Consider the following 143473-nt stretch of genomic DNA (forward strand, 5'->3'; position numbering starts at 1 on the left):
AAATGATAATTAGGTGGTCTAAATGATCTTTTGTTATAAGAAGGAAGGTTGAATTTCAATAAAAGGCAGAAAATTTGTCGAAAAAAGAGCAAAAAATTTCGATAAAGGTAAATTAAATTGATTTTGATTAAGATTTTAAACCCTTTCAACCCTTCAGTTTCGAAATTTGTGTGTTTTACTTAAAAATGCTTTTAATCGTGTAAAGGCTATTGGATTGCCAATTTTGAAATAAAAATTTGATGGGTCAATTTTCAACGTTTTTGAGCACTTTCTGAAACCCGGGGGGGGGGTACTTAGGCAAAAATAGGTGCTGGGTATGTGCGGACGGTAAGGGTCGGGTTTTTCACCTTTCAAAGTCTCTCTAAGGGTTACAAAAGTCAGGAAATTTCAAAGTAGTCTCTCTAAGGGTGAGAAAAATCACGATTTTTAGAAAAAAGATTTGATTTTGAGAGAAAAAATTACAAAAAAGTCTCACTAAGGGTAGGAAATTTTTGAAAATCAGGGAAAATTTTTCGAAAAAGTCTCTCTAAGGGTCACTTTTTCACTAAAATTTGGTCTCTCTAAGGGTCGGTTTTCGAAGGTCCCATCCGCACATACCCCTCATTCACCAACCCTAGTACCCCCCCCCCGGGTTTTGAAAGCAACTTTTTTATTCAATTGAGCATAACTTTTGATCTAATGAAACTTAAGTTTAACTTTCTTCTTTCTAATGAAATTGGAATGGTTCTTTTAAAATTTTTAGATTTCTAGAGAATTAACCAATTATTAGCCAATGGACCAGTCTATCTTTATTTGCACTGGTATTTAGTCTTTTTAGTGATTGGACTATAACTGGTGGTGGTGATATCAGCAAAGTGAATGGCTGTACAGTTTATTGATATAGCTTTGTGGAGATCATTAATTTATATTATAAAAAAGAAGGGACCTATAACTGATCCTTGGGGTACTAGCAAAAGGTATATTTCGTTCTTTTCAGTTAGTATGTTTAGGGTTGGATCAAGAAATTGGTGGGTTAAATACACTGACTGGATAAACAATTACTCATAAAACAGTGAAAAGCCGCAAGCATTGTCTTTAAATTTATTCAGAAAAAAATTATGTTTAAGCTTTTTGTCCACAAAGAACAACGATCATTATTATCATCATATCGGTATCGTCATCCATGATGGATGATGGTTAAATTAGTTATAAACTATTTTAAAACAATAACTTCTACTTAACTTAACCTAACTTATGCAGTGCTGCAAATCTTCTGCAACTTTGCAATTTTTCGGAGTGCATCAGCAAAACCAGTCAAATTTTCTTGATCAGTCAAGGAATTCGTCCCCTCAAGTCTCAATTGTGATAGAATTTTTTACCCCAATAGCAGTATAAAATTAATTTTTATATTTTTCATATACGGCAATAACAGTAGTAGGAACTGAATTTGAGATTTAATCAAAATTTTTGTACAAAATTAATCATATATATTTTTTAAAAACACATCCGATTCTTTTAATAATAAAACTAACTAAAGAACTAACTCAAGATATCAGTAAAACTTTGGTATCTTAGTTACAAAACACATAAAAAAATATGTCAAAAAGACGGCTTCAATAACGTCATTTTAACAAAAAACACCGATAATTTCATTTCTGTTAATGTAATTACCAGATTTGTTTGTTGCAGATTACCATTCTAACATTATTTAATGAAATGTTTTTTTGAAATTTTGACCACATCGTTACATCTCGGCAAAAACTTAAATACGCCACAAGATGCTGTTGTCAGCATTTTTTTGAAATTTTTTTAATTGAATTTTTTACAATCATTAATTTGCATCTTCAGTCAAATATATTGGATATAAAGTTATCTGTGTTTTTCGCTAGTGACCTTATTGAAACCTTTATTTTAACATCAATGTTTTGCCGATACCTTAGTTAGGATTATTTTATATTTTTTGCACAGCACTTTTTGGAATCCTCTCGTTGATATGCTTCTGCTCAGCTATATATGAATTACTCAAAACGATGGGAACCGGTCTGTGTCACACAAGATATGTTTTGTTATAATTTGGACGTTTCTTAACTCACCAGAGCTTTAAAGAGAAGCTTTCCTTACATTTATTAACAATCCTTACAGTGTATTTAGTGTACATCACAGCTACAGTAGGTTGCTTACCATGAGTGCCCTGATTAATTCTCTTGCAGAGAATCCCAGTAGATCTTTGTGCAGCATCTACCCTGCCTCAATCCCAGGGCCAACATCATTGACATATTTATTTTGTATGTTATTTTGATAGTTTTACTGTACCCCTATTTATCTATGCAGATCATTAAGGTCAAAATGTTACGATTATATGACTTATACTTCACAAGGTATTCAAATTTTTAGATTTATGAAGTAATATTATGTAATGTTTGTGACATCACGAAACAGCTTTTTGGACTATAATTCTTTAAAAAAGTTTAGAAAAGTTAACATTCATTAACTAACTGACTCGCAACTTGTAAGGACTTGAAAATTATGGGTAATCAGAAGGTCTGAGTGCAGCAAGCTGAGAAAACATTCTCCACTTTGCGATATACATGCTAATATATAATTTTGATAGAGATAAAATCTTTCAAAAAGTAGCCAAACATAAATTTTGTGATGCAAAATACTATAAACTGAGTGTTTATAGACGAAGTTTGTCGACGAAGAGAGCTGTTAAATCAATGATAAGGTTGTTTCTTTTTTCAATTTTTTTTCTCCATTGTTCTATCGTCTCTAAAAAAGGGTGACATGATTAGAAGGGGTTTGTGGAGACCAGACCAGGTTACAGTTTTATTTGTATATATATATAGTTAGATTGACTGGTAATTCAAATTTTTGCTTTTATTTTGGAAATTGTTCATTCACATAAGATTATCCTTTTGGCTTGTAAAATTTCATTGTTTTCTATCTTTAGAATGAAACGTTAAATAATCATGTGGTTTGTTTACTTATTGACATTTCTGGTAACCCTAATCACTACATTATACATTATATGGAGGATAAATATAGCTAAATTTGTTGGTATAAAGATTGCTCCTCAACATTATCCTATAGTTGGCTCATGCTTTCATATAGAAACAGAAGCACCAAAGTTTTTCAAACAACTTCGTGATTGGGTCCCACTAAACGGCTATTTATTTGTTATATGGTTATTTTGGTATCCTTTTGTTTGGATAGGAAAAGTTGAAGTTGCAGAAGCCGTGCTTAAAAGTCAAGATATCATTACCAAATCTTTGGTGTATGATTTCCTTCACCCTTGGTTTGGCACTGGTCTATTGACCTCTACTCACCAAAAATGGAAAGTCAGGCGCAGAGCCATAACTCCCTCTTTCCATTTCAATATTTTGAATGAGTTCCAGAAAATCTTTATCACACAAGCTGAAGTGCTAGCAGAAAAATTCAGAATCCTGGCCGATAGTGGAGAATCTTTTGATGTTCAGATCCCAGTAGGTCTAGCAGCTTTGGATATTATCTGCGAGACTGCAATGGGTGTTACAATCAATGCTCAAAGTGATGCTGACTCTGAATATGTTAATGCTATCAATGCTGGAAACAAGTTGCTTCAAGAACGCCAAAAATATCCATGGCTTTGGCCTGATTTCATATACTGGAAAACTGGTTCAGGAAAATTTTTTAGAGAGAAATTGAACATTTTGCAAGGTTTTACAACAAATGTCATTAATGATAAAGTAAAGGAAAGAGGCTCGGATCAAGCTGCGGAAAAGAAAGCTAAAGCATTTATGGATATGTTGTTGGATCTATATGAGAAAAATGAAATCGATATTGAAGGAATTAGAGAGGAGGTTGATACATTCATGTTTGAAGGTCACGATACAACTGCTGCTGGCTTAAGCTGGACACTGTTCATGCTTGGTTTGTATCCAGAAATCCAACAAAAGTTACACAATGAGATTGATAAAGTTGCTGATCAGGAGGGAGATTTGGTTGAGAAAATAAAAAGCATCAAGTATTTGGAGTATGTTATTAAGGAAGGGTTACGTCTACATCCTCCTGTGATGGTTTACGCTCGTGTTCTAGAGAAAGCTGGTCAAATTGATGGTATTACCATGCCCAAAGGTACACAATTGGTGATTGATGCTTTTTCATTGCATACAAATCCAGAGTACTGGGATGAGCCAATGAAATTCAATCCTGAGCGGTTTTCAGAGGAGAAATATGTAAAGCGTAATCCATATTGTTATGTACCATTCTCAGCCGGTCCAAGAAATTGTATTGGGCAGAAATTTGCAATGTTGGAAGAGAAAGTTTTGTTGTATCATGTTTTGTTAAATTTTGAAGTAGTTGCCATGCAAAAAGAGGAAGATGTAGCTGCTTGTTTTGAAATCATTCATAAATCAGAAAACGGATTGATGGTTAAGTTGAAACACAGAGAATAAATATGGACTAAGATAAAGGAATGAACATAAAATATTTTTTATTTTATCTTCAAATTCTCAACTCGGGCTACTTTTCGAAAGGTATGATTCATGTTTGTTTTGAAAGGACTTAGAACCCAGATCATACACCCATTCAAACTTTACCAAATATCTCTCAAGGAATTGAAAATAACACAGTATTGTCTTTCATTCATTTTTGTTAAGCGATGATTTTTTCATTCAGGAGATATATAATAACTTAATTTATTAATTTGTAAATAACATTTGAGCCAGCAGGTACATACTGTACTACTGCAGGTACACAGGCAAATTTATTTTTGGTTATAATTCTTGGTTAAATATTAGGATCACTTTTCATTTGTATCTTTAACTGTTGCAGCTTTATTATTGGTATATTTTAATATGTATGCACTTTTAGTTCCACTCATTTTTTAATAAATAAATTCCATATATTTCTTTTGCTTTTTAAAAATAGGTCTAGTCTGTCTTGCGTTAGAAATAATTCCCGTAACATTAAAAGGTAAACGTCTTATCTACCAGTATGTGCCACTAACTCGATCGGGAAGATTCTTCCAAAATTGGAAGATTCTTCCGAAATGGGAAGAATCCTCCCGAACGGGAAATTAACTTAACACCCAAACGGGTTAACGGACTTCCAGATCGGGAAGAAGCGAGAAACTAAGGAAAACTCGATCGGGTTGGAACTTCCTGTTTGGGAAGTTTACGCAGTTTTTTCACAATTTAACAAGATTTCTACGGTAAAGTCTACTTTTCTTTCGGTGAAAAACCTTAAAATTTGATGCTTCTTCACCTCCAAAAAGTTTCAACTTTCGCCGGTCATCGTACAGCTTCGCCGAGATTCAGTCAATTTTCAACTTCCCAAAGAGGAAGAATCTTCCAAAACGGCAGAAAAAAATAGAGTAAGTTCTTCCCGTTCGGGAAGGTTCTTCCCATTTCGGAAGAATCTTCCCGATCGAGTTAGTGGCACAGACTGTCTACATGATGAGTGCTTTAAAGGCCTGAAGACCTTTCCAGCTTACTGTATTTTACATGTATAATCCTAGGGTTAAATACTGCACACTCTACGGAGCTTTGTAAACCTCAACAAAAATGTCACAAATACCTACCTTAAGGGAAGAAATTTTCGCGGAAGAAATTTTCGCGGAATTTAATTTCGCCTCGCGAAAATTTCTTCCCTTAAAGGTACTCTATTTTTGACTACAATCCTTAGAGAAATATGACTTTTAGAACATCCATTCGTGTACCAGGTTTCTTCAGATGTTGCCAAAATATTTATAACTCATCAATGGACACACCGACACACTCAGCACTTACTACAAGATGTTTGAAGAAATTTTGATATTTCCATTTAATACTATTTATTATTTTCTTTTAAGAAAAAGTAAAAAAAAATGTCCATCACAAGTGAAAATCCCACAACAACTTTAACTGGATTTAACGGTATAAAAATGTTTTAATCTTTTTTAACGCCTCACAATGGAGGGTCAGTGTGACGCACTTTGCAAACAAAAAGATTCGATCATTTTGAGTGTAATTTTAAACACTATAAGAACAAACCGTACGGTTTATTTCATTGCCATTGGAAGAATCTTTGTACTAAAAATACACCGAGAAAATAAAGAACTGATTTACAATTTCTACACGGTGTTTCATGCCGGCGCAATCCTAAGACGATGAAGATTTTATATTTTATTTTGAATAAAATCTACATTGATTGAAACTTGCATTGCCTGAAGGTGGCGCCAGCATGAAACATTGTGGTTCTTTTCATTTGACTGTACTAACAATGATAGGTCTGTTCACACGTACAACACATTCTCCTGTCATTTTTAACTCTCAATCCGATAAATGAATGACAAAAATTTTTTCCCTATCTTATTTTTGTTTTAAACTATTTTAGAAATTTGGTACAAGATCTTTTTGTATTGTTTGGGATCGAATGCCTTCATTCATGTGATTGCCGCCTTCATTGCACTTCGAGCACTTCATAAACACAAATACGGACGGTACCTACCCATTGCAATCATCGTGTTTGGATTTCTGTATCCTATCAGTGGAGGTTTCATTACAAGTATGCTAATATTTCCATGTGAATGAGAAACCATCGCAATTCCCAGTTTTTGGGTCTTTAAATCGTCTTTTTTATGGTGAAGTTTCAAGAATTTTCTTATACCGAGTTTAGGCGAACTATAAAAAAAGCCTGTGGGGTTAATTCATTCATATAATTTGATTGTTACTTTTTAACAATATTTCACCTTATTTTTATGATATGTTCTAAACATATAGCAACAAATGTCAATAAGTCAAATAGCGCTTTGCTGCATCAAACAAGGAAAAAACAATGATACCGCGTGTCCCAGAAAAGAGTCCCCCTCATTGAAGTGAAATTTCTTGAGAACTACAGTATGAACTGTTAAAGAAACAATCTTTTTGCATTGGAAAGAGGAGGGATGAACTTAAATTTTGAGGGGTCATTTTATCAAATTTGGTTAAAAGCATCTAAAGTTAAAGCTAAATGGTAAAACATTACTTCTCAAAAAAGTTGACAAAAGGCGAAAAACGAGGATATCTAATCATCATATTAGTTCTTCTATTGTTTTCTTTGTCTAATTTAACGAACATTCATGGGTATCATTAGAGACGTAATGCTTTTTCAAGCCCTAAAAATTCAAAATCTTAGGAACATTTTGTGCCTTTGTACAATAAATTTAATACCCTCATTTTACCCTGAAATGCCATTAGATTTGTGATATTAGGCTGGTTAAAAATTTTTGTCTAAAAGTCTTAATTTCGTATTTTAGGTTGTTGTATTGCTTGGATATACACAGCAGCCAACTATGCAATGGAGGTTCAAATGTGCGCCATTTATGGTGTGGGACAGACCTTTTTCTTGGTGGTAGTGTCCTTTATTAGGTTGTATGGAACACTGTAATGAATAGCTTTGAGGTCATACAGCTTATGTAGTGATAAAAGCTATAAAATAGTTTCATCTTTGCCTCAATTTGAACATGACTGGGGAAACTCGTGGAAATCAAGAAATCAAGAAATTGGTGATTCGGGTAAATTAATAATCATTTGTATGTGGAACTTCTAATATGGATTTTCTGTTTTACGAAATCCTTTTAGATTTATTGATCCTTTTCAAGGCTGTATAAACATTGTAACGTGTTGCTTTGAGTCAATACAGCTAACAAAGTAATGAAGCTATCCCAGAGCAAATTTCGCCTATCTTGGTCATTTGTTTAACTTTGAAGATGGCCATGGCCAGTTTCAAGGCTGTATAAACATTTTAACGTGTCACTTTGAGTGTATACAACTGACACAGTAATGAATAGCTTCATAGCGACAGAGCTGATGTCGTCTACCTTGGTTTTTTGGTTTAATTTAAATATGGCTAAGGAAACACATAGAAATCAAGAAACTCGCATAGTAATTCGTGTGCAAGAATGATTTTACTAGCTAAAGGCTGAGGATTTACCAATCTCCAACGTGGATGTCCTGTTTCACGAAATCATGTTGGAGTTCATCTCTATCGATCCTTTTCAAGGCTGTACCCCCTATAAAACATTGTAGTGTACAGCTTGATTCAATACAGCTACAACATAGCTGATCTTGGTTATTTCTTTTAATTTAAACATGGCTAAGGAAGCACAAATCATGACATGCGCATCATAACTCGTGTGAAGGAATAAGGACTCTTTCAATATGAAAATGACTGAAAAGGTCAAACCCATGCAGTTCTGGTTATTGATAGTCATTTTATCGATCATGACTATCAAAGATTTATCCCAAACATAGTGTTTCCCGTATCATAATCGGTCCTCTGCAATTTCATTGCTGTTTAACAGTAATGGCGCTGTTTGTTGGCTGACTTAATACAGTTGAACTCATGTAATTCGAATTCTAAAGAGACCAAGATTTTTGTTCGAATTACATGAGTTTCGAACTAAATGAGTTTTCATATTTTTGACCTGATTTGATGAAAAAAGACTTTCCCAGGTTTACTTTTGAACAATTTTGTATTTTCGAGCTAGAATGATGAAATGCTAGTATAAATAATCTTGACACAAAAATTTAAAAGTCAATTCATAATTCGATTGTTTCATTTTCTGCTCTTGTTCCTTGGAAATCTCCTCAGATCTTCTGAATCAGTGGGGTGATGGTCGATGACTCGAAAAGAGTCATCTTTTTGAGAGTGTCAATAGCCTTGTCAATCAATAAAGTCGAAAATTCGAATTACATTAAACTTTCTTGATGGGACCTGAAATTCTGTTCGATTTGAATGATTTTTCGATTTACATGGGTTCGAATTATAGGAGTTTTTTTAAAGGTTTTCAAGGTAAATTCTGAGGGGACCCACGGAATCTGTTCGAATTAGGTGAGTATTCGAATTATAGTTCGAACTACATGAGTTCAACTGTAGCTTTGAGTTAAATAATATTTGTGAAGCTTGGATTCGTTAAGGCCGGTCTCCACTTGCGTGCGCTGCGATCGCTCTTTTCGAGCAAAGCTTCCACGCTATTGGTCAAAAGAAAAATGAAGCAACTCCATTGGCGCGATCTGACGTAACGGTTGCGCGCTTGAAAAAAAAGTTGAAATACATTCAACTTTTTTTCCAAGCGCGCGCTGCGTTTTTATGACGTAATCTTTTCTCCAAGCAAAAATGATTGAAGCCAAAGTTGCGATCACAGTGCGCGCAAGTGGAGACCGGCCTTTATGCGGTTATACGGTTTTGATGGGTTCACATATTATACATGTCTTGTAAAATTTTGCGGGGGAAATGACTTTGCTTTATTTATTTATTTGTTATTTGTTTATACTGTTTACTTTATATGTTTCACTTTGATAGAGATCGGCAAACTGAGCAAAAAAATATACTGCAACTTTTTTCCAACTTTTGTGGATCAGAAGTTATGGGCGTTTTTGTAGTCAAAATAAAAATGAAGAAAATTGGAGAATTTCCAAATTCTGCGTAAATTTATGCCAAATGAAAGACCTTTTTACCACAAAAATTTGAATAATTTGATCCAGAATGATTGGAAATTTGTTGTAGTACATTTTTTGCTTAGTTTGAAGAGCTCTATACACGTGGTATAGGTCTTCTTCGATTTTGAAGAACCCCCAAAAATCAATTTTAGCCTTAAGAGTTTTGTCTGAAAAAGCAAATTACGAAAAAACTACAGGTTTTAATTTAAAGCTTTGTAACATTTACAAAATCTGAATCAGCACTCTCAAATTGAGTAAGGTTATAGAATAAGGTTACAGGAATTGTTCTTTTATTTTTGAAGCCTTATCAATCCACTGGCGATGGCGTATTTCAATAAATTCACTTTTACTGTCTTTGTACACCTTTTGAAGGGTGATTTCAAAAGCATGCAACTTTTAAATAATGTCAAACTTTAACACGGACTTATTTCTTTCTGCTGTGGGGTAATTCATAATGTTAAGTAGTTGCAAAGTAAAGGTCATTCATGCAACAAGATAATAAGTCTGTACAGTTATACCCTATATTTTATTTTTGTTATAGAGGTATGAAAAATTTATAAAAAATGGGTTCAGTGCATTCGCTACAGGGTAATGAGCCATTGAAAAAAGAAGAGGTGAAATATGTTAAAACGATTGCTTATTATGTGCAAGATTTGAAACACTTACCTCGAGGAATGACCAAAGTCTTGGATCACCTTTATCTTGGTAATTGGCAAGATGCAACCGATGTTGAAAAGCTACGAGAAGTAGGTGAGAAATCATTTTCTTTTTTAAAAACCTATGCTTTATCTTCTCAAGGAATTATCATAGGTGGTTTTAGACGCTGTCGAACTTGTCAGGGGAAGAGATTTGTTAATTAGTTAGATTAATTGCATTTTCATTGTCAATACGAGCATTGCACTCCTTCGTATGTTTCCGACGTACTTGCTCTACTGTCTTAAATCCGCCAGTGACCATGGGTCTGCCTTGGAACTTTACCAAGGCAGGGCTAGTGAAAATGAAATCTAAAGCCTCAGTAAAATAAAAGCTCATTTCTTTCTTTTACCAATTTAGCCACTTAACCAAGTGCTACTGGCATCATTTGCTTGTTCTTTTCAGTCCTATATCGCTAGACACCCCTTTCTCACAGACCCGGTAGGATATTTTCAGCCAGTGGGGATAAAATAACGGACTAAAAGTCGACGGGGATTGATATTCCCATATTTTCATGGCTGGGGATTTCATTTCTTTTGTTTTCAAGTCAGCAAATTCATGGCAATTTATTTGATTATTTTCAATGGGGACAGAAATTAGAGGGTCATTTTCCACCGGGGACGATATTTTGGCCATTTTTTCCATTCGGAAGGGTTCCCAGTAGATCTGTGGGAAGGGGGTGTCACAGGTCATAATTTAAGAGCACTTCGACCCATGGCGCTCTGTTTTTTACCCTATAATTAAAAGGCAGTTAAGATTGCTTTTTTTCTTAGTTGTGGTTGAAATCTGGCATATTTCTTCCTCGGGTATTTTATCTGGGGGTGTTTTTTTTTCTTCAAATAGTAGGGGCCAAGCCTGGGGTTCTGTGACATCTTTTTTACGACCTAGCCGTATTAGGCCTGGAAAAACTTTTCATGATCAAAATAGTGCCGCCATAGGCAAAACTGCAAGGGAAAATACGGGGTAGAGAAATAGCTTATTTTCGAAAGTCAAAATAAACGAAAATAATTGGTACCATCTGATAGAGCGTGAAATTCTGAGCAAAAACTTAATTACAACAACTCTCTGACTAAAACACACAGTCGGGGTACCTAGGGCACTCCCGAATGGTCTCATGAAGCTTGTAAATGTTTTTTAGGTTTTTTCAGGGAAATGATAGAGTGAACTAGAAGGCCGGGAAAGTGACTGCGCCCAATTTTTCTATTGTTCTAATTATTTATGTGCGAACATAATAGCGTCAGATCTGNCCAATGCCGTGGAGAATCCTGAAAGAGTCACGTGGTTTGAAAATTCAGTTGCGTAATGATAAACCTGCAATCAAACCATTACGAGTCAAATCTAACGCACTTGTGCTTGTATATGGTCGTTTTAATGAATTATTTGTTGAATATTTGGTTTTGGTTGATTCAAAAACATGGAAAAACATTAAAAAACCTGAAGAGACATGTAGACTTTGTTGGTAAGTAAAGACAGGATCTTCTACAAGAATGTTTTACCTGCACACAAATTCAAAGGAGAATACAATTTTTTTTTAATTATGATATTGAAATGGAATATGAGAGAATTGCATCCACCAAATCTTTGCAGTAAATGTTACAAAATGAGGAAATTAACATCGAAAATCCAATCCACCACCATCTGCAAAGTATAGCTATTTTGAAATCATTCGGACACAGATTGCAAGTTGCAGTTTTAGTATGGAGCCATGGAGTTCAAATTAATCACAATGAATTTTGACTCTTGCCAAAGATGATAGTTAACTTGGTAAAGTTGGGAAAAATTCAACTTTTCTTAGGCAGAAAAATTAAAAAACAGCATTGTACGTTATGTGAGCGTTTGGGGGTAAAGACGAATCATTATTCACCTGCATTTGTTGACTTGACAATATTTATGAGCAGCAGAAAAACAAGGGTGAATTTTCATGGACCATGTCCATTTTGGAACAAAACATTTATATAGCCTCTTTAAATATTGATGTACCAAAAGCTCTCACCGTTAACACTGTGGAAATCTTTTTTCAAACTGTTGGGGAATTTCGGATCTGTGAAGGAAATTATGATGTTCCAAAGGTTATAGAGAAACGTAAAGAAGGTCACAGTGACCAACGTGATAACACTCGGCTAGAGTGTAAAGATTTCACACCATTTGAAAAGCTCCAGCCAACCATACGTCACAAGGATTGTCCTGGGCTGATTTTTGGACCTGCTACAAGTGAACTATGTGAAAAATACTCAGTAGCAAGAAAATCGCTGTTGAATCAAAATCATTTCCCTGGTTTTTTCGAAGCATTTCGATATGGAAAATAAGATGGGGTATGGTCAGATGGTCCCACTTGTTGAAAAATCGAAAAATTTCGAAAAAAACTCTTTTTTACCAAATTTTCATGATTTTGATGACGTCACAGAAATAAAAATTTAAATAACTTCTATTAGGAGAAAGATTTTCACCATAAAGGTGTAAATCAATAAAAGGAAGCGACCCACGAAAAAAAATTAAAATTCTTTGCTGACGTCAGCAAATTTTGTGAAAAAACCGTTTTGGCTAAAATATGCTGACGTCAGCAAATGATTTTAAATTTCCTAGGGCGAATATCTGGAGGTCTTCTTTTCGTTTTTCAAAAATTTAGATTTTTGAGGCCTGTGCATAGGAGTTTTTCGCCAAACCTAGGCTGAATAAGGAATAAATATTTATGGTTTCAATAATGAGTTTTTTAGTTAGATTTTCTTGGTACAATCTTAAAATAATTTGAAGCTATTGAAGTTGAGCCCAGTGCGTTGCGCACATTCGACTATTTTTAATCGAATTCGAGTTACATAAACCTTTTCATTAAAATAATAAATTACGTCATGAAAATCACTTGCCTTCTATTCAAACAATTACCATGGTGAGTATGTCCTTTGAGACATTAAATGACTTTGTTATGAATAGGAATTAGTTTTAATAAAATGCGCTGGGAGTCAATCACCATAGCAATAATTTCAAAAGGAGGCAACATGGTATCAGCCCCCCCCCCCCCCCCCCCCCCCCGAAAATCTGAAGGGCACCTAGCCCAGGTTAGTAGAGGGGGGCTAATGCCTTGCAATTCTTTGGGGTTACCTATTCATTAAGGGAACCTAGCTATCTTGATGGAGGCTCTGGGGGCTGGTTATATTTTCCAAATCGAATATTTCAAAATGTTTCAAATTATTGAATTTTTTTACCCCAGCACCTAGTTTCCCATCCATTTTTTCTTTCGTTTCCCATCACGCCATCTTTTGCTATATTTTTCTAATGTGATTGTTTTGATTTACAGCCGCCATCTTTATAGCATAACAAGAAAGCTTATTAGCAGGCGTTCATGCGTGAGCATGATTTTAGGAATGATACAAAAGAACAAAAAGTGTCAATTCAAAGAAATTATCTGCTGAATAGGGGTACCTAACTCAAAGCAATTTTTCAAGGGGACCTAAATTGCTGGGGGCACCATGCTCAATGGGGGCACCTAAAAAGTGGGCTGAAACCATGAGGAAAGTGATGTTCGTAACGTAATTTATGAAAAAGTCTATTGCTAGCGTGCACCTCACTAAAAACCGGGATTTTTCATCTCGTCTCTTAGTGAGTTCCACTTTGACGAGTTTCGAAAAATAGAAGCCTTTCAAGTGCTTTGACGCAAATTTGATTATTTTGCTACTGCAGGAGCTTCGAAAGTTAAAAGTGACGTCAAAAAATCGAATGTTTAGAGCCCGAAAACCCGGGCTCAAAACATTCGAAAAAGTCGCAAAGTGGAATAGACGTTAATTGCGTAAAAAAACGCGAGTGACGTCTAGTATAGGCTAGTCTATTGCGTGCTTGTTAAAAAAGTTAAAAGTTTTGCGTGAGTTGGATATTAGCCACTGATATATCAATGATCTGGATTTTTCACCATCTTATTTTCCAGGGATCACACACATTATCAACACAGTCGATGAAGGTGAAAAAAATACCAGTACGAAGAAAGATTTTTACGGACCAGATATCGAATATATGGGGTTTAACTCGCAAGATGATGAACATTACGAAATTATGAAACATTTTGAGGATGTTCACAAATTCATAGAAAACGCGAAGGCGTCAGGCGGAAAGTGTTTAATTCACTGCATGGCGGGTATCAATAGAAGTGGTTGCCTAGCAACTGCGCATGTTATGTTAGATCAAAATATTGGACCAATAACAGCCGCACGATTCGTTTATGAGAAAAGAGGTGTGCTACTTTCAAATAATGGGTTTATAGAACGTTTAGTTAAATTTGCTGTCGATCGTGATTTGCTTTATTTCGATAAAGACAATATACTTCCTCTGTATGGGAACCACTGAATATTACAACATCGTTTAAACGTAAAAGAATGGTAGTAGAATCGAGGTTATATCCAGCAATTGTATGGAAATATTTAGTTTCCTAAACCACAAAATTCGTTGCATAGAGAAACTGTAATTGCATTACATTTGGACCTGGCCCCGGTGGAGCTCCTATAAATTTACAAATTTTCAGATGCCTAAGGCCAAAAAGGAAATTTGAATTTTACGAGCTAGAAAATCAGACGAATTTATTTATACCGTTGCGGACGCAGTCTAGTGAAAAGGAAACGTAAGACGGAGTCAGACTGAGTCCTGATAAAACGAATGTATATTCACGCTTTTTTTATAAGAATAGTGTACTTTGGATGAGGGTCAAGTATTCTTAAGAAAGTGCCAAAATTGAGGGTGAAATATTCTTAACATATTGTTTCTTTTTTAGACTTAACTTTTTTTACAAACATGAGAAATGATCAATTTGAGAGCTTTGGACTTTTGAGTGAACATTTGGGTTAAAATTACATTCCTTCCTGAAAACTTTATCTCTAACAAAGGAAGTAGTTTTTTCTGTTAACCAAATACAAAATGACTGTATTCTTATCAAACTCTGTGAAATGCACCCTAGAGGGTATTTTTAGGGTATTCTTACGATTTGGCCAATTTTCACCCTGATATTCTTATAGAAGATATTCTTGTAAAGCGTGTTTACAGACATTTTGAGTTTTACGGAACGAGTCAAAGTAAATCGACAAACAATATAAATTGGTTTTAAGAATCGTACGTTTCCTTTAATGATCAGTTTCCTTTGTGTGATTTTCCTCGACTTCCTCTTCGTGGAAACTTGTTGCCTGAACATTTCTTACAAACTTCATAAACGAAATGGATCTGATTGCAATTGATATCATGAACGGAACAGGCCCATCATACACATATCATCACCATATGTGACATTGCAAATATGACATCCGAGACTGCGGTAATAGAACCAGCGCCTGAGAATACCAGTGACCATCTTCCAGTTTCCACTTCCTTATTTCTCGAGAACACATCAGATCATCATCAACAGCAAACAACCTCCGAGATGGTCTCAATTACCCAACTATCTTTGGTCCAATGAAAGATTTCTGGAGCTCTACAAAAAAAGGTTGCTGAGGCAATGCCACTCAAATCAAGCGGAAATATTAACAAAAATTTAGACACTCTCTCTGATCTACTTAAGACTGTGCTAGTAAAAGCTATACAGAGATAGAAAGCAATTTCCGGAAAGTCGAACCAAAACAGTGGTGGAATCAGGATCTAACAAGGTGCAGAAATACACTCAAACAAAACTTCAATATATGGAGAGACAATGGTTTCGAAAAGGATATGAAGGAATTCAGTGTATTATGCCCGATATGCGTTTGCCAGGAAAATATTTCGTTATCTCATGCGCCACTACAAAAACCAAGCGACGGCCAAATACTACGTAAACATTGATCGGTTAAAGAAAATAAACCCTAGACACTACTGGAAAAAGATTATACTTAACAAAACATCAGCAGAAAAACTATACACAATTAACAACAAAACGTCAACAGAGGAGATCACAGAAGAATTTGGCCATCATTTCCAATCCGTTTTGAACGAACCTAGAGTCCAACATATTGACAATGAATACGCAAACGCTCAATTACTGTGAATCCTACAGGAACTACCATACAACTCAGAATTCCACATAACCGAGATCGAAGTAGAGAACGCCATAAGTAGACTCAACAAAAACAAGACTATGGACCCATACCATCTGAAAGCAGAACACTTCGTACATGCCTCGAGTAACATTTTCATAACAGAAATAACTAAAATCATCAATACTGTCTTCAAAACTAGAACACCAGAAGCTCTAAGTGTATCAATAATAATTCCAATCTTACCGTAAATCTCTTAAGTACTGATTCTAATAATTACAGGGAGATCAGTCTCGTACCAATCCTAACAAAGATTCTAGAAAAATGTTTATTCTTAAAATCGCCATCACAATCACAGTTTGGATTCGCTCAAAAATCGTCAACCACTCATGCAGAAATCTTAATCCAACACTATCAGGTTTTATAGCAGTAAAGACTCACCTGTTTACATTTGCAGCTTAGATGCTTCCAATGCTTCGACAGCTGTAATTGGCTTAAACTTTTTGAAAAACTAGGAGATAACGAATCAATACCAAAACCAATTCTCAAATTTCTCATTGACTCATACCTCAAAAGCAAATCGACTGTTGTTTATGGAAATGTTGAATCAGAACCCTTCAACCTAACACAGGGGGCTAAACAGGGATCGATCCTTTCTCCATATCTTTACAATAAATATATAGAGACTCTCATTGCAGAAGTTTAAACCTTCAGATCGGGACTCACCTACCAGATGGTACAAATACATCCATTATAGCATTTGCTGATGACCTGGTCCTGATGAGTCAAACTCTATAAAACTTGCAAACTCTTCTCGACAAATGTGCAACTTACGGTATCAATCATAATCTTAAATTTAATGAACTGAAAACACAATTTATAATATCGGGAAAAAGTGACCTATCGCTTCCATTTCTTCGTTTAGAAAATAACTTTGTACTACCATAAAATACCCTTAAATGCATGAATATCGTTTACAAGAAATGTGGGCCGTTACATCCTCACTTATTTCAGCCGTGGTTAGAAGACTATCACCTAATCACCTACTAGAATCGCTCTTCGGTGTCTATAAACATTCGAAAAACCTTATCAACAAACTCTACAATATTGCAGACATCACACAAATCCTGGACAATAAAAAACTCAGTCTCCTAAAGGAACTTATCGAAAACAACAACACTAGACACTCCCTATACGTCACCACACTGGGTAAAGATGATAGAGGCTTCTCGACAATCGAAGACCTCAACAAGACATGTGAGAAATATGAAATAGATTTATTCGAAAGCTTTATTAAAAAACAATCAATCAAGTTGATTGACTCTAATATGCCTGATGAAGACTTGGATCAACTCCCTCTGTGTGTCGAAAACTGGCACAAGTATGAAAATAGATTGCGATTCAGAGAAATCCTTCAGGAGTCAATCAAACGCTGAATCTTAGCTTCTTAAATCCCTTTATCATTTAACTCATCTAGCTAATCTACCAAATTTTAACTTAATTTTATCCCTTTCCTTTCTACGCTAAGAAACAACACTGGTTCTCAAAGACTTCTCTTGGATCTTCAATTCTGTATATAAGATATAAGATAGTTTAATTACGACTTCAATAACTATACTTCCATCCTGGCCTTGTGAGATAATCACCCATTATAATCAATATCCTCCATTTTTATTCTAAATCAATCTTCCAGACTTTGTTTGTTTTGATTTTGCAAGATGAGATTCCCACGCTACACTTCTTTGCTAACTCATCATTTTGTCAGTTTTCCTTTTGTTCTCGTGGGTGATTCCCCACTGCCTTTTGGATTTTATAAGGTCGGCAATTTTGGAAGATTCCCATTCATCTCGAGCTCTGCGATCTATACCACCGCCCTTCTCCCTCAGTCGACTACCTCAATATTTTTATTTTAATCAACAAAAAAAAGAAAAATTTTTTAAATGTACATAACTCAAGCATATATTTTTAAAAAAGAGAGAGACCTCCTTTGTATTTCTTAGATAGTTATATTCATGGTTATACCAAATTGGTGATAAAAGAGATGACAAATAAATTAGTAAAAGGTATCGTTGGTAGGTGAAAGTAGGGAGGTGGGACGGGAAATGAATTCGTCTGATTTTGAACTCGTAAAATTTAAATTTCCTTTTCGGCCTTAGGCCTCTGAAAATTTGAAAAGTTCCAATCCCATAAACCTTTGCGTTAATCTCTTTTGCACGTTAATATCATTTGACAAAAGATATATAACAACTTGCCCGTATCTTTAATTGAGCCGCATTGAATTGTGGGATTGCAACTCGTACAAATGTCAAAAAAAGTGAAAAGTAATAATTATGACGTGTGCGTTGCGGAGCGCTATTGATTGGCACCTTTGGTTGGGTTTAAGTCTTTATGGTTAAACCTTTGCCATACTGATTCATTTGACCAATTTCCCATTTTTAAAATGTCCTCTATACTAGCTCCCTTTGCAAATGCTTTTGAAGTCTATGCCGATCTTTTAGAGTGAGCTTGAAATATTTTAGGTCAGCATTTCCTTAATTCACCTTGCTATGGTGTCCTTCCCCAACTGTTTGTGAGGAGATGCGTGACTCAAAAATAATTTAAATATATCATTAGAGGCGCTGTGGTATAGTGGTCTAGTGGTATAGTGACCTTGGTTGCTGCACAGGTGACCGAGGTTCGATTCCCACTCGCAGCGGTTTACTTGGCAAGTGAATGAACCTTCGCCCTGGTCAACCCATGCCATGTGAGGGGAATTGGGTAGTCAGTTCAAGGTGCTGACGGGGTGCTAATTAAAAGCGTATATAGTTTCGAAAACGGTCTTCAAAGCCTCCTGCGACTCAACCAAATAGAAATAGACGTTTTATGTTGTGTCCTGAATTTTTCAGTTCGTTCTATGTATACACTTACAGCATTGTGTAGACACAACTTTGCTTCTGGTCCAAATTTAAGGAAGATTATAGGTTCATTTTTTCTTCCCTGGTTTGAAATTTTTTGTAGGACCTACTGTTTGGAATTTGAAACCCGTTTCTGTTTTACCCATCAATGTTGTGTCTACAATCTTTCAAGAAATATATTGAGAATTCGGGTTATTTTGACGTTTTTCGAGATTTAAAGTTCGGGCGAAAAAGCCGATTGGGCTCTTCCAGAAAAAATCCGTTCATGGGGGGTGGAGGATGCATTGTCCAGGGGTATTGAAAAAATACCAAAAAATACCAATGTCCAGGGGGTAAATTCCAATGTCCAGGGGTAATTTTTTGTGTCCACGGGGTTGATTTGATGTTTGTCCAGGGGTATAACCCGTGTCCAAGGGGTTTAAAATCAAAATGTCCAGGGGTAATTCATGAAAAAAATAATATATCCTCCACCCCCCATGAACGGATTTTTTCTGGAAGAGCCCATTTTGGGCTATCTCTTTAATTTAATCGAATATTTCAATTTGAGACGGGTAGGCAGACTTCCAGGCTATATTCGGAGCCTTACTGGACCATTTTTGAACTTTTGAATCCTCAGATCCTAAGGTCCTAAGTCTTAAGTCTAGTGTTAAAACTCAGAGTTAAAACTCTACCCTTCGAACCTACTTTAGAGCACTTACAAATCGATTGTGGTTTCAAAACTTCCTGGGGAATTTCCCATTTGTCTCAAATATTTCTTGAAGGATTGTAGAAGCACTTGTTCTGAACCTCGTTTGGGAGCCACTAGTCCTAGTAGTGTGATTGTTTTCAGTGAAAGAGTTTTGAGATCAAATTGTTCATTGTTCATATTCCGGATAAGTGAATAAATTTTGGCGGGGATTAAATTCGGCGAAATTTCCAAAATCGGCCATTCGCCTAATTTAGTTTACCAGAGACTAAAACCTTCCCACTCGCCAGATTAAATCCCCGCTAAATTTTACAAAATTGAGCATTCGCCAAATTAAATCCCCGCCAAAAATCGCATATTGGTCATTCGCCAAATTAGATCCACGCCAAAATTTATCCACTTAAGGTAGTTAAGGCCTGTATCAACATCCCAAATATTAGTGTATTTTGGAATTTGGGATTTCTCTCTGCTTATCCCTTTCATGCATAAGGGCTGTGACACGAGGGTGCTGTCCGATGGGTCCCCCCCCCCAATTTCTGGGTGTAAAGCAGATATAGCTGATCTATGCCAATTGATTGTGCTAAATTTTAGGCATTTTTTAAATGAGGAACTGAGGTAATTATGTTTTCAAGCTTGAAGTGGGATCCACCTTCATCTCACTGAACCAGCCCATAAAGTTTTTCCAGGCGAAGTTGTAACGGTCTCTCGTTCCTTTTGCTTCTGAATTTCTGATAAGAGAGGAAGCTGTTTTTGATAGTTCTCCTGAATTATTAGGTCATCAGACACCGGTCCATACTGTCAAATTCAAAGTGTTATTTTGTAGGAGAGGAGTGTTTTTCCTCTGAGGGGTGTGTCAAGCTTCTTCTCCCATCTGAATTCTTCTTGGGTTTGCTACTACCATCTCCAGGAGTGCTGGGTACCATGGTTGGAATATCCACATTGAGACTATCAAGATCACTGCTATTGACCCTGCCCTGCTAATTTTTTCTAAGCACCTTCCTATCAGACAAAAGGGAGGGAATGCGTATAATAGATTATGGTTCCAATCTTTGAGAAGTTGATCCACTGCTAGACAATTTTTTTTTTTTTTTTTTTTTTTGATTTTAGCAGACCTGATGATGATCAAATTGATCGAAATATATATATACTGTCAACTAAATAATGATACCTTTGTTGGATCTTATTTTTCAAAATTTCCCATTTTCCTCTTCTAGATTCTAACCAGTTTAATTCCTCCCTTGCCATAAGTGATCTAGTTTTACCCATGTTTCGTAATTTTGCCATTCTCCTTGTAGGGATCGTTTTCATTCAAAAAAAATGTTTCCCTTATCAGTCTCCCTAATTTCGTTATTTTCTCTTTTGGAAGCGAGAAAGTCATTGAAAACATTTAAACACTGTTTATGATTACTCCCAGGTAATTGAATGTCTATGTTGGTTCCAGCACTGATTTCTTGTAATTTATTAAGAAGCCCAGGTTTTGTACCTTAGAGGGAATTTTTTTTGGCGAGAACTAATTTTGAAGAACGGTTGATTCCAAAAAAAATTTTTTTTAATTTTGGCGAGAATTTAATTTGGCGAATGACCTAAAAAAATAATATTGGTGGGAACTAAATTTGGCGAATTTCGAGTTCGCTCGCCAATTTCGCCAAAATTAGTTCTCGCCAAAATAAGTTCCCTTAAGGTAATAAGAATATTGTTGTGTCCCTTGCTTATATCCTTTATTGAGGATACCACTAGTAGAATGTCGTCTATATATATGACTAGCTTGATTTGAATTTTTCTCAATAGAGAAATGGGTATGGTATCTTTAGGATTTTTGTGAACATCCTTGGTGTGTCCCAACCCAAACATTAGACACTGGAATTTGTAAAGGTTACCCTCCCATTTGAACTTCAACATATCTTTTGGATTTGGGATTAAGTGGTATTGCTAATTAAGCATCTTGAAGATCGATTTTTATGAGATAGTCCTTCTCCTTTCTCACATCCTTCAGAGTCTCCAGGGGGGTTTGTACTTTTACGGTGTGACGGGATTGCCCCTTTTTTAGTACAGTATTACGGGATTTGATGAAAAAAGAGACGGGAAAACGGTATTTTAAAATCAGACGGTGACGGTATTTAGGTAAATTTTTGCCCGGTACAAGCCGGTGTGACGGTGTTATTATTTTTTCAATTTTCGGGATTCCGGGATTCAGCAAAAATTTTGACGGGAAGACGGTATTTCGAACCCCTACAACCCCCCCTCTCCATTTTGAATTTCTCGTATGGGATGTATGAGTTAAATTTTTTCAGATTTATTATTGGTCGAAATGAGCCTGGTTCTTTTTACTCCCTCATAGTAAAAATTCCTCTCTTTCTGGGACTACTTTTTTGATAGCCCCCTTCTCCAGTAATTTTGACATATCTGAGTTGACTTGTTGATTCATTTTGGACCCAAATTGAATTTGTTTTGGTATTCTGTTTTGGAATGGTTTTTCTAGTAATGGAATTTCCAATCCTGCTTTCATTGTTCTCATGATTGTTTGGTCTTGGGTAAGTTTTTCTCAATTTTGATAATATGAGCTCACGACCTACTTGGAGGGGGTTCTGGTTTCTACTCTGAACAATTACACTCAGATGTATTTTTCCGAGAGAGGAGTATATCTTTGTTTGATTTTGAGTCAACTGCAGAGGAATTCTCGGACTGGAAGAGGTATTGCTTTTTTGTTGCAACATACCCCTTGGTCGATAATTGTTGTCGTATCTGCCAGGGCCGTCTTTGTGCTGCTCCTCGTCACGGCTTTTGTCTCCTCGACAAGGAACTGAATGGAAAGGGCATGAGCAGTTGTTTAGCCGATCCATTCATGACTTTGGCCTGCTAGTTGAGTGTTTTGAAAAATGCTTCTCCAAACAGATGTTGGTCACTTTCTCGTAAGTCGTCTGAGTATGTCTCTTTGATTATACTATCTACATCGCACTCATTCATTGATGCTATATTAGATTGTAAGATAAGTTCCTCTTGATCACCTTTGTTTTGTCATATAGTTATAAATATTATCACCAAAAAGGCTTCAATTGAATTAAAATATGAGTCTCAGACAACGTTTGAGGAGTCAAAACTGAGGAGAGATCTTCATGTTTATGAAAAATTTGAAATATTCTGGTTAAATACACATTTTTCATCCCACTCGAAGCTTCACTCAAATGTTCCTGGCATTAAAAACTAACATCTGTGAAATTTTAATGAGGTTTACTTGACTTTTTGCTGAGCCATAAAGAAAAACGTTAAAAAGATTTCTTGCATTTTGGGGCAGTTTTAGCCTAGATATCCGGGACAAGCTGGAGTTTTTACAAGCTCTTATTTGATTTGGTTGGTCGTTAAGATGTAATAAAAGAATCTTATAACTTTTTCTAAAGAACGCGTCATCTCTATCACTTTAAATGACCAATTAGTGAAGTATCTTGTAAAAACTCCAGCTCATCCCGGATATCCAAGCTCAAAACTTTAGAAAAAACAAAATTTAGATCAACATACAAAGTTCTAAAATTATAGAGCTTGGTCTCGCTAGAGAATGAAAGTGCAAACCCATGTTTCCAAAACTTTCCTAGCCAACCCAGGGCAGCAAAGCAGAACTTAATAAAAATTATGATTGCCACCGAGCGGAGCGCAGCGGAGCATAGGTGGCTTAATAGTTTCGCGATGAGTGAGAGGCGGGTTAAATTTTTTCGCTGTTTCTTTTTGTCGTCTTTCAGTTTCCGTATGTTTTACATTCCGTAGTTTATCCGGGCAATACTTTTGGGGCGCAAATTATGGCGTGGGTGTTTGGCTGTGGGCGCACTACGGCCAATATTCTAAAGGTGGACTCACTCACAAAGATAAAATACAGCGCTTTCCTCAATAATTAAAATACGTTAGTGTAAGAAGTGTAACCAAGCCTTTGTAAACATTCATCGTGAGAACTTTTTAACGAGCTGTGTAAATCTTTATCATGTTTTCTGGTCTTTTGTAGAGTATTTAAAGAGGTTTATTATTCGTTTACTACTAAGTATTTTATGTTTGTGTAGTTAGTGAATGCACCAATAAATTGATAATGCTCAGTAAGTAGTACAAAAAGAGTTAATTTTCCACAATCAATATCAATAACAGCACTAACAGCAAACATCAACACATAGCCCTCTTCTTCACTAAAACTACAAACAGCACAGGTATGATCTTTTTTTCCTTTTTTCACCAGATAGTTATGTGTTAAATGTTAACCAGTTGTGACAAATAGTCAGTCTTTTATCTGATGAAGTTTGATTGGTGTTCGTGTTCAAGCCAGTATGGATTCCACGAAATCTCGGGCCGAAGATATTTTTCCGTACGGCAAGCCTCGCACCAAGCAAAATTTCTTTTGTACCAACATTCAATTTTTCAATAAGGGTGCACGATGGAAAAGAGGCGCATGCGCCAACCTAATTAATAAATTTACGCGAGCGTAAGCGAGTGAAAGCAAATTTAGCCAAATGAAAGCTAAAAATCGATGGATTGTGGAGTCATTCACGCCGAGCTGGAATTATTTCTTTACGCCAACTGAAAATCAAACAATCTTTGTAAGTACCCTTACGCCAATGCGTCAAAAACGTTTCAGTTGTACGCCGGAGATCTTCGGCGTTAGTTACACAAAATCCATACTGGGTTCAATGAGTTTGGTTGAGAAAAAGTTCCAGCTTTTCCTCCCCGATGCCAGCCCAGGCGATGTCAACCGAACCCTATCAAACCGATTTTCGTTATCGAACCATCAAATTTCATCGAACGAAATCGAACGGTTAGGTGTTTAATTACTGAACCTTATCGAACAGTAATCAAACTTTTATACCGGAAAATCTTCAGTTTGATTAAGGTTTGATTACTTATATCGTAGTTCGATCAAGTTCAATCAATGTTTTTGTAGCTCAAATGGTTCCAGTTAAAATTGCTAGCGCAACAGCTCTAGCCTAAACGATCCCTTACAATCATTAGGAGGGTGAGGTATCACACTTTCTTTATTCTGAAGATTTAAAAAAAAAATGGCTCTTAAGCTTTTTAGCGTGGGCGTCTGCTAATAAGCCGTCAGAAATGGGCAACAAGGTAATAAATCAATCTTCAATATCGAACTTCACCGATCTTTTTGATAATCAGGATTTTCATTTTGAATCATTAAAAACTCCAGTGGTACCGTTGTTTTGTATAAGATTCCCATTTCCGCACTAAGATTCTTGATACTTATCCCATATACATTTTACAAGATAACCAGCAAGAAATTGGGGAGGGTTCGTTTAATGGGATGCAGTTTAAAGCAGTTATAAAGGAGTCATTGTTGTGATTTGTACTTAAAATTTAGATTTATTGCATATAGAAAAACCGCTTAGCCCATCATTTTTATTTGGATGGATATTATTTATATTGTCATTTTTAAAACTAACCTATCATTTTTATTTATTTAGATAGATTCTTTACATTGGTATTTTTAGAAAAAAAGAAAATCTTCACATTTATTTCTTCATCCAACCAAACTTTATGCTTATATTTTTTCTTCCCCATGCACGCCGAATTATTGTCTTGTAATTGCCATTTTTAAAGAAAGTTAATCTCCCATTACAGAACTTTTTTTTCATCATAAAATCGACTTCCCTAAAATAAAAGGTTCCTTCGTCTAGAAATAAAAGGATAAAAATAAGTAAATAAATAAATAATAGTAATAATATTTAAACATATTGTTTCAAAGTTGGCAGTTAATGTAAGCTATATCTAGTAATACGACGTTGGAAAATGTGGAAAATACAAGTTTCACCTGGATATGATCGCAACTGTGTTCCCGTAAAAAATGAAAATGACTGAAATGAAAAAGAAAAAGAAGAAACAGCGAGAGAAGAATTGTCGTAATCCATCCATTCTTGACCGCTGGAGATAACTAAAAATAAGTATGGAGTGGCAGGATCGGGATTCTGAAACACCGTTATCTCACAAATGCCCGTATTCTAAGTTTCGTATGTTCCGCATTCGAAAATCGAAAGTATGGCCGCGTGGATAAACTCCTTCGCCACGGCCTTTCGCCAGCATAAGAAAGAACGATTCTTGTTTTCCAAATCAAAATATAAAGACAATAAAGAAGGATTACCTGGTATATCTTATTGAATTTGATTCATCTTCTTAATATTGATTCTAAACAAAGAGAATGGTGTTAATTGATTGTAAAACCATTGCAAAATCTTAAATTTTCTAATTTTCCAACCCGTGCAAATGCACAGAATTTCAAAAACCCTGTGTATTTGCACCGGGTTTTCGCACTACTTTCGATTTCGACCCGTTGCAAATGCAACGTAGCGGACCCCGTGCAAATGCAAGGATTTGCCTGACTGTTGTTCTCAATGTTCTTTAATTGAGCCCAGTGCAGTGATGCTCGTGGAATAATATCATCTGTTCTCTCTCTGTCTCTTTTGTCCTCCATATTCTTTAGACAGGGAAGATCTGAGATCTGTGGAAAAGTAAATGTAAGTGGTCCAAAATTTTCAACGATGGATATTAAGGATATTAGTCAGTTAGTCACACTAGGAAATTAAGCTTTCAGTAAAAACAACATCAGTCATCTACAGGATACATTTCAACAACAAGGATGAGAGTTACCTGAATCAAGTTTGCGAGACAATATTAATTAAAATTTGAAAGTTGGAAACAAAATAAAACGTGCAGCAGCCAAAATCAACCAACCAAAATTTGTAATTCAATTCCCGAGACAGCGCTTTGATTTTTAAGGCCTTGTTTATACGCTAAAGTAATAACAATTCCGCACATGTAAATGGGTCATTGTTTGAGGTCCGGCAAACTTTCCGGGAGATAGCCTATCGGCGATGCGCGGATCTAGGTGGGTTCCGTTTCCCCCGTAGGACTTTTTCTTGGGAAGTTGATCTTCAAATTAGTTTTCAAAGTTGGCTTGGCTCAAATTTTTTCATCTATGGCTCAAATTTTAGGCAATTTCTCAAAGTTTTTGAAAATGGTAATTTCATTAAAAAGCGCCGGGTTATTTTTTCATGAATCCCTTTAGAAGTTTTGCGGCGCATTTTTTTGCTTGAGAATCTAGTAAACAATATACAGTAAAACCTCTAATTAACGGACACTCTAAAAGGCGGACACCTCTGATTAGCGGAAAATTTCATTTTCCCCGGCCGTTTCCTAGTCAATTTATTAATTTATTAATTATTCCTCATAAAAAAGTTTCTAAAAGGCGGACACTCAATTAGCGGACCCTCTGATTAGCGGGCAAATTTTTTCGCACGAAATGGCCAAAATCCCTATTTTAGCTCTCCAATTAGCGGACATTGAGTATCAAACGGGTCACAGACGTCCAAAATCGAAAATGTTTTTTTTAGATATTTTTATTTCAAGCACTTATTAGTCTTTTTATTCAAATTATTTCTACAAATTTCCAGTTTTCCCTTGACCCATTCAACGAATTTTATTTTCAATTTTGGTGTTATATTTCTAGATTTTCATTTATTTGTGAAAAACTAAATTGTTGCGTTTTAATAACCTTTCTCTTGTTCTTCTATGGCCTAGTGTCTGCAGATAAGTACTTTAGACCCCAATTTTGTATTTTCGACACCCTGGGATGGCCTAATTTCAAAATTGGAGCTCCGAGATCAAAAGTTTCTAAAAGGCGGACACTTCTAATTAGCGGACACTAACTCCTTTCCCCGATGGTGTCCGCTAATTAGAAGTTCCACTGTAGCGCTTTTCGCAGCATTAATCTTTGATATTTTGCGGGACGCTAGTGTGACTAACTGTTAGTTATTAGATTATAAAATGAGTAAGGAAGGGTGAATATTTCATTTTCTTTAGTTGGAACTCAAAATGAGCTTTAAATGCTTAAAAACAAGTTAGTCTGTAGTCTGCTAGTCGTTTAAGAGAACAGTATAACAGCTAGAGGATTATTCCCAGAGTTTGCAACGACCCTGCCGGTGCAGTCGGGTGCTGTTGTCGGGTGCTCGAAGTTAGAAATTTTAACACCCAACAGCTGGGTACACTTTGTCGGGTGCTATATCTTGGGTGCTCTTAACAGCACCCGACATGTAACGGGCGGTGACGATTTCCCAAGCGGAAAACAGGTCATCGGGAGCATCATAGCGAAATCTACTTGCTAGTATACAAACTATGTTATATCATAATAATATATTATACGGACGATAGCATTGTCTAAGACTACAGTAATGTGTAATGGAAAGGAGAAATGCCAGAGGAAACCAGTTTTGGAAAAGGCAAAGATTATTGAACCACCATTTACAGAGAAAGCTGAGAAGGAGGAAGAAAGATCCGATTGCAGCAGTGGATTTTGGATGTTCAGCTTTTTCTGTGCTGCTTTCTTCTTTGTGTGTGTCAATTTCAAATTGTTTGAAATTTCAGTAGTTTTAAGGCTCGCCTAACTTTTTCCTAGAATGAGTCCCAATTTTTAGAGCCTTCAAGAATGACGACTGGGAGTAATTTTTCGATGGTTTTGATTTTGATTTGCAGATCATTGTTAGTTTTCAATCAAAATTTTAACTCAAAATACAAACAATGTTCTTGCACGGGGGTATAATATTTGAGGTTCGGAACTTCAAAGTAAGCTCTGGGACATCACTACACTAATATCAACAACGTCTTTGGAAAGTGATTTGGTAATCATAATACAAAAAATACATCAAATGTTCAAAAACAATTATATCGCGCTAAATCACACTCAAGGATCAAATCCATCTCATTGGCAATTCTTTTTGGATTTGTTTAATGGACACACCATTTTAAGATCTTGACTTTGTCTGTGTTGCGTGCGTAGGTTTTCTGTAATCTCAGAAAAAGTTGCAACCCATACCGTAGGTACTTTTAAGACTTTCTATGTGCAATGTAGGGCTCGATGTAGAGAGGATATATGAAAAGAATGCAAAAAAGAAAGAATTATACCTTGCCCATCACAGTTTACAATCATGGTCCGAATTATATTGAGTGAGATTTTAGTGTATTTTAACGTTTTTTAGAGTTGAAAGTAAAGTAAAAGTGGAAATTTCAACTAATCTGAAATTTTTGCCCGAAATTTTTTGGCTCTAAAAGTGTTGAGAAATTGAGAAAAACAAATGCACTGTAAGGGTTATATGTAAGGGTATGATTTCCACCGATTCTTCGCTGCACTGTAAGGGTGAGATTCTAAAAGCCATTTCCCCCACACACCGTCAGCTAATAAACCCACTGCTTCCCGGATTGATGTAATTATTCCTACCTGGTTCCAGCATGGCGATTGCGATTTTACTTCCGCATAGTGGAATCTGCTTAACTCCAACCTCTGTAACTCGAATGTCTCCTTAACTGGAAAAAGTTTTATGATCCCTTTAGTTGACTATGACTCATTAACCATTAACTCGAATTTCCTTAACTCGTTCGAGTTATTAAGACTCTAATCTAACTTGATGTTGGTACTTGATGTTCCGGGAGGTACTAGCAGTCAGTTCAAGGTAAATTCTCGTATCTACCGAATTCATCGGATGCCGGCAAATTGATTTAGCATTACATCATTGAAACTGGTTCAATACGAGGCTATTCTACAATGCTAGTAGGAGTAGTGCGTCAGAAGTACAGTGATTTTTTTCAGGATGATGGGGATGAAGATCTGTTGTTCCTGTTTATTCCTTTACTGACCAAATTCATTACACATTTGAATTTTGGACCTTTTGTTCATGCGATGGGAGAATTTACCATCTTTTTATTTATACTGTCTCAACACTGAAAGTTTCTGGAGGATGAGATTTTATGGACAATTATTGATGATAATATACCTGCTTACGCTTTTCGCTATTGACTGACCTGCCGCGCAGCAAGATGTGAAAGAATAAGCATGCATGATGGCTGTTTTCAATTTGTGGTAAAGACATATTTATCTTCTTTCTTTTTTTAAAGGTTTTTATGAGCTGTCAGCTTGGTCTTGTTGCATTCTCAGTTGAAATGTTTTCATTTGGCTGTTGAGCAAACTTTTGGATTGTTAAAAAGGCATAATCAGAAATCATAATCTGAGATTTTAAGGGTACCTGTTCTTATACATGAGAAAATGTGATTCCCCAAGTTCTATTGAATTATCACATAATACATTACGTACGTACATTTTCGTGATTTTAGCTAAACATAAAGGATAAAATAAAATAAAAAGTTAAAAACATTAGCGCAAGATGTCCTAAGACGCTGATAAAAGGAAAGCACAAAAGTAGTTTTGTCAACTGACAAGTCAATGTCAGGATATTCCACTTTAAAATTTCAAAATCTGAGCTCTTTCCAACATGAAAGGTCCGCGAGAGGTCCCACTGTTTTTTTTTTTTGAAGTTCCTGAGAAGTCCTTCTGACTTATCGAAGGTGAGATATATTTCAGGGGGTTTTGTAGAATTTTCTCAAAAAGAATCGACAATGTGTATATTGGACATTCTTGACTCAAAATAGGAATCTTCATGGTTTTATCAGTGCGTCACAAACAGCCATATAAACAAAACTCAACATTCTCACAAAAGTTGTCTTTTTGATTTCCCAAACATTCGTCTCAAGCGTTCACTTCCACAATAATTTATGTAATTGCAATTTCGGTCAGTCCACAGTCGGCTTCAACATATACACGTGTTTTTATTTACGTGACCGAAGTGCCTACTAAAACAATCCGGGGGTAAATAGCAAAGCAACACAGCAGATTATTCGTAAGTATCTTTTGGCATTGACAATCAAATACAATATATTATACTATATTTCCTTAATTCAAAAATCAAAAATTCATTTTTCATTCGCGAAAAATAAAAATAAAAGAATAATGAATTAATATTACATACTAAGACGCCCCCGTCTTTTACTCTCATTTAATTTCCGATCTCGGAACGTGCAAAACGCCCGTCCGCCCAATATCCACCCAATCAGCTTAAATTCACTCTAATTGTCCTTTGACATTCAAAAAATAGTATTTAAAAATTATGAATTTATAATAATTACAAAAAACAAAAAGTTTGATACTTCATTAGTGAAATATTCAATAAATTCCTAAATTCAATTTTCAGTGGGCGTTCCTCTAGGGCTTCGTTTATCGCGCAATTTTTGCGTCACATAAACTTTCTCGGCCGCTCGTAATAATTATACATTGCCAAATTTGGTTCTCCATTGTCGAGTCAGGATCGATGGTGACGTCACCTAAGCATAAAAAAGAAAGGATTTCGTCAGTTTTATGCATATATTAATTTGCGAGATATTCTATTCGCCGCGCGAGCGCACTTTTCGTAGACTAGTCGGAGTACTTTCTTTTACTCGCGGGATTGATGGTAACTTTTCATCTTCGTTATTTTTAAAATGAAGCACAACCGAAAAAAAACGAAACTTCAGAAAGTTGCGTATTTCCAGTGAGTAAACGATTCTGACAATTAACAAAATTGATGATGATGATTTTTTTTCGGTTAGGCCAATGTCTCGTATTGGGGGTTCTAGTCTTGAGCCCTAAGCCTACGCAGGATTGCAGCGTTTGGGTAAACGAGACAAAACTCTAAAAAAGCTGGTGTTTTGACGCGCTTCCGTGCTCTCGAAATATCGCGGTTTGAGACGCACTGTTTATGTTAACATAAAAGGGAAGTAAAATAAAGTATAAAAGTGTTACCCAATAAAAGAAATAATTTACAAAATGCTTTGCAGGACTTCACACTCTAAACCCCCCCTGACAGAAAGGTTTTCTTCGGAACCATTTAGGGGCCGTCGACATTCGACTTTCGAATTTTTTTAACGTCATTTGGCCGTTATGGTTCTGACCCCCTCCCCCCCTCTACGTTAACGGCCATCAAATTCTCTAAAGTTAAAAAATTGTCAAAAATCAATAAAACTCTAAATTTTCTCCTTCACTTTTCATCGTTGTTTTGTCAGCCATCTTTAATATCGCTACGGCTTCGCTCAGTTTACATTTTAAAAATAACGGAGATAATTTCTAAACTTTTTTCCGAAAGTTGGGTGAATTAATCATCTCCGTAATCATACTCAAAAGAATAGTGGCATTTCAAAGAAAAAAGACATTCAAGGGCCGCGCGGACCGTCTAAACAAAACAAACACGAGACATAAACATCGGGTCTTTTGTTTTGGTTAAAATTATTCTAAATAATAGCGAAGTGAATACTTTAGGATGCGACTTTAGCAGATCTTAGTTGATAAAAGGAAGAAAAGAAATATGGAAAGTAACATTTGTATGGAATAAACGTCTCAAAAATCGATATTTTCTGGTGAAAAGAATTGATATGTGGTGAGTTGACCCCTAAAGAGATTTTCGACCTTCCCTAAGGCACATGGTCGACCCCCTCCCCCCCCCTTAACGGCCAATTGCTGTTAAAAAATTCGAAAGTTGAATGTCGACGGCCCCTTAAACTGCGATAATACTAAAAATTTGCTCCTCAACGGTCCACATAAACAAATAAACGAAAGTGAAAGCAAATGTCTCTCGGAATTTTGTGAGTTTGTAAGCCAGCTCGGTTTACAATAACAAACTGGAAAGCGCGATGCGAGGATCCATAAAAAAACATGGCGACTGCTTTTTGAGATCTTTTAAAAACCAAGAATTTGAGTTGGAGACTAAGAAACACTATTAAAGTTTTGGGTAAGGAAGAATACAGTCTGTTTTTCCCTGTAGGTTCAGTAGTGAAATATCTCAATCTTGGCAACCATCTGATTATCCATTTAATTTAGCTGCCGTACAGTTGCATTTAACTGTATTTAATGTAGCATACCAAGACCTTGCCGTATATCTTAGAATAGTAAGACATAACATCATTAGGCGGCAATCACAAATATCTTCATCTTGTGTCCTCGTTGGGTCTAGCTAAAAAGTGAGTCGGTTGGTCGGTCGGGTCGGTCGTAAAAATTTTCGGGTTTCCATTTTTCCATCCATTTTTGGAGTGCAGTCTTGGAGGAAACTGCCAGCCATCTAGCAGCCAAAACAACAGTGTATTACTATTAGGTGGTTTAAAATTATGACCTTTGAACACTGTTGACCTCCAACCCCAAAATGGCGCATGTAATGATAAACAAAGTCAAAATGCTGCAAATGCGCTACCGTGAGATTGGGTAACTTGCATCAGTGGAGGCTAACATGCATAGCCCTCAAATGAAAGACCTGGCTGGTCATTAAAATACAACTACACAACTCCGCTCACAGCTCTACTCTACCATTTTTGTTTTGATTTAATTTTGTATTTTAATGACCAGCCAGGTCTTTCATTTGAGGGCTATGCATGTTAAACCAGAAGTCTTTAACGTTCTTTGTTCATTTGTAATCTTCGATTTTCAGAGCTTGGGTTGCCCTATTTGTTGTGAACAAGATTACGGCACCGCAAATTTGGAAAAACCATGGTTACTTTTGTTAAAAACACGAAGGAGCAGATTGGTCCCGTAACAAATGGTTTTTTTGTGTTTTAAAGATGGTAGATCAAGCTTTCTTTTAAAACTATTCGTTCTGTGGGGTCGTGCATTGTCTTCCAGCAAATGTAAATCAAAGAATTAAATCCAAAATTTTTCGAAGAATCCGTCAAATTTTTATGTTGCGAAAGGTAACAGCAGAGAGCTTAGACCTTCCTCTTTCATGTTGTGCAATTATCTTTTGTGTATCTATATCTGCTCCATTGTAAGGGAAGTTCAAGTTTTATTGTTTTGATTTTATTGTTTTGATTTCTCTTGAAGATCCCTACATCCCTACAGGTTTTCATGTTACTAGGTGCTCTTTTTAGAGCTTTAGAGCCAAATACTGAAGACCTAGCAAGTCTTCAGACAATCTCAAACTCAAGCAACAGTATCAATAGTTTAATACTAGCAGAATGAGAAAAACAAACTGGAAAAGAAAGACAAAAATTGGGAATCTGTTACTTGTGTTGAGGCCGAGGCAGAGCAGGCATAGGAGTTGCTGGATGAGGAGTGGTTAAAGGGGCAGTAGTCTCTAATGAATGGTGAGGTTGATGGTGAAGCTGGATGGAAGCAGATTGGTTTGTGTGGGTAGTACTGTTGGTGATAGAAATGTTGCTGGTCGAAGGAAGCGACGATTTTGCAGTGTCATCCTCCCTGAGCCATTGGTTCTGACTCTGTATTGTCTGTTAGGGAGTGTTTCTACGATCACCCCAGAGCAAATCCATTGACGTTGATGTTTCTTACTACGGTTTTGGATGACGACGTTGGTTCCAACAGATAGGGACTGCAATATTTTGGCATGACAGTCATACTTCTCACTGATGATGTGGTTTTGTTTGGAGAATGTTTCTTCCTGTTGTCTTGCGTCAATCACTACCAGTAAAGCTGGTAGTGCGATGGGTGTGTGAGTATGTGGTCATGCAGCTGGCAGCGAAACAGGATTTGGACAGGACTGAGTTTAAGATCTGGTCGAGTAGTGTTTCTATAATTGTAAGATTGCTCGAGCAACCTTGTTGTTGTCGATGGTGCTATTTGGTGATACGTTATCCAGTAGGATTCTTTTTGCTTCTTTCACACCTAGCTCTGTTCTGCCATTAGACTGAGGGTATTTTGCTGATGATAGACGGTGTTTGACTCCCCAATCAGATAAAAATTGTTGGAACTTGTTTGCAGTCAATTGAGGTCCTCCCCATCTGAGCGGAATTTTTCTGACACGCCATAGTTTAGTGAAGAGGATGCAACAAGTGGATATTAGAGTGGCACTAGTGGCTTTATTGGTTCCAAAATGATACAAGCAGTTCCAGCTGCTATATTTATCAATAATTGTTAGATATAGTGGTGACTTGCAATAATGAAATAATCACCGGTGATCATTTAGAATGGATATTCATAGTGTGCACCCCCTAACTTTAGCTGGGACTAAAATTTGATTGGTGGGACTTGCCAACTTTCGATGCCTCGTTTTCAAACACAAATCAATCAATTTCTTTTTTATGTTCACACTGTAGTGGCTGCAGCACTACAGAATTGAGTTTGCCAGGATGAGATGGTGGGTGACTCTAGACTGGCAAGGAGAGCTTACTCCATGATCTGCACCTGTCTTCTCCAGGCACCCCATTGGCGTGATCGAGTGACAAGGTAACGGCAAGTGCGTCTCCTTTTGTTGGACTGTAACGGCTTTCGGAGTCAGATGTAAATGTTGAGCCTGCACAGATGAGCAACGATGGTTTCAATGGTATTTAGGATATCGTTTTCATTGAACGTTAGAAAGTGTGGATGGTTGTCGATGACATTCGTTTCTGTAGCATCATCACATGCGTTATAAATCATTGATGTAATACGGTTTGTTGGGACCCCTGGAAGTGGAAGTTGTTTGTAAACGGCTCAATCGATTTTGAATTTACGAAATTGCGGATGTGTCATGTCAGACGTAATAGAAGGTAGTCTTGCAGATTTTGAGGCGGTTGGTTCTATCGAAGGAGTCGGATTAGTAGCATGCGTGATCGAGTCTGGGGTACAGCTACTACTGACGTGTTGGAGGATCTTCATTATGTCCTCAATAACTGTAATGCCCAGGTCTCTGAGGAATGACCTGTCCAATATTTCAAATGTCATTTGATTTTCTGTGAAACTCAAAATTTGAACGATCAAGCTAGCCTGTAACACGGATATTATTTTGAATATCGCCATCTCAATAAATGAAAATATTTGTTATTGGTTTGATACAGGCTATGATAAATCTAATCTATGAGTATCTTTATAAATTCTTCATCATAAGCACTCACCAGCTAAAAAAAGTTGTTCGGCGAAAAGCGGCATTTTCTGGGAAAGAGTCTACCGAGTCTACCGATCTACCGAGTATTAAGCAGCCTCTATAAGAAACTTTTTTCGCTAGAATATGAGCAGAACAACATAATGTAAACCCACCGACAGCTCGAAGTAGTTTGTTGCATGGGATCAACGATTTTTTGTTTAGTTTGAGTTCATCTTTAATTCCATTAACTTCCGCGCGCTTTTTTCATCTCGGTGCTCTTTTTAGAAGCGAGTTCTCTAATTAGGTTAAATATGCCTCTGTAAAGTAAGCTCTAGCTAATATGGGAACTAAAAAAAGAACTAAATTCTGATTTCATGTCTTTTTTACCTCTTTACCTATATTTTTCATTAAAAATACTAAAAAAATATCAGATAAATTACAAGATGCGATGCGAAGGTGTCTGAATACCATACAGTATTTCAAAAAGCTGCGCGAAAATAAAAGGTGCGAAAATTAGAGGCATGCAAAAATAAATGATATTAGGGTATCATTTAAGATAATGACATCAATTTTTGTGCATTTTAAAGTGAAATTTGCAAGTTCTAGAAAATATAAAGTTTTGATACTTGAAAATGAATCCTTCAAAAAAATAACTGATTTTGATATAATGTATCTATATGAAAATTGAATTAGAACTAACAGACTGAAAATCTGAGAGATGGACTTCTCGAAAATTCAAATTGAAAAAACTAGTTTTACAAAGAATAAAAACAACTCTGTTTGATAAGATGTAGCTATAAAAATAACTCTTTCTGATATAATGCATCAGAGATTTAGAAAAGGGAGACTAAGACGTCTTTTCAACTTTTGTCCACGAGTTCCATCAAATCTAATTGTTTCTTTTTGAGTGCCTTTGAAATCATCAAGAGAATCGGATGGGGAAACTGGGTGCTGAGGTAAAAAAACTGAATAATTTGAAAATTTTGAAATATTAAATTTGGAAAATATACAGTCCCAAGAGTCTCCATCAAAACAGCTAGGTACCCCAAATGAATAGGTAACCCCAAAGAATTTCAAAATATTAGCCCCAAACCCCTAACCTGGCCTAGGTGCCCTTTAGATTTCTAGAGGGCTGAAACCATGGTGACTCTTTTTAAAAAATCTTTGTATCATTTATATTATGCACTTTTTCTTTTTCAAAAAAAACTTTTTTTCCTGAATATTGAAGAATTTAGTTTTAGCTTTGCATGCGAGTCCAGTTTTAATAGTAGCCAAATTGAATAGAAAATATATTTTAAATAACCGGTAAAATTAATTCATTTAATATTTCCCTTTTCCAAACCTCTGAATGCACCCATGAAAATTGAATTGAAACTAATAGACCGAATCTGAGAGATAGAAATCTCGGTTTTACAAAGAATTGTAGCTATAAAAATAACTGTTTCGATAGAAATGTGTTCATCTAGAACATGCCATTGCCACAGCGACTCGTTTGGCGAACGATTCTTTCCTTGCAAGGTTCCACTGGTTGACAAAAAATTGTACATAAAAAGTGAAATGCTCTTGCGTCATCAATTTTGCAGATGTTTTAATGCATTGCAAGAAAGCATTAAATTGCTCACAGATGGATGTGTTCAAGCCATTAAAGCCAAGTAATCGATTTGACTTGAACACATCAGAACACTTATGTCCATATCCATGGAAAATGTCGTGGAAAAAACGTGTGTCCTGAAAAAAGCCACTTTCTCGGTTTCGACAATATTCTTCAAGCGAGCAAGCAAAATCGTAAAAAATCTCATACGGCGCCTGCTTCATGTACGCGTATAATGATGCCGCAGCATCTTTTCTGCCCTCAGCATGGGGTATAATATGATACCCATAACAATGCCCGTGGGCTGGGCAAAACCACAAAAACAAGTAAGAGGTCCCTTTTGAAGTGGGGAAAATTTTTGAGCACACGTCACTGTCAGGCAAATCATCAAAGTTAGATTTTTTGTCTTTTTTGTCTTTATCGATATCAAACTTTCTGGTTTGTCTTATTTGGGAGCCGTCGTGAAAGTAATACGCTCTACCATCTCTCGGTGGGTTGTATTTCTTAACCGATTCTGGCTCTTTCGGGGATATATCACAGCTGTGTTTAGTTCTTTCCTAAGGGTAGTCAGATACTTGAAGAATTCAATTACGTATTTTTTAGGACAAGATCCTTTGGAAAGCGATGTTGCAATAAGTAGCCAATCGCCTAGCTCTGGAAAGAAAAATTTGGAAGATCGATGGAACTCTTCAACTACACGCCACAGATCGCCGTTCTCCTCGATTATGTTTGCTGATGCCATCATATCATTCAACCGATCAAACTGGTCCAAGTACCGTCTAGGAATCAGGTTGGTTAAGCTAGTATCCTTTGTCAGAATAGCAAGAGATTTACTGAGTGCTACTTTTTCGAGATTCGACATACCAGGCTCGAATAATGTTTCTGTGAGTAGACGCACAACTGGGATACTTGAATCGGCTAATATTTCTTTTGTTTTACCCAATTCTTCTCCAGAAAGCTTAAGTTTTCCACAAAAATGCTTCACTAACGAATGGAGAGCATCGTTGACAGTTTTTCTGTCCTTTTTACTGTTTGTGTTGTTGATAAAAGTTCTATCGTACCTCCTTTTATTTGTAGGCAAGAACTCTCCATCCGTAGCCTGTTCAATCGGTGTCACATTGATTTGTTTGAAGGTTATTCCAATTTTCGTCCCATCGGCGGCTAAGTATCTTGGATTCGGACCACAGCTTGGACACTGTTGGATAAAATCCAAATTCATAGCTGAAGCCCAACTGAACCACCACTTTATGAGCGTGTTCCGTGACAAGAACTCGCATTGCGACTTGTAATCCTTATATCTATTCTTCAGGACTTTAACGAATCCAGAAAAGGTTTGTTTACTGGTCATTACCAGATCGACAAATTCCCAACCGATTTCATAACCACAGGCAACAGTCGAACTTGAACGAAACAAGCTGTCTTCGGAGCCATCGTAACCACGAAAACATCTTTCTGACAAGCATTTTCGTTCAAACAAACGTGCCTTTGAAGCCCCAACAGTTGAATAAACTACCGTTTCTCCACGAGGCATGATATGACCGTCCGGATATTCATCGTTATACCAACCACTCTAACAAGAAAAAGATTACACCTTTTAAAGACGAAATCAATGATATTAAAAGGAACTTCATTGAACTTAAAGACGATACTAAACTTAGAGTTGTAGATTTTCAGCATTTATATCCAATATCGCCACCCTAAATGATAAGGGTTCCTACTTCTTTGCCGACCGCTTTAAACAAATGACACGAAAGTGAATAACCGGCGTTTTAACCCCGTTCAATATCTAATAGAAATTGAATTTACCTCGCATCCACAGTTACCATCCTTAGATGGGATCAACTTTATCTCCTGTCCAAGTAAAATTTGTATGGCTCTTTTTTTTATGTTGTCGCGGTAAATTTCGTCTCTGGAATCATTGACACGCAACTGACTAGGGGCTTTGTCGTGGAATTTCCACTGACCATTTTCCTCGTCGAAAACCTTCTCCCACTAAAATAGAAAGAAAATGATTGCCGGTTAACATTATTATAAACTTACAGTATATAAAGCCCCCATATGTCGGTATACACTCTAATCCGCAGGAAAAGATATTAGTTAATTATTTCGTCAATATTCATAGACATAGACTTATTTTTCTGAAAACTTCTCTGTAAGAATACGTTTTTGAATATTTTATAAAAAATTAAATATTTTGTATAAGAGATTTGTATATATCGCTTACAAGTAGAATTTTTAGAAATACCTTTATTTAAAAATAAACAAACCTCCGAAGGGTCGTTTTCTGTTTCCAAATTATCATATTCCACATCCATGCCAAAGTCAATGTCTTCACTATCTTCCTCATCATCGTCATCTATTTCGTCGGCGAATTTCAGTGTATTGACATCGAAAGAACTCCTCAGAAATTCCAAATGCGGACACAATTTTTCGGAAGTTTGAAACGTCTCTAAATACCTTTCTCTGGAAGGTTTGGATTGGCAAAATGAATTGTGGCATGTGATGACTTTTCGCTTCTTCTTTTTATTTCTATAAATGGTAATTAGCTCTGCCTCGTTTTCTTTTGTTACCACTGAAAATTTGAAAACGTTACTTTTTGATGGTAATTGAACAATCGGCTTCTTGATATATGATTCGGCCTTCGAAATCAACTCTTCATTAAAGTAGCTTCTTTCTATGGAAGTCTCGTCATTCTCATTCGGCACAAACATCATGGGCTTGATTTTAAGAATATCTTTTGCAAAGCGACAGTGACAACAATTCATCCCTTCAAACTCCACCGGTCCGCTGATTTCCTCCTCGTTTAAAGTTGAATTCAGTAAGCCGTACAAACTACAGGAGCATCTTATTATCGGACCAGACGTTGTACCGATAATCGTGACATGAACGAAATCCTTATCCTAAAAGGAAATGCTAAATGTGTTAAAAATCTATTATAATAAATCTACTCTCAATTATGGTTCTCAAATTCCGATGAGCTACGATAGAGACACCTATCAACCCTTGGCGGCGCGGTTAGCTTTTTAAAAACTGATAGTGAATTTTCAAGGAAAATTTCTTTCGACGACGGTAACGAAAACACAACCATAGTAGCGCATTTGTGAAAAATTATGATGGGTATCGCATTGAAGCGTTAAAGTATCGTCAATTTAGTTAAGCTTTCCGAATGCTAAAACTAAAAGCAGAGAATCGAATGTCTCCAGAGTTTTGGCGGAATTCCGATGACTAAGCCCAAGAATGAAAAAAGGTGGTCAAAATATTAGATAAACGACTATTTATCCAACCTTGGGCGTAGAGTTTCGAATTCCGATGAGCTAAGCCCAAGAATGAAGTAAAGTGGTCGAAATATTAGATAAACGACTATTTACCAAACCTTGGGCGTAGAGTTTCGAATTCCGATGAGCTAAGCCCAAGAGAAAAAATAAAGTGGTCGAAATATTCTATGGTATAAACAATGATTTACCCAACCTTGGGCTTAGATAGAATTTCGAATTCCGATGAGCTAAGCCCAAGAATGAAGTAAAGTGGTCGAAATATTCGACAATTGATGATTTACCCAACCCTGGACGTAGAATTTCGAATTTCGATGAGCTAAGCCCAAGAAAGAAAAAAAAGTGTTCGAAATATTCGACAATCGATGATTTACCTTGGGCGTAGAGTTTCGAATTCCGATGAGCTAAGCCCAAGAATGAAGAAAAGTGGTCGAAATATTCGACAATCGATGATTTACCCAACCCTGGACGTAGAATTTCGAATTTCGATGAGCTAAGCCCAAGAAAGAAAAGAAAAAAAAAGTGTTCGAAATATTCGACAATCGATGATTTACCTTGGGCGTAGAGTTTCGAATTCCGATGAGCTAAGCCCAAGAATGAAGAAAAGTGGTCGAAATATTCGACAATCGATGATTTACCCAACCCTGGACGTAGAATTTCGAATTTCGATGAGCTAAGCCCAAGAAAGAAAAAAAAAGTGTTCGAAATATTCGACAATCGATGATTTACCTTGGGCGTAGAGTTTCGAATTCCGATGAGCTAAGCCCAAGAGAAAAAATAAAGTGGTCGAAATATTCTATAAACAATGATTTACCCAACCTTGGGATTAGATAGAATTTCGAATTCCGATGAGCTAAGCCCAAGAATGAAGAAAAGTGGTCGAAATATTCGACAATTGATGATTTACCCAACCCTGGACGTAGAATTTCGAATTCCGATGAGCTAAGCCCGCAAGAAAGAAAAAAAAGTGTTCGAAATATTCGACAATCGATGATTTACCCAACCTTGGGCGTAGAGTTTCGAATTCCGATGAGCTAAGCCCAAGAATGAAGAAAAGTGGTCGAAATATTCGACAATCGATGATTTACCCAACCTTGGGCGTAAAGTTTCGAATTCCGATGAGGGAAGGCGCAGAATGACTCCTATATTTATATACCAGACGTTTTAAGACGAGAACCAATGTAATATATACCTTGAATTCACCATTTGTAGGATCCATGTCGTTCATCAAAATAACTTGAATCGAAGGAGTTTTTGATACCCTCCAATTCAAACAACCCGTCGAGAAAAGTTTTTCCACGTAAAGGAGGTACAATTTTTCTTCCTTACTCTGATGATTAGCGATCGACGAGATATTTTCCGACAATTTTATAACATGCTCTTCATCGATACCAAGATGAGAACAGATGAAAGAAGTATCAATAACAGCTCTCTTCTTTTTATTGAAAACACATTTTCTTCTTTTTGATGGCGGAGCTTTGATCGCAGGGTCCTCATACAGATTGAGCATTACGTGGATAGATTTAATGATGCAGCTCGGCGAGGCATTGTAAACAACCGTATTCACGATTCGATTTCTCGGTGAGCCACAAGGATACTTTTTACAAGTGCTGAATCTCTGTACGAATTTGACCTGCCGTTCAGTGGGATCGTTCAAAGACCATAGAAAGTGATGATTATTTGGCAGAAGGGAAATGATATCTAGCTGTTCTTGTAAACAAAGCGGTCCCGTATAATCACTAGTTTGAAACAATGATTTGGTTTCGTTGGAATGCTGGTTTAAGTTCTCTAACTTGTAAGTCACAAGGCTGCTTTCCCAATCGATGCCCTCGTTAAAGGCTCTCTGACTTGATAAATACCTGAACAAGAAAAGAGATTCAATGTATTGTCATCTGACAATGGTTATCTATCTTGAAAGAGGGATATCAGTTTGAACATATTGACAACCATTGAATGCGGGATTCAGGTATACGTGATTGGATTGTAATTGAGTGAGCGAGTAGGAAACGTTTTGCAAGGAATTCAATCAATTTAATCGGCAGTATGGGGAAATGGTGCATGATGCGCTGTTAGCGCTCGAAATACGTATCTTTACTCTCTTTCTATCACCAAAGAAAAATTATGCCACTAGGTGGCAAGAGGCTGGTTTGGTACTGTCAATTCTAATCCTGTTTAGTAAAGAAAGGTGGGGGTTTAGTCTATTCTTTTTAATATATAGATCACATTTCTCCGTTACCCAAACAATTAAATAAGGACAATCAAAATCACATGTCAAAAAATTATGAAGCAATTGAAATTGTCCCTTTATTTAGTGGGAATAACCAGGGGATATGTACCAAGTTGTAGGAACCACTGTCAGGTGGGTGATGAAAATTGGCAAGTGAAAAACTACTTAGTACCAGGTACTAAGTGGGGTGGTCAAACATTTAAATTCACTAAAAAGCTGATTTTCAACTTAGTACATTGTGCAAATTTGAATTAGTCTTGATCATAAAAAATTAGTTTGGCGAGAAAAAGGTCGATAAAAATACCTCAGTATCTTAGAATTAATTTTTATTTTTTTTCAGTACTGGGCTCTCTAGTTTTTAAAACATTTTTGGGGTGGTACTATCAGGATTGTACCAGGTATTTCCAGGTGATTTAGGGGTGGTTTACCTACATTGAAGGCATATTTCAATTTTGTACCAAGATACAAAAGGGTGGTGATCAAAACTCCATTCCGAAAACAAGTTACAAAAAAAAAAAAAAAAAAAAAAAATTAGTACACATTTTCGGCACTGGTCCAGTACCGCCAAGTATGTAACCCTGGAATAAATAGTAACCAGGGGTATTTTTATTGTACTGACTGAAAATTTGTGAACCTTTAAAGGGACATAATAAGGTACGAAATTTACAAAACATGTTTCAATTGTTTTACAAGTTTGTTTTGACATGCGATTTTAATTGTTTCGCTTGATGACACGTGACTCGCTCGATGTTTACATTTTTCAACCGTTATGTTCCTTTAATGTTCATGAAAATAACAGCTCAGGCAGAATTCATAGCACAAACTTATCATTTGGTCAATTTTCAAGGTGTGTTCTCAAAAACTACCCGTGCAAAACAGCGTGGTATGCAAAATGGTTTTAAATCTAATCTATATTTATAGTTCTAACAAATTTCGTGGTTTATAAGTTTCTATCAAGATCAGTTTTTCCCGAAAAATAGCACTTATTGGATTCAATTTCAGAATCATTTTAAAAAAAAATTATGACGAGAACGAAGGCTGTGAAAGGATTAAAAAAATAATTAACGACACAAATTGATTTCATTTCAACATCAGTATATTTCATATAAAGAACGCACTTCAAAGTACATGCATTCATTTAAAGAAATGAACAGAAATAATTGTAAACTTACCGCAGTATCTGTCGTGTAAATTGTCGAGTCAAAAAGTAATCAAAGAGCATAATTAAAATACAAAAAAAATAATCAAAAATGTTGTAGCGCATAGGCAAGGTGCATTTTGAAAACCTTTCCAAAAACACAATGTTTAAAATGTACCCAGGATATTTCTCAAAAATTATTTTAAAAACGTCAGTCCCTTTTTCTTACTTAAAGGAACTTAAAAGATCCTCACCAATTATGGATTTTTTTAGCACGGGTAATGGTGTCGTAGTCAGTAGTCGTCATGTCCAGTCTAAGCAAAAAGGTGTCATTTAATCACTCGAAGATGTCGAAGAGATGAGGAATTACATAATAGAAGGCTCTAAGCAATAATATAAATTTCAATTTTTCTGAGGATGTTTCACTTTTTAAAATTCAGCTTGTGATATGAAAATATAATTAAAAATCGTAAAAAGATTTACGATGAACCTAAGAAGTCACTGTTTCATCACAAAACTCCACTAGGATCGACCTCGGAGCTGTTCTAAAATATATTGAAAAACGACGTTTCATCGTGAAAGATTTTTTTGACGAATTTGGGATAAAAGTTTTGTTAAGGAACATCGAAAATTCCGTGGTGAAACAGTGTGACACTTCGGAACCATCGTAAGAGAGTAAAATAAGTATTTTGTCTCTGTTTTTTTGTCAATCTGTCAACAAAAAATGTTAAACCTAGAAACATAATGAATGGAGACATTACCTGTTGTCAGAATCGTTAGTTTTAGTCGTTGCTTTATCGACCAATATTATACAACCCAAAGGTTTAATTTCAGCTCTGGCGTCTAGCTCTGTTAATAGAGTTTTCAAAGAGTTCACCACGCTCGATTTGTTGGTCCTTAAGTTATTAGAGTAATAGCCTCGCTGCCTTGAATTTCCTGTGAAAAAAAATTAGGTACTATAATTAGGCTCAATATACTAATAAGAATTGTACTTCCTTCGGTGCGATTGTGATTATGATCACGATTTATGAAGCCAATGAAAGTCCATCAAAAGTTTTTAACCTAAAATATTATGACAAAAGTATCAAATGATTCGTATAAACAAAAAAACCCAAGTACACGAATTTAAAATTTTTATTTTCTGTTTTGCATACCTTTCGATTTCAATTTCTGTCGTTTCATACTGCTTCTCATTTCCTCGTTCGTAATATCTGCTCCGTTAAACGTTTTTAACGATAATGAAGTACACCCAAGTTTGTTATTGACCAAGGTTTCGCCATATTTTCTGAAGTAAAAGGTGTAAATTATGTTCATTTTAATGTACAATGATTGGCCAGTTCACGATTGCTGTCGATTGACTGAGTTTAGGTGAAGAAACATTAAATTACTTTCCAGAATTATTGGAGTTGCCAAAATGACTAAACCATTACGTGAAATTTACTTATTTATAAAGCATTCAAGAGCTACCTGAAGTATCCGGAATAGCAACCATGCTCAAAATAGCGTGTGATAACCATGTTTTCGTTGGTTAACTCGAATGAACATGCAAAAAATATGCCTGCTGTTTCATTTGAACTAGCCAGATTAAGTAGGCTTTGTTCACATGAGAGCAGACTCAAATGGCTTTCGTGGGAAGCTGCTTCCAAGATAACATCAATAGAATGGATAAGGTAGCACGCCTCGCTGGTCTTGATAATCTTGTCGAAGGCATTAGAAGTTGATTCATTGATATCTAAACAAAATAAGAGGAGACCCAATTAAACGGAATGTACAAAAAGGTAAAAGTAACAAAGTAAGAGGCAACAATGCACATAAAAAAATGACTGAAAAATAATTACAATTAGAATACCTTCCCAAAACGTAGAATTTATTGATCTTTCTGTATCAGTAGCTGGCATAGATGCTGTAGAAGGTCCTAAAGGTATATAAAATAAAAAGGTTCTTCATGGTATATACAAAATTGCTGCAAAATATTTTGGGAAAACTTGTCAAAGATATCACTACAACCAAACAATTATTGCATTTTTGTACTAGTTGTAGTCAATCCTTTGTAAAAACTAATTATACTTGAACTTCATGTCTTAAGCTTCTTGTGAAAGCATAATAAAATGATAAAACAAAAAAATGAATTTTTTTTTGACAAATTCAACCCGATAAATTATGCTATGAGAGTACAAATACAAAAAAGGCTTTACCCGGTACAGTCCAGTCATCTGATTGCATGATTTTATTGGTGTCAGATGTAGTAGAACCTTGAAAAAATGACAAGTAAATCGCTTAAAAAAAAGCAGATTAAATAACTGTTTTTGGTAAACAAGAAGACACTTTTTAATAAATTTTTATTGTCCAAAAAAGTCCAAATAATAACTTTAAAATCACTTTCAATATAAGGGTCAAGATAATATATAAATTTCTTATTACTTTTTGATTTCATATATTTTGTTCCATATGATAGTAATAAAGATAAAAAATTTCTTACTTCATTTAAAAAAATAAATAATAATATATTTACCTGATGCCATGGCTTGAATAGCCAATAATTGTATGCCTTACAGTACACTAATTCTGTTTGATTATTGATATCTTTGACTTTAAGCTTGTTGATGTTTGAGACTTTTTTAAATTCCTATAACCATAGTTTATACATTACACTGATAAATAGCTGGCTGACTTTTGGCATTTGGGACATGTTCGAATAGTTAACAATTCTTACTTCTGACTTATCCTTGTAAAAAGTTTGAGCGGATAAGACGAAAATAAATTTAAAACTGAGCTAGACAAAATTAAGGAACCATTTGGGAGCAAAAAAATTATTTGTTTATAAAAAATCCAGACACAATCTAGATACATAATGACAAGGGAAGCTGAATGAAACAACATTGTCATCATAAAACAACAATACATTGGTCCTGACATGACCAGGTGTATAAAAAATATCATACAAAATCATTCCAAGGTACCTTAGGTAATGTATCAGGTAATGATAATGATCAAAGTTTAAGAAAACATTTCTATCAAGTCATTTTTGGTCTATGAAATTATGATTATGATTATTATTAATTTATTTGGTAAAGAAGGTCTAAGTTTTTGTAAATATACAATGCAGTAAAATACTGATGTGGACCTACTAAAATTGTAAAATAAAATGTAAGAGAGTTATGAAAATATAAATAAATGGATGATATTTATTGCGTGATTATAATAAATTAAGTAATTGTATAAATATGTTAAAATCAATTAGTATTAACGTCTTTATAAAAAGTATATAAACCTAGATTTATTAGTTTTTAAGATTGTCCTGACTAGACCAGACACAGGAACAATTGGATTCAACAGGATTGATTAATAAGTTGGTATTAGGATAGAATTAATTTAGCAAAACTTGAGACACAACCTACATATTCATAGCTTTTTCCAGAAGCAGGCCAGATCAAGCCAAGATTCTTAGCTCTTATAAATAAAAAGATATGTGTACATGTTGTTCATTGTCATTTTGAAAGTTTTGAAAATTGGAAGTGTCAACCACAAGACACAACAGCAGTCTGTTTGCAGTCAGGCAAATATCCTGTGTAATCACACAGGGTTTTCCACAGGTTTGTTTCTTTGTATAAATGCCTGATTGCAAACATATCCACTTTATATACAAAATAATTTTTTTTCTGTTGGTTAACGTTTTTTTAGACTATGTAAATAAAGTTATATTTCAAAAATCACCATGTAAAATACATAACTAAAAGTTTCATGCTGCATACGCAATCATCAGATGTATAAAAACACTTCTCGAAAAACTGATTTTTATGTACAAATGCTTGACCAAACCCAGTGGGACCAAACAAAATGGTTGTCCTCAAGTGGCAATTGGAGGGGTTATTTTCAGAAGCAAGTAAATTTCATGGACTGTAAGATACAAAATATGCAAGCTGGCTATAATATAATGCAAACATTTGTCATGTGGAAGTTTCCAGAAGATGTTGTCAGGTGGTGAGTACTGAGCGATCGTTTGGGCTCAATATTTTGTTTAAAAATAGACAAAGAATTTTACATTAACTGCAATTACTATAGCAAGTATCATACCGGACAGTGGGCTCTCTAATACCGTAAGTTGGTCTGATCTCGACATCCATCTTCTAATTTCGACACCCTTCTTTAAAGATAGGAATAATATGAAAGTCGGAATCGGTGATTGAAAAAAAGATTTATCTTTCTTACTTCTAAGCAAATAAAATAATTTCGACCTTTTTTTAATTTTTCAGCTCTAGAAAAGGGTGTCGAATTTAGAGCAGGAGGGATAGGGGATGTCGACATTAGACCAAATTATGGTAATAGACCTTTTAATAATCACAATGTCATGGTGAATCATTTTATAACTTGGTGTTAGCCTTTTGAAATCAAAACAAAAAATTAAATAGCTAACAGTAAAAGTTTATTTGTCATGGTTTCAGTTGCAGCGATGTCACTTCATTTACCTATCTTAGAATCAAAAATGCAGCTCTGCACTCTTCTGATTGTGGTTTGGAGGGTATGAACGTTTACACACACTAAATTATAAGACTAAATGAAGAAAAAAACAAATGATGATAGCAAACCTGTTGTTGCTTTTGTTTTGAGACTGTGAGATCCTAGACCAGACTAGACACATCTACAATGTACCAGCCTTTGTTGTATAACCAGTCTGGAAATGATGCAAAACCTAAGTCATGTTTTCACATGCCTTTATCTTACTAGAGCTTTATAACACTAACTTTAAAACTTTGCTACCGCTAGTTAGTCCAGTCAGGGAAATCCCTCAATTGCGGTATACTGCAATTGCAGTAGTTTTCAATCGTGATTAGCCTACAAAGGCTTATAACAGCTACATATAGTGCTGGTCGACAAAGATAAACAAACATCGACTGTAAAAAATTGTACGAGAAGATAGCTTTTCTTTATCAAAAGAATCTGATCTACGGAAAAAATATTTTGTCCGTGCGTTAAAAAGATATGATCAATTATGTACAAAAATTGCCTGTTTTCTCCCTGAATTAATAATCTTGAATTCTGTTTCTTGTATACTGCAATTGCGGTACATGAAAAATTTTAAAGTGACGTTTATACCGCAATTGCAGTAAGAAATTACTACCACAATTGAGGGATTTCCCTGACTGTAGTCTATCTTTCCAAAAATTTGCTCAGCATTCAACAAAGTGTTTTTTAGAGCAAAGATCAAAGATTGGTCAATTTGGCTCAATTACATTATGCAATTTTACCAGTTGACCAGAGCAGAGTTTGACCAGTACAGTCAGAACAAATTGATTTGAAAGTTGTTGAGCAAACCTTTTTTGTATGTTGATGATACCTGGTATAAAAAGATAGCGCAGCCATAATGCATAAAAACAGTTGTTTGAAAATAGCTTAGTTCCGCCTGGAAAGATCAAAATGGTGTTGTCGTTAAATCCTCTGTACAAGCTCTTATCTATTTCTTTTTAATTCCCAAGGCCCCAAGCCAAAGGTAGACCACATAACCACACCACTGAACAGTACTACATACACCATACACACAGGCCCACACAACCAGCCAGAACCCATGAAATCCATTCCTTGACGCCTTCTAGATAGGTCCTAGATACGCCTTACACCCTCTTCACCTTTATAGAAATACTCGATAGTGGTATAAATGCGATAGGCCAATCACATCACTGCATTTGCCTACCATTACGCAATGCTTTCTATTTTTAGATAGATACGAGATTTTACCATGACCGCCCTCCTAGGGTTGCGAGCTGACCGTCATGTGCCGCCCAATTTTAGTGGGAGTTCGGAAGTCCAAACGAGGTACCCTTAAGTGCAGCACATACCTGTACCCTCCATTTGCCTATCCACCTGGGTTGATGTTGAAGAAGCTTACTTTACTTTGATACCCTTTTCCAATTTGATATATGAAAAAAAAATCCATCCGTAATGTTGCTTAACCGACCGTATGTTTTTTTAACGATCCGGTTGTGATAAAAGTTATGCAATTTTGCACGCGCGGCGGACAAAGTTCATCCTTTTCGCTCTGGATGCGTGCGTGTCCAAGATGGTAGAGACGAGAGCTGGCCTCACTTACTAAGAATCGAATTTACCATTCTGTGCGTACGCCAAAATGGTCATGAGGCCACGCGTTGTTTATTTCTTAGTACTATATTTTGCATATGAGCAAAACTCGAGATAATTCATTTTGTACAAAAACAAAAGTGAAAAAGTAGGATGGGAAAATAATTACTACAACTCTAAGCAATTAGAGAAATGCATATTTTTCAAATGAGTGGTGATAGTTGACCTGGAAGAATGCCTCCTCTTGAAAATAGAAGTTTGAGTGCCACCCAATGTGGACCTGAAAATTTGGATCCTGTTGTGGAAATTCGCCAAAGAAAAGAGCCAACAAGCTTGAATGGAAAGCATGTAAATTTGTTTACATCTGATGAGGTATCCAAACATGATAATGCAAAGGATTGCTGGGTTATTCATAATGACTTTGTATATAATGTGACAGATTTTATCGAGAAGCATCCTGGCGGTGCTGAGCTTATTTTAAACCATGCTGGAAAAGATATATCCAATTTGTTTGATGATTTCAACTTTCACAATCATTCTTCTGCCGCACATAGCATGCTAAGAGATTACAGGGTTGGAAAATTAAAGAATTTTAAGGTGTGTATTCTAGGTAATCTATTATTTTTTGGTTTGGAATTGATGACTGGACTGAGAACTACTACATATTATGAGATGTATTAATTACCAAATTATTTCACGAACACAGGGGAATTTCAATGGAAGGAAAAAAAATTGTGTGAAATTCCCTCGTCTAACTCTGACACCCTTCCTTAGAGACAGGAATGATATATAAAAGTATGAATCACTGATTGAAAAAGGACCACTAAGCAAAAAAAAACTGTTTTGACCTTTATTCTATCAATTTAAGCTGATAAAAAGGGTGTCGGAATTAGATGAGGGATGTCGACATTAGACCAAGTTACGGTGCTCAGAAGGTCATATTTATAAACGTTTAATAGGGAGGTCAGTCAAATTTTCAAACATTATAAATAAGAATAAAACTAGACTCACCTGATAGCCCTAAGCACAAGAAAAAAAATGTGGGGTTAGTTTCAAGAAATGGTTCAGTATTTCAAAAGAAATAAGAAAATGGATAGTGAAAATCTTACCTTTTTGGTAAAAACGCGTCCTTACTAGCCAAATTGCATATCCAGAGCGCACCAAAAAGACTCAAAATGACGCAAAAAAATAGCCTACAAAGATAACGTCATACCTAGGCGGACTGCTTGCATGATGTTGAAAATCTCTCAACCAGCATTTTTAGAGTTGCAATCGATAGTGAAGCCCTTAGAATTGGGGAAACAAACTTTATTTTTGAAAACCTAGTGCTAGAAATAATTTGAAAAATCTAGTGGGTAAGTAAAAAAAATTTTAAACCCTTGAAAAATTAGTTTAATAATATCGTAATGATCTAAGTGAGGGCTCGTGGACCCACGGGTATCAAAAGAAAGCTTATCCATCATTATATTATTCATTTTTTACCTCGGGTCAGAGGAAATGTGATAACTTTAGATGTAGAAGAGCAATCGACTTCATTCTTTTTTCATTGTGTTCTCTGTTAAATTTTCTACTGATTTAAAAGAAGATTGAACCATTTTGAGTGGATTATGGTAAAGATATGAAGAGAGGAAAACAAGAAATCTCGTTAGGTGTTGCCTGCAAAATTTAATTTGCAAAAAGCAATTTTTAACAGTATTTTAAATGCATTAACAAGTTATTTTGTAGCTTAGGAAATCACTGATTAGCACTTAGACATTGAAATTGTGTGTATGCTTTATTTATTAGGAATCTAATTTTTAAGATAACATCAGGATCACAGAAATAGCAAGTTTAAAGGTTTTAGAAAATGTTAAAAGGTTCTTAATAGATTTATAAAATTTGATTGAATAATAGTTAATTTTTCAGATTAATTTTATGCTTAAAAAAGTAAGAAATTGGTAGATAGTGCAAAAAAATAGTTAGTAAAAATTTCAAGTGTACTAAAACTTTGAATTGGGGGTAAAACCTTGTTTATATTTATAATTTATTTAAAGAAAAAGTCAACGTTGTTAAACATTTTGTCAGATATGAACACTTTCCTACTTTATATTCAAAAAGAAAGTATTAATAACTTAAGCTGATGGTTTGAAATATTGATAAGGTATTCCATTAAAAGTTTTATTGTCACCCTACACCCCCTTTTTGAGAAGATTTATGAATTTTTCATGATTGATTGTTGTAAAAACTATGAACAACATTCATTGAAAAAAGCAAATGTACTGTTTCTGTGTCATGAAATATTAAATTTTATCTCTACCAGACAGTTTTAAGAGCATAAATTAGGACCATGACCATCACATTTGAATTACCATGTACCATTATTCCTTTTTTTGTTTGTTTCTAGAATGAAGCCCATCATATTCCAGATGAGTTTTCAATGGATGGTTGGATGGAGGTACCGTTTTGTTTTTACTATATTTCCTGTTCTTACAGCTTTCTCCAAGAATTTCTAATCTTAATTACAATTCATTAAATCAACTATTAGGTTTTCTGTGATTGCTGATGCAACTTTTTTCTATAAGAACAGGCTAAAAGATAAACATTCGTAGGCTTTCTTAACTCAAGAACTTGCAATTTCTTAACAAGTTTCCTAAATATTAAGAGCATTTTTAGGCCTGTCAAGATTTTTGTGTCCTGTAAGTGTTAATTAAGAGGTAGTTCAAGGAAAAAAATATGTTCATTTTATCACATTTTGATATTATGAGGTTGAGGTTGAATAGATAAAGATCCTCCCATTATGGGGCTAACATATTTTTTTTGAAAAGTTGTTAAATATTCATCATAAATTCGAACGAAACAAAACAAAAGGAAACTGCAAAAGAATGTCTGGACCTGAGGTGAAATAATTTTGACAGATGAAGTTTTTCTCTTTCCCTCTCTCTTTAACTTATTGCATAACTTAGCTTCACACACACACACAAAAATTGAGGTCTTCCTAAGTTTGATTTTAAAGTTTCTCCAAGTTAAAAAAGGTTTTCTCTAGAAAATAAATTAATTTTAATCCGCCCCTTTTATGATTGCTGATGCGTAACAATACTGTGTCAGTATTGATTATCTACACAAAAATCTTTCTATCTGAGACTAATCTCGTATAATTGTGGTAGTTATTTTCTGTCTTTTCTTTGAACTCAGAAAAAAAGAGCTCAAGAATAGAGAAACTTAATTAGAAATATGTTGTTCTTTTGTTCATATGTAAATGTCTAGCTTTGGAAGCCAAATCATATTCCTTTTTTCTGTTTTGAATTATATACAAAGTTCAGAATATCAAATATCATAGAAACTCCTACTTTTCGAATTCCCTAATTTGAGATAATTACTTGCCAATACTGGCCAATACACGTTTTTTTATAAGGAACCTTAACTTCGCTCCGAGCCTGAAGTTCCTTATTTGTCCAGAGAATTTCAGCCTCAAAGTTCCTTATCGAGTTCCTTATTAACTTAGCTGCTTATATTGGATTAGCTAAGTATGTAACTTATGTTTTTTTTTAAGTATACCAATGGACTAAAGTACAGAAAAAGACGTTTATTGAATGTTGTTTCGTCAATATTTGTCCAGAGAATTTAAGCCTCAAGTTCTTTATAAACGCGTTCCTTATAAAAACGTGTGTCTCGAACCTATGTTTATTCTTACAATCATACCCTATTGACATAATGTTATTTTTCTCGTTTAAAAATTTTAAGATACTCGTTAAACTTTATAGAAATACACGTTTTTTTAATAAGAACATCCAAAATAACAAACATCCTTGAGATATGTCCTTAACTTTTTGAGTTTTATGCCTAAAAATATTCTTAACATGTTCTTATTTTCACCATTTTGTGAGTATTTTTATTCATTTTCCTAAAAAATCGGAATTTTTAGAGTCTTTAAAGCCTTATTATTATTGCTCTTAACTTATTCTTAATATTTCGGCCTTTGAAGCCTTATGTTCTCATATAGTTTATTCTCATAAAAAAGTGTGTTAATTGTAACACCACTTGGTACTTTATATTTCACAAGTATACGTTGCATTTGATCATTCATATAGAATTTAGCAAAGCTGTGAAATTTTAGGTTAACACCCACAGCCCACAGCAAAAAAAGATTAAGTACGGTGGAATATACTACTCTTTGTATGAATTTTATGCATACCAAAATTTTATCACCTTGAAGTATCACTTAATTATCAGTCAAATTTCGAGGATACCCATTTATTTTAAATTTAGTGCAGCTTTGATGCTTACAAATCTGTCCCAAATTTATTTTCCCCTAAGAAGATTAAAGCCATTTAATTGGCTGGCCCCAGCAATTGGCTATATTGTTTAATTGTGACTAAACAAAATTGCAGCAACAAAATGATATTGAAATATATCTAAATCCAAACAAAATATACAAAGTTTTCCGCGTTACTAAACAAGAGAACTCCTGAAATGCCAAACGGAAGAAAAATTGAAATGATTGATATATGCAAACTTTCAACCAATTTACCCTTCTTCTCTTTTGTCTACAGGACCAGGTGGATTGGAACAAAGGGATGGTCTGCCAAGTCCATAAATTCGGTTCTCAATACATGAAATGGTGTAATTCACCCGTCGATCGAAAATTGCGTTTATTCGATTCCGATTTCATTGAGTTTTTCACGAAAACACCATGGTATATGATCCCTATAATATGGATACCAGTAATTATCATCCTATCGTACTTTTCAATACGTGAACTGTATACTACCATAAGTCACGCGGATAATGTACAAAATACAGACTCGACTTATGTGGCTACTGCTACATTATTTTCATATTTGTTTTGGTTTTGTTTGGGAGCACCAGTGTGGACGCTGGTTGAATATTTATTGCATCGTTTTTTGTTTCATTTGGAACCTAATGATTCACCTTACCTCATTACATTTCATTTCTTTTTACATGGACAACACCATAAGGTAAGCTCCCTTATCTTTTTCCAGTGTAAAGGTGAGAGGGGGGAGGGCACGTTTTTGCCTCTTTTAAGAGTCTAAGAACGAGTTAGAAAATACAGTTGACGTTCTATAATTCGATTTTCAAGAAGAGACGGATCGTTTATAAGAGTTTCTTGTTGATGGCGACTCTTTCAACATTATCGATATAGGGGTGTAGTGAATAGTAGAATGTCGAATAAGACAGCGTCAGTTTTATGAAGGCTTAAATTTATGTATTGAGATAATTTTAAGGATGATGTGGACTTTGGAGACCATCTGTTCGGTTTTAATTTAAAAATAAATTCAATCAGCGAAAAACTGACTGTGAAGGAATTGTTTATGTGCCTTTATTAAAAAACAAAACTGGCATATCTTTTGCTCGCACTGCTCCAAGACAGTATATACACGCCTTATTTAATAAAGACCATATTATTTTAAAATTTCAAAAACCATGAGTATTTATGTACGATAAATATTAGATTTCATTATGACTGTTGGTGATTAGAACAAAATAGAATAAAGGCTAGACTTTCCTTTTAAAGGCTAAATTCAGATGGACTATCATTTTCTAAATATATTTTGAATGATAAGAAATGATAGAATCTAGCTTATCAAGAACTTGATTGATATTAGACCTTTTTTTGAAAAAAATAAGGGGATATTGAACCAGCTTGTTTGAAAAAGAATATTTTCTTCTCTATGATTATCTCAATCTTTTCTAAACAAAAATGCATGAAAAACCATAGTTTTCTTTCATGTTTTAAAATCTAAATAAAAAGTTGGGTTGCCATAGAAATAATACTATGATGAAATGTCAGGACATCTTATTGTGAAAATGCATGTTGGTTTTTCACCCGACTATGGCAATAAACTCTGATCACTTTTCAGGTCCTTACCAACGTTAAAAAATAACGTTAGCAGGGTCTATACGTTACTGAAAATCAAAATTATTAAATTTCTCCATTAGCTTTCAATTTGCATCTTTTGTAAACTGAAATCCCTAAAAACAATTTCAACCAACAAAAGGCCAACTTATGGTTCTAAGATATTAGCCTTCTTTTAATTATGCTACAGTATATTACCCTCGTAAACACTGGCCTTGAGTCTCAAAAATACTTATGAAGTGAAATTTAAACTAAATACCTTTTTCCTACAGGTTCCTTTCGACAACAACCGGTTGGTATTTCCACCCGTAGCTGCAGCTGTGTTAGCCTACACCCTTTATTTCCCGTTCACAAGATCAATTCCCGGTGGTTACGGGCTAGCCATGTTTGCTGGTGGAGTTTTGGGATATGTTTTTTACGACTTGATACATTATTACTTGCACCATGGCTCACCGGAGCGTGATTCGTACTTACACTCGCTAAAACATTATCACGTGTTACATCATTTTGACGATCATTCGACGGGTGAGTAGAATTTCTTTCAAAAATTGATAACGCTTACCAATTACTGTACTTGAAAGCGAGGCCGTAAGGTTGTTTTTTAAGGTCATTTCATCAAAATCTCGGAAGTGCGTAATGCGAAATCATAACTAAGTGCACCAAAATAATGGCTTTTTTGGATTTTAGAGTCTGACAATCAGGAATTCAGAGGAATTCGTAGTATTCGACTTTAAACAGTCCTAGTTACCCATGATTCCTTGTGGTAACGAAATGGTCAAAGACAACTGGTTTTATTTTTTAGTGATTGCCAAGATCTTTTATTTCTTGCTGTCATATGCAATGATTTCACAAAATTCCACTGGGATTAACTCGAACTCAGTCCATTTTCAAGTGTACTGTGGGAAGTCATTGTTTGAATTTAGCGAACTGGTGGGCTGAATGGTTTTATGCACTGCTTTTTAAAGTGCTTCCTTATCTCCCTTAAAAGTGTAGTCAAACTACTAACAATTAAATGCAGCATCATTTAAACTCGAATTTTCAACATTTTATAATTTTAAATGCGTGCACACGCCCAAAACTTAGAAAAATATGAGTTGGGCGGGGCTAAAGAGAAGGGTGGCATATATCACAGCGCTTCTAGGTCCGACCCCGCCGAAAAAAACGTGCACTCTCATATGATGCAGGACGCCATTAATAGGTTAAGACCACCCTCATCCAATTTGAGATAGATGAGTATAAAGAACAACAGAGTAAGCTAAACCTACAAATCAATTTCCTTAATACAAACATTTCGATTTACAACATACAGGTTGTATTTTGTTTTAACAAATTCCTTGGTTCCCGAGATAATCTGCACGAAAAGGAATTTCAAAAACTCAGACCACTTTTTTTTTGCAAACTAATGCAAGCAATTATTCAAATATTTAATTCAACATTGTGGTAATTGACAATCCATAACAGCTTGTGTTAATTACCTCGATTAGTTTGTTAATCCGCTGAGCTCTGCATGTTACTCTGTTGTTCTTTATAAGAACCTAAAGGGCGTTTTCGTCTCTATTTTAAAGTTGGGTAAGATTGATATGTTTAAATCTTGAAAATTTACTTTTAATCGAGAAGGACTTATAAACGGTACTAAAATCTCAGACATCATGACATTTAGTGACGTGGTGGTACTGCAAAAAAGCTCAAAAATAACTTTAGTACCATGTGTACTAAAATACCAAAAAGGATGGTCCCTTAAAGAAATTTTTGAAAAATCTTAGTATTTAGTTCTAAAATCAGCCAAAATGGAGCATTTTTTTAATAATTTTGGAAACAATTTGATTTTTTTTTTTTCAGGAATTTTCGAAAAAATCTTCAGAAATCTTTCAGAATTTTTCCAATTTTTTAAATATTTTTTAGAAATATTTTTATGTACAGTTCAGCACAGTTTAGTAATAAAATTATATTATTTTGCAGATTGATGCACTAAATTCGACTAGGTTTGTAACAATGACCCCATTTTGGTAAATTTAAAGCCGTAAAAGGGCAAAAAATGGGTGGTATCTATGTTAAATTGCTCAAAATAATTTTAGTACATGTGTACTAAAATAACATTTTCGAAAAATAGGTGGGGGTATGTCAAAAATTAGCGAAAATCCTTTTAGTACTCATGTATGTCTTATATTTTAGTACTGACCCCCCCCCTGTTATAAATGCTAATTTTATTGATAAACTTAACTTTAAAATATGAAAGATGCAGGTTGTGATAAGTTCGACTAAAGACAAAACTTTTTTGTCGATAAACCGCTTTACTATTCTTTTATTACAAGTTTTAGTTTATAGCTTACAAATAGTATTGGTATTATAAATTATCAAAAGTCAGCATGACATTCTCCTTAATACCTTGTAATACTATTAAAACTTCTTTTGTGTATCTAATGTACCGAATTTCATTGTTGGCTGCTCATGCGCTGGGTGGGTTGGTTTCGTTCGAAAACATTCCTTGGATAGAACCCAACTGTTAAGAAAACCTAAACCGTTCCCAGTTGCCAATACATAAAACCTTATAAATAATGCCATGCTACTTACTACCTATTGGGAAAATAATTGAATTTTACTTCAGAGAATTTTATAAATAAAATGCTTAAACCGTTATAAACGATGCCATGCCACTTACTACCTATAGGGACAATAATCAAATTTACTTGAGAAAATCTTATAAATAAAATGCTTAAACAGTTTATAAACGATGCCACGCTACTTCTTTATACCTAGCAGGGAAAATAATTAAAATGATTTGATTCAACTTTGGAGTCATTATTTACTACTGATCTGTTATCTTACCACTATTATTATCTCAAGTTAATTTGATTTTTGTATTCAATCTTTTGAAAGCATGCTTTCGAAGCATGATTAGTCCATGTGCTTTTTTAACTACATGCCTTTTTCATTAAAACGTGTTAGTTTTTGCTGAGGCAAGATGTTTATTTTTCGACAATCAATTCAGTTTTCAGGCTTCTCAGGCCGGTCATAATCTTAGTTTTTCCTAATTTCAGCCCTGTTCTATGAAAAGACGTGTACATCGTTGAAGTACCCAAAAAACAACAATGAAAATAAAAATCCCTACTCACTACTGCGGTGGCAAATATTTCTGTTTTTATAGCCGGGATTTTATTGTCTATTACATTATTCTACAGCTTGGTGAATCCAGTAATGGGAAAGGCAGGGTATTTTTGCCCAATATCACCACACGCTACTCTCAGTGAGATGGAAAGTTTATCTTTTTCACCATATACCAAAAGGCTGGACTTAAGAAGTATTGGTCTGCCGTCAACTGACCTACCCTACCTTGAAACCTGCCGACCAAAAAAATGCTCATTGCCATTTTAAAGAAATTTTAATTTTAATTAGAAAGTTTTATTCGGACTGGCCGACCAACTTCCAAAGCCTAGGGTCGGGTGATGATAGTCCAGCTGGAACAGAATTTTGTGACAATTTTTCCGGGGTAAAAGGGTACCCGCATTTGTCACTGAACACGTGGTGTGAATAAATTCTATTTGCAGGTTAATCTTTCTAGTTCATTCGATTATCATGGAATTTTGATTTGCTTTTTCAGGGTATGGCATTTCTACAAAGTTTTGGGACTACCCTTTCTCAACTGTCAACAAAAAAGTAACGTAACAAACATCTAAACATTTCTAACTGGTTAAAGATGGTTCGACTATTCAAAATCAAAGAATATAGACTATCAAATAACCTATAGTTAGTGGTATATAGATGCATTGAAAGCAGAGTAGAACGAAACATTCAATGAGACAATGAGAACGTTTTTGTGTTAAATGGTGTTATTAAAGTTTGTGACATTCAAAATCCAATAGCAGTGGCTTACGTTACATCAGCCGATTGATAAAGAAGTACAGCTCTTGACATATCTTTCATATCATGGGACTTGGCAAACTCATATTGATAGTTAGATAATGAATCTGGATGAATCGAAAAATCAGCATTGTTGGTATCATATCTTTGCAATTGTTAATTAACAATCTTTGGGTAGAAGGTGGTAATTTCACCAAGGCTTTGATTTGATTCATCAATGTTGGATACAAGCTTGATCAACCGTACACCATTCACCATTGGTTACTTCTATGCTGTATTGCTTTATGGGAATGTCATTGAGTTGAAAGTCTCTTATTTTTTGTCACGTGATAGTCATGAATGGTTGACTACGTATAATAATGGTAAAACTTTAACTTGATGTCTAAAATATAAATCATAGATAGGGGTAGAAAAGGGTATTTAGAAGAGTTCAAAAAGTATTATTTGGTTGGTTAAAAAAAGCAAAATGAAATATTTATTCACATATCTGAAAGCAATCACGTATAAACGAAAAAGGGCTCGAAATCAGCTTTTTTCAAATTTTTAATCTGAGGCTGATTGTTCGTAATTTTTTCTTAGGTTTAGGCTAAATTAAGGATCATGTTCTTTCTAAAAGAGGTTATAAAATTTCAATCAAAAGTCTTGTATCTTCAGAACGCTTGCAAAACTAATCAACTAATAAGTAATTATAATTTCCATAGAAAAATGTTTATTAAGATACATAATATTTTTTCTGGTGTATACTAATTGTTTAATGTATTATGTTTTAGTCTTAAAAAATGGCAATGTAAAATAGTTTAGTAAAAAGTAAAACCAAGATTATGTATCTTTCTTTTTTGGTATTTTTCAATAATAATTTCTTAGGTTTATTTAGGATTTATAAAATTTAATTAGTTAGAATTCTGTTAGTTTGATAAAAATACTTCGAGTAAAAACCTTTTTTAAAGGCTTTGCTCTAAAGATTTTCAAAACAGGTTCTATATGATTCTTCATGGGGTAGTGAAATTTTTAACCGAGGATGACAAATATTTTTTTCGGATTTTTTTCTTTATATATTTAAGTTTTTAGTTATTTTATTAGTTCCTAGGTCTTCAATTTGTAGAATACTCTTAACATTATGAATTTAATTCGGAGGTAAACTCACTCAGGTTTTTCTTTAAGAATATTCGATTCTTTTAAGCTAAAGACGAAGATTATTAAGTTTTCCTTTGTTTTCTACTAAAAATAACAGCTCTAGAGAGTGTTAGGGGGGCTTATATTTGCATTTTTTTCTGGATTACATCAGTATTTTTTATTTTGTTATGTATTTATTATGTTCTTTCAATTTTTTTTTTTAATTTATGATGTTTTTTTGTCAGACAGGAAAAGTGGATTCGAAAAGTTCAAATTGCTAAACTTTTGAAACAGTACTTGAGATCTCCCTCCGAAATGCTGACGTCAGCGTAAACATTATCAAGTGAGCCGTCGATCAGATTAGTTACATGACCTCATTTTGTATTATCAACCTTCCCGAGCTCAACGCCCATTAAAATATTCCATTCAAACTGACCAACTAATTTTTAAAATGGCTTCAATCTGCACCTTGGCTTTCTAAATCCCTGCGCTCTTTCAGTTAAAAGGAATTTGCCTTTGAAATCCTAAAAAATCGAATATATCTTAAAATTTGCTATTTATCTTGTGCAAACTATAGAATAACCCCGCTCCTCGCCACCACCGTGGACAACAGGGTTGACTGCGGCACTGAAACCGTGTAATGCACGGGTTGCAAAATTATATCAATGCAGTCAAAACATGTGATTACTCGAAAAAGTTGACGTGATTTTATTCCCATGTTACTTGCTTTACAACTTACAGCTGATAAATTCATTAGTGTCAAAACATTCGAACCAATAAATAAATAGCACATAAAAATTTCGAGTAAAAGCGTGATTTGTCTTCAGACTTTAATTTCGCAATGCATACGTCATAATTATTACTTTTCACTTTTTTTGACATTTGTACGAGTTGCAATCCCACAATTCAACGCGGCTCAATTAAAGATACGTGCAAGCTGTTATATATCTTTTGTCAAACGATGCAATTAACGTGCAAAAGAGATTAGCGCAAAGTTTGATGGGATTGGAACTCGTACAAACACATCGAGAGTAATGATTATGTCAAAAATAAAATCTATTTTTAGATTCAGCGCGGTGCGCTATTCCCGCCAATTTTTCAATGTCTTGTGGTGAATATTACTTTCAATCCAGCGTTTGTACGAAAACCACACGGGCCGTGCAACTTATGTAGGAAATAAGTGGCTTCAAATCCTACAAAGGAGATTCAACTCTATAGTCTTCGGGTATACCTTACTGCCATTAACTTCCTAACCTTCCTAACATAGCTTTAGAAATGGGACTCTTACAGTGAGTGCATCCCTTGAGCAATGAAAAGGTATCCTTTCAATGCATTTTACCGAACGTTTCCGACCCTTACAGTGTAGTTTGATTTCATTTTGCTGAAGTCACCCTGAAAATGAATGTCGGCGCAATGTACAAATCAAATCAAAATGGGTGCGAAAAAACTAAAACTATGAAGGTACATCAGATTTTCCTTCTCAGACTTGCAATTCAGCAGTCCCCAAACACACCCTTACAGTGTATCCAGCTAAAAGTACACCCTTAGTGCATTTTGAGGGTCTGAAAAAACCTACCCTTAAGGGCGGAACATGCCGTGGGTCAAATCAGTCACTCTGGGATTCACATTCCAGACGAATATTAAACAAATAAACCCATCTTGTGCTGGGTTAATATGGCTGGACTGTTCTTTCTTTTTGGAACTTATGGCGTCAATTAATTTTTGAGGTGATCTAATTTCAGGCAATATGTAGGTAGTTTAGCCTATATTGGTGATGCAAACCAATGAGGTAAATAAGCCTGAAGAGCTAGAGGCGAATCTCCTTGGTAGGATTTGGAGACAATAAACTACCAAAGTTGCACGGCCTAGCGCTGCTGCCTGGTTTTTGCACAAATGCCAGATTGAAACTAAAGTTTACCGCTAAATTTCGAAAAAAAATATCACTCTAGAACTAAGGAATCGTTACATTCAATCCGTTGTCAAAAATACAGCGCACTGTATTTTAGACTGTGAACTCAATTTTACTACTTTGACCCTTAAATTGTTACCCTGAGTATCAAGGGTTAAGTTTTCAAAGAATATATTAACCTCTGAAGACCAATAATAGAAATTTTATCACGCATGTGTCAATCTAATCACTGTAGAAAGAATCAAAGATGAAGAGCAAATATTACCTTATTAATGTCTAGATGAAGACTGTATCAGTATGCAGCTTACTATTTACGAATTCCCCAGAAACCTCCAAGTGTAATCGAAGTGAGTTTCTTTCGAAAGAAATCTTTTACATGATCCCCAAATGTATAACAGTAATTACTAAACTATTAATTATGGAAGTGTCACTTTAATTGAATCGAAATAATAGACAGACTTTATGTTATGATTCTCTATCACTGAGTCTTTTTAAAAAGCATTTGATGATATTTTTTAGTTGAGTTTTCAACAACGGGAATAAAAATATCAACTTTGAACTTCATCCGAGATCTTGGATGATCGTCATGGTTACTTTTGTCTTCGTTGATTGCGCGATGAATAGAATCTCGATTCGTCGGCACAGCGTCAATATATGATTTTGACCTGTGCTTTTCACGGTATTAAATTGTTGGAAACTACCCTAACAGAAGAAATTTTGGCGAACGAGCCCTGGAATTTATTTTGGCAAACGACGAAATTTTGTTCAATATTTTAACTGAAAAAAAGAGGGTTTTTAGAAGAAATAGAGACTAAATTGAAAGAAAATTAAATTTGGCGAGAAATTATTTTGGCGAAAAGAAATTTCTTCCCTTAACCCTATTCAAACTAGGCTTTTAGGGGCGGCTCAGAACTAGGGGGGGCTTTTCCTGTACCACACCTTAACTTTTGATCTAGTGGGTCTTTTTGGATGAAATTTGGCACACAAGATCTTTGTCACGTAAGGTAACTTTTGACAAAAAATTTTTTGATGACGTCACTCATCATGCCCAAAGTGAGCAAAAACCAAAAATTTCCTTTGTTCTTATAAATAGCTATTCTATTGTATTCTAACATAAGCTTTAGAAAAAAGTTGTCTGAGTTTAAAATGCTTATTTTATCCTAAATATTCAATAAATTACGGTTTAAACGATATATTTGACATTAAAAATAAATTTGTATTGGAAAAGTGTCAATTTTTGTGACACCTTACTGTCAGAAATGTCATCATACTCAAGGTGTGAAAATTTTTAAGTGTCAAATTTTTTTTTATTTTGAAGCTAAATAAAAGTTAGGAATTTACAGAAAATTTCAAGGCAAAAGCTCTATTATTTCAGGAGCTATTACCAATAGTTTGACCTCCGAACAGAAAGAGCCCCCCCCCCCTAGTTCGAATAGGGTTAAGGCTCTTACTTATAAATCTGTAGGCTGCTCACTCTCTTTTCATTTAGATACGATTAAATATTGAAATATTAAAATTAGCAATTGATAAATACTTAACATACCAGACTCATGTGACAATCATCTACTGGAACAATGTATCACTCTCAATATGGCATCCACTGAAACAATGTATCATATCAATATGGCATCCACTGAAACAATGTATTATCTCAATATGGCATCCACTGAAACAATGTATTATCTCAATATATGGCATCCACTCAAACAATGTATCAGATCAATATGGCATCCATACTGAAATAATGTATCAGATCAATATGTCATCCACTGAAACAATGTATCATATCCATATGGCATCCACTGAAACAATGTATTATCTCAATATGGCCAGCAGTAACCAATGGTTGTCAACGCTTGTTTGTATAAAGGAACTTATATCCTTTCCAGAAATGAGAGAAATGGTAAGTGATGGTATATGATTTTTAACCAAATTCAAAATTTTGAACATGAAAGATAGGAAATATTTTGCCAGGCAACATAAAGGAGGCCCCCCAGCGGTTGGCGTGATGGCGTGATGGAGGGTTTTTCGTGGCATGATGGCGTGAAATTTTCAGTTCAGCGTGATCGTGAAAATTATATTTGCTACTTGAATCGTAATTCTATGTCCATTTTAGCCAATTTAGAGGGTTTAAAATTCAAAATTTCCTTGGTCGGCCCTAACTATGGTGGGGCCTCCTTTAGATTTCATTTTAGAATAAAATAAAAGAAACGGTTCAAACAGTTTTATTCATCTGCCATTTATCCTTATAACTTCCAATTGTCTTTAGCAGTTGCTAGCTAGTCTTCAAAATAAAGTCGAATGCTATGAGAGGGTTGAAAATTTCTCCCGTCGGTGTAAACCATGGTTGCGCTTCCTCCGTAACTAACATTTTCCTTCCTTTCTTAAATGCTTATTCTTAGATGTATCGAAGACATCAGGTCCTTTATTTAGGAAAATGTATATTTGTAGCAAAGCCTCAAACAGAAAGAAGCAACAGGTTTATTATGAGGTGTAACTTTGAGCAGATTGGCATTGATCAAAGGAATCCTGTGATGTTTAAACCATATTTTGGAAAAAAGAGAGTAAATGAGAGCGATTGTAGCCATACTAAATTGAAAATTTGTCCCGTCGGCGCAAACCATGGTTGTGCCCCCTCGTCCCCCTTTTGAAAACTATTCACGCTAATTCACAATTAATGCCCATGGGTCCCGTCAACGGGGGGACCAGGGGGCATGGCCCCTCATGTTTTTACCAAAAAAAGCTACTTTTAAAAGATTTCCATTACTTTTACATGAATTATTTTTCAAATTTAATTGAAGTGGGTCCATAAATAGCACTTTGAACCCTTAAAAATTCAAAAATTTTCTCTGTTGCCCAACTATGGTGGGCTTTGTCAATTTACTCAAATATACCTTTGATGTGACCCACCAGTTGTCAAACAATTTTTGATATGTATAAGTCAAGATTACGTCATTTTTCCTATCGGAAACACCCGAAAAAACTGGAATTTGACCCCTGTGTTTTACTAGAAATAGAAAAACAGAGGTCTAATTCCTTCCAGATTTTTTGGGTGTTTCCGATAGCAAAAATGATATAATCGTGACTTACGCGTATGAGAATGCCGAAAAACTGATTGACGACCAAGCACATACCTATTTGTGGGCAAAAATCAAGTTTATATAACGGCATTTTATCCATACCAATGGGTATATAATGTTGTATAAAGCTGCATTTATCCAGAGAAAACTAATTTTCTAGGCGTAATGGCGTGAATTGAGAAAAATTGGCGTGATCGTGAAAATCAAAATTTTCAGGCGTGATGGCGTGAAATCGAAAAAAAATTGGCGTGGATGGCGTAAATTTTGGGTCCGCTGGGGGGGGGGGGGCTCATAAAGGTAGAAGCTGTATGGGTATTTATCCCTGAAAGTGATTCTCCTAAAGTAATTTTTGAAGAACTTACTTATGCTGAGTCATGTTCCTGTTCCGGGAATAATCTTTAGGTAGATGCTCGGAGCGAAACGGAATCGTCACGTGCGAACATGGTCTTATACTCACGTTCCTCGATCGATGGACGGCTTTTAAGTACATTTTAAATACAAAGTCTTAGGATCCGGATTAAAGATACTCCGCGTGGTAATCCAGCTTACAAATTTAGCTGGGATCAAAGCTGGATTCATTGCTAAAAAAATCTTTTCGTGTGGTTTCCAACGTGTCAATTTCATCTCGAACAGTTTGCGGCTGTATGGGATTTATAGTGTCCTCTTGGGTTGGTTCCTCCTTCTAAAATCCAAATTTCTCCCGATTCTCCCCTCTTTTTTATCCCCCACACTTTTTTATCCCCCACACTTTTTTATCCCCCACCATATTCAAGAAATTTTTGGTTCCCCCTCTTTTTTGCTTTCCCCCCAGTTATTTGACGGTTTTGTGGTTCCCCCATATGATTAACATAAAAATGCATTAAATCAAGTATAATATTTTGAAACTGCTTGAAATGAAGTTTTATTGAAAAATTGCTGATTTTATTGCTTAAACAGGTATTCTACGAGATTACCTTGAGATCACTAAAGTTCCCCAATCAAAATTTCCAAAATTTATGGTTTTCCCCCTCTTTATTTTCCACCATCAAATTTCAAATTTTTCATTTTCTCCTATACCTCCAAAAATGGGGCAGAATCAGAATCCCCCTCCTTTATAAATTGGGGGTGGGGAGAGGACACTATGGCGATTTTAATGTATGGGTAATTCCCCCTATCAAACTTACTTTGATACATCAAAAGTGAAACCGTTATTACTGAACACTATTACGAAAAAAACTTATTTTGCAGTTACTTCACGGATACAATCTGTCTCTCCTTCTCTTCAAGAAAAGAATCAAAATGGTTCGAAATTGAGAAAAATGGACGTCGATTCAACAATTTGTTAGATGATCGATATCAACCGATCACCTATCGATACTGTAGATTCATTATCGGGGAAAAATTTATTACAATTTATTACTTCCAAGAGGCAATACACGCAATTTTATAACATCACGAGACTGAAAATTGGCCAAAACCTGAGAACAAATTAAGAACAATTGGGGAGCCTCAGATTATAGAAATTGCTAAAAAGGTCTGATTTGAATTGAAAGGGAACTGATTTTAAACTTATTTTAATTTTTGAAGTAAATAAACTAAGTGTATAATGAACAGCGTAACAACATTGAAGGCTTAAAGTTTCAAAAAATTAAGAACAGCAAAGCCTCAGAGTTTACTGGTTCTTATAAAAAAGCTTTTATAGGGTAACATCACTTTTGCCTTTTTTTTTTTTCGGGGGAGGGGAGGTTATAGCCTACAGAGGGGCTAATAAAAAAGGTGGTGTGTAGTTGTCTCCTTTTGAACTATAGAGTTCTCGATAAAAGCAAAGACATAATGTTTTTAATTTTTATCTCATCTAATAAATGAGCGAACATAAATATACAGCCTAGTTACTAGTAAGAAATAAAGATAACCTTAGAATGTGTCAAATAGAAGAGAAATATTACTCGAAGAAAAATATTAACTTTAAATTTCAAAACATTTTAAAACTTTAATATTCTAAATTTAAAACAACGTTATCGTTAAATTCCATTCAGCAAAACAATTGGCCTTTACGCTAAGAAAATGATGAAGATTTCACATAGATCATAAATTCTAATTTTCTCCCCTGTGTATTTTTTCCTGTTTTTTTTATTAAAACACCTAAAATTTGGCCGAGCCTGGATGTGCTTATTTTTTTATCAATTTTCAGCCTAAAATGTTCTTAAATGCGTTCTTAATTTTTCAGACTCCTCTAAATCGACAATATCATGCAAAATAAAGAGCACTTAAAATTGGTAAAATTTGGACAATATTTGACTCTCGATTTTAGAAAATCCATCAGTTCAGTTAAAACTGCTTGAAAAGAGGAAAAAAATTTAGTTCCTTGTCATTTTTTTCCAAACTGAGGCTGGGCATGTTCTTACGATGTTCTTAATTTTTCGACGAATTTCAGCCTCAATGTTCTTATAAACTAGGTTCTAATAAAAAAAACGTGTAACAGGAAATCAAACAAGAATCGTAAAAGTGCAATGTCCTAGTGCAATATATACAAAGTGTAATAAATGGGTACGAGTAAGATACTAGCACAAAGATTGCTTATTACTAAATCAAACCAAATATCTTACATATACTAAGTTTGTCTAAAATTAAACTTTTTTTTGAATACTAAGAAATAACAACGAGTACAACGGTTCTTGGTGTTCGAGGGGTTTCAGGGGGTACCCGATTCCGTAATTCCACTTATTCTTTCCCCAACTTCTGTGAAACCGTCTAAAAAAGGACCGAAATTCCGCCACCGGATTCTTTAGAATTCTTTAGAATTCAAGATTCTCTATTACTGCAATCGAAATAGTCTAAAACATCCCTAGTTTTAATAATAAATGATTGGTATGCATAATAATAATAATTCCAAATGAAATGTTCATCTAGCTTCAAATTTTGAAACTGAAAAATTTTTTGTTCAAATGATATGGAGGTTGTTGATGCATTTTCATAGGCGTGACTGTTTAAATTAAAAGAAAGCGTAGGCTATTGGGAGAACTGTCATGAGCATCATTGAGAATGATGACGTAATGGTAACGCCACTTCCTGGCACATTGGTTTCTACCGTGCGTTGTTGTAGTTTTTGAACAGGTCGGTAATTGTTGACAAGGTCTTCGTTTGTTTCCCCTTTGTTGGATTTCAATTCCAAAAATTTCGACATCTAAATTTAACAAAAAGAAGATATGGCTAATTATAAAAACTTGTATGAAATTTGAAAATAAAGAGAGAAGTATATGTAATTTATTTTGATATAATCTAACTGCAAAATGTATCCTGATCACTAAAATGGTACAGTCGAGATACAACTTTGTTCGAGTTAAGAAAACTTCGGACTATGGAGTAAGGTATTGTTAACCGAACTAATTAACGGACACTCTAAAAGGCGGACACCTCTGATTAGCGGACAATTTTATTTTCCCCGGCCGTTTCCTAGTCAAATCCTCATTAAGAAGTTTCTAAAAGGTGGACACTCAATTAGCAGACCCTCTGATTAGTGGACAAATTTTGGCCAAAACCCATATCTTAGCTCTCCAATTAGCGGACATTGAATATCAAACGGTTCACAGACGTCCAAAAGTGAAAAAAATATTTTTAGATATTTTTATTTCAAGCACTTATTAGTCTTATTATTCAAATTATTTCTACAAATTTCCAGTTTTCCCTCGACCCATTCAACGGTGGTGGGCCAAAGAAATCATAAATCACTGATTTTCTTTTTATTTGTTTGTTAAAAACTAAATTGTTGCGTTTTAATAACCTTTCTCTTGTTCTTCTATGGCCTAGTGTCTGCAGATAAGTACTTTATACTCCAATTTTGTATTTTCGACACCCTGGGATGGCCTAATTTCAAAATTGGAGCACCGATATCAAAAGTTTCTAAAAGGCGGACACTTCTAATTAGCGGCGGACACTAACCCCTTTCCCCAATGGTGTCCGCTAATTAAAGGTTCCACTGTACCCTACTGTACTTAAGTTAAATTGAATTAAAAAGTTGAATGTGTCACTCTATATTTTATTTTAGTACGCGATGACACCCTCGTCCGTTATTTGTGCGATACACAGCGGCTGTTACCTGATCTTGTGAAATTTCAACTGTTTGGCTGTTCACAATCCAGGAAACACTTTCGTCACATGTGGGCGTCGTCAGGGAGCCTGGGTAAGAATATATTCTGTCGGGCACCTTTGAAAGCAATGTGTCGAATTTGAAATGGGGGATGGTAGTCGTGTTACCTGAAATTTATGAAGAAATATTGAAAATTTATTTGGCTTGCCGTTGACTTTATTAACTAAATGAAGCATTCAACATTTTATTATGAAATCAAGTCTGTTCCTAAAAAATTGAATTGATATTCTGATATCGATATTTTTTGACGTTAGAGAGACTATTTCCACAAAATATCCGGGCTCGTAAAAGCTCACAATCTTAGATAGTTCTTCAAACATTGATCTCATAGTCAGAAAGTTCGAAATAATTAATTCTTGGGATGAAAAGATTTCCCTTTTTACAGTTCTAATTATTGAATCAGGTTAAGAAGTAGTATTAGAGTAAGTTTTTATCATCCTTTTAGCATTAAGTAATCTAACCTTTGTACTTGACTTTTTCGAACTGTGGAACGATCTCCTGGTAACCAGCATTGGCGGATGATGCAAAGGACTGTAGATATATGTGATTGTAGTATTAAGTAGTAGTACTAAACTTTTGGTTTGAAATTTATTAGAATATTAAAAAAAAAGATAAGAGAATGGTGAAACTGTCTGTTAGTATTAGTAATCATCATGAATTTCGAAATTTTTCCAATTAAATTTAAGCTTTCGCCAAAAGTCAGTCTTTGAATTGTCTTTGAAACTACATCATCTCTCAAATGGACAATGTATCTATACTTATTAACGAGACCATTTTACAATCTGATTTTAAGGATATTTCATACAAAATTACATCATATTTACCTTTAAGAATTGTGCATAAACAAGCAAACCACCTTCTTCTGTTTTGGCTTCATTGAAATTGTTAAAATCATCTGTGTTATAATGGACAAAATGTACCTACGACGAAAATATCAAATCTAAACCCCTTATTTTAGTATACCTTACTTCATTTCTTACAGACGATTCTGAAATACATTTCACGAATTTTGATATGACCGTATTTGATTGATGATAGAAAATTGTAAGAATGTAACAATATGTCCACCAGTGTCATTAACTGATTTGCCCTTCTGAGTTATGGCGGATATTCGTGACAAAAATTGGGAGTTTAGGAGGTGGTTAATATTTAGCCTGTGATCCAAGCTAAACTTTCAATATGAAATTAAAAATTATATCAAATTGTTCACTCTTTACCTCGACTTGAAAATGCTTTCCGTCGATTGTATGCTCAGAACCACGTTTTGAATCCGAGCCCCAATGGAAATGGAATTGTACTAATTCATAAGTCTTCCCTAAAGAAGAAAAAATTTAGCCCATCCTTTAAATGATACACTAATGAGCCTTTACGTCACAGACCCGATGGACCTCCGCCCACTGGAAAATTTGGCTAAAATGCCGTCCCCGATGGGAAAAATATAATTTCAGCCCCACTGGGAAATTGACTTTCATTTCATCCCCATCGAAATTCAATTGCACTCCCAACCATCCACACTGGATTCTTTTAGATTGGAACAATAGAATTTCTATTCCTATTAAAATTTCGATATATAAATTTTTATCCCCGCTTTGCAAAAAAGCTGAACTGGGGCTGTGAGACAAGGGTGTCAAAGAGGATTTGATTTGACCAAAGTGATCTCAAAACGTCTGAAGTGAATGAATAATCCAATTTCCGGGTCCCACCCGAGGTTGCTGCGTGAGCACTCTAACTCGTTTTATGAAAAATTTGCTTTGAACACACCTGGTATTATACCTTGCTTACTGGGTCAAGGGTTATCGTTTGTCATGGTTAGATTTACCTAAAAAGCTTTTACTTTACGAGAAGCCATCCTCAAGCTTTAGCAACTTGGTTATATAAAAAATGTACAACGTGATCTTAAATGCAAACTTTTATGTCATGTTGCCCTTGGAAGGTTTTTTGATGAAACGTTGTAAAATCACTTCGATGAGAGAGCCACTTATTTCCTATCCAAAACACAAAATTAGAAGTAAAATCTATCACCAGGTTTCGAACAATGTACCACTATTTTCTCTGAGATGAGAAATTCTCCTCTAGCCTTACAGACTTTAAAATCAATGAAGTCGAGAACCCCGCAATGGTTACGTTGCATTGATTTAGGGCTTGGTTCCAAGGAAGAAGGACTCTAACCCCGGGGGGGGGGGCACTTAGGCGAAATTGGGTACGGGGACGTGCCGCTGGTCTGGGTCCCTTTTTGGCTCTGAAGATATCTGACAGGATCCAAAATTTGCTGATTTTCATAATGTGTTTCTGACAGGGTTGACTTTTGGTAGTTTTTTACCATTTTTAGCTGGTAGAAATTAGAAGTATTTTCAATTTTTCGTCTACTTTTATTCATTTTAGCCACTTTTCAGAGTGGAAATAGGAAAATTTATCGAATTTTCTCTCTGACAGGGCCCCAAATTTACCAAATATTCATATCTGACAGGGTCCATTTTTCATACTCCAGCGACACGTCCCCGTCGGTTGTTAAGGTCATTGCCCCCCCCTGGACTATAACTTACCTTTATATTTGATTTGAGCTTTAGAGTCACTAGATGCATATTTTGGCGTAACAACAACTGTATGCCCGTTATTCGAAATTATCAAGTTAGATGTAGCATGTGCAACGTCATAGTTGATGAATTCTGGTGTGGGTAAACTTGCGTTATATTTGGTATTGTCAACAACAATGTTGATTGGCGATTGCCTTGAAGAGGATGCAGTGTCGTTACATTTTGGAAATCTTTTTCCCCAATCAGCTGGTCCTGTAGAAGATTTGATAATCTTTTTAGAATGTGGAATTGACCTTTCCATTTTATATAAATAGAATCTTTTGTTTTCTAAGGGTGTTTGAAAATTTTGCGAGTTCTCCAGGGAGCATCCGCATAATTTCATATTTTTCAGCTTAAAAGGGTTTTTCCACCCCCTGTATGGATATTTAATGGAACACCCAAATGGATTTTTATTCGATATCTACCCGCTACAAAATTTCAAAGGCGTCTTTAGACTCAAAACAAGAAGCCGGAGCGGCGTGAAGGTCCAGCTGACGTGGCAATAACCGAATGTCGTTCGTACCGGGTTCCTTAAGTGACGCAAAAAAAATTACTTCCCATCCTCCACTCTGAGCTTCTATTCTTTGACACTTTCTTTGTATTGTTAAGTTTTGAAAGTTTTTGATGCATTTCCCGAAATTTCGAAACTTTTGCCGCTGATGGGATTCGAACCCACTATATACAAAGCACCTATGATTAGAACATCCCCAACCCTAGCCCTAACCCTACCTGACCCTACCTGAAACAACCCTTTAATCTAACCGAGAAATTTGACTCTACTACCAATTCAATCCAAAACATAGGTCAAACATCGCGCGGGTCGGCGGGGTAAAAATTCTAGATCGGTGGTTGGTTTAGCCTGGACTTGTTAATTTATCGCGCGCACAGGCCCCGACAAAGACAAAATCTTTTCTATCAGTTGCTTTTTAAAGGTCCATTCTGCTACGCGCTGGACCAATTATCTAGGTTACTTTGCAAATACAACTTCAACTTTATCATTCGACAATCACTATACAGGCTTATTAATCTAATGTTTTATCTAATGCAAACCGTGGTGCAGTTGTAGAGCATATGTCTACGGTTCGCAAGGTTGTGGGTTCAACCCCTAGCCGGGTCATACCAAAGATTTTCAAAATGGTACTTGATGCCTCTCTGCTTGATGCTCAGCAATTAAGAGAAGGATCAAGAGTAAGTGGAGAAATCCAGGGAGAAAGAGTGGTGCCCTCCCCTACCTTCGGGTAGATAGCTATTGAAAGAGGAGCCTTCGGGTCGCCTCCGACTGCGGTTGCAGACTTACTACTTACTAATGTTTTGAACGGAGACTTTGGAGACTGTGTGTATATGATGAACCATGGGAGCCTAGCTGGTACACAACGTTGCTTCAACGTTTATCTAATGCTCGCAACATACATCTAACGTAAGATGAACCTTGGAACAACATGGTGTGCTAGCTGGCAAGGAACATTAAGTAAATGCTCAATATTCAATGTCAAATGAAAATGAAAGATACCGTTATCGCCTTCAGCATTGTAATCCCATTCCGATGCTGTTGAGAAAAATAAAGAAGATGAAAAGTAAATCAATAGACAGATTTGGCACTTCATCAAGCAAACCCACGGGAAATCTTTGATACTTAATACACCTTTTCGACCGTAGCCGCCAATTACCGCGCGGACATTTTTTGTCCGTTGACCACCCTAAAATCGTCCCAGTCTATTTTTTGCACCTATAGACAATAGAAAAAGGTGTAAAAAAAGGATTGGATTGAGTTTAGGGGGAAAGAATGCCCGCTCGGCAATTGGCGGCTACGGTCGAAAAGGTGTATTTAAACTTATTAGATCTCTGAATCAGTAATTTTTTATCTCTTCAGCTTATTTCTGCCTAAAAAGATAGGCCTTCATGATTAGAACTTAAGAATAAAGGTGAATTTAAACTATCTACAAGATCTTTAAAAATGGAAATTATAGGTAAGAAAAAACATCAAACCTTGACTTGTAGCAAGAAGACACGACCCAATAAGCAATAACAACTTCATTTTCCAATCAATTTTATTTAAATGTCTATTTTACAGACTGAAAGAAAAACAGTATAAATATTTTATTGTTAAACAAAATTTTGTTTTTAAAGTTTCCCAATCAAAGCTCTCGTTTGGACTATCTGCTCTACCTGTGTTGAGTATATTAAACATGGAAGAAAGATGACCTTCTAAAAAAATAATTACAACGACATCGTTTTACGTCAACTTTTTTATCAAATTCAGAAAAAAAAAATCATACCTGAAAAATGTAATGGAAAAAATAGTCAAAAAAGGTCCCGCCTAAATCGAAATGAACATAAGTTTCTTATTTTTAAGTTATTAAGTTATTTAAAATAACATTAGTTCCATGCCTATGTTAATGCTTTTGACTTGAACTTGTTATTTAGTCATTCCAGAGATATACAAGTTGTTGCATATCACCAAAAATCGACAACTTTTTCTAACCTATCAGCTTTTTTTTCCAAAAAAAAAAAATCACCTGTAGCTGTACCCTCCTTCTTCTGAACATATTTTGATAGATTTTTTGTGAAAATTTTGTCTGAAAAGGGGAAAAACTTTCTTTTTCGTTTTTTTCTCCTGGCTATATTTATATTATCCAGGGCTGTTATTATCAAAAGCTATTGTAAAGAATAGAATAGAAATTTTGATGGACAAAGTATATAAGGATAAAGGGGAAAAATAATCCTACATTTAGACGGGACGCCAAAATTTAATCATGGAAAATTTGCGTTCTTCAAACTTTAAAACTCAATTTTCCAATTTCTTTTTAAAGTTAAAGTCTCCAGATGGTTTTAATAAAAAAATTGATTCATTGGTATTTGGGGCCGTCCACATAGTACGCGTATAAGGGGGAGAGGGGGTCTTCTCAAAAGCGTACGCTTGCACAGGGAGGGAGGGGTCAAAGAAAAATGTACGTACGTAGAGAAAAAATTTTCATAGCCCCTTTTTTGCTTATTTTCTTTGTCGACTTTTACGCTTCTTATATGCATCAAGGAAAATAAAAAGTTTCTTGATAAACATTGAGTTTCATGTATGAAATAAAGGTCCGAAAGAAACGATTTGAATTCGAAATTTTCTTCAACCGAGGTGGTGGGTGCATCTTATAAAAAACGTGTAGATTTTAACAAGTGACCCTTTCTATACATACATTAAAGTCCCTCTAACTCGAACCGCTATAAGTTATAACTCGAATGTCACCTTAACTCGAACAACTTTCCTCGTCCCTTCAGTTAACAATGCCTTATAAACCTTACTCCATACCTCGAATATTCCTTGAGTCGAACAAATTTGTGTCCCCCGTGCATGTTCGAGTTACGGAGACTCCACTGTCATGTATTTTAAATTATATGTACAAGTCACCAAATACTTTGGTTTTCGTTTTGCCTTCACCAACCACCGCCGCAACTATCCCATTCAGAGTTCACGAATCGAACGATCAACAAAGTTTTACTATTTTTACCGCCTCCTCTATGATTTCCTTTACAATTTTTCAAAATCCTCTTTCTCCGTCTTTAAGTTTTGACCTTGGGTTTAACCCTTTTAATGTAATTTACCTTGATTTTATAAAAGCCGGAACAGATTTCTACGAGGTCCATTGGACTTGAGATTTTAAGTCGTTGTAATAGGATTAACGAAATTCTTCAAACAACACCACGATTTAAAAGTTATACATGGTTGGAAAGAAAGCCGTGAGCTTTTCAAAAAAAGATCTTTTGAAAAGGAAGATGAAAAATCTATCATTTATTGTTGGTGTCACAGACTTTATTTTCTGAGTGCAAACCCAGCTGGCACACAACGTTGTTACAACGTTCATCTAACGTTATATGGACATTGCGAACATTAGGTAAACGTTGAAACAACGTTGTGTGCCAACTTGGAATGCTAGTTTTTTATTATATCAAAAAGAATGTTTTTCCATATATACGTTACCTACACGTTTCTTAAAAGAACATCCAAAATTTTCGAAGCCTTCGGATGTTCTTAACTTTTTGAGTTTTAAGCCTAAAGATGTTCTTAACACGTTCTTAATTTGACCATTTTGTGAATATTTTGACCGTTTTCCTAAGAAAAATAGGGTGATGTTCTTAACTTGTTCTCGACATTTTGGCCAGCGAAGCTTTATGTTCTTATATAGTTTGTTCTTATAAAAAAACATGTACTGTAATTCAGAACATCTTCCAGGGGACTGGAAATAGGGGTTATTAGCGTTCATTTTCTAGGCGGAATAGACTTAAATGAAAAAATAAACCGAAAATATTAGGGTCTTTGAAAATATTTCAAAGGAGGGAAAATTTAATCAAAGTGAAGGAAACTTATGGTAAAAAATTATATATTCGTAAATCTCCTTCATAACTTAATTTAACAAGTACAAAGCTTATGAATAAAGATTGGATAAAAACAAAATGAGAAATATGGCTTCTGGCAAGTCAGTTAGTATTAAAAACTTAAAAGGCAAAAAGAATGCGAGGATTTGATGGCCAAAAAATTAAGAACAGGTTAAGAAAGCTTCAAAAATTTTGATGTAAATTTTTCCAATTTTTCCAATTTTTCCTCTTTCTTAGTCCAGCTCAGGTCAGGTCGCACAACCCCGTTAGCTTGCAACCCCAATACCCCCAGATATACGCTTAGGATCTCTTGTTAGATACAAAAAAGAAACTAGCCAAGTCATGCCAAAACAAAAGAATCAAAACAATGTGTTGTGTCTGCGTAAAATTTTAATTCAAGATCGATCCCATCCCTCATTTGTGCATCCCATATATCAAAACATATCAGAGGGGATGCACGCAGCCTACTCTCCAATGGATAATAAGCCACATTTATTGGGGGCCATTGGGTCATTAGTGTCTAATCACAAGCAATCTTTTGTTTTTTCTAACCAACGATCTCTCCTAATCTATCTTACCATCCAATATGTATTTCCTCCACCTTGGCTCTCACCTTGAAACACATGATTTCACCTGGTACAGTGGTATAATACATACTACGATAAAGTTGAAAGACACTAGCAAAGAATAATCTGAAAAAAAATTCAGCCTTAAACTTCATACTGAAGATGTGCGTGGGAGAACATTTACACAAAAAACTTTTTGCTGCAGAAAAATAAACAAAATTTGAAGAATTCTTTAAAAATTCCTTTTTTCCAAAACTTTTCCACACTATTCCACAACCTCTTCCTCCCCTAACAGTGTTCTGGGTCGAAAAAAATCCTCAATGATACGAATTTCATTGACCTTAGACTTTCAGACCCAAGGCTTTGCTGACCAAAATACTTAGAACAAGTTAATACAAAAGTACAAAAAAAGTTAGTACAAAACGTTGTTTCAACAACTTTTTCAACGCTACTTACTTAGTGACGATGGATGGATGGACGTTTTGTGCCAACCAGATACCTAGGTGCTGGATATCTTGATTTGTAAAATACACGTTTTTTTTTTATAAGAACAAACTATATAAGAACATAAGGCTTCGAGGCCCAAAAATTTAAGAACATTCTAAGAACATTCTAAGGCTTTGGAGACTTAAAAACATGCATTTTCTTAAGAAATTATATCAAAATGCTCAAAAATGCTGAAAATAAGAACATTTTAAGAACACTTATAGGCTTCAAATCCAAAAAACTAAGAACATCCGAAGGCTTCGAAAATTTTTCACGTTCTTATAAAAAAAACACGTGTAACGCATTTTCGAAAAATCTAAAATAAAGTGACTATGGTAACAACGACAATCTCCAGCTCAAAATAGAATGTTTACCATGAAAGTAAATACACAACTGCTAGCACATGCAAACAGATCCAGTGAACAGAAATGAAAAATCTTGTCTCTAATATTCAATATGGTTAAGATACACGCTTGTGTCACAGACCCGCAAGGACCCCAGTCCCACTGGAAAATTTGCCCCAAAAATACCCCACAATTTCATCCTCAACTGAAACTCGATGGAAAAAATTGCATTACAAAACCATTCCCACTGCAATTTTTGAGCAGGGAACAATAGATCCCCATTTGGATTTTGATAAAACTTTTCATCCCCACTGATGGAAAAAACTGCCACCGGGGCTGTGTGAGACGAGGGATAGATATGATTCAAGATAGACGCTGAGTTTATACTCAGTTTACCAAAGATAAACCTATTTCTCATGTTCAGGGGGCTGTACTGTTTTCCCCAATTTCAAAACAGCTTTTAAATAATTGAAATATACTGAATATAACTGATTGCGGTCTCTTTCCCTATCAAACATTTCATTAGGGAATCCTGAATTATTAAACGAATCTAACCTTGATCAGCATAACCGTCAGTAGATGCGATCAATCAACGTATAAATCCAGCCAATTCACACTTAAAACAGTCTTCTCAAAATACCGAATTATTATTGACCCTTCAGAAATGAAATCTTTCATTTTTGCACAAATAACATATATTTTGATTTCGAATGACTGGAGAGAACTGACATCAATAAAATAATAATAAATATTTATTTTGTTATTGCCATACGTCAATCGAAATATTCAATTTCTTGCCCCCGTTTCGGATTTCTCTCCTTTACCCCAAAGTTTTGTTTTCTCTATAAATGCGCGATAAACATTTGTTTGCAAATTAATCACAAAAATAATGTGAAGCAATAATTTTTGATAAGAAAGCAGCGGATATTCTTTTGGCGGATCAAGGGCTTTAAAAAAGGCCGATGTTTCGTGGTCAGCGTAAAAATATCTACACATTATATGGCTGATTATCCAGAGGCTCATCATCAAAAACTTGCGGGGTTGCAGAGAGAGAGTCATTTGAATTAAAACCATTCTTGATGATGAAGAACAAATCAATATTCAACGGTTAATCAAAATGTACCGTGAAAAGCACAGGTCGAAATCATAATATCGACGCTGTGCCGACCAATCTAGATTCTATTCAGCGCGCAATCAACGCAGAGAAGAGTAACCATGACGACCATCCAAGATCTTGGATGAAGTTCAAAGTTGATATTTTTATTCCCGTCGTTGAAAACACAACTCAAAAATCTCATCAATGCTTTTTAAAAGAGTCAGTGATAGAGAATCATAACATAAAGTTTGTATATTATTTTATTATTATTCAGTGATAGAGAATCATAACATAAAGTTTGTCTATTATTTTGATTCAATTAAAGTGACATTTGTCCATAACTAAAAGTTTAGTAATTACTGTAATACATTTGGGGATCATGTAAAAGATTTCTTTTGAAATCTCTCAATAGACGATATCGGCTTTCCGAATTCTCCCCGAATGATTACCCATGATGCATTGTGCAAAAAAATTCACGGACAATATTGACTTTCCGTGAATTTTTTTGCGCAATGCATCATGGGTAATCATTCGGGGAGAATTCAGAAAGCCGATATCGTCTATTCTTTTTATCCAACCTACCAAACAAAACAAATATTTGTTAATGAACACACCCGTTTTTACCGAAGAAAATGTTTAACAGCTAAAAACAAAAATGATGATAAAAATCAATCGATGGAAAAACTCGAGTACTGCCATTATCCGAGCTTTCCATATAGGAGCGGCTTATCGAATTACTTCGAATAAACAAACGCCTACTTTTAAACACCCCCTCGATTAAACGTCCCTACTTTCACGAAAGATTTTCAAAAACGCCCACTCAAAACAACGCCTCCTAGAATAAACACCCCTTCGTAGAAATTTAAAAGAATTGAAAAAAAACCCAGGCCGTCTATTGATAAGAAATGGATGAATGCCAGCACCATATTGTTAAGTTCTTTCGATCATTGATATGAAATTGATAACGAGGTAAATACCAAAAATAATCGTAAAATTCTAACAAAATTAAACATTAATTCTTAAGCTTCCTATAAAAATCAAAAAAGAAATTCTCTAAAAGCTAAATTTCTTTGAAACGGGAAATATAAAATCTCATAAAATTGTAAATTTGAATTCTCATTTTAGATTACCATTACCATAGTCTCTACCAAACACATACAAAAGCAGGAGTAAAGCTATTGCCCCAAGCATTAAAGAAAAGATCTTGACATTTTTGGTTTGGTACACGTTTCCAACGATAATGAACTTGACATAGCCTGTACCAAATATCTTTTTAGAGCTGAACGATTATCAAACTTTCTGTCTTGGTGTTGTAAGGTTTGATACAGGCTAGTTATGATATTTGACCGTGTGCAAAAATGATGTCGATACCTAAAAAAAGCATCATTGAGTTGTTTTTATTTGTGTACACTCTGGTTACAACGCTGTAAAAAAACCTCGTTCTGAATTTCTTAAAATACAAAATTTAATTTCATCAAATTTCTGCTCCTTATTTCTCACAAAAAGCGAATGCACAAAAACAGAGAATAAAGAAGAGTGTCTAAGCTATGAATGTCCGGCCGTCCAAAAACTGTAGACTCTCGCTCATTCCAACTTCTATTATTCGAATCTTCCTATAATAGTTTCCTTCAAAGAGAAACCCTCTTAAGATACTTTCTCGAATCTCTCTGTAATTCGTACAAATAAGATTCCCTTTTCGAGTTCGAATGCATACACACATGATACAGTGAGTACCCCTTACTAGGGTTGTAGAATGAGGGGTATGTGTGGACGGGACCTCCGAAAACCGACCCTTAGAGAGACCAAATTTTAGTGAAAAAGTGACCCTTAGAGAGACTTTTTCGAAAAATTATCTCTGATTTTCAAAAATTTCCTACCCTTAGTGGGGACGAGATGGAGTTTTTACAAGCTTTTATTTGATTTGATTGGTCGTTTACCAGTAATAAAACAATTTTATTACTTTTTCTAAAGAACGCGTCATTTTTATTACTTCAAATGACCAATTATTAAAGTATCTTATAAAATCTCCATCTCATCTGCCTTAGTGAGACTTTTTTGTAATTTTTTCTCTCAAAATCAAAATTTTTTTCTAAAAATCGTGATTTTTCCGACCCTAAGAGAGACTACTTTGAAATTTCCTGATTATTGTAACCCTTAGAGAGAGTTTGAAAGGTGAAAAACCCGACCCTTACCGTCCGTACATACCCAGCACCTATTTTTGCCTAAGTACCCCCCCCCCCCGGGATTGAGTATCATCTGTGAAATAAAGGTCCGAACCAAACGATTTGAATTCGAAATTTTAGCGAGTTTATGTGTTTGCACTTTTGAGGACGGTAAAGTGACTGAAGCGATTTGGAATAACCTGCAGTTCTGTCCCGCAAAATCGAGGACGGTAAAACTGCTGATCCGTCGTTCTCGGCTGGTTAGGATCTAGCCAAATTGGAACTTTACCGTCTCTGTCGCTGAAAGACACACTTACATAAACTTACTCTTCAACCGAGGGGGGGCTGAATGAAAAAGTACGTGCTTATCAGGGGGTTATAGCCATTTGCATACGCTTGCGTACAGGGGGGAGGGGGCACTCAATTTTCGACATTTTAGTGTGTACGTACTATGTGGACAGCCCCATGCCAGAAATAAGTGGTGGTTGTTATATCTGAAGTCTAAAATTTGAGAAACACCAGAATGGTGTTACTCTCTTGTCCGAGGCTCTCATTTCGACCTTTATAATTATAGTGCATTTTGAGAAGCCTAAAAATTTGCCCTTAAGGGCTCTGACCATAGTCGGGAAATTGATTTTAGTACTTGAACATAAAGTTATGTTTCAAAAATTATTTTTCATTCATCAAAAAGAATTTTTATTCATCAAAAATTATTTTTCATTCATCAAAAAGAATTTTTATTCATCAAAAATTATTTTTCATTCATCAAAAAGAATTTTTATTCATCAAAAATTATTTTTCATTCATCAAAAAAAAATTTTCTTCATCAAAAATTATCTTTCATTCATCAAGCAAAATTTTTCATCAATCAGAGTTTTTTAGTCATTAAATATTTTTCATTGATCAGAGAAATCAAATGTTTTAAGCAGCCTATTCTTTATGTAAATTCACATATAAACGACATTTATCTTATAATCTAGTGTTACGTGGTTATTACATAAAATGTTACATACAAGTATTATTATACAACGATACTACAAAGTTCCCACATCATGACCTGAGGAGGGTACTAGCCCGGTGGAGGCACTCAGGCGAAATTGTGAACGGGGACGTGCCGCTGGTCAGGGTCCCTTTTTTAGGCTCTGAAGATATCTAACAGGGTACCAAATTTACTTATGTCAACAGTAGTACCTGATGATAGGGTCGTCTTTTGGTTATTTTTTGACTTTAGAAAAACTTTCAATCTTTTGTCTACATTTCGTCATTTTTGCCACTTTTCAGGGTGAAAATGGGAAATTCTTTTCGATTTTTCTACCGACAGGGTCCCAAATTTACCAAACAATCATATCTGACAGGGTCCACTTTTCAAACTCCAACGGCACGTCCCCGTCGGCCGTCAAGGTCATCAATTTGTTATATTACATGTAGACCAGGCTACCTAATAGCATGAACCTAACTTTCATATATGTTAATGAATTGTTTTCTTTGATAAATGAAAAACATTTCTGGTGAATAAGTATTTTTTCTGATGAATACAATTTTTTACTTGACGAATATAATTTTTCATTTGATGAATAAACTTTTAGAATTGATCAATGAAAAATTTAATTTGATGAATAAAATTTGTTGATGAATATCGGCTGCGTTTAGACCAACTGGCATTTGTAATTTGGCATTTGCTCATGAGGGATTCGATTTTAATAGCTTTTCCATTGTATTTTCTGTCATGGCATTTAAGGAATCGTCTTTTTAGAGTCATTACTGAAAAGGTGATTCCCTCAAGTTCAACTTTGACAGATCAAACAATGAAAAGCATGGAATTTCTCAAAAACTGCAGTCATTAAGACTGAAACTTTTTGCCGTAGAGCTAGGCTATGGCAAATCTTGCAAATTTTACAATCTATAGAAAGAACTGAATAAAAAACGTGCAAATACTTTCAAAAATCAAAAATGTCATTTTTTCTCTTTGTTTTGGTTCCTTTGTTTGATTTGAAATGCCAGAAAAGGGGATTCCTTTGCTCAAAATGGCATTTCAAATACCAACGAAATGCCAACACGCTGGCATCATTAGGCATTTGACAAACCGAACAATTGCGCGGAACAATAGAATTCAAAAGAATACTGCAAGCAATTACAAATGCCAGGCTGGTCTAAACGCAGCCATCGACACCAGAAACCAACCATACTTTAACACTTTCAACAAAAAATATTGCCTTTATAAATTGCTTTTTAATAAAATCCCTTAAGAGCAATTAAGAATTCAATTGCAAAAATGACGTTATGAACTTTAAAAAGACGTTGATAATATGTTGCATCACCTTCTTTTATAAAAAGTGCAAAGTTTTAATGGGTAATTAAGCTTTTTGTTTCGAAGTTTTTTCAAACTGTCAGCAAAGAATTGAACTGTTTTACATTTTTTGGAGAAATTTCTAAATCAATGCATCAAAAGTTATGGCTGTTTTTCTATGAAGAATTGGGATGGAAAATTGGTCAAAAAGCACTATTTTCAAGATTGAAACAAATAAGCTTTTAGTGGGTCTTTTTGGATGAATTTTGGCACATAAGATCCTTGTCACTCAAGGTAACTTTTGACTAAAAATGTTTTTGATGACGTCACTCATGCCCAAAGTGAGAAAAAACCGAAAATTTCCTTTGTTCTTATAAATAGCTATTGTATTCTAACAAAGGCTTTAGAAAAAAGTTGCCTCAGTTTAAAAGTCTTATTTTATCCTAAATATTCAATAAATTACGGTTCAAACGATATATTTGACATAAGTTTGTATTGGAAAAGTGTCAATTTTTATGACACCCTGCTGTCAGAAATGTCATCATACTCAAGGTGTGAAATTTTTTAGGAGTCAAATTTTTTTTATTTTGAAGCTAAATAAAAGTTAGGCATTTACAGAAAATTTCATGGCAAAAGCTCTATTATTTCAGAAGCTATTACACCAAAAATTTGACCTCCGAACAGAAACACCTCCCCCCCCCTAGGCCGAATAGGGTTAAGGCCATCCCCTGTTCCCTAGGCTATATATATCTAACGGTTTGTAGACTATCTTTGAAACAATTCCATAACAGAGGTATCTCAGTAAATAAAATTGCGTACCTGTTTATCTGAAAATTCATTCGTTTAAGATTTCTTTATTAATGATTGCAAATAATTCTATTGTTAGGGCTTGTGGGGTGGAAGAGTCATGGTTAACTTGTGACAATTTCGAATTGGTCTTGAACGAAAGATAAAGCAATCCTTCTCACAGGTCCGGTAGGATTTTTCAGCCAGTGGGGATAAAAATAATGGACTGAAACTCGATGGGGATTGATATTTCCATATTTTTTATGGCTTCTTTTGTTTTTTAAGTCAGAAAGTTTAGTTGCGATGTGGAAAATAGCCTAATATTTTGCAGTGAGTATTTGTTTATCTGATTATTTTCAGTGGGGACAAAAATTTGGGGATAATTTTCCACCGGGGGCGATATTTTGGACAATTTTTCCAGTGTGAAGGGTTCCAAGTGGGTCTGTGAGAAGGGGATGTAATGACTCATACCTCAAGACGATAGAGAGCCAATCAACAGTATCGGTAAACTACAACCGTAGAATGTCCAATATTTCAGGTAAGATTTCTTTCATTTTCATTCTGATGAAAATATTATCTTCGATTGTTGATTTAGATGAAGACAATGGAACGTTTTTACAGATATTTATCTTATGTTTTTCTGTTTTACTGTTTTGTATTCTAACACCATTGCCAGACTTTAAGAACTCGTATGATAAAGCTAAGGAATATTTCACTTTTTAACGGAGTGAAATGGTTTTCACATCACCCAAGGGGGGGGGGTGTACTTGGGCAGAAAGGGGTACGGGATGTGCTACTGGTCAGGGTACCTTTTTTGACCTCTACGAGTCCCAGGGGTTACAAAATCACCAAAATTGAAAAATTAGTCCCTCGTATGGTACCTTTTTGGAGAAATTTAGAAAAAAATATGGAAAAGTTTGAGAAAGATTTTCAATTTCAGTCTCATTCAGGGTCACTTTTTTCAAAAAAACAAGTCCTCGTAGGATCCATTTTTTGAACTTCAGCGGTACACACAATCGATCGGCAAAGGTAGTACCCCCAGATTCATCATTTAGGATGAGTCACAATGAGAGAGTGAATGGCCCATTTTTCTGGTGTTTTAATGAAACGAAACAAGGCTAATTTTCTTAGGGTAGAAACAAGTATCATCTTTCCGGGAACTTTCCATAAACGATTAATAGGAAACAATCAATCTTTCGCTATGTATGGTATACACCTTTTCCATCGTAGCCGCCAATTGCCACGCGAGCATTTTTTTGTCCGTTTTACCACCCTAAAAACCGTCGCAGCCTTTTTTCGCACCTAAAGACAATAGGAAAAAGTGTAAAAACGTAAAAACGTCAGAACCAGTTTCGATTTTAACAGTGATCATAGACTACTGGTAACAACTCTTAGAACTCCGAAATCGAAAGTAGCTCGCTTTATAACCTGCGAAGCTAAAAAGAAGAAAAAACTTGATTTAGAGCTATTTATGAGTAATGAATTAATTCAACAAAGCTTTGTTGATAACTTAGAGGAAAGATTTTCTCAATTTGATGACTTTGATTCAATAAATAAAATGGACGCAGAACTTATCCGACATCTTAAGGAAGTTTCTGATAGTCATATCCCAAAAGACAATTCGACGCTTAACAGCCCTCACTGGTGCAATGATCCCGAACTGAGAAACCTCCTTGAAAAACGTGACAAAGCCCGTCAAAGTGATGATTCCAAAGATCTTATCAAAAACCCTTTCACGTCAAATTCTGAACCGTCATAAGACTCTCAAAAACGAATTCTTAAAAGAACTAATAGCGAGGTTAAATATCGGGTTTGCTCTAGAACACGTTCCCTTTCAGTTTCTCGTTCTAGAGCAAATCCGATATTTTTGCCCGGGGTATGTCTGCCTAGCTTTCGGGTTAGCCTGTAGAAAAGTGCCGTAGCGCGAACGAAGGCTTCAAAAATTCGTCCGTCGTCCTGAGTTATCTACTGATACTTAACCTCAGGGCGCGTCGGTAATAAGACAAGTAAGTAAGGCGCGTCAAAAATTTAGGGCACATCGATAATAAGGCGCGTAAGAAGGTGCATCAAAACTTAAAGGCGCGTCGAAATTCAGGCGTAGGGCGCGTGGGCGCGCCATTTAACAGACTGAGAATTAATGACTGACATTCCCGACTTTGTTAATGATTTAAGAGAACTCTCTCGACAATACCCATTTGATAATGATATTCCCACTCGAGAGGAAGTTGTAAAAAGCTTAAAATCCAATCTGAAAAATGGAAAAGCGTCAAACGTTATCCCACCTGAAATCCTCAAACATGCAAGAAACTCTTCTAACTTTATGGATTTCTTTATGAAACTTGTTAAACTTGTATGGGTCGAAAAAACTGTTCCTGAAACATGGGGAAACGGGAAAATTGAAGCCTTATGGAAAGGAAAAGGCTCAAAAAGTGATCCTGTCATGTACCGCGGTCTTAATATCGGCTCGATAGTATGCAAAACCGTAATCTGTATCATTCTCTCGAGATTACAATCATGGTATGAACAACCAGTATGGTTTTCGTCAGAATCGTGGTACGAATGATGCTACCTTTGTGACAAAACGTTTTCAGCAAATCTTAGGCTGCATGCATCCCCAAATTAGTTTTGATATAGGGGATGCGAATCGGGCTCTGGTATCGCTTCCGAGAAAATTACCGAATAGCTATGTATTTTGCAGAATTTTGGCGACTTGTATTTTTCAAAACACTCGATGTGTATTGTTTGAGTTATTTGATGACGTAAATGGAAATCAAATAAAGATTCAAATACAAAGAACATATGGCTAGAAATCTCTCTTTCTCCTCTATTTCATTCAACTCTTTTTTTGGTTAGCAGATTTTTTGCTAAGTTCGGAATCGTTTTGTGAGCCTGATTCGCATCCCCTATATCAAAACTTATCAGAGGGGATGTGTGCAGCCTAAGCAAATCTCGAATGATCAAACAACAACCGGCTACTTACTCTTTGTCGATTTATCTGCCGCATTCGACCATATCGCCCGCTCCTGGCTCTGGAAATCGATACGTCTTCGATTGCCGCCAGAACTTGAAAATACAACCCTTATTGATATTCTGCAGAATTTATACTCCAAAACTACTATCAATATCGAAAGTAAATCCGTTCCTACCACAGCCGGTGTTCGTCAAGGTGGTCCAGAATCGCCTCCTTTGTTTGACTTATACATCGACTTCGTCATGCGTATCTTTATCAATCATGCCAACTATGCATCCTTAGAATTCTTCAAATTCAAATACAGAATTGCCTGCAACACGTACCGACCGAGTAAGATCTGAACGTGTCCCTAATTCAGGAATATCACAACTTCACTTGGCAGGCTATGCCGACGATATCGTGTTATATCTTGTAACACTCGCCTCTCTACAATCGTCTCTCTCCTTCATCGACTCTGTCTTTAAAGATTCCGATTGAAGGTTAACCCGACAAAGACTGAGACAATGACAACGAATCGAAAATACAGTTATGAGGATAACAGTTATCCAAAGTCTGTCATTACCCTAGATGACAGCCCAATCAAAAATGTTGAAATTTTCCGTTACCTCGGCTGTCAAATTGTTCACGATCAAAATACTACAGGCGAATGAGAAGTAAACAGTCGCATCGAATCTGCAAAGAATAAATTTGCATCAATGAGGAATGTACTCCTCAATCATGACATCCATCTTCAAACCCGCCTTACCTTTCTCCGTGCATATGTTCGCAGTCGACTAACGTTCAACTGCCAAAGTTGGGCTCTAACTGTAACCCAGTTAAACAGAATTGATGCAACTTGGAGATCGTTTCTACGAAAAATGATTCGTAATGGTTTTCGTAGAAAACATCCAGATGATGAGCATAATTTCAAGCTTTATTACTCAAATAATGATTTGCATCGTATTTGCAACACTCGTGATGTTTCGGAATTCATTCAAATTCAGCAGCGTAATTATGCTGCCCACTTGGTAAGGGGCGAAAACTCCTTGATGACAAAGAAGCTTCTCTTCCAAGAAGATAAATGTTCAAAACGCGGTCGTAACATTATTGAAACAAGTTCTAAGAAACTATGGTCTTGAAAAACAATCGTTTGTTAACAAGACCAACAAACGTGAATTTTGAATCGGTATCTAATTTATTTTAGTGCCATCTAGAAGACTCCGTCTGAGTCATAGTCTAAAATTATTCATTTATTATTAAAAAAAGGTTTGGAGGGGAATTTGATCGTCCCTTTTTACGTCGGCCCTTATTGGCGTTATTTTTGGGCTCGTGGCGTAATAAGGGCCGGTGTTAAAAGGGCCAAATTTTGCAATTTAAAAAAAAAGGCGTTAATTTTTTATCATTTTGTCTCGTTTTAAGGATTTTAAGCATGGTTAAAAGATTAAAACTATCCATTTTTTACTCTATATCCAAAGCTTCACGAAAATCAATGATTTTCAATGGAATTATCCACAGTTTAATACTGAAAGATGACATTTAAATTTAAATTTTAGTTAACACTTACTGTTTTGAAGCCTGGATAGCGATTTTTACAAGTTTTGGCGTTATCTACGGCCCTAAACAGTCAAATTTTTGCCTATGTATGGTATTTAAATCAACGTTCATGACTCTTTTGACGATCAGCTCAAAGTTCAATCATTAAGAAACAATGTGAAATTCGAGATTCCTCTTTCTATCTTTGTGTTCATCTTAAAAGATTGCTACACTTAAAATAAACATTTAGATACGCTATTAGCGCGTGAAACAAATCATGTAACATCAAGTGATCGTGGTATGATATAGGAAGGGATTTGCATGTTGAAAAGATGGTATGGTCATCTTTTGAAATGTTTTATATTAAAAGTAATACTTTTTTCGGTGAAAACAGTCGGATTTTATCCTTGTCAAATTAAATTTTGGTCCGGGAAAAGTTAGTCTCTTGCTAGTTTGGGGTCCACTTTAAGCATTTTTATAGACTGGATGGCGCGATTAAGTGGCCCGGTAGTATATGGTAATTATGCTTTTTGCTTAGATTGCCCAGATTTTTGTTGTTTTTGCCAGCTAAAAAAAGAATGAAGCAATGTTTTTATTTGGAAATAAGGGATTTAAAATCTGTTATTGATGTTTGCTTCTCATTCTTAATAATATTTTTCAACTTCAAGTAGCTTTTTTTTTTGTTATTTGGATTTTAAACATTTTTTTTTTCAAAATGGTCACCTCGTCAAACGCTCGCCTAGTCTAGTCTCTTGTAGACATAAAAATGTGATACCAAAAGCTGAAAGCCGTTGAAGTGATACTTATACTCGAACTTAGTTTTAAGTCTTTAAAGATGATGATTCCTGGACAACCCCCGTGGGGTGGGGGTACTTAGGCAAAATGGGTGCCTGGTATGTGCGAGCCATAAGGGTACCTTTTCTCATTCCTCAAAAGTTTCTCAAAGGGGTACAAATTCAAAAGTTAGCCTCTGAAAGGGTCCCAAAATCACGAAAATCTAAAATTTCTCTCTCAAAGGGTCACGATTTCCAAAAATTTTGACCAAAATTTGGTGAAAATCAAACCAAAATTTGGAAAAAATGGCCAAAAATTTAGGAAAAAGTCTCTCAAAGGGTCCCAAAATCACCAAAATTTTGTCTCTCAAAGGGTCGATTTTCGATTTTCGGCTCGGACATACGTCCGTCACCTCGCAAACCTAGTACCCCCCCCCCCGGGGGACAACCTCTTCAGTAGTAGAGATATATCTATGGAGTCTTTTTGGTGGTGACGTAATTTGATTAGTGTTTCGAATTAAGTTAATTAAAGAAAATTCTTTGTGAAAAAGAAAAGTCATTTAGCAGATTAATGATACATCATCAATCATCATCTAATTACCTTTGTAAAGCTATTCTCATTATTATATTGACTTAATTACAACTGGAAATGAAATAAACTTCACCACAAAAATATTCTTGTTGATTAGTTTCAGATGGTATGTGTTGATAAAGAGAGAAACACTGCTGAAAGTTTGCTTTTGTTAACAAAAGTGATGCAATTGGAATGTTTTTTTGCTTTGTATTTGAAGGATGAAAGTTCTTAAAGTTGGATAAAAAATCGTTAGATTACATTGATTGCTGGGTGTGATTTGAAGAATTTTGTCCTATGTATGCTCTTTAGACTAAAATCAAAAGGATTTTTGAGCATCTTTCTCACCGGCCTAACTATCAACCTACCATGTGTGGAATCGACTGGGAATTTGTAATCTTCTAAATAAGTCAAGGGTTGGTGACTCCGTTTCGTTAATTTTCTTGAGTTTTGACAATTCCTAGACTCAAACGATCGATGGATGATGGGCCACAATAATCAGGTTGACGCCCATACATTAAAAAGAATCATTGTTATAAATTATATAGTCTATGACGAAAAGGCGTGGTCATGATCTAGTGTCGCCATGTCATTACTTTAGCATCAGACGTTTCAATATTTCTTACATGTTCGTCTCTTTTGCAATTAAATCATCTAGAGCAAACTCGAACTCAGCCCCTTTGTTCGCTTTTATGATTCTGATAGTGCTCTCGATTGTCTCACGTCCATCATAAGTAGAATCGAAAAGTGGTAGAACGGCTCTAGATAGATATACGAGATGGTGGTGAGATATTTTGGTCGCAAACTCACCAAAACTTGTAACTTTATGGTATATTTTATATGTAGAGCGATTAAATGGATTTAAATTAAATGACTATGAATGTGGTTGTATGTTTTGAGTGAAATAGGGGTGTAGGGATTCAATTATACAGGGGCGACAACATTGACTTACATAGGTGTAGACTTCAACTTTTCTGTTCTGAAAATCTGACAAAATGCATGTGCATTTTTAAAGGTTTTGCAACAGTTTTATCTGTATATGTCTATCTTTTCTGAAACCACAGAATCACTTTAAAAAATTTATTGGTACATTGTTGAAATGCACGAATTTTTACTTTTGTTCACTTTGGATAAAATGTTTTTTTCACTCCCAGCATTGACATAAAAATCGGTTGTTTTTTTGTATCATGGTATTTTTTTATTTATCTTAAATGTTTGCTTTATTTTGTAATCTTGTTTTGAAAAGCAAGAAAAGTTCAAAATAACACATTTCTCGTTGAAGTATCATATTTTTTGCTTCCTTCTTTCATATTTTTGAGAAATGTTTAGAGGTATTTTTATAAATGTTTAATTCAGCGGATGGTATGCATTTTGTAAAAGTTCGAGAAAGGGGTGTTGTCCAGCAAGGATTTAGACGGTTTAAGGGTCGGATCGTTCATCTTCCAACGTCAGTTTAAGGATTAAAAAAACAGCAACTAGCCGTATTGTATAAGGGTTGTGAAGCGATCCAGACTCCACCTCAATTTGCAAGTTGCTAGCAAAATAAGATAAGTAGACTCTTATCGCTTATCCGAACTTCCATTATTCAAATCTTTCTGTAAATCGAACTAATTCCCAGTCCCCGTCAAGAAGGAACCCTCTTGAGAAAAAAAAATTCGAAAGTTCGAACTCGAATTAGCGAGAATCAACTGTATTCACAGTTAAAAATTATTCCATGCTTTTTAAATATTTCTAAGCATAACAGCAAGAAGTTATATCATTTTTATATAACGGGTTTTGAGTTTGGGTATAGACTAATGGGGTGCTGATACAAACTGCCATCATTATTTACGCAACAGTGCCGTAGCAACTGGGGGGGGGGCAAGGGGGGCTATGCCCCCCAATAATCTTTTCAAAAATGGTTATTTTGCAAAATGCAAAGTTTTTCTTTTTTAATTTGTCATAATTGTCTTTTATGTGCATGTTTTGAGTGTTCAATTTTCAAAATTCCCCCTCTCGGGCCAAACCATGGTTGGCCCTCGCGGTGTCACTAAACTACAGCTCCCCCCCCTCCAATATGAAAATGCTTCCTACGGCACTGCGCAATTCTTAAAATCAACATAGCTATGTGAGGAAAGTTTTGAAAGGGATGAGTAGAGTTAGCACAATTGTTCAAATCTTGTAAAAGGTTATGCAAATACTGAAACGGAGAAATTTAAATGAAATGAAATACCACACGATCAAAATTGAAATTAAAAATCGAAAGGAATTTATGAGATATGAGAATAATGAGTTTTACAGAGTTAGTTGATTTCTTTTTGGATTTCGTTGTAAGATCATACTTTATAAGAGATTGCTTCAAATCATTTTGCTAATGCATTATTACAGTGGGCATTAATAACACACATGCGTAATTTGTCGTTCTTTTAAAACCACATGTTGTTAATTCCCGTGATAAACAAAGAGGAATGCATCCATATGGGTGGTACAGTCAGTTGGGTTTGTGGACGGCGAAATTTGTCGTTCCTTATGAAATTTGTCGTTTTTTTGTCTATTTTTAGTAATGCAGAATCTTTTAGATTTAGATAAACCTCCTCTTACATTTTAACTACTACTATTTTTCTTGACAGAATTGAAAAACCTTAAAAATGTCGAAACTAGATGTTGAAAATCAAAATTTGTCTTCAGAGAATCTTCAAAACATACAATGGAGTGAAACATCAATAGCATTATGTGATTTCGTGACTACATATCCTTTACCACAAATCGTCCAAGTTGAAGAAGGCTATCATGGTGGTTCTGATGAAAATTCACTCAGTAGTGGTCAAGTGTTGAAGATCCATACCCTAACAACTGAAAGGAAACTACAGTGTCAGGATCGTCACGGTAAGGAACTTCACATCCCTGTTCACACGCAGAAAATCAATTTAAAACCGGAAAATTATGATACCGTTTATCAGAGAGTGCAAGATTTATCACATGCTAAACCATTACCCAAATATGTGGAGGTGACCAGAGGGTATTATGATATCGATTCAGAAGTTGATTATGAGCTCTCCGTCGATCCTGGTGAGGTCTTAGAAGTTATCGAAGTCAACGAATCAAATATTTTCACAAAGAAGACGCGGAGTATGACTTTTAGAAATTCTGAAGGTGTTGTTTTAAAAATACCTTTTGATTGTGTTGCTGGCTTCAAACCATTGGTTGATAATGCACCGAAAATGTTATCCGATGTGATTCCATCCGATTCTAATGGCTATAAGTATCCCTTTCATTTTCAATTTGTGGGTGCTTCCAGCAGCAAATTAGGCGTGGTTAAGGCTAAGTCAACTTATGATGATCATTTAATCATTGCCAGCTGTGGTCAAGGACAATCACAGGTTGTGTTTATGATTCCCCAGAACCTAAAAGTGAAAGTGAAAGTTGCTGTCGGTACACTCAAAGAAGATCCTGAATATGAGAATATAAGACGATCGTATCACAATTTCAAATCGATCGAAAAGGATTTGAAGAAATCGAGAAGTTTTAAAGGGCGGTTGTCTTCAACAGCTTCGGAGATTGTTGGCATTCCTGTGAAGGATAATCAACAGGATTGGGTCACTTTTGAACAAGATGAGGATGAAAATAATGCTTATAATCCACAAGGGAACTCAACACGACATATGGAGAAACGAAACTCGATGAATGGTGGCCCAACAAATTTCGCGACTCCAATGAACCAGCCTATAGATTATTCATCAATGGAAAAACGTGGCTCCATGAATGGCCATTCTAATTTCGCGACACCGATGAACCCAGCTATGGACCCGTTGGCTCAACAACGTCGAAGCTCGTCGGTCCAGTACCCTATGAATGGCATCAACGGCTTTAACAGGAGTCATAATGGCTCTATGACCAGCATTAATGGTCATTCAGAGAATCACCTTAACGGTGGACCTGCTATTGATAAGTATAAAGAGATTAGGGAATTGAGTGTCCAACAACTTGCCGAGAAATTGAAAAACTTAAACATGGAGAAACATATGGATGTTTTTGTTGAGAATCAAATTGATGGTGAACTATTTCTTCACCTTGATGAAGAAGAAATGAGAGACTTAAATTTGACCAAATTTGAAATCAAGAAATTGAATCGATTTAAGGATGGATGGAGACCTAAAATTGACTGATTTGTTTTTCATTGCAGTGATTGATATAATAGAAGGTTCAAGATTTACTTTAAAGTCCATTCACTTTTTAAGTATGCACTCGCTTTTGTTACCATGTGGAAACTATGTGGGGGTTTTTCAAAGGGGCGCCAAAATACAAAGGGTGCAAAAAGACGCCTCTGATTACTACTTTCGGCACCCCTTTGCTCCTTTACACCTTACGCCAATTTTTGGCTAAAAAAAGAGAAAATACCCCAAAATAGAGTGCTTGCTTCGCTCGCATTATTTTTAAAAAGATATTTACTTTTCATAGGGAACGCCAAAATCAAAACCTTCTAAAATTGCCTCCCCGATTTGCCCGAATTTTATTCAACCCACCACGCTACTGATTAGACTAACTGGTTTAAGAATACTTTTCATATGGTGTTAAAAAAGAGTGCTCACTTAAAGCGAATGGGCTTAGATATCATATTGAAGGAAATTAACACTCTTTTGGTACAGATCTGATGGAATGTCAGTCCTACTGGTAGAAGGCTGCCAAGTTATATTGCCTAAATTTGGCTTTTAACTGGCTCAAAATATCTCCTGGAGGCGAAATCTTCATGTGTTTAAAGATGTTAAAAACCGAAATTGTAACATTTTATTGTTAATTTTATAAATTGTTTCGTAATGTGAATTTATACTTCTTGTGGTCAAGTTTGTAAGAGAATATTGAATTATTATGCAATATATTGAAGTATCTTTATCTTAATATTTGGTTAATATTCAATTGTTTCTGTCTCTGAGACAACTTAATATTTGGTTATAATATTGGATTCTTTGTTTCTGTTAGACACAACTCTATTTGTTATGTCTTTTTGGCATTTAGGTTCGTTTCGGTATCGATATTTTCAGGAGATGAATTAAATTGTTTTAAATGGTTTAGTATTAGATGGGGCAATCCATTTTAAATAGACCTTCGTTCTTCTTACCTGGAAATGCATCAATACGACCCCCTAGGGGTACTAAAGTCTATTCACGATAAGTGTGCACTCTTTTTTCATTTACCTATAAATTTTGAAGGAATTCTTCAATCTTTATAAATTTGGTATCATTGGAAAGATATTAGTTAGTGAAACAATTTGAAATAAAAATATCTTTAAAATAATTCTAAAAATGAAGATGAAAATGAAGAAGAAAAAAATGAAGATCTTGTACTAAAGTGCTATAACTATCATTTTCACTGAAGTAAAAGCTTGATTATCGAACGTCATCACTATGAAAAAATTTCTCAAAAATAATCATTCAGTCAAAAGATATCAAACAAAGTTATAAGCTAATTGACGTCTAAAAACGCTGTTTTCTGCTGTTTTCTGCTGTTTTTTGGGGTCAATCACTTATTAACTTTGTATCATAACTTTGTATTGAATAAATATTTTAGTAAAATTTCTTCACAGTGATGACCTCCAAAGATCAAAGAATATCTCCAGTGAAAATGAAAGTTATAGCATTTTTCTACAAGATCTTCATTTTTTTCTTCTTCATTTTCATCTTCATTTTTAGAATTTTTTTGAAGATTTTTTTATTTCAAATTGTTTCACTCACAAATATCTCTCCAACGATACCAAATTTATAAAGATTGAAGAATTCCTTCAAAAGTTATAGGTAAAAGAAAAAAGAGTGCACACTTATCGTGAATAGACTTTAGGTTTGTGAGGTGACGGCTATGTTCAAGCCAAAGTTAGAAAATCGACCCTTTGAGAGATGAATTTTTCCAATCTTTTTAGCTCAAAATTACAAGATTTTATAGTCCTTTGGAGGTAGCCGATTTTTGATAATTCGTAATTTTGGGACCCTTTCAGGGCAATCAATTCATCGTTTTTTGTACCCCTTTTATGAGAAACTTTCTAGGGTTTAAAAAAGGGAACCCTTATGGCTTGCAAATACCCGACCCCCATCATCGAGTTCTAGGACTTGCGATCACTACATCAGGATAAGAAGTCAAGCTTGAAACTTATATATAGATTGTCAAACTCAAAAAGGGTAAAAAAACATTTTTAAGAAAATAAGGATGCATGGTATATGGAAAATAATTCTAACAGGACTAAAAGAACTACCCTGAAGTAGAAAAGATTACCCTGAGGATTAGAGGTTAAGTTTTCAAAGAATATATTAACCTCTGAAGACCAATAATATAAATTTTATCGCGCATGTGTCAATCTAATCACTGTAGAAAGAATCAAAGATGAAGAGCAAATATTACCTTACTAATGTCTAACAGACTGTATCAGTATGCAGTTTACTATTTACGAATTCCCCAGAGACCTCCAAGTGTAATTGAAGTGAGTTTCTTTCGAAAGAAATCTTTTACATGATCCTCAATCGTATAACAGTAATTACTAAACTATTAATTATGGAAATGTCACTTTAATTGAATCGAAATAATAGACAGACTTTATATGTTATAATTCTCTATCACTGACTCTTTAAAAAGAATATTTTGATCAAGTTGGAAAACATTGATCTTGAACAACAGGCCGTCCCGTAGATCAAGTTAAAAAAAGTTGACTCCCGGGATTCGAAACCTCAGGCATTACGGATTCACAGTCTCATATGGGAATGAAAGCTCTTCAACTCACTTTGATACTTTCTCATGTTCAAAAGCTATTCGTTATTGCTGCCATATTTTTGACACAATTAACGCGAAAAACTTTTGACTATAAGCATAGTGAAGAAAGTCTAAGATGTTTTCCCGGGTAGGGGGGGGGCACTCAATTTTTAAACGACGGCATGTACCATAAAAAAATTGGCTTTCAATATCGGACCCTTACAGTGCAGCCCTTGAGCAGTGAAAAGGTACCCTTAAAGTGTATTTAACTGAACGTTTCTCACCCTTACAGTGTAATTTCATTGTGTATCTCATTTTGCTGAAGCCTCCCAAAAATGAGCCTGATATGTCGACACAATATGCAAAACAAATCAAAATGGGTGCGATTCAAAACTATAAAGATACATCAGATTTATACTGCCAGATTTGCGATTCGGCAGTCCCAAACAGACCCTTACAGTGTAGTGTACACTCTATCAAAAGTACACCTTTAGCTTTATAGTGCATTTCGGGGTGGGGTGTCCAAAAACCTACTCTAAGCCGTATGCCGTGGGTCGGATCCTGGGGATGTTTTTTACAGTACCGTATATGCAGAAAGGCAATCATAAAATTAGGGTCTCAAAATTGCAAAATTTCTCAAAAATTGGACGATAACTTATATATATACCGGGTGCGCCACAAAAAAGTTTCTCTCTTTGAAACTGATTTTCTCGAAATTTAGAAATTTTAAAAGAACCATTCCTATTCCATTGAAAAGAAGAAAAATAAACTTAAATTTTGATGGGTCATTTATTAAATTCTGTTCATTAGATCAAAAGTTATGCTCAATTGAATGAAAAAGTTACTTTCTGAAAGTGCCCGAAAACGTTGAAAATCGACCTATCAAATTTTTATTTCAAAATTGGCAATCGCAATAGGCTTTACATGATTAAGAGCATTTTTCAGTAAGTTAAACACATAAATTTTGAAACTGATGGGTCAAAAGGGTTTAAAATTATCATCAAAATCATTTTAATTTACTTTTACCGAAATTTTCCTCAGAATTTTGATTCTAGACTGAATGAAGTCTATGTAAGCCTGGATATACCTTTAAACCCATATTTGATGTATTTTTATGAATTTTACCAGATTTTTTGGCTTTTTTTGACGAAGTTCTTCCTTTCATCGAAATTCAACCTTCCTTTATTTAGCAAAAGGTCATTTAGGCAGCTAATTATCATTTTTAATGACTGAAACGAAAATACTGGTGCATCATGTAACTATGCTTCTGTTTAATTTGATAGGTCGATTTTTAACGTTTTTGAGCACTTTCAGAAAGTAAATTTTTATTCAATTGACCATAACTTTTGATCTAATTAAGCAAATTTAATAAATAACCCATCAAAATTTAAGTCTATCTTTCTTCTTTCCAATAGAATAGGAATGGTTCTTTTAGAATTTTCAGATTTCGAGAAAATTGGTTTTAAAGAAAGAAACTTTTTTGTGGCGCACCCGGTATATATAGAGAGATAAACCTTCCCTTAGCACAGGGAATAGGCCCTATCCTAAGATAGAGATCACAGCGCTAGGTAGATGAAATAAAAAGCGAAAAAAGGAAAAATTATGCAAATAAGTAACTAGATAAAACTATCAAAAAAATATGCTACTTAGAATTAATAATTTTACGCCAATCCAAACGATTCAAAGCTTTTTGATACTAGTCATTTTTTGACAAACCAACCTTTTTCAAGCACTTATAAATTCCCCTTCCATATGTGAAGTTTGGTGCTTCACGAGGGCGTTTCGATGGCACCCACGAAGTTAGCATTTTTCTGGGTAGTCGCTGTTGATCCATACGAGCGACATGACCTAGCCAACGAAGTTGGCAGCGATTCACATACGAATCAACGGATTGCAGAGATTTAACAGATCAGACGTTCTGATTCTATACACACCGGTGTGGAGCCGGTTTACACGACACATTGCACGTACACATCTAGCATGGAATAAACGTAATTCTCGGAAAAGATTTTCGGTTAAACACCAGTGTTCAGCACCGTGTAAGAGAATAGCCAAGATAATGCCTTCGTATACAAATTTCTTAGCTTTGTATGAAATACTGGTTGACAAAAATAAACAATTTCTCAATTTACCAAATGCCCGACTTGCCGAATTGATTCGGGCATCAACATCAACATAATCATTACAATCTCTCGTCAGAAAAGAGCCCAGATAACAAAAGCGATCCACTATTGGTAAATGTGCGCCACCTGGTAGAACAATATTTGACAGATTGCAGCCATCGTATGTAGAAGGATTTGCATAGATGCGTTTTGGTGCTGCAACGAAAAGGATTTCTGATTTGGAGGATTTTTCATCGGTGACAACATGTATTTGGAGACCGTATCTATCAAAATGATTGAAGAGGAGAGGTACGTACGTTTCAGTCGAATCACGCGACTTGAATAAAACAGCTGTGTCATTAGCATATTCCGAATCTGGTAAAGAGAATTCCTCGATATTTCTCTTTGTGTTGTATCTACGACCAGTTAATACATCATCAAACTTTGTATGGAAAATACAGACCGGTCTATCATACGCGTTACGCCATGATATCATACGACTGCAAGATAAAATATGAACAACAGAGGACCCCAAATATCCCCCTGTTTGACTCCAGTAATATTTCAATTGACTTTGTGACATCATTAAGCCCCCCATTAATGACAAATTTTACCTCGACACGAGCATGTAGCGATTTTAAAAGGCGAATCAATTTCCCGGGGGGGGTACTAGGATTGATGGGTGTCGGGTATGTGCGTGCCAGACCTCTGGACCCTTACCCTTAGAGAGACTGAATTTTGGTGAAAAGGTGACCCTTAGAGAGACTCAGTGTAGAAAAACCCAACCCTTAGAGAGACTTTTTCACAAAAAATTTCTATAATGGGCCAAAGAAATTCGATTTTTAAAAGAATTTCTCCAATTTTCGAAAAATTTCTCTAATTTTTGAAAAATTTTCTCACTTTTTTTAAAAATGTTCTCACTTTTTTGACTTTTCACTTTTCTTTGACCCGAGTTTGTGAAAAAACCGACCCTTAGAGGGACTGATTTTGACTTTTGTTGTTTTGGTAAACCTTAGAGAGACTTTGGGAGGGTGAAAAACCCTACCCTTAAGGCACGCACATACCCAGCACCCATTTTTGCCTAAGTACCCCCCCCGGGATCAATTTAGAAGGTATGCCAAAAATTTCTAAGACCTGCCACAGCAGTTCACGAGGGACACAATCGAATGCCTTAACTAGATCCAAAAATAGGACCCAAGATTCAAGGCTGTGCTCTTTTCTCTTCTTTATAGCCATTTTGACGGTAAAAACTCCATCCACACATCCTCTCCCTAATCGAAAACCACATTGCGCTTCGTTGTCTAGGGATTCGGCAACGGGGCGGAGCCTGTCATGCAATATTATAGCTACAATTTTATAACACGTTTGGAGTAGCATAATGCCACGATGGTTCAAAAGCCTACCCTTGTTGCCGATTAAAAGTTAATTCACCCCACCGACACCTCAAAAATTTTCTCTAAATGGTTGCAAATAAACCAAATCTTTCACTCTCCCTCCGAAAGGGTACAAAAATCACAAATAGAATGAGTTTAATTTTGCACACTCACACCTCCGCCCAGGCCCGCCCGTTAAAAGTCTTGGCAGAAATGTTCCCCGATTCTGCTATTCCGATTCTGAATATTTTCAGATCGGAGCAGGATAACAGTCGGGCTTAGCCTTAGTATACTGTCAGATTGCTGGCTGGCTAATATAATCATCAGATCTATCAAAGAACACTTGAAATCATATTATGGAATGGGGATAAGTCATAATCCTAAACTCAACCAAATAGAAATAGAAATAGAAATAATATATTACGGCTTGGTCCGACTGAGAAAGCGAGAAAGAAACTGATTGCAAAAGCAAAACGAACCAGACCAACAGCAACAGCCACTACTCTTTATTCCTGTATTTGTCATTTGTTGTGGAAAGGTACTTTATTTTAGGTTGTTTCAGCAGGCTTTTAAATCAATTGTAAAAGGGGTTACGCACGATTTGAAAATCTCGTGTTAGCAAGCGAAAGGTTTTTTACACTACATACCGTAGGATTGCTAAACTTCCTTATTCCCAGCGAAACTTTCCGATTGCTAGTGTACAACGGAAAAGGACCAAAACGCCACAAAAGTAGATTTAACACTGATTTTAGCCAGAGACGCCTAGAAGCAAAAAGATCCCTGAGACGGGGCAGATATGTTATTCCGGAAATGAGAAAGTTACCCATTTTATGATACAATTTTAAAAAGTTGTACCCAGCCGTTTGCGTGATTCGTGATCGGGAAATAATTCGAGGCATGATTTTGGCTATTTTCGCGATATTTGCATGGTGAACAAACCTTTTTTGGTAATTTCATGATCGTCACCACGAGAGCAAGGAAAATTTCTATCAATGCATTTTAAACATGTACAAACTCTGGTGAACCAAAAGAAAGTTGATATTCTATTTTCAAAACAAACTGTTTTTTATGGCGCGCGGAAGCGCCAACAAATACTATCTTGTTTAAAACGAAACTATGTCATTTAAACCGATACCATCTCGTTTAAAAAGAAACTATGTTTCATTCAGGGGATACTATTCCCCTTAAAAAGGAACTAAGCTCATTTCAGGAGAAACTATTTCATTTAAAACGAAACTATCTCATTTAAAAAGAAACTATCTCGTTTGAAAAGAAACTATCTCGTTTAAAAAGAAACTATCATTTCTAAACGAGTTCATCGGAAACTTACGCCCAGAAAAGACGAGTTACAGTAAACGAGTTATAAATACTGTTAATCAAAAAGCCTGTATTACTTATAAGTCATCAAAAAAATCAAATAAAAATTTTTTTCCTGGCCGGCCGCATCAAAGCTTTTTTCCTTCATCCGCATTCCGGAAACACTACATTTTTTTTTATTTTTGCCTGACAGCAAAACTTTTCTACATTTTTTAAATGCATGCGGAAGAAAATGTCAAGTCAACGACAAACATTTTCCACATTTTAAACGCACGGGGAAGAAAATGTCCAAGTTCACAGCAAAAATTTCCACGTTTTAAAAGCATGTGAAAGAAAATGTCCAAATTCACAGCAAAAATTTCCACGTTTTAAACGCACGTGGAAGAAAAATCCAAATTCACAACCAAAAGTTTTCCACGTTTTAAGCGCACGTGGAGGAAAATGTCCAAATTCACAACCAAAGGTTTTCCACATTTAAAATGCACGTGGAAGAAAATGTCCAAATTCACAGCAAAAGTTTCCACGTTTTAAAAAACGCACGTGCGAGAAAATGTCCAAACTCACAACCAAAAGTTTTCCAAGTTTTAAACACACGTGGAAGAAAATGTCCATATTCATAACCAAAAGTTTTCCATGTTTTTAAAAACACACGTAGAAGAAAATGTCCAAATTCACAGCAAAAATTTCCACGTTTTAAACGCACGTGCAAGAAAATGTCCAAATTCACAACCAAAAGTTTTCCATGTTGCATTTTTAAAACATCAATCATCAATCAGTAAATTTTGCTCTGGGTTTAAATTTTTACATTAAGGCTAACTAGTTCATATCCAACCACAACCATTTCCTTGGGTGCCGCATCTACCATCTGACCACATCATAAAAAAGTGAGTTCAAACTTTTTTGATGTCGCAAGTATTTAATTTTTCAAATATAGCATGGTCAGATTTATCCATAAATATTCAGTCAACTGTCTTGTTTGAATTTGTGTAAACATACGGGCAAAATTGAAGTTAGTTTGTTGTGAAAGTTGATAAAATATCGACCGGATAAAATATCCTGTTTTTCAAGAATAGATTGCATCAATCTCTCATGCCAAACCAAAGGAAACATCAAATTCAGGAAGGAATGATAAGAAAACTTCATCATCAACCATTTCTTGTAACAATCACACAAAAATCATGATCCAATTCAACTCATTAAAGCATAAAAACCAAAGAAAAATAGTGAAAGAGCGGTAGCAACCAGTTGTTTATTTTTGCCGCCATCTTTGTTTTGACTGTTAAAAGGCAGTATGGTCTGGTCAACAATACGCTTCCGAACCGAGCGACGTTTCCCGATCGAGAAGGATACTTATATTTTCCCTCGACGTTTCTTGAAGAAATGACGTCTTCATCCTCCTATAAAAATACTCTACTGTTTTTGACGCCGGAGCTCGATTTACAAAGAGATTTGGAAAAAATCCATTACGTAATGCTTCCAACAGACAGTCGGGTGCAGGTGACAATTCTCCATATTGGTACTTAAGACAGTTGCACATGACGACGAAAGTCTGAATAGAAATTTTATCACCCCGCATATCAGCTTTTTTTCCCGCGCTTTTGCCAAAAGAATCGCACTCGCTCGCTGCGCTCGCTCGTGCATAATTATCTTTAATTTGAGGCTTAAGGGTTTGGGGGCAATCTGGTCCAGGTACCATCAAACATGTCATGATGATGGGACTGGTTGATACCGTGAAGTCGGGTAACTTGCATCAGTGGAGGCTAACATGCATAGCCCTAAAATGAATGACCTGTCTGGTCCTTAAACAGGGCTCCCACAGCTCCTCAAATCTGCTCAATTCTCCTTAAATTTCAAATGTCTCCTCAATTCTCCTTTAAATCTCCTACTTTTTCTCTAATTTCTCCAATATTTTCTTCAAATCTCCTCAATTAAATTTTCAAGACTAAAAATAAAAAAACATTCAAGGTAGTATCGCTGGCCTTTGAAAGATGTTTCGAAAATTGATTTTCAAGAATAACATGCAAAATCTTTTGCTCGCTTTGCTCGCACATTTCTTTACTCTAATATCACAACCCACAGCATGGCCCGAACATGTTCGGGCCTGTTCGGACCATGCTCGGGCCACAAAAAAGTATTATTGAATCGGCCCGAACATTTTGTTTGGACCATGTTCGATCAAAGCCTCATGAGAGGCCTTGGGAAAACTTTTGGTAAAATCAAGACTGAAGTACTTCTTCGCCCCAAAATAGATACGTTTTTAGCAGTTGTACTGGTCAACAGCTACACTAAAAACCATCAAAGCTATTCAAAGCTTTGAAAGTCAGCGCTATCCCCAGTGCTTTCGCCAAGGGCTTTCGCCTTGCACTTGACCTTTCATATCATGGAACAGTTTAATTGCTTGTGTTTCCAGTAATGTTTTGTTGGAAAATCCCCCCCCCGATTTTTGAGACAGGGGTATACATATTTGAGTGTTTTGAAAGAATACCATTGGCAAGGATAGCACTTTTCAAGGACTTTATATCGAATGGGTCCTAAGTGTTTTATTTCACCATTTTTTCCCCAAGGGCCTCAACGTGAGGCTCTGAGTATGTTAACCTCGTAAAATCCGCTTCCAACGATACCAAGAAAGTTTACGCGGAATTTTTTTCAGTCAACTTTTATTTCTGCCACTATCTATTATGTATTTTGTGCGAAAACTTAATTTTTGACTGAAAATGCTAGTCTGGCCGAAATACAATAAAATAGGGGTGAACGTAGAAAAAAATTCTGCGTAGACTTTCTTGGTACCGTTGGAAGCGAAATTTTATGTAGATTATCATACTCAAAGCCTCATGATGAGGCCCTTGGGGAAAACTTTTGGTAAAAATCAAGACTGAAGTGTACTTCTTCGCCCCAAAATAGATACGTTTTTTAGCAGTGTACTGGTCAACAGCTACACTAAAAACCTATCAAAGCTATTCAAAGTCTTTGAAAGTCAGCGCTATCCCCATGTGCTTTCGCCCAAGGGCTTTCGCCTTGCACTTGACCCATTTCTATCATGGATAACACTGTTTATTGCTTGGGGTTTCCAGTAATGTGTTTGTTGGAAAATCCCCCCCCCCCAGATTTTGAGACAGGTATACATATTTGAGTGTTTTGAAAGACACCTACCATTGCAAGGATAGCACTTTTCAAGGCATTTTATATCGAAAATGGGTCCTAAGTGTTTTATTTCACCAATTTTTTTCCCCAAGGGCCTCAACGTGAGGCTCTGAGTATGTTAAACCTCGTAAAATTCCGCTTCCAACGATACCAAGAAAGTTTACGCGGAATTTTTTTCCAGGTCAACTTTTATTTCTGCCAGACTACTATCTATTATGTATTTGTGCGAAAACTTAATCATTTTTGACTGAAAATGCTAGTCTGGCCGAAATACAATAAAATAGGGGTGAACGTAGAAAAAAATTCCGCGTAGACTTTCTTGGTACCGTTGGAAGCGAAATTTTATGTAGATTATCATACTCAAAGCCTCATGATGAGGCCCTTGGGGAAAACTTTTGGTAAAATCAAGACTGAAGTGTACTTCTTCGCCCCAAAATAGATACGTTTTTTAGCAGTGTACTGGTCAACAGCTACACTAAAAACCTATCAAAGCTATTCAAAGTCTTTGAAAGTCAGCGCTATCCCCATGTGCTTTCGCCTTGCACTTGACCCATTTCATATCATGGATAACACTGTTTAATTGCTTGTGGTTTCCAGTAATGTGTTTGTTGGAAAATCCCCCCCCCCAGATTTTTGAGACAGGGGTATACATATTTGAGTGTTTTGAAAGACACCTACCATTGCAAGGATAGCACTTTTCAAGGCATTTTATATATCGAAAAATGGGTCCTAAGTGTTTTATTTCACCAATTTTTTTCCCCAAGGGCCTCAACGTGAGGCTCTGAGTATGTTTAAACCTCGAAAATTCCGCTTCCAACGATACCAAGAAAGTTTACGCGGAATTTTTTTCCAGGTCAACTTTTATTTCTGCCAGACTACTATCTATTATGTATTTGTGCGAAAACTTAATCATTTTTGACTGAAAATGCTAGTCTGGCCGAAATACAATAAAATAGGGGTGAACGTAGAAAAAAATTCCGCGTAGACTTTCTTGGTACCGTTGGAAGCGAAATTTTATGTAGATTATCATACTCAAAGCCTCATGATGAGGCCCTTGGGGAAAACTTTTGGTAAAATCAAGACTGAAGTGTACTTCTTCGCCCCAAAATAGATACGTTTTTTAGCAGTGTACTGGTCAACAGCTACACTAAAAACCTATCAAAGCTATTCAAAGCCTTTGAAAGTCAGCGCTATCCCCATGTGCTTTCGCCCAAGGGCTTTCGCCTTGCACTTGACCCATTTCATATCATGGATAACACTGTTTAATTGCTTGTGGTTTCCAGTAATGTGTTTGTTGGAAAATCCCCCCCCCCAGATTTTTGAGACAGGGGTATACATATTTGAGTGTTTTGAAAGACACCTACCATTGCAAGGATAGCACTTTTCAAGGCATTTTATATCGAAAATGGGTCCTAAGTGTTTTATTTCACCAATTTTTTTCCCCAAGGGCCTCAACGTGAGGCTCTGAGTATGTTAAACCTCGTAAAATTCCGCTTCCAACGATACCAAGAAAGTTTACGCGGAATTTTTTTCCAGGTCAACTTTTATTTCTGCCAGACTAAAATCTGCCCAAACTTGAAAATCCACTTTGATTTCATGAATGCATGAATATGCACTATTGTGCATACGAATGTGTGAATTAGCTAGTCCTAGGGCAGGGATGGGGGTTCAGGCATTGGTTCCCTGAAGGCAAAATGGGTGTTTCAGGCATGTGAAGTCTTTCAATGGGGCTCTAACATGACAGTGATAAAATTACGGAATATCTAAAGTTGACTCCCCTACCTGAAAGGGTCATAATAATTCTTGTAATTTGGATTACATTTTGAAAAGTTTGGCTGAAATTGGAAATAGTGCAATATTTGGAAATTTGAAAGGATTGATTTTCAAACTTTGGCTTGGACATACCCATCACCTCACAAACCTCAGTACCCCAAGGTTTCCAGGTCTCTAATTTCTATGATCAGAAGCGGGAACAAAGGAACAGATCAAAGTGTATAAAGTTAAAGTGTATTGTACCTTTTGTTAAGTTTTGACATTTGGATTGAAAGAAAATTGTAATTTAATTTAGAATATTGTAATGAAAATCTAGAGCAGCTGTACAAAGTTGACTTCGGATTGTTCTCTCTAAAACACTTTACATTAAACAATTTTTTCTTCTAAATACGATATCAAGCTTTGAAATTAGGGGAAAACTGCCATAATCCAGGTTTACTGATTTGTCCTATTTCCAATTAGATTTGGTCCTAAAACTTTAGTGTGTGATTTATATCAATTATATGGTACTTTTTTTAATAATTTATTTAGATAACCTCAGCAAAAATGATTGAAACAAGACAAGTAAAAGAGGAAGTCAAAAAAACTCTGTTAGAGAGAATCATGATTTTTGATGGCGGCATGGGAACAATGATTCAAAATTTGGAACTGGAAGAGGATGATTTCCGGGGTACATTATTCTTTGAACACTTCAGTACTATAAGGCATTTGTATGATAAATGTGATTCCCCAAGCGATTTGAAGTACATAAAAGTCCGATCGGTAAAAAGACCGATCTTCTTTGGCCTCTACTCGACCGGTCTTTTTACCTTTTGGGCCGCTCGGATATTGAAGAAGGCCGATGCGAGGCCGCTTATTAAAAGCGGTCTCAGTGAAGCGGCCACATAGTAAGTTTTAAGCCGCTAACATCGGCCCTTAGCGGACATTAGCGGCCCTTAGCGGACATTAGCGGCCATTAGCGGCCCTTAGCTTTGTTTTTCAATTTACTTACATTTTCAAGTACATTTGGAGCAAAGAAAGATTTTTTCAGAAATCAAAAAGGGCAGAACATAAAAAAAAGATAAAAGGGAGGGCGCTCAAAATAAAGAAGGACCTAAGAAGCCATCAAATGTTGTAAAATAAAATAAAATGAATTGCTTTCCCAGTAGAAGAGAGGGAAAGCTTCCAAAAGGGCATCTCGCAGGCTTTGCTTTCTTATAAGCTCCTGATTTGTCACAAGCTCCTGATCTGTGACGTTTCGAATGTTTGAAGCAACTTTTAGAATGCGAGAGAGAGAAAAAGTGAAAATCACGTGAAAGGAAAGAGAACACACTCAGAAGGAGTTTATTTCATCACTATTTTTGGTAAAAGTCCACGTGATAACACGAAGGAAAGCACGCAGAGGAAGCTCAATGTAAACAAACATTTAGTAAAAGTTACCCTCTGCTTTGTTCGTCGTGGGTCATGCTGGGCTTGCCTGAACCTCAAGATATTTGGTCTCTCGAGACACTTTTCTTGCTTTCCAATTCTATATTATGATTTGAAAAGAAATGTAAGAGAGCAAAGTATTTCGCTATTCAAAAATACTAGATAAACAAATTCAGAATCTGTAAGTAGTTAAAAGAACAATTTTCAAGATAACCCTGTCTCACCACGAACGATCCTTTTGTTAATATCCCCGTCTCAGTCAGTGGAATTCTCTATTAATATTTTAGACAGTGTAAAATTCTTTATAGCCGAAATTCGGTAGTAAAACTTTAACCGAATTCCACAAGCTTAAACTGAATTCAATAAAACTGGCCGCTTGGCCGGTCTCTCCATCAAGAAAAAGCCTCTAATAGAGGTCGTGAGGCCGTTCTTGGAAAAATTCCATTGGCCGCTTCATGGCCGATCTTCTAAAATGTTAGGTCGCTTGAAATTTCACTTCGCCCGCTATGAGACCGGTCTTTTACCCGCTTTGGCCGATCGGACTTTTGTGTACTTCAAATCGCTTGGGGAGTCACAAATGTCCCCTCATTTTTCTCACAAAGGTAAGGACTTTCAAATAAAATTAGTTTGTTTTCTTAAAATTGAGGGGAAAATTTTGGCCTGTCAACCCTATCTTTGGCAACAAATTTGTTTTGATAGAACCCTTTCATGTGATGTCATATGTTTTGGATTACCTTGTTTAGCCTAAATAAAATATATTACAAATTTGGATGATAGAGGCAATATGCCTCCAACTTTGCCTCCGAATTCTGTCTCTTTTATTCCAGATTTTGTTAAAAAAGGCCATACAGAAAAGAAGACTAAGCGAGAAAATCAAAACAAGCTGAAAAGTTATGAAAGGGGTCTATAACTCCACCAAGTTTATCAATCATACTTCTTCGTTCTTCTTAGAGTGCACAGACACTCGCGCGCGTGTGTTCAGTCAGGACCTCATTTCACTTTATCGATATTACGCGAACGGCAGTGTGCGCTAAATTATTTTGGTTTCGCTTTTGATTTCAAGCAAAGGTCTTAGCAACAGGGCGCGCGTACATAGCAACAGGGCTGGGTAGAAAAATCTAAACATAGAATTCAAAAAAAAATACCGATCATCGTATAGAGCACTAAAAAATACCTCCTTTCTATGTTTAGTTTGTTCTACCTTGGATTATAACTGAAAATATCTTCAAAAAACCTTTGTCCGCTATCAGCCCGCGTGGTAATCTTTGCCCGATTCCACGTGCGTTTGGTTTGGGAACGCGAAACACGAAAGCGAACTACTCATGTCTAAACTTTTCAATATATCTCCAGAACTAACAGATTTTTTGAAATTCTGTAAAAAGGTCTAAGTTCCTGAATAGTTTTACTATGTTCTGTGAAAAAATCATAACCATCAGTCAAATACTCGTTCATCTATTTAAGATTGAAGACAAAAATTTGCAAAGAAAAATAAACCTCGAGCACAAAAAATGCTTTTTTAAACACTTTTTTTCCACCGAAAAACAAATAACTTTTACAGACTTACCCTCCCCAAACATTGAAGAAGCCTCTACTTATTAAAGTAAATGAGATAAGATAAGATAAAACCTTAAAAATCAACCAGAATTTACAACCTTTCGTCCAAAGCCATCTTGTTTTAGAATGAGAATTCTAGAGAATTCCATTCGGTTCCAGCTCCCGCGGTCTTTTTTTCATCCAATCAGATCGCGCGATTTCACTTTCGCTTTCTCTAGTCCAAGACGGCAGGATTTGAGTTATGTGACATCTCTATTAAAAAACCCGCGTGAATTAAAATAGAAATACAGGGGGTCACACTACAGGCCAAAATTTAGAATTACGAACAAAAAAAGAATCAAATTTTTTTTTCTTTCATATCTATATATTAATAGCAGTACTGTGTGTGTCATTTTGTCTGTGTGCTATACTTTCGTTTTCGCAAGCAATGTTTTGTTCTTGATAAGTTTGTCTTGATTGACAGATCAGATAAGGCCTGTTTTAGAAAAAAAGTTATGACAAAGGTTTAAAAAAAGAAATTTAGAATTGACTTATATTTATCTTTTTAAATCTGATAAAAACAAAGTTGCACTATTCTTTGTGGCTTTCCCGCTTTTTCCTGAAGAATTGTCATTTCTATATTTCACTCCTCTTTACCATGACATTTTCTCAAATTGTTGAATACTGGACGGCGTATTTAATGCGAGCGAAGCGAGAAAAAGATCTCCGGGGGAGGGATAGAGTCAAACTTTGAAGATATCTCTTTATTCATTTGATCATTTTTAAGGGCTCTGGTGAAAAATCAGTTTCAGAACTTGAAGATAAAGCCTTATGTTTTTGCTTCTTTGACATCTTTAAGAACAAACTGCTTTTGAAAAAATGAATTTAAGTAATTACATCATGAGTAATTAAGGAATAAGTGTGGCATGGACCTTAATAAAACGTCATAACAATGCTATTCATATACTTCACCAAAAAAGCCTGATCTCCTTGGGGAAATGATTTTATTGTTTAAAACTTTTTTTAATGACAAATAATTTCTTTATTTAGATTTTTTCTGAAAAATTTTCTATTTGGCTACATCCCAAGTTATTGCTGTTTGTATGGAAATTTAGTGGAGAAAATTGCCAAAAATGAGGTTTTTTGGAGATTTTAAAGGAAAGATCCTTACTTACTTACTTACTGCACGGTTTAACGTCCGTTGTTCCCAGCAGCTGGGGTTGGACGCCTTCCTCTCTTGATGGCCGTACGCCATGCAATGCGATCGTTTGTCAGGTCGATGTTGACATTGAGGGACTTCATGTCCGCATTGATATTGTCCGACCATCTCTTTTTTGGTCTGCCAACATATTTCCCTTGCACTACATGAGTGAGCATCTTTTTTTGCCAACAGTCGTCGTGCATACGCTGCACATGACCGAACCAACGAAGTCTACCTTGGGAAACTAAGTCTTCAATACATGGAATACCAAGTCTTTCTCTAAGCTGGGTCATCGAAATCCTATCAGCCAGACGAGTCGAACAGATCCAACGAACCATCGCGTTGTCATTTCGAACAAGCCTGCTACAGTCATCAACCGTGACTGCCCAGGTCGGGCTTCCATGAAGCAAAACACCCCTTACAGCCGAAGTAAAGACACGACCACGACATTGCAATGGGATGCTCTTATTTGTCAAAATTGGCAACAACTGTCTAAATTTATTCCACGCAGACTTCACCCTTGAGGTAATTGCATCAAAACAGCCTCCATTGTCCCCAATCATATCACCTAGGTAACAGAATGTGGGTACTACCTCAAGATCTGAACCGTCTATAGAAAACACAGGGGAGGGAGGTACAACAAAAGGATTTAGACAAGCAGGACAAACATAGTTAAAATTTTCCCTTAAACGCCCTTTTATGCCCGAGCATCGTTTATGAATGTAGTTTTTACATTGGCGGCATAAAATAGAGTTGCTCCCTACTCCTTTGTAGCAGACACCACAAGGCCATTTACTTGTCTTTTGCCTTTCCCTCAGACCATGTTTGCAATGCATTACTTTGGTCTTCCGAGTGTTCACACGTAAACCCTTTGACTCAATGGCCTGTTTCCACTGGGTTAGCTTGAACAAAAGCTCCTCTTTAGATTCTGCAATAATAACCAAATCATCTGCGTATAGTAATTCCCAAGGACAACCGGTACGAAATGACCGAGAGAGAGCTTCCATGACAATTATAAATAGCAAAGGACTCAGGACTGAGCCTTGGTGCACACCAACGTTTACGTCAAACTCGTCGCTGTATTTACCATTGATGCGAACACGAGATCTTGGAGAATTGTACATAGCCTGAACCGTTTTTACAATCCATTCAGAAACACCAAGAGTTCGCATGGCCCACCATAGCACTTTCCGTGGTATACGGTCGAAGGCTTTTTCAAGGTCAACAAAGGCAAAAAATATGTCCTTCTTTTTTCCAAGATATTTTTCTTGAAGTTGTCGTAAGATGAATATGGCATCTGTTGTTCCACGACCAGGCATAAAACCAAACTGCATGGAGTCAATTAAGATTTGCTCTCTGACCTGACTTTCCAAGATGCGCTCCAGTACCTTCTGCAGTACTTCTAACAACTTGAGACCACGATAATTACCACAATCAAGGGAGTCACCTTTTCCCTTATACAAACTAATGATGTACGATTCGTTCCATTCATCAGGTACCTTACCTTCGCGAATAATCAAATTTATAAGGGTTGTGAGTTTCGGGACAACACTATCGCGCGAGACCTTAAGCATCTCAGAAACTATGCCACTTGGCCCAGCGGATTTGCCAGATTTCATCCGATTAAGGCTTTGAGTACCATTGCCTCAGTTATCTCAATTGAGGGACCCATGATGGGATCTGCGTTTGGAAGAGCAGATTCATCCCAGGCAAATTCAGAGTTCAGGAGACCATCATAATGTTGTTTCCAGGCCTCTAACTTTGAAGCATCATCATATACAATATCCCCTTCTTTGTTACGAATACACTTTTCACCAACAATGTCTTGTTTTCTCAGACTTCATTTTTCTAGCAAGCTGGAAGACATGGTTAAGCTTATCTTTCTCATTCAAATTATGAAACCTTTCAACTGAAGCATCTTTTTTAGCCTGGTAAACTTCAGATTTTGCCCTGCGTTTAGCAGCCAGATATGGCTCTTTCTGACCACCACGTTTCCAGATCTTCCAAAGTCTTCTTTTCTCCTTAACAGCAGTATCAACCCTTTCATTCCACCACCAAGTTTCCCTGCGTCTTTGATGTGGTTTTGACCAACCGCAGGAAGTATCAAAGGATTCAAGAATAGAGTTTTTCAAATTTTTCCAGGATTCATCAATATCATTAGAAGCAACAGCATTTTGCAATTTCGCATTAACACTTGCACAGAAATCCTCACATATAGCAGGCTCTTTTAGTTTCCATACGCGTCTGCGTCTGGGAAAGGCTTTGAGAGTCACCTTACCTGCATTCAGAATAATGTCACCAACAATCAACTTATGTTGTGGAGTGCATTCTTCACCATTAATTACAGTTACATTGCGGACTGTTTTTAGGTGATTTCTCGGAATTAAGATGAAGTCGATTTGTGACTTTGTGGCACCAGACTGGTAGGTGACCAATTTATTGTCTGATTTAGAAAAGAATGTGTTAGTGATAGCAAGGTTAGCAGCTAAACAGAAGTCAAGAAGTCTGATACCGTCAGCATTTCTGTCACCAAAACCATTTCCACCGTGAACATTGTCGAAACCTGCTGTTTCTTTACCCACATGACCATTAAGATCACCGCAGATTAGAAGAAATTCCTCTTCCGGTGTTAGGGCTGTCTGAGTAAGAAGATTGTTGTAAAACTTTTCTTTTTGTAACTCAGGTAGACCAGTTTGAGGCGCATAAACACTAAAGATACGGATAATGGATTTTTCGATCATGATGCAAATGTACATGATTCTGCTGTTTATGCGTTCGACAGATATCACATTCTCAACAAGGTCCTCCTCCACGAGAAGACCCACACCACCAAAACCAGTTTCATCACCACACCAAAGGAACTTATATTTGCAGTTTTTACCGCTTATCATTCTAGCTGATTGGCCTTTCCATCGTGATTCTTGTATAGCGCATCCTTCCACAAAAATTTTCCGAAATTGTATTTTTAGATATTAAATACATCACCTGAACCAAAAAATGAGATTAGGGCTTTGAAAGGTGAAATACTCTTCTTCAAAAAACTCTTTGTTTTCTTCTTCGTTTATTATTTACATTTCAATTTTTCGATTTTTAAATTCTAAAAAGGTAGGTTTAACAGGACATATAAAAAAGTTATACATTAATCTTTTTAAAATGCAGAAATTGCCATTTAAGTTGGTGTAAAATCCAGAGCCCTTAAGCCAGCTTCAACATCCAAAGGACTTTTAGTGCGTTCAGTTACAGCTTAACCGGCGTGCGACGCTGGGTACTGGCTAGTTTAAATTTAAAAGCCTACTCGGTGCGAAAGAGAAATCGTGTAATTTTTAATACGCTGCTCATTAACTCAAATCAAATGACTTTGCTTTGGAGGTTTGGTGAAATGGTGGCCGAATTACCATCCCATGTTTTGTCAGATAGTCCCAAGTTAGAGCAGTTGACGATACATGGGAGGCATACAGTAAGAAGTTTGCAACAAGTGAGAACGACTGCAAGGAGAAATTTAAAGGCAGGGTGCATAGGGGGGTATACAGTGAGAACTGCGCGACAATTGAGAACAACTGCAAGCAGAAATTTGAAGAGTATTCATAGGGGGTATATACAGTGAAAACTGCGCAACAATTGAGAACGACTGCAAGGGGAAATTTGAAGAGTATACATAGGGGGTGTACAGTGAAAACTGTGCAACAATGGATAACAACTGCAAGGGAAAATTCAAAGGGTGTGCATAGTGGGTATACAGTGAAAACTGTCCTGTCCTGTTACGTTGTCAGCGACATTATGTCTTCTAAGACGTTGTCTTGTCTAACAAACATGGATGTCGTGTTTTCGCAGTTAACTTGACGTACATTCATGAAACCGACGATTTCGTTCACCCATATAATATCGCGAAGCTACCATTTTTGTAAACTTTGAAGTACTTGGCCTGGGTTTTTTTGTAGAATGTAATAATAATCTTTGGGGAACAAAACATCCCGAGCCGAGGCATAAATTCTTCAAATTTGATGGAAAGTCTACATCCATTGTATATAATATTATTTTGGCTCTAGAAAATATTTACCACTGCAAATATAGTTTGATAACATCACAGTTTTTTGCTTATAAAATGTATGAAAAATATAATGTATGAAAAAATAGACAAACTATCACATAATTTAGCTGTAATTCTGGATGTAGATGAGCTTTTTAAGATAACAAGATTTCAATTAATTTTCAAAATTTCCCTACTTTGGGGCTCTAAAGCAGGCCAAAAGCGTTCTGTTCTGAAATGTTTTGTCCTCCAAGCCAAGTGGGTTCAAAATTTTCCCTGAGGAATACGTTAATAAAATAAATCAACTAAATAACATTTAACAATGATAGGGTAGATCGTCAACTACCATTGTTAGCATGCTATAAAAAAATTCATTTTTTTTGGAAAAATTTAATCTATTTTAAGACATTTTGCCCCATTTTCAGACCCCTAAGTAAAAAATCCAGTATTCCCCAGGGGGATCTTTGATTCAAACTAAAACAAAAAAAGTGCATAAAAATGGCATTTTTTGCCCATTTTTATAAGGCTATGAAAGTGAAAAGAGAGGGTCAAAATGGTTTCTAAATGGTTCCTTGTACTAATATTCAATATAAAAAGACAAATGACCCCAGCGAGATTTCAATTTCAGGCTAAAAAGGCTGATTTTCTCTGATTCTGGGTAGCACTGGGTAGCAAAATGCATGAAAGCAGCATTTTTGAGGACCCAAAACTTTTAAACCATTCAATGTACACCAAGGACACTGAGCACAACGACTAAAATTTCTCTTTCTCTTTTTAACACCGCGAACCCCGGTCAGCGGTTGAGAATATTTTTTTCAAATTAATTGAAATAATTAGTTGTTGCAATGTTTATTAGTTTTCATGAGGGACTTTTTTGCGACATTTTACATTTGACTTTATCTTGAATGAAGATTTTTAAAATAAAATACAAGTTTGATCAATTTATAAGCCAAAAACCTTGAAAAAAGGGTCCTTCGAAAAAGTTAAATTGTAAATTACGTAAGTTATTTCAAGGTGTAACAAATATTTTAAACAACTCTCAGAAGGTCGACTTTGAAAATGACAAAGAAAAAATTAGTAAAAAATAGCCTAAACTCGCCTAAACTTTCACCAAAGTACCCAAATCTTATAATGGCTATAGCAAGATGTCGAACAAGGAACGGAATACATCATACTACAGCTGCTAAAAGCAAAATCTCAACATCATTCACGAGAAAGAAAATTTTCTCTTTTTTAATGATTTGATTGTATAAAGGTGTGATAAAACTCATTATAAAGTAATTGTTCGATTGTTGTTTTATTGTTATTGCAATCATGTCAAAGGAATTTCATAAAATATTTTTAGCAACAAACTTTCCGTGCAAAATCCATCTGTCTGATGATGGTTTTTCATTGTTAAGTACTGTTATCAAAAAGTATTTCTGATTGCTTGAAAAAACATGAGAAACGACCTCTTATTGGTCAAAGAAAGACAGTATCTATTATTACGACGACACACATGGTTCAAAGAAAATAAATTTGTGCTCAGTCCAGCTACGCTATACAAGTGTCCTTGTGTACACACTTGAAATTTTCAGCAATGAACACTTCATGGAGGGCTCCGGGAAAAATCAATTTTGAGTTTTCAAAAAATTCCTATAAATATATAATGGTGCCCTAGAAACTAAAATTTCATGCTAAAATAATGGCGTACTTTCAAGTACTTTGGCAAATTTCTGACCCAAACCATTTTGGTTTTCCGAGGGTATTTCCAGAATACTTTCAACACCAAAAGATTTCAGGACACTATTTGAAATCATTTTTGAGATTTTGGCCCAAGAAAACCAGGTTTTATTAGCTTGAAACATTGGCATTTAGCATGAAAACTAAGTTTATAGGGCGCCATTACAGATTTAAAGGAAGTTTTTGAAAACTCAAAATTGATCTTTCCTGGAGCCCTCACTGAAGTGTGTACCTTGAAAAGTTTAAAAGTTTTGGGGCCTCAAACCTCAAAAATGCTGTTTTCAAGCATTTTGTTACCCAGAATCGGAGAAAAACAGCCTTTTTAGCCTGAAATTGAAACATGTCCTTGCTGGGGTTATTTGTCTTTTTATGATGAATATTAGTACAAGGCACCATTTTAGAAACCATTTTGACCCTCCATTGCACTTTCATAGCCTTATGATGGGCAAAAAATACCATTTTTATGCATTTTTCGCTTTAGTGCAAATTAAAGACCCCCTCCCTTGGGAATGCTGGATTTTTTACCTAGGAGGTTAAAATTGTGCGAAATGTCTTACAATTAGATAAACTTTCACAAAAAAATTTACAGTTTGAATTTTTTTAGGCTTTGTCATTTGATGATCTACCCTAACAATGAGACTTGTTTTTGTAAGTTGGGGATATGCCAATCGATAAATGCTACACAGTTAAATTGACTATATTTTGATACAGGTATAGTTGGGAAAAACATTATCAATAACATTACAGGGAAAAAAAGAACTAGCGCTTTGAGACTAATTTTATGTCATTTTTTACTTTCTTAACTAAGGTGTTATTATTTTTTAATCATTGATTTTTAAAATCTGTTTTTTGCTGATTTTACACAAACTACAGACCTTAGCTACTGTAAATACCGTTTTGCTGAGGCTGCAAAAAAAGTGCTCTGGCTGAATTGTCAGTGCTGATACATCGATCTATCCTTCTCAAAGAAAATTTTTGACTTTTCCTTCCCAGATAGATTGATCGTAAGTTTTTAGCTATCCCCCCTTTCACAAATTGACTTTTTTATATTTTAGTGGTTAGTACAAATGTGCGACAGTAATTTATCAAAGTCATATCACCATCATGCATGATGCATTTGAATGTGTGGCTATCTTGGAAAGATTGCCACTGGAGATTGACTGCATTGCTAGTTCAGGACAAACACTTTTTGTTGGCACCACCAAAGGACATCTACTAGTCTACAAAATCCAAGTAGATGCTTCTACATCCAGAAATGGGGATACAAAATTTGAAGTGGAGTTATTACGATCAAACAAAGCTTTTGGTCGTAAACCAATTTTACAATTAGTGGCACTCAAGGAATATGATATTTTGATTAGCTTAAGTGATGGGTGTATCAATGTTCATGATTTCTTTGAGCCAAATAACACTCCAAATAATTACAACCATAAACAAAGCTTTCCGCGAAGCAAAGGTATCACTCACTTCTCCATTGACCATTCAACTCTCAATGATCCCACTTATCCAGTTCGGGTATGTGCAATTTCTAAAAGAAAGCTTCAAACATTCTACTGGCAAAAGGGCAAATTTGTTGAGTTGTATAATGAATTGACTTTACCGGATACACCAAGAGTTGCTGTATGGATGGGTGATTATATTTGTTTTGCCATGAAAAAAGATTATTCTTTGATGAAAGCTGATACAGGTTAGTGGAAAGTTAAATTTGCTATTTCTAAAATTTGCTATACACCCACTCGCTTTAATTAAGTGTATACACTTATCTTTGCTGAGGATAGGGAGGGGACTTAGAAAAAAACAATTAGTGGCATATGTACAAAAGCTGCCAAATTATATAAAAAGAAGAAAAAATCAAAAATTTTGACCGGGGACCCTTTTCATCAGGGTCCTCCCGGGCCCCATTTCTGCAGGGTATTTAGGGCGACCCCAGACCTAAAATAGCCTAACACCAACTTTCTCAAAACATAGTCATGTGGCATATCAAATTATCAGAAATTTTATGCTGATTCCAAAAAACATTAGTAGTAAGGGTCAGAAATAAAGCCAAAAAAAGTTATGACCATATCTTGGACCAGATTTTGAGTATATTGCATAATTTGCAAGAAATTTGAATAGAATCTTGATTATGACTAACTATCATGTAGTTAGTAGTTAAACTTTGGCATAATTCTGGTTAATTGAATGTAACTGTTTTCATGATATGAAGACATTTTCAGGTTTATTTAAGTTTTCTTTGGAGAGAAGGATTATGGGCTCCCATCCCCTATTGATTATGTTAGGTGTCTGCTCAGTTGGTATATTATATATTGTGCATGAGGTTAAATCACATTTTGATTCATTTGGAAATTTTCTATAGGAAAAGGACAAAATTAAGTTGGTAATAATATGGCAACTATTCATTTTAAACTACTTTTCAATCACGAATCTTTTGTTTTTGATCTTCCAGGTTCTTTAATTAATCTTTTTGATGTTGGAAGTAGAAAGATGGAACCGTTGATGGTACCCATGCCAGGAGGAGAATTAGCTGTTTGTCGTGATGAGGTTACCATCTTTCTCACTGTTGACGACAAAGGAGAACATAAACAAAAACATGCTGTCACGTGGTCAGATATCCCATTAGATTTGGCATTTTATGATCCCTACATTATTGCTATTCTACCAAAACATATTGAGATTTGTTCTCGTTCACCTCAAGAGTGCATCCAAAGGGTCAGCGTTAATGCTGCTAAAAGGATTAACAGAGGCCCACATTGTTATGCATCTTCCATAAGTCATGTCTGGAGGTATTGATTTTATTTTCAAATTTTATTCAGATTTTCTATCTTGAATGATGTTTATTTAATATTTCAAAAAAGTTTCTTTTTATTCTCATTTTCATTCATTTTGCTCTTTTTTGAAAAAGCGAGAGAGGCAAGTAGCACTGATCTGGTATAGCAATATCAAGATCTATAGAGGTTTTTCATGGTTTGAAAAATTTTGTTATTTTCGGTTTCCCCATCATTATGGAAGCAAACCATCAAATAAGTAAAGGTGACCCTTACGGAAATCGAACGTTTGCTTCCATCATTGTGGAAGTTACACGACTTTAACAATACGTCTATTCCATTGTCCCTCACTAACCGTTATATTTTTATGTGTCTTCTTTAAAATTCACATTTCTTTCCTCCCAAAGGTTGGTGCCCATTCCTTTTACCAAACAAATCGAACAATTGAAAAAAGACAAAGAATATGAAATGGCTTTGGAATTATGTAAATTTCTGGATGATAAAGAACACAGTCAAAAAATCATACCACATATCAAGAAGCTTCACGCTTTTGAGTTATTCTGCTCAAAGAAATTTGAACAAGCCCTGAAGTTATTCAAGGAAATTGATGTTGAACCGACCTATGTTATTGGCTTGTTCCCAGACCTCCTGCCAGAACAATATCGTAAACAGATTCAATATCCAGCTCAAGTACCCAAGATGACTTCTGGTGATTTACAAAGAGGTATTTCTTTTTTACCATAATGTAAAGACAAGTGTTTGTACTCCACATTTACGTCTTTTTATCAGGCTCCATACGTATGGACTCTTCCAAGTTATTTAGAACCTAGCAATTTAGCAATTAGGCTTCGAACAGTCTTAAAAAGGTTTGAAATGTCTGGCATTTTTCCTGGCCCACAAGAAAAGATGGTTTTCAATAAATATATAATAGTCTAGAATTGCCTGAGAATTCCACATAGCCTTTGCCTTTGCGGCAGATTTTTTTTTTGATTTAATAATTTCTGCTTTATTTTTTGTAGGTTTTCATTGTCTAACGGAATTCCTCACACGTATACGAAATAAAAGTTTATCTGAAGCTGTAAGTTTACTTCTTCTTTATTCATTCAAAAGTTTTAAAGCATGTTTACCAGGGAGCATCCATTGTTGCTCAAGTCTTTTAGCTAACGTTTCTTGAAATCTACTCTTAATACATGAGGAGGAAGACTGGATTCGAATTCATCAGGTATGAGTGGCGTCAAAACGTTTGTCGATGCATTCAGATTCCCATAGAAAAATAATTTTGCCAATTTCCTTGTGAATTCATTACCAACACCTCAAAAGCCGACCGCACCGTTAAGGGTTTATACTGTATTGAGCCTGTCATATAATAATGTCATTCTTTTAGAATAAAGGCACAAACGCAACGCCCACTTCCGATCAGCCACGTAAAATGCTTTTACAAATTATTGATACATCTCTGTTGAAATGCTACATGCAAACAAACGAAAACATGATTGCACCGTTATTGAGATTGAAAGATAATCACTGTCATGTTGAAGAATGCGAGCGGGTCCTTGCTAAGGCGAAGAAGGTCAACGAGTTGGTGTTGTTGTATCAGAGCAAAGGAAATCACAAGAAAGCCTTAGATTTGCTATTACGGCAATCAGATATTCCTACAGGTCCATTGAGTGGTCCAAAGAAGACGGTGGACTATTTACAGCATCTTGGTGCAGACCATGTCCAACTTGTCATCGATTATTCAAAATGGGTTCTCAAGAAACATCCAGAGGAAGGGTTGAAAATTTTTACTGCTGACACACCTGAGGTGGAGTCTTTGCCACGTGATCGAGTGCTCTCCCACTTGGAAGCTATAACACCACAGTTAGTGATCTCCTATCTTGAGCATATTATTAACGATTGGAAAGATAGTCATCCTGAGTTCCATAATCGTTTGATTATCTTTTACAAAGACAAAATTCTCCCGCTACTACGTGAGGAGCTTGTTGCTCCTAGCAACGATCCCGAAGGTGAGCTGGCTACCTTTCGAACCAAACTTCTCTTCTTCCTGGAAACATCAACCAATTACCAGCCTTATAAATTATTAAGATTCTTCCCGCAAGATGTCTTATATGAGGAGAGAGCTCTGTTGTTAGGTCGTTCCGGGCGCCACGAGGAAGCGTTAGCGATATACATTTACGTGCTAAAGAACGACAAAATGGCGGAGAAGTACTGTAGACGTCAGTACGAAATGAACGAGGAAGAGAACAGAAATGTATATTTAAGTCTAGTCAAAATGTATTTGAATCCCCAAGAATTGCCATCACTTGGCTTGCCACAATCTACATTCACAGATGTCAAGTTAGAACCAAAAACCAAAGAAGCCTTAGAGATCCTTAACAAGTATAATCAGAAAATTGATATTACACAAACATTGGAGTTGTTACCTCAAACTACTGAAGTTAAGGATATCCGTATTTTCTTGATGCGTGTTTTGAAAGAGAAGATTCAACAACGTAGAAGTAGTATGGTTTTAAAGAGTTTATTCTATAGAGACCATTTACAAGTACACGAGCAACGTATTTATTACCAGAGCACCAAATGTGTGATTACCGAGGAAAGAGCATGCCGGGTATGTCATAAACGTATCGGAACTAGTGCGTTTGCCATGTATCCGAACGGTGTTATTGTTCATTACTATTGTTGTAAAGATCGCCGGATATGCCCGGTTGATCCGGATGCCTAGAAGACTGTTTCTTATCTTTGATTTCTTGTTTTGAGGATTTAAATATTACATAGAAAAAAATCAAGTAGGGTAGAAAAAAATATTTTAAAAACGTGAATTTATATATTATATTTTTGATGGAAAACTGTTTTTTAATTATTATCTTTGAACATTTAGTTAGCATTTAGTTCGTCTTTATTGTAAGCACCCCTAAAATGAGACTGAATTCTTTCCTTGTGATGACAAGAGTTTCTAATAAGAAGATTTCCCGCGCATTGCTTTAACTTATTTTATGAATCGATTTGGTTTTCTATAGCTATTATATTCCATACCACGGTGATTATAAGACCAATGTCTACAATTCTTCTGAAATTTAAAAGGGCAAGTATTTTTAAGTAGTTGTACTCTTAGAGAAATTTTATAATGTAATAATTTGATAGATTTTAAAATAATACACGCTTTTTTATTAGAACACTTAATGAATTATAAGAACACGAGGCTGAAATTTTTGAGAAAACTCAGCCTTGGATGATTTTCGGAAATATCAGAAAACTTGCGATTATAATTCTCTTAGTATAGAAACTAAGTATAAAAGGAATGTCCTTATAAATTTTAGGCCTGGAAATCTCAAAAAAAGTGGAGATTGAGCCAAAATTTATTGGTTCTTATAAAAAAGCGCGTCAATAATCACGAGTACAAAATATCATGCATTTTCATATTATTATGACGTTGTAAATTATTGATAATCAGATTTAATATTAAAATTTTTCTTTTTTTGAAATTTCTATAACATGATCCACATTTCATTGTGTTTGGATTTTTTCATTTTCCCCATTTGTCCAATAATGGTTTTATTTTTTGTCCAAATTTAAGTTTTCTCATTAATCAGTTCCCACCAAAAGTGGCATATAGTGGGTTATATTTTATATTGACATATTGACTTTTTATTCTTCGAGATTCTTGCATTCTCCCTATCCCAATTAATATCCCTATTTCTACGAAATCGTGGTTTTGTTTCTTCCCACTGAATACTATCCAGCACTACCTCCAGGTGCCTTTTAAACATGGGGTAGTGATTATTAAGCACTTGAGAGCTGTTTTTTTTGTTTGTTATTTTAATTCGTTTGTTATTTTGTTTATAGATTTCTAAAATGAAATAAAAAACTAGAAAGATTAATGAATGGATGGAAAAGATCACCAAAAGTAAGTCACCAGATCAGGGAAATTGTTCAACTTTAACCAAAAAGACAAACTTGTAGTTTTATTTTTCGTTTCAAATTCAATTGTCTTTTAAATAACAATTATGAATAATGAACGATGACGTCATGATTTGACCTTTCTGTCCTTTGCTTCACGAAATATTACTTTTCAGTTAAGTGGTGCTCTTTGGAATGGTGGTAACTTTTTTTATAATTCCAAGAAAAAAATCCAGTATTTTATACTACTGATACATGATAAATTTACCAAATTTCGGGGCTATTGGACTCACATAATGTTTCAGTATTGATTCTGCAAAGATTTTATGCTTACTCTATTTCAGACGAAGTAGTCATGATGATTTAGAAAGATAAAAGATATGGCACTCCCAACTTCCTCTACTGCAAAGCGAAAACAAAGGTTTGATTTCTTTTGATACTTCGTTGGAAACATATTCCTTGAAAATTCTAAAAATTAAAAAAAAAGGTTGGAGTAGCAAACGATTACACGATACTACCTAACGCACCAACACTTAACATTTATTTTCCAACTTTTAATTGCACTGTTCAAAAATAAAAACATAACCCCCGTTTTTAGTAATAAGTTGGAGATTTGATATTTCACAGAAAAGTGCTGCTAAGGGGTATTTCGGGTCCCATATCTTCCGAAGGACTTTTCTGTTTGCCTTGAAATTTGACAACCTTCTTTACCTAAGGCTGATTTACCACTGGTGTAAAAATGAAAGTTATAGCATAAATAGAAAAAAAGCACAATTTTTACAATCGCAAATTTAACCGCTAAAAATTCCACAATTATATTTGACTATCATAAGTCATAGGCATTCTTGTTTCCACTGCCAATTATATTTGGACAGACTTTAGGTATAGGATTTATCGAGGTTTGCCTTTTTTGAGATTTATCAAAGTTTTAATTTCTTTTTCAAAAAAAGTGGATTTTAGAAATACAAAAGACGAAATGAATTTCATTCTCAAAAATCTTTCCTTCACTTTTAAACCAATTTCAGGGAAGTCATTGTATTGAGTGATGACGACAACGATGATGACGTCATCACTAAACAACCGGTAACGAAGAAAACTAAAGCAAAGAATAATGATGGAGACGATCTTACTCATTTATTAAATGACCAAAGTGATGACATCATCGCTAAACAACCGGTACCGAAGAAAGCCAAAACAAATGATAGTGGAAAAGATGACCTCACTCATTTACTGAATGATGACGATGATGATTTAGCATTTCATGAGATCCCAGTATGCCTTTAAGGACCATCGAGAAAATTAGTCAATGGCCAATTATTTAGGATCCATTGTTTTTACATCGTTATAAGATTCCCAAATTCCGTCAAATTACATTTTGAGAAATCCATTCTGATTGTTTTCCCGTCTGTCCGGAAACTTTTGGCCTGGCTTTTTTCATTTTTCAAAACATTTTTTTGGAGTCCACGGAGAAATGCTTAGGGTCTTCAAATGATTTGATGCTACTGAAAAAGCTTCTTTTTATTGAGTTTAATTTTAAAATCTGGTTTTCTTCATCAGACTGCGGATGATGGTGCAAGTTCCAATGATACAACACCCGAGTAAGTATGAATACAATTTTTAAGTAACAGGAATTATCGATGTTAAAATTAAAAAACGATGATTTATTTACACTGAAACCTATCAACATTCTATATCAATGTTAAAGTCTTATCTCGTCATAAAAATAATCTTTAATTCCTGTTCTGGAAGCTAAATACTAAATACAAACACCATACTCTCTAATTTCCCCTGTAGAGCTCCACCTCAAGAAGGTCCAAAAGAGTTCACAGTGCTGTCTTGGAACATTGATGGTTTGGAAGACGAATATTTGATGGAGAGATTCCAAGGAGCTCTGAAAGACATTTTGAAGAAATTACCGACCATTGTGATGCTTCAAGAAGTGGTCTACGAACATTATCTAAATTTAATTCTCATCCTCTCCTCGTAAGTGTTTGTTGTTTGTTTAAGGAACTTTGGGCGTCAACGCCACACAACAACAAATCCCCTCTCCTCTCAATGCTCATAGAGAGCGGAGATGTTTGTTAAATGCGGTGATAGCATAGCAAAATTGAGTGGCTTTGAGGGCTTTGAAGACCTGACTAGGCTTCCGTTGACCCCCTGAATACGATACACGTTTTTTTTTATTAGAACCCCTAAAATTTGGCTGAGCCTGGATGTGCTTATTTTTTGGCAGTTTTCAGCCTAAAATGTTCTTAAATGCGTTCTTAATTTTACAGACTATACTCTAAATCGGCAATATCATGCACAATAAAGAGCACTTAAAATTGGTAAAATTCGGACAATATTTGACTCTCAATTTTAGAAAATCCATCCCTAAGTTCGGTTAAAACTGCTTGAAAAGAGGAAAAAATTATAGTTTCTTGTCATTTTTTTCCAAACTGAGGCTGGGCATGTTCTTATGATGTTCTTAATTTTTCGAAGAATTTCAGCCTCAATGTTCTTATAAACTGGGTTCTAATAAAAAATAAAACGTGTAGAAAATTCTGAAAACGTCCTACCTTTACGAGCTATCTACGTAATGTTGATTCTATCTACACGCACGTTTTTATAAGAAAAAATTGAATAGCAAAACAAAGGACCTTCTGTATAAAGGTTACTAAATACATTGTGTTTAGTTCAGTTTCTGGAACTGAAAAAAGTGAGTTATCCTTTATACAGGGTGTCCCGAATAAAGGTGCTACGTCAGATCCTTTATATATAATTGGTGTTTAACTCGTCAACGAGTATAAATCAAAATATGATTTAAATAGCTTTACACTAGCAAAGTTTTATTATAGATCTAGCCGCTGTACAGACCTTCAAAATTATTTCTCAGTCTACCGATGATATATTATTTCTAGTGTTTACGAGGTTCGCTCTTTGATGCAGAATGGTTATTTCAATGTTATCCTGTTCCTAAAGAAATCACACGTAGAAATAATTGGTGAGCTGGACGGTAAGTTTTTCCCTTCCTCTCAAATGCAACGCCACTATCTCTCTCAAAACATTCACATTTATGGGAAAAATATTACGGTGATGACGTCACACTTGGAAAGTTTAAAAGAAAGCGCAGCAGAGAGACAAAAACAGTTGAAACAATGTTTTCAAATGATGACGGATTCGCCTTGCGATACAAACTTTATTTTTGCTGGGGACCTGAATATGAGGGCAGAAGATTTAAAGAAGGTTGGCGGAATACCGCCTAAAATTACGGACGCATGGGAAACGGCTGGAGAAAATCTGAATGCCAAGTTCACTTGGGATCTGGAACTGAATGATAATAAACGGTTTCCGAACTGTAAACCACGTGCACGTTTTGACCGGATGTTTTTCAAGAGATCACTATCGACTCCGGTTCAATGTATTGGTTTTGAACTGGTTGGATTTGAAAGACTGTCGTGTGGGATGTTTCCGAGTGACCATTTTGGAATTTTAGGCAAATTTATTCTTCCAGATGACTAATGGAGTAGAGTTTTTTGAATTTATTTTTACATTTTATTTTGCGTTTTAGAGATTATATATTTTTTTATCAATCTTTTATTTTTAAAGAACCATATTCACCTCTTGATCACGTTTATTTTATCCCCAATAAGAAAAGTTTTTATTCCAGGTACCATGATCGGAGTGAAGTATACTGTAGTTGAAAGTACATTATATTCAGAATTTCTCTATACTATAGACCGAATTAGTGAACTTTCAAAACTAGATTAGGAAAAAAGTTGGTGTACACTTATCTTTCTATAGCAAGGGACTCCAACAATCATCGAAAGTTGATATTTTCGATGACTGATATAAAATGATGTTTTTATATTTTAGAGAGTAAATGAAAAAAATAATAAATAAATGAAGAAAGAGATCAACGCAGGTAAGACGTAAAGGAAAACTAAAACTTTGATAAAAACTTACCCATAATGTTTTTAATAAGCTCAGCTAGGAAGAAATTTTAAGCAATTGGACATTACCAACCGAGAAAACACCCTTTTCACCGATTTAAAATTTTTCTTTTTGTTAAAGTCCATTTTACAACATAAGTAACCCTATATATGAGCCAGTTGGTCATTCTTCTATTATCAGTTTTTCTTGTGATTGGCTCATTAGCTTTTTATGATATTTTGCATGACGATGCTGATGATTTGATTTTGTTAGGATTACTCAAATGGGATTAGTCGACGTAGTTCACAAATGTTGATTTTGTTTGATCTTCACTGACCATTATTTTACAGGAAAACGTCTCGAATCTTTCATTTTACAACAAAGCTCTTGCTTCATATCATCGAATGTAAAGTTCACAATGATTGAGAAGATAGGGTGATATGGAAGTCCCAACCTCGTCTACTGCAAAGCGAAAGCAAAGGTTTTTTAGTACCTTGTTGACAAATTTCTCTTCGCGAACCAATGTTTTGTAAATCAATTTAACCAGATTAGTTGTTCAGCTCAGTAGAGTATCAAGTAATAAGATTCTTGGCTTTTTACATATGTTTATCCAAGTTTGTTTTTTTTGAAATACACTATTTTTTTTCTCTTGTCGTTCAATTTTGTTAGGGAAGTCGTTGTACTGAGTGATGACGACAATGATAAAGAAGATGGCGCCGTCGCTAATCTGCTGGTACCGAAGAAAACCGAAACAGAGAATTGCGATGGAGACGATCTTACTCATCTATTGAATGACAAAGATAATGACATCATCGTCAACCAACCGGTACCGAAGAAAGCAAAAACAAATGATATTGGTGGAGATGACCTCACTTATTTATTGAATGACAAAGATGACGACATCATCGCTAAACAACCGGTACCGAAGAAAGCCCAAACAAATGATAGTGGAAAAGATGACCTCACTCATTTACTGAATGATGACGATGATGATTTAGCGTTTTATGGAATCTCAGTAAGCTATAGCGAGCTCCTCACTAAAAACCGGGATTTTTCATCTCGTTTCTTAGTGAGTTCAGCCATAGTCACAAAGTGCCAACATTCTCTTCTTGTGACTATGGTTCAGCTTTGACGATTTTTGAAAAATAGAAGCCTTTCAAGTGTTTTGACGAAAATTCGATTATTTGCTACTGCAGGAGCTTCGAAAGTTAAAAGTGACGTCAAAAAATCGAATGTTTAGAGCCCGAAAACCCGGGCTCAAAACATTCGAAAAAGTCACAAAGTGGAATAGACGTTAATTGCGTCAAAAAACGCGGGTGACGTCTAGTATAGGCTAAGTAAGCTAAGGATATTTCAAATTTTACTTAAAGATAAACAATTAATATGCTATACTGCTTTGATTGACCTTGGTCAATCAACGTGGTATTCTATTTAGTTGTCGATACAATAACACTAAGAGAGTCCTGTTATACTCACTGACCTTTATATAACCCTGGACCAAGCAATATGTGCCATCTTTGATTGGAGTTTTTTTAGAATTGGTACCCAAGGAGAAGCCATTGCAATGCTAAAATTTAACGTCTAACGTCGCTACATCATCAAAAGAATTTGAGGAAAAGTAGACCTAGCGCTCTCGATGCATTTACACCGCTATCGAGTAGTGCCGACATTAGGGTACCAATTTTCAAAAAACTCCGATCAAAGATTTGGCTTGGCCGGGATTGAGAAGCTTTGTCCGGGGTATACAAAGGTCAGTGGTTATACTATATAAATAAAAAAATTGATTGGAGTACCACAAACTTTTTTCGTCAGCGGACGAAGACCTGAATTAAAAGCCGAAGACCTGATTCAGCGGTAAATAGTAGAAATCTGTGACCGTTAGTTCAGGTCAGGAAAAAGGAATCTGTGGAGGTATGTGCACATAAAAGTAGCCCCCAGCTGTTATATAACTGTATCATTTTAATTCGTTAATGATTTTATTATTCAGGCTCAGGAAGATGTTACATCCAAAGTTTCGTCGTCAGAGTAAGCATCATATTTTGTTAAAACAGAATTCAGTACAAGCTTCTTTTTTTTATAAGAATGGTGTAAATCCATTTCATCATGATACTTTAATCGTAGAAATTTTAGCGAGACTAATTTTAGCGTTTTAGCGAGTTTTTCCTATTTTCGGCGAATCGACAGATCGCCAAAATTTATCCACGCGAAATTCCTGGTTATATTGCCTTGATACATTTTTATCAATAGGAAGGTTTTCAGTGCAAAGAAATGCTAGAAAACGAATTAAATCAATAATGTAATAATTATGAGTATTCGCTAAAATTTCTCCACGCGAAATTTTTTGAAATCGTGATTCGCTAAAATAAATCCAAAAAAAATCAAGATTTTCCTGACTCACTAATATACGCTAAAATTAGTTTCGCTAAAATTTCTACGATTAAAGTATTCTTAACTTTTTTGGGAAAATCATCCTAAAATATTCTTACAGAATTCTTAGGTTAGGATCCTAATTCAGACTAGATTTAACATTTAGTACATACGTCTCAAGCATAAAATGGCATTTTTGTGAAAGAAGTGAGCCTTACTTGGGGCTAATTGACAATTTATTATTGAAAATGCTTTAAAAATGACATTCTTAGCTTGAGTAGCAAAATTCCATGATGGAATTCTTAGCATTATTCTCAATTTTTTGGCCATTTTCATTATGGACATTCTCATAAAGTGTATTCTTATAAAAAAATGCGTGTACCCTTTTATAAAGGCTTTTGCTCTGTGTTTCACAAAAATCAGTGAAAATCAATTTATATTAATAAATTAAAAACAACAAATCAAGTCTTTTTTCTCGCAAAATGTTTTGAAAGCTGCATTCGCAAAAAGTAAATTCCTGCGAAATGCAAAAATTTCGGCAAAAGCTTTGTTTACGCAAAAGATTTTCCCCTGGAACTATGTTTTTGCAATATACGTTCAATATCAAAAATCTTTTTCTTGTGCTATAGAGCTCCACCTCAAGAAGGTTCCAAAGAGTTCACAGTGCTGTCTTGGAACATTGATGGTTTGGAAGACGAATATTTGATGGAGAGATTCCAAGGAGCTCTGAAAGACATCTTGAAAAAATTACCGACCATTGTGATGCTTCAAGAAGTTGTTCAACAAACATTCCTCTCTCTTTTTATTCTCTTCCCGTAAGTCCTAATTTCTGATTTTGAAAATGTCGTGTATTCCTTATCACTTGGAATAACTATTTGCTTCTTTTCAGTACCCCTCTTTAGAGAAAAGCCGACGGGAAAAGATTTCCAATAAATTTTATTTTATTGAATAAACGTCTTTTCTCTAGAAGGGACGTGAATCTTATAGTTGTAAGTTACTGTAAGGAAGTTCGTATTTGTCTGATATGACTGGCAATAGCAAAACCCAATTGTTTTCGAACCCCTAGTCCCCATTTTGTATGAAGGAGCTGCCATCGAAAATCTTATTTATTAGGGTGTTTACTCGCTGACCTTTTTATACCCTGGACCAAGTTTCTCAATTCCGGCCAAGCAAAATCTTTGATCAGAGTTTTTTGAAAAGTGGTACCCTAATGGCGGCACTGATCAATGTGTAATGCATCGAGAGCGCTAGATCTACTTTCCCTCGAAAACTTTTGATGATGTAGCGGCGTTAAGGCCGGCGCAAATGAATCCAACATTTCCAATTCATTGTTGGACGAAATGTTGGACGAAAAGTCACGTGGAAAAATTTGAAAAGTTGCATGAAAAGTCATTTGCGCAAAAATGTCAAACATTTTCATCCAACACGATTACGCAAATTCATACAACATTGAAACCAACATAAAAGTGACGTCAATCTCATTAAAAAATGTTGGATGAAAAGTTTGACGGCGATCAATCTTCATCCAACATGATTTCCAACAATTTTCTTAAAAAGTTGCAATTTTAAGACTTGCGCAAACGAACCCAACATTTGATCCAACAATAATGTTGGATCAAATGTTGGATTCATTTGCAGAGGTTATTGGAACACTGCAATGGCTTCTTTACGGGCACCAATTCAAAAAAAAAACCTTCGATCAAAGATGGCGGATATAGCTTGGGCCAGGGATATATAAAGGTCAGTGGGTTCACTACATAAAAGCACAATCATCAACTAAGCGAATATAAGTGAACTAAAATTTTGATTCACAAGTTCTGTCAGTTGCACTTTCAACATTTTGATACTGGGATCCTATTGTTTTCAAAATCACCTTAAAATAATGGGATAAGTGAAAAAAAGGAATATAAAACGCCTTTATACACCTCCAAGTTTACGGACGGTTCATTTTAGTCTTTACGTGATTCGAACATTGGAGCACGATGGTTATTTCAATGTAATCATGTTCCTAAAGAAACCGCACGTGAAAGTCATTGGTGAGTTGGAGGGTTGGCATTTCTACTCTTCCCAAATGGATCGTCACTGTTTGTTACAAAAACTATACATTCATGGAAAACCTGTTACAGTGATGACGTCACACTTGGAAAGTTTAAAAGAATGTGCTGCAGAGAGACAAAAACAATTGAAACAATGTTTTGAAACAATAACAGACTCGCCGAGCGACACAAACTTCATTTTTGCTGGTGACTTGAATATGAGGGCGGAAGATTTGAGGCAGATTGGTGGGATCCCGCCCAAAATTACAGACGCCTGGGAAACGGCTGGAGAAGATCCAAATTCAAAGTTTACTTGGGATCTGGAACTGAATGATAATAAAAAATTCGGCGGTAATCGTAAACCACGTGCGCGCTTCGATCGAATGTATTTCAAAAGAGCACAATCGAATCCAATGCAATGTATTGGATTTGAATTGATCGGTTTGGAGAGATTGTCTTGTGGGATGTTCCCAAGTGATCATTTTGGAATTTTAAGCAAATTCATTCTTCCAGATGACTGACGAGGAATTATATAGTGAAAAAATCTTTTTCATCATACGTTTAATTCCCTATAATATTATTTTTGGACCTACCTCGGAGGTCCTATAAATTAACCGATGTCCGTCCGTTCATCCGTCCGTCCGTCCGTCTGTTATCAGCTTTTCTCAGGATTGGCTCATTAGTTTTTTCTAATTTTTTGCTCAAAGATGCGTATTCGCAATGCTCAAAACATGACCGAGTTCGATTTTTGAGAAAAAAAATTTTCCAGACAAAAATGCCGGAAATTTCCGTTTTTGCAGATTTTTATTAAAAAAATTATTTATAAGAATGTCCACGATTAAGCATGGTTCAATTTTTAATGAAACTGATTTTGGTACAGGAACTTTCTAAAAATCGCTAGAACAGCCGGGAATCGCCGGATTTCTTGAATTATTATTATTAAATATTATTCTGCATTTTCATACTATTGTTGTCATTTTCAATTGTCTTATTACATCAATCTTCAGGTACGTAGGTCCATTCAGCATGTAGCTTGTTTATATTATGTTTTACGTTTTCGAGATTGTAAATATCGTGTTCATAGATTATATTTTTTTATCAATCGTTTATTTAAAGAATTATATTACAAGCAGAACTTTTTATTTGAGATACCATGATCGAAATGAAGTATGCAGTAGTTTGAAGTACAAGAGACTGACTAGATGAGGGCTACCTTCACTTAAGAACAAAGACAGTCATCGAATGCTAGGCTGTATGTATCCCCTCATATATGTTTTGATATAGGGGATGCGTATCGTGTATAGAATTCCCTTCCGAGAGTTACCCCCGTCTTTCTTTTTTTGAGATTTAGAAACTTGATTTGCTTGATTAGTAAGTTTTATATAAAAGATATTTAGTTTTATCAAATTTGAATTAAAACTTCTAGAGGTTAATACAATCTCTTTGGATTTCTAAACGTTTTTAAGAAAATTAAAATAGTTTCGTGTGCCCTAGGCTGGCCATGCCTGAGCTAATGACAACAAATTTTTTATTAAAGTTTTCCCCGGATATCGGCCTGACTTACCGCTGAAAGGTAAGGAGACGGGTTGGTACCCTTTGTAATTCCTGGGTCAAGGCTCAACAGAGTGGACACGAATTAAGTTCATAATAATCACTCAATACTAAAATACCGTGGTACCAACAATAAATTCCAAATAAATATACACAAAAGGTTCGTAAAATATCCGCGTCCGGATGCGCCGCTCACCGTGGTTTGTCGCGACTTGGGTTTTAGTTCACTCTGCGGAGATCCCCAACTCCGCAGTCTTTTCCGTCTCTGGGTTTAATTTCAGCAATGCCATTTATACCAAATCTTCAATTTCTTCTGCTTGGTTGAGCCGCACGGCAGGCCAAGTCTATAGTCAAAAAGCAGGTGTTTTCAAAACTGAAATGTTCTTTTCATAGCTTGATAGCTTATTATTAGTTCAGATTTATTCTATTTCTAGATAGTTCTATAGTTCTATGACAACAGGTTATTAATCTGGCGGATTTTGACCAAATCCGCCAAATTAAGTTCCCGCCAAATTAAGTTCCCGCCAAAATTTCTTCTCTTAAGGTACTCCATGACAGTGGCACATTCCTGTAGAACTCGTATTAAAGTTTCATGTTTTTTAGTGTCTTGTCGTTCAGCAAATAAATAAAAAGTAGAAAAACGTCGATCATTTCAAATTGCACAGCAAGCATTTCAAAAACTAATCGCTGAGAAGGTTTTTCTGCTTTTCAGTAAAAAGTAATAACAGTAACAAATACTCCCCAATGTCTGTATCAAATGAATTCACAGTGCTGTCATGGAATATCGATGGTGTAGAGGAGAATTGCCTCCATGCACGAACAGAGGCAGTCATCAAATACATTGAAGATACCAAACCAACCATCGTTATGTTGCAAGAGGTAGTACCACAGTCACTCACCATTTTAATGACATCTCTATCAACGTAAGCAACTTTTGATTCTTTGATTTTCTATATTTATGTTTGTTAAGTTACGCAATTTCCGCCATTATGGAAGGAAACGTTCGAATCTGTATAGGCGGTCCATTACGTTAAACGAACGTTTGCCTCCATAATGTATTGTCGGAAGAAAAAACCCGTTGAAAATTTAGGACCATTTTTGATTGATTCTTTGCTCGTTTTATATAGAAGTTTGCTGAAACTTTTAAATAATTTTTAAGGTTGGCACGATAAAAGAAATTGAAATTTGATAGAGTTAGATAAATTTTTCAGGAAAGTTTTTAGCCATTTTAGGGTACTCACTATAAAGCGGTCAAAGGGAACAATCTTGTAAGCCCTTCCCGTTTAGTATCTTGAAAGATTGCTCACTGGTTTTATAATAGGTCAATATCAAATGAAGGTTACTTTAATGTCGTGTTATTTCTAAAACATTCTTCTGTCGAGCTTAAAGAGACTGTTAAGGGTGACTTACTTCCAAAACACGAGAATGGAACGACATTATCTTTTACTACAACGATTTCAGATTCACAAGAGATCTGTAGCGGTCATAACATCGCACTTGGAAAGTCTCGGAGATGGATCTAAACGAAGACAAAATCAATTGAAGTTTTGTTTACAAAAAATGATCCAGTCCCCGAGTGATTACAATGTGATTTTTGCCGGTGATATGAATTTAAGAGATTATGAGGTACAAAATATAGGTGGACTGCCAGTCAATATTACGGACGCATGGGAAGCAATGGGGAAAAATCCTGCTACCGAATACACATTTGATCTTAAGTTAAATGACAATAAATGCCTCCCAAATAACCCTCGAAAACGTTTTGATCGTATGTATTATAAAAGAGCTGAATCGAATACTGTTCAATGTGTTGGTTTCGAACTGGTTGGATTGGAGAGGTTGCCTTGTGGGATGTTCACAAGTGACCATTTTGGAATGTTAGGCAAATTCGCTTTTTTAGATTTTTAACTACTTTTCATCTTATTTTGTGCAAAAGTAAAAGTTTGATGACCTTCATGATGGGGAAACAGCCATTTTAAAAGTTGGTATTGAATGCTTTATAGTTATGGCTATAATTTCGCAGAATAAAGCACTCTGGGAAACCTTTCGATGGGGTATGCTGGTTATACAGCGTGTCCGGAAAAAGCTTAACCAAACTGCTTTAAATTGCATGCCTCTTTTTATAATCTTATAGATTTGAACCAAAATCAAAAGACCACAATTCCAAAGGCAATGGTTTAATCTGTTTTTCAATAACAACAAAAATTTTAACAATTTAATAATTTTGCAGTAGCGTGCTGGTGGCAATAATCCTAAGCTTTCCAGATGCTACAAAGTCTTCCAGATCTTCGTAATAGTTTTGAAGACCTCAAATGTTTTAATTGATCTACTTTCGTATATTTTTACATCTTCCAGTTGGTTGATAATGCCATAGTAGGAACAGTTTTCTAGTTTAATTTAAAATTTAAGAAATATGGGAAAATCTTTATACTGATAAAGTTGTCTATTTCATTTAAGTTTGATTTTTAATAGTATGTCGGGCATATTGTAACAATTGTTTTTGATAATTTTGATTTATTAGATTAATTTTAGAATTTTAACATTTTGATATTTCACTGATTACGTCAGTTACATGTTTTTTATAAGCATAACACTATAGACATATGAAGGCTCTGATTTGCAGATTTCCTAAGCATAACATAAGCATGTACGTCAGCTTGGAATATTTTTCAAGTCGTCAGTTTTTTTCTGCTTAGAATGTAATGGAAGTGGTCAAATAAAAAAGACATTCCACAACTAGCCACATTCCACTGCTCCCAAAATCTGAGCATTTTTTGTATCGAATGTTTTCGAAATTTCTGAGATTTTTCAAAAAATTGGCTTGGGTAAATTATAAGCAATGTAATTCATAAGCATACAATAAGCATACGCCATACCTAGATGCTTTGAAAGCTTTTAAGCATACACGAGCCTGACCAAGGGGCAGACGGGAGGCAGACACTTGCTTATAAAAAAACGTGTACTTCCCTGGTTCGGGGTTATTCTGTTAATTTGAAAACTCCTTATCCATTTATCTTACACCCCCTCCACAAAATCAAGTGTTTCATGTGTTTATTCGTGCTAATGATTTTGCAGGTTCTGTAAACAACTTTACAGATTTCCTCAGTAAGTTTAAAAGGTTCGTTTTGAAAAATGCATTTTAAAATACGAGTCAAGATAAACTTGTTTATTCGGTTAGCAAGAAAACACTGATGTACCTGTTTTATTTTCATTGATAATTTCTTCAATCTTTCTTCATATCAGAATTATTATCCTTTAAAGAACATTTCTGTTGATATTGATTTTTTTTTTCGTATTTTCATTTAGAAGTAAATAAAGTAAACAAAAAAAATTAAAGAATACATCAATGACAGGAATCGGCGACATCCCTCCCTTCCATGTTTGCCAGTCGGTAAGTTTTCAAGAAAATATTTTTTAAATTTGAAAGATCCTGTAATTCACACAGAATTATGATTATGATTTCTTTTAAATTAGTAATACTATTGTTCTACATCGCTTCTTAATAAAAGACTTGAAGTGTGTAGGAATCTTTCCATCTCAGTCAACCCGGTCGTGAATCGCCACCAAGTTCTACTAAAGCATGGGTAAAGTAAAGCATAGGTTTATTGAAGTGATTGCTTCCATTAATATTCTATCAATCATTTGGTTTTTCTATTTAATGTCTAGGTAGGGCTGGCTGACGATTTTTTTCGAACCAAAAACAATTCTTGAAATTGTTCGGATATCCCCTGGAAAATGGCAAAATTTGCAAAAAAAAAGGAAATATAGGCAGACAATTCTTAGTTATGAAAGCCCTCGAAAAAACATACGATTCACAATTGAAACTTTCTGTAGCCTGTCCCACCCCTACCACGGAGGATTTTTGCATTCTTTGGAAAAATCTTGCTGTGTGAGGCAATTCAAGGTTTTTTATCTGCAAGAGCTTGGTAACGGCTAGTTATCAGGTTACCTTTTGTTGAATACCTATGTCCCGTTACTTTACCAGCTGACTGCGGAGAATGAAGTTTTGAACAACAAATACAACAAACTGAAGCGAAAATATAAAGAATTGTACCAAGAAATGTTAGAAGTGAAAGAAAAGTTGATTCGTGTTGAAATACATGAAGAATACAAAGGTCTACAGTAAGTATCTTCGTGATCGTTTACACCAAGGTCACTTGAAATCAGTCACTTTAGGAGGCGGGATAAATTTGAAAACGGGGGGGGGGGGGGTAAGCTCGGGATGTTCTACTCTGAACCTTGATATTGTCGACTCTTATTGGGCTTTTCCAGAAAAAAACCGTATACCCCTGTTGAGGCTGGTTGAAGAGGTCCATCCCTCTATGGCTGGAAATGCTGTAACCACCTGGAATTCCAGGCAATTTCAGGCTTAAAGCCCAGTGGAATTCTGAATTTTAGTAGGATTTAAAAAGCTACCCCATGGAATTCCAGCCATTTTTGACAGATTTTTATATCTCCCCTTGGAATTTCGCCACTTATCAAACCTTACCCCCTTGGAAAGGTAATGGACCTCCTTAACAGGGGGTATCCAGTTTTTTTTCTTCTGGAAAAGCCCATTAGTGTACGATTAAAATTGAAAATAGACTAATAATAGATTTAAATTTTGACTTCGGGAAAAATAAATATATTTCTCGAGTATGTTTCGTAGAAATGAGATGAGTGTACAGCATCAAGGCAAAAACAGGAAGAAAGTCCTCCAACAACAGAAGACTATAGCTGACAAAACCAATCGAAACAAAGAAGATGATAATAACGCTGCAAAGTAAGGACCTCTTACCGACTCTTAATATTCCCTTTGGAAAAAATTTACGGGTTTAATAGAGGTTTTTCATGTTTGGGTAAATTACGTAATTCCCGCTATTACGGAAGCAAACGTTCACAAGTCGAATAATTGCTTTCATAATGGCGGAATTAACTTAACCAAATATTAAAATGTAACACACCGTCTCTGCGTGCGATAGCGTGACGTCAGCCCGCTTTCCACCCATCCGAATACATCGTCCAAACGCGTCAGAATTTTGGTAAAGTTCAACTTAAACTTACCAGAGTAGAATCTTCACACTAAAATATTTTCTTCTTCACCCCAGTGAAGCTCAAGAACATTCAGGTCATCCGCACTCGAGTTTAAAAAAATGTCCTACACCCCGGTCATAAATGGTGCAAAGGAACAGCGGTGTTAAATCACCAGCAAGTTTTTACACTCAAATAAGTACCAGAGATGTTTCAAAAAAAAGTGTATAAGTTTGAATTAAGCTTGTGAGAAAACTAAAAATGTTATTAAACCTCAACTTTTCACCATGAGAAAGAAGAAAGACTAACTTAAATTTTGAGCAATCATATTTTAAATTCGCTTTATGAATTCAAAATTTATGGAGAAAACTCGAAGCAATTCTCATTTTTGAAACACCCGGTAAATCTGGTTATTTTGGAATAAAAAAGTCTATTCAAAATTGCAGATTTCGTACCTTCTTTGTGTGCCCCAGATTTAATAACAATATTTTTATGTCATTTTCTTTATAGATTGGTGACTCTATATGACAACTTAATGAAAAGATATGAAATCGAAGTAAAACTCAATCGAAATCAAACGAAAAAGATCAATAAGCTTGAGGTATAGGTCTTTTTTTTCGATTGATTTTTTGCTAGTGAGTTTTTCACGAAGCATTATAATCGTTTTTTTTATAATTTCGTAAACAAAACGAAATTGTTCGGTGTCATAAAAACAATTTTATTTACCATCTGGCTCTCCAATGCTTAATAGTTACAATCGCTTTTTTTGCTCTTAAATATATTCTTTTTATGATATAGAAATGAGGCGCGCCTCTTATGCTGACAAAGCAGAATAACCAATAGAATTTTTCAAAATGTTTGCTGGGGCGGTGCGGGAACTGGCGAAAAAGGAAGGAAATAGTTCCTTTTTAAAAAAAATGATGTGTAAGCAAATGATAAGACATACGTTAAATGATGTCCTACTCTCCAAGTTGCCTGCCAGGATTATTTGTCATGCCTCTTTTATTTTATAGGCTGAAAAGGAGAAATTGAAAGATGATATTTTCAAGAGAGAAGAAGAGAATGTTTTTATTCATAAACAACTGAAAGATCGAGACGAACAACTGAAAAGTATTTCATCTCTCAACAACAACACTAAATCATCAAGACAAGGTATCATAACTTCGTGTATTGTCGACATACATTGTCTGAATTCTTCATAGTAACTATCTGGTTTGCAAGTAGTTAGAGTGATTTTTTTAAACAGCTTAAGGCTTGGGGACACGAGAAGTTTTTTTCACGTTGGTGCAATGCAACATGCTCCATCCCACCAACACAAGAAAAAAGTGCATGTCTCATGGTTTCTTTCTTTATTTCATGGGACAAAAAGTGAGGGAAACACCCAAAAGACTAGACGATGTTATCGTCCGTTACAGTGATAGTAGAGGCGGGAAAAATGGCGGTATGGCGTTATGGCGGTATACGGAAAAAAATCGGCGGGAGAGTTTCGAAGAAACGGACGATAACTCTTTGGCATAAAAAAGATTTGGCGGTTTTGCTTGGACTAACCAGTGAGACTGGTTAGTCGATCCGTGGTGAAAACCGCCTAAGTTTAAAGGCCGAGCTTGGTTCAAACGATCAAAAACACGCTGGTCACTGGGAAGAGACACAAGGACAAGATGGATCTATGGTTTTTCTGTGAAAATCCAGCTCATTATGGATTTTTTCTTCTTGGTTCATTTGTTTTATTGAGACTACAAGATAACTTAGTTTAAGGGAGTACTTATTCCACAAGTATGCTTCTGTAGAAGCTGTTTTAAAATGATTTTTCAACAAGTCTACACACAGCAAAGTAAAGAGACACAGAGAAACTAAGTAGGTAAGTCAGTTTGTATATTTCTTATGAATCCTATGAATCACAGGCAGTGTTTCATTAGATATGTGAATACCCTCATATCTCCACTCTTAAAAGGTTATTTTCATCTTGTGTTAGCAGTTCTTTGACAACTTTGAAAAATGTCAAACAAAGTACTTATTGTCAATTGTGGACTTTAAAAGACTGCTTTTAACATACTTCTTGTTCGAAAACTTTCACATTTTCTCATTTTGATTTGAATTGTCGAGAAGTTCAGTTACCTAGTCGTACCTGTAAAAATAATCAGATAATTATTCTAAATTTTCCAGGTAAGAATTAGAAATTCAGAAATTGAATGCATGGGAAAATATGGCAGTAATTTGCAGAGAGCACAATACAGAAATGAAATATTTGGCACAGCATCCTGGTTTATTATTGAGATTAAGACTTGCAATATTTCACGACGTCCTGGTATAATTTGAGATTATAAATTGCAATATTTCACTTCACGTCCTGTTTAATTTGGGATTATAACTTGGTGGAATATTTCACTTGACGTTCTGGTACAATTTGAGATTATGACTTGGAATATTTCACTTGACGTCCTGGTACAATTTGAGATTATAACTTGGAATATTTCACTTCACGTCGTGGTTTAATTTGGGATTATAACTTGGAATATTTCACTTGACGTTCTGGTATAATTTGAGATTATTTCTTGGAATATTTCACTTCACGTTGCGGTTTAATTTGGGATTATAACTTGGAATATTTCACTTGACGTTTTGGTACAATTTGAGATTATGACTTGCAATATTTCACTTCACGTCCTGGTTTAATTTGGGATTATAACTTGGAATATTTCACTTGACGTTCTGGTACAATTTGAGATTATGAGTTGGAATATTTCACCAACGTTTATTTCACTTGACGTCCTGATATAATTTGAGATTATGACTTGGAAAAATTTACATCAGCCTTCTGGAATTAGTCGAGACTGTAATACACGTTGTTTTTTTATAAGGAACCTTAACTTTGCTCTGAGCCTTGAGTTCCTTATTTTTACAGAGAATTTCAGTCTCACAGTTCCTTATCGAGTTCCTTACTACATAGGAAATTTTGAACTTTTTGCCCCTTGAAAGATCAAAATTTGGTCAAATTAGTCCCAATAAGGTACATTATTTTTAAATCCACTTATTCTCAGCCTGAGCAGTTCCTTAACAATTCCTTATTTTTTGAACCATTTTCAGCCTCGAGTTCCTTATAAACGTGTTCCTTATAAAAAAAAACATGTACAGTATTGTCGGAAGACAGTTTAGAATCATTTGTTTATCATGATTGAATTACCTATTTATCAGTTTTTGTAAATAAGAAATTTAATGTCATTTAAATCTGCCTCAAGGTTTTTACCAAAATTGGTACTTTTCCATTTTAAGCTAATTTCTGGGGGATTTCTTAACTTTTCTCCTATTTCATCCTCATTTTTAACGTCTCTTTTTGGGTAGAAAGAAATTCAAGCTCAAATCAAAGCAAGATCAACATACTGCAAAGCTTTACAAGCTGGAGCTTTTTTACTTTTTCCCTGCAAATTTATCATAAGATTTTTCATCCACTACTGTAAATTTTTTTATCAAACAAAACAGGAAAGTCACAAATTCGAAATTGCAAGTATTTATAAAACTGTCAATGATTTGTATACATATCCTTTGGCAAATGGTGGTGGGTATATACTATAGCTTTTTATTTACATGGACTTTAATATATAAAAGGGGTAATTATGAGGATATAATCGTTTTTTAAGAAATTTATAAGGTGAAAGTTTAGATAGATATCCTTGTTGCAAAGAAATTACAAACTTATTAAAAAAATTACTGTTTATAAAAATTGTTTTCTAAGAAAAGAAAGTGTAGTTTCAAGAAAATATAAAGGGAATAAAAGGAAGAGGGTCTCCAAAGAGAACTATAATATTTCTTGGAATCCCTCTTTTTTTATCTCAGTTTCTCTCCCGCCTCTTTTTTTTTGTTTTGATTTTTTCGAATACCGAACACAGCTGGCCTCGCATACGGAAACTCGAATTCGTACGATTTGGGATGTTTTTGTATTTTGTACCAAAATCGTATAGTCTAAGATTGGCAACTCTACCGACTGTTAACTCTTTTCGGCAAAAAAACCCGTTTGCGAATTTTCTTCGGCTTTGGGCTTTTTCTTAGATAGTGATTCGTCTTAGACTATAACATAGTCTACCAAAAGACACGCTGATTTTGTCCCTGAGACAATGGGGCAAAATTGATTCGAATCAATTTTGCTCCATTGTCCCAGGGACAAAAATGAGAAAAGCACAAATGTTATTAAAAGAAAAATGGGGTGGAGACACGCGAAAGCGTTTCAGGTTGGTGGGATGGAGCATGTTGCATTGCACCAATGCGAAAAAAGCTTCTCGTGTCCCCAAGCCTTTACTCAGAAAATGTTTTTTTAGTTTTTTAGAAACATTTGAAAGACCAGATAGTTACGATGACGGATTTAGATAAGGTATTTTGGCTTTATTCAAAGGTACGGTACCCAGTAATGATATTGTTTTGTGCTCCAGGGAAAGAATTTTCAGACTGCGGGTGACTACGAGACTGTTCATCTAATATTTCCAGACCATCTAAAAGGAACGACAAATAACTATTAAAAAGCGACAAAAAGAACGACAAACCCTAACCCTGACCCTAACTATCAAAGAACACGACATATTTCTCTATTTAAGAGTGAGATGGAAACATTAGATGAACCAGAGGAATGTAAAGAGATGGAAAAACAGCTATTCTGATTACTCAAAGTTCAACGATCACTTCTATTGAAAATTCTATTGTAAAAACGTTGATTAGGTTATTAAATGAAAGTCCAGAAAAGACGGCTCGCCAGACCTAGTATATGACGAGCCGTTTTTCCATTGTTTTCAAGAAGCTGCTTTTCCATCTCTTTACATTCCTCTGGATGAACAAACTCTTACTACTGGATTTCTATACACAATTCACGGATGAATCTGAATGAATTGCTTTTTGATTTCCTCTCATTTGTATGAAATACAGTAGTAAAATAAAAACTCTATTTTTCTTTGAGATGTGGGGTCCTAAACTCGGCAAGAGAGCATTTTTTTTCAGTTAGGTTCAGTGATGCTCGCGCTTTTTTTGATAAGAATGATGTTTTTCATTTCATCACGGATTTTCTTAACTTTAAGAAAAAATAATCCTAAATTTTCATATTCTTACGGTATTCCTAGGTTAGAATCCAAATTCAACCTAAATTTAAACATGTAATACATACCTGAAACATAAAATTGTAATTTTGTAAAGGTTTTGAATAAATGGAAGGCTGGCAAATTCCATGACGGATGTTCTTAGCTTATTCTTAAATTTTTGTTCAATTTATTCATGAATATTCTTAGAGAGCACATTCTTATTAAAAAAAGCGTGTGGAGCCGAGGCCACACTGAAATCCATGGAAACCATTCCCATTCACTTTTAGCTTTGGAAAACAAAATTCACGTGCTAACCAAAGACAGAGAACGATTAATGAAAGAAAATTCTAGATTGAAAGGTACATTTTTATTTCTTTAATTTAACCTGGATTGTTGGCAATTCAGGCACGAAGCACGGGATATGTTAGGTATCTTCGTTCCCAAATTGCTATACTATAATATTTCGAAAACTTTCGTCGTGTCGGTCATTTTAATTTTC

At 35.4% G+C, this 143473-nt stretch overlaps 13 protein-coding genes across 14 annotated transcripts in view; 10 read left to right on the forward strand and 3 right to left on the reverse strand.

Moving 5' to 3' along the window:
• The first annotated feature begins 2906 nt into the window (after positions 1-2906).
• LOC136807887 (cytochrome P450 4V2-like) lies at positions 2907-4884 on the forward strand. Its single transcript, XM_067064505.1, has one exon. The coding sequence runs from the start codon at positions 2949-2951 to the stop codon at positions 4410-4412; it is 1464 nt and encodes a 487-aa protein (XP_066920606.1). The 5' UTR covers positions 2907-2948; the 3' UTR covers positions 4413-4884.
• Positions 4885-5575: 691 nt separating this feature from the next.
• Positions 5576-8525, forward strand: LOC136807888 (transmembrane protein 170A-like). Its single transcript, XM_067064506.1, has 3 exons — positions 5576-5873; positions 6334-6504; positions 7235-8525. The coding sequence occupies exons 1-3, from the start codon at positions 5825-5827 to the stop codon at positions 7363-7365; spliced, it is 351 nt and encodes a 116-aa protein (XP_066920607.1). The 5' UTR covers positions 5576-5824; the 3' UTR covers positions 7366-8525.
• A 1434-nt stretch (positions 8526-9959) lies between these two features.
• On the forward strand, positions 9960-14539 carry LOC136807889 (dual specificity protein phosphatase 22-like). The gene is made up of 2 exons (XM_067064507.1): positions 9960-10169; positions 14029-14539. The coding sequence occupies exons 1-2, from the start codon at positions 9983-9985 to the stop codon at positions 14442-14444; spliced, it is 603 nt and encodes a 200-aa protein (XP_066920608.1). The 5' UTR covers positions 9960-9982; the 3' UTR covers positions 14445-14539.
• A 24174-nt stretch (positions 14540-38713) lies between these two features.
• Positions 38714-46643, reverse strand: LOC136807850 (uncharacterized). Its single transcript, XM_067064470.1, has 9 exons — positions 46084-46643; positions 45767-45823; positions 45421-45486; positions 45039-45303; positions 44726-44856; positions 44333-44507; positions 41399-42065; positions 39202-39834; positions 38714-38926 (listed from the first exon to the last, which is right to left on the reverse strand). Exons 1-9 carry the CDS (start codon positions 46091-46093, stop codon positions 38714-38716), a joined length of 2217 nt encoding a protein of 738 aa, XP_066920571.1. The 5' UTR covers positions 46094-46643.
• A 3111-nt stretch (positions 46644-49754) lies between these two features.
• Positions 49755-59430, forward strand: LOC136807890 (fatty acid 2-hydroxylase-like). The gene is made up of 5 exons (XM_067064508.1): positions 49755-50240; positions 52027-52077; positions 54173-54598; positions 55770-56022; positions 59096-59430. The coding sequence occupies exons 1-5, from the start codon at positions 49878-49880 to the stop codon at positions 59158-59160; spliced, it is 1158 nt and encodes a 385-aa protein (XP_066920609.1). The 5' UTR covers positions 49755-49877; the 3' UTR covers positions 59161-59430.
• A 7840-nt stretch (positions 59431-67270) lies between these two features.
• On the reverse strand, positions 67271-74225 carry LOC136807892 (carbonic anhydrase 2-like). The gene is made up of 9 exons (XM_067064509.1): positions 74143-74225; positions 73667-73702; positions 72127-72369; positions 70801-70898; positions 70408-70503; positions 70045-70114; positions 69533-69690; positions 67910-68620; positions 67271-67578 (listed from the first exon to the last, which is right to left on the reverse strand). Exons 1-8 carry the CDS (start codon positions 74189-74191, stop codon positions 68429-68431), a joined length of 942 nt encoding a protein of 313 aa, XP_066920610.1. The 5' UTR covers positions 74192-74225; the 3' UTR covers positions 67271-67578; positions 67910-68428.
• Positions 74226-92669: 18444 nt separating this feature from the next.
• On the forward strand, positions 92670-94947 carry LOC136807893 (uncharacterized). The gene has a single exon (XM_067064510.1). It carries the CDS (start codon positions 92700-92702, stop codon positions 94215-94217), a length of 1518 nt encoding a protein of 505 aa, XP_066920611.1. The 5' UTR covers positions 92670-92699; the 3' UTR covers positions 94218-94947.
• Positions 94948-112441: 17494 nt separating this feature from the next.
• On the reverse strand, positions 112442-113521 carry LOC136807851 (craniofacial development protein 2-like). Its single transcript, XM_067064471.1, has one exon. The coding sequence runs from the start codon at positions 113519-113521 to the stop codon at positions 112442-112444; it is 1080 nt and encodes a 359-aa protein (XP_066920572.1).
• A 3913-nt stretch (positions 113522-117434) lies between these two features.
• On the forward strand, positions 117435-121957 carry LOC136807894 (vam6/Vps39-like protein). Its single transcript, XM_067064511.1, has 5 exons — positions 117435-118066; positions 118826-119162; positions 119552-119868; positions 120164-120222; positions 120529-121957. The coding sequence occupies exons 1-5, from the start codon at positions 117484-117486 to the stop codon at positions 121864-121866; spliced, it is 2634 nt and encodes an 877-aa protein (XP_066920612.1). The 5' UTR covers positions 117435-117483; the 3' UTR covers positions 121867-121957.
• Positions 121958-122984: 1027 nt separating this feature from the next.
• Positions 122985-126648, forward strand: LOC136807895 (tyrosyl-DNA phosphodiesterase 2-like). The gene is made up of 6 exons (XM_067064513.1): positions 122985-123048; positions 123386-123462; positions 124067-124313; positions 124599-124639; positions 124836-125024; positions 125942-126648. The coding sequence occupies exons 2-6, from the start codon at positions 123422-123424 to the stop codon at positions 126540-126542; spliced, it is 1119 nt and encodes a 372-aa protein (XP_066920614.1). The 5' UTR covers positions 122985-123048; positions 123386-123421; the 3' UTR covers positions 126543-126648.
• Positions 126649-126894: 246 nt separating this feature from the next.
• LOC136807896 (tyrosyl-DNA phosphodiesterase 2-like) lies at positions 126895-132143 on the forward strand. Its single transcript, XM_067064514.1, has 6 exons — positions 126895-126945; positions 127304-127434; positions 127623-127968; positions 128941-128978; positions 129950-130135; positions 131274-132143. Exons 2-6 carry the CDS (start codon positions 127394-127396, stop codon positions 131875-131877), a joined length of 1215 nt encoding a protein of 404 aa, XP_066920615.1. The 5' UTR covers positions 126895-126945; positions 127304-127393; the 3' UTR covers positions 131878-132143.
• A 1312-nt stretch (positions 132144-133455) lies between these two features.
• LOC136807852 (tyrosyl-DNA phosphodiesterase 2-like) lies at positions 133456-134942 on the forward strand. The gene is made up of 2 exons (XM_067064472.1): positions 133456-133830; positions 134272-134942. The coding sequence occupies exons 1-2, from the start codon at positions 133652-133654 to the stop codon at positions 134813-134815; spliced, it is 723 nt and encodes a 240-aa protein (XP_066920573.1). The 5' UTR covers positions 133456-133651; the 3' UTR covers positions 134816-134942.
• A 1267-nt stretch (positions 134943-136209) lies between these two features.
• Positions 136210-143473, forward strand: part of LOC136807897 (centrosomal protein of 290 kDa-like) — a 9561-nt gene continuing 2297 nt past the window's right edge. The window contains exons 1-6 of one of the 2 annotated variants that reach the window (XM_067064515.1): positions 136210-136298; positions 136893-137029; positions 137544-137669; positions 138428-138518; positions 138931-139069; positions 143262-143333. In XM_067064515.1, the coding sequence (XP_066920616.1) occupies positions 136254-136298; positions 136893-137029; positions 137544-137669; positions 138428-138518; positions 138931-139069; positions 143262-143333 (610 nt within the window). In that variant the 5' untranslated portion in view covers positions 136210-136253. The remainder of the gene's footprint in view (positions 136299-136892; positions 137030-137543; positions 137670-138427; positions 138519-138930; positions 139070-143261; positions 143334-143473) is intronic. The other variant, XM_067064516.1, reaches the window with a different exon arrangement.

The sequence above is a fragment of the Clytia hemisphaerica genome, unplaced genomic scaffold (assembly GCF_902728285.1).
Source record: "Clytia hemisphaerica strain Z4C2 unplaced genomic scaffold, Clytia hemisphaerica genome assembly, whole genome shotgun sequence".
NCBI lineage: Eukaryota > Metazoa > Cnidaria > Hydrozoa > Leptothecata > Clytiidae > Clytia > Clytia hemisphaerica.

Coding starts and splice junctions, on each gene's coding strand:
- LOC136807889 (XM_067064507.1), top strand. CDS start 9,983: ATGGGTTCAGTGCATTCGCTACAGGGTAATGAGCCATTGAAAAAAGAA. Junction 10,170..14,028: donor TGAAAAGCTACGAGAAGTAG/GTGAGAAATCAT, acceptor CTTATTTTCCAG/GGATCACACACATTATCAAC.
- LOC136807894 (XM_067064511.1), top strand. CDS start 117,484: ATGCATGATGCATTTGAATGTGTGGCTATCTTGGAAAGATTGCCACTG. Junction 119,869..120,163: donor TTCTGGTGATTTACAAAGAG/GTATTTCTTTTT, acceptor TATTTTTTGTAG/GTTTTCATTGTCTAACGGAA. Junction 120,223..120,528: donor ATAAAAGTTTATCTGAAGCT/GTAAGTTTACTT, acceptor TCATTCTTTTAG/AATAAAGGCACAAACGCAAC.
- LOC136807890 (XM_067064508.1), top strand. CDS start 49,878: ATGCCTCCTCTTGAAAATAGAAGTTTGAGTGCCACCCAATGTGGACCT. Junction 50,241..52,026: donor GAAAATTAAAGAATTTTAAG/GTGTGTATTCTA, acceptor GTTTGTTTCTAG/AATGAAGCCCATCATATTCC. Junction 52,078..54,172: donor CAATGGATGGTTGGATGGAG/GTACCGTTTTGT, acceptor TTTTGTCTACAG/GACCAGGTGGATTGGAACAA.
- LOC136807851 (XM_067064471.1), bottom strand. CDS start 113,521: ATGATAAGCGGTAAAAACTGCAAATATAAGTTCCTTTGGTGTGGTGAT.
- LOC136807892 (XM_067064509.1), bottom strand. CDS start 74,191: ATGAAGTTGTTATTGCTTATTGGGTCGTGTCTTCTTGCTACAAGTCAA. Junction 70,504..70,800: donor GAAAGCATTTTCAAGTCGAG/GTAAAGAGTGAA, acceptor TTTTCGTCGTAG/GTACATTTTGTCCATTATAA. Junction 68,621..69,532: donor TTGAAATTTCACAAGATCAG/GTAACAGCCGCT, acceptor TGTTAAATTTAG/ATGTCGAAATTTTTGGAATT.
- LOC136807850 (XM_067064470.1), bottom strand. Junction 45,304..45,420: donor AAATTCTACGTTTTGGGAAG/GTATTCTAATTG, acceptor TATTTTGTTTAG/ATATCAATGAATCAACTTCT. Junction 38,927..39,201: donor CAGAAAACGACCCTTCGGAG/GTTTGTTTATTT, acceptor TTTCTATTTTAG/TGGGAGAAGGTTTTCGACGA.
- LOC136807893 (XM_067064510.1), top strand. CDS start 92,700: ATGTCGAAACTAGATGTTGAAAATCAAAATTTGTCTTCAGAGAATCTT.
- LOC136807896 (XM_067064514.1), top strand. CDS start 127,394: ATGGAAGTCCCAACCTCGTCTACTGCAAAGCGAAAGCAAAG. Junction 127,435..127,622: donor ACTGCAAAGCGAAAGCAAAG/GTTTTTTAGTAC, acceptor CAATTTTGTTAG/GGAAGTCGTTGTACTGAGTG. Junction 127,969..128,940: donor TAGCGTTTTATGGAATCTCA/GTAAGCTATAGC, acceptor TTTATTATTCAG/GCTCAGGAAGATGTTACATC.
- LOC136807895 (XM_067064513.1), top strand. CDS start 123,422: ATGGCACTCCCAACTTCCTCTACTGCAAAGCGAAAACAAAG. Junction 123,463..124,066: donor ACTGCAAAGCGAAAACAAAG/GTTTGATTTCTT, acceptor AACCAATTTCAG/GGAAGTCATTGTATTGAGTG. Junction 125,025..125,941: donor TTAATTCTCATCCTCTCCTC/GTAAGTGTTTGT, acceptor TATTATTTCTAG/TGTTTACGAGGTTCGCTCTT.
- LOC136807852 (XM_067064472.1), top strand. CDS start 133,652: ATGTCTGTATCAAATGAATTCACAGTGCTGTCATGGAATATCGATGGT. Junction 133,831..134,271: donor TTAATGACATCTCTATCAAC/GTAAGCAACTTT, acceptor GTGTTATTTCTA/AAACATTCTTCTGTCGAGCT.
- LOC136807887 (XM_067064505.1), top strand. CDS start 2,949: ATGTGGTTTGTTTACTTATTGACATTTCTGGTAACCCTAATCACTACA.
- LOC136807888 (XM_067064506.1), top strand. CDS start 5,825: ATGTCCATCACAAGTGAAAATCCCACAACAACTTTAACTGGATTTAAC. Junction 5,874..6,333: donor AACTTTAACTGGATTTAACG/GTATAAAAATGT, acceptor AAACTATTTTAG/AAATTTGGTACAAGATCTTT. Junction 6,505..7,234: donor CAGTGGAGGTTTCATTACAA/GTATGCTAATAT, acceptor TTCGTATTTTAG/GTTGTTGTATTGCTTGGATA.